Source organism: Corvus hawaiiensis, chromosome 7 (assembly GCF_020740725.1).
Source record: "Corvus hawaiiensis isolate bCorHaw1 chromosome 7, bCorHaw1.pri.cur, whole genome shotgun sequence".
Classification (NCBI taxonomy): Eukaryota; Metazoa; Chordata; class Aves; order Passeriformes; family Corvidae; genus Corvus; species Corvus hawaiiensis.
The window spans coordinates 13,501,721-13,619,665 of NC_063219.1; the positions used below are offsets into that span (position 1 = coordinate 13,501,721).

General features: G+C 39.4%; 1 protein-coding gene across 2 annotated transcripts; it reads left to right on the top strand.

Moving 5' to 3' along the window:
* Nucleotides 1-4,819: 4,819 nt before the first annotated feature.
* On the top strand, nt 4,820-113,213 carry BMPR2 (bone morphogenetic protein receptor type 2). 2 transcript variants are annotated; one of them, XM_048308730.1, is made up of 14 exons: nt 4,820-5,867; nt 58,460-58,633; nt 59,909-60,088; nt 87,378-87,488; nt 88,003-88,094; nt 90,131-90,361; nt 94,197-94,311; nt 95,912-96,072; nt 97,185-97,332; nt 98,289-98,425; nt 102,064-102,236; nt 102,772-104,033; nt 105,365-105,445; nt 105,703-105,793. In XM_048308730.1, exons 1-13 carry the CDS (start codon nt 5,792-5,794, stop codon nt 105,412-105,414), a joined length of 2,910 nt encoding a protein of 969 aa, XP_048164687.1. In that variant the 5' UTR covers nt 4,820-5,791; the 3' UTR covers nt 105,415-105,445; nt 105,703-105,793. The 2 variants fall into 2 exon arrangements, with proteins under 2 accessions (XP_048164687.1, XP_048164686.1); XM_048308729.1 differs by lacking the exon at nt 105,365-105,445 and having other exon boundaries at nt 4,821-5,867; nt 105,703-113,213.
* Nucleotides 113,214-117,945: the final 4,732 nt, after the last annotated feature.

A 117,945-nucleotide genomic window follows, 5' to 3' on the forward strand; every position in this document is an offset into this window, starting at 1 on the left:
GGTTTACCATTTCCTTAAGACTTTTGGTAGAATTGGAAGCATGAGAGCCTGGTCTTGCATGTGATGCCACAGGAAGTTTTGCCACTCTCACATCTTGGCAGGACAGACTGACTGTTGTGGATAGGGCTTTTCCTGCCTGTCACAAGAAGGGAAAGAAATGGACTTTACCCCACAAAGGACTTTTCTGGGATTTCGGTCATGGCATGGTGTCCCTCTGTCCCTCTTTTGTAGAATCCATTTTCCCAAGACAATACCAAGCCCTGGAAAAGGAGCAAAACCCAACAATAATTCAGACAAGATGAAAATGCTGCTGGTAGTTTGCAAAAAGGCTCTGAAGGAGAGGGTGCCTTTCCCTATTCCCAAGGAAACATGTCCATGACTGAGAAAGGTACTTTTGTGTTCAGATTGCTTCTGACGTCCCCAGAGGTTTCATCGTTTTTCCTTATGCGTATGTGCCTGCTTCCCAGTAACTGTGGTGTTCCCACAGCCACCTTCCCTACCCTGACTCCAAGGGGACTGATGGGGGTGTGTTAATGCCCCTCTGCAGCACTCAGGATTGGACACTGATGGGAAAATCTATATAAAACAAGTAACCGAACACTTCCAAAGGTACTGACGTCTGCGTGTGATTACTTGTTTGGCTGCACTGGCTGAAGCTGTAGTTGCTAGCTCAGCAGACTGTAAGTAGACACTATTGCCTTTTCAGTGAGCTCTGGCTGCAATTCAGGATGTTAATAATATCTAGAGAGCTATAGGAGGCTTGGATCCTGTCTGTCAGGAACCACCTCTCTCTCCACATACAGGAGCAAGGTTGGGGAGATGATCTTGCTGACAATTCCCTAATTTAGCAATGAGTGGCAGGCATTCATTGTGGAGATCTGTACCAAGTCCATTATTTATTAAGCTATCTCTTAGGATCCAGAATGGGTGTATTTATTTGTAGGAAAGTCTGTAAATATCTTGATGGCTGTTATAACATATGTTTATGCATCAGATTCAATGCTAGGGGGATGCTTTGTTTTTAAATTAGGAACAAAATATCCCCTAAAAGCTAAATATCTCGATGTGTTGTTATATTCTTTCTCCAACACTTATGGCTGCACTGGGAGAACACTCTGGCCAAGCTGACAGGCAGCCAAATATAATTTATGGCTTGTTTTAAACTGATCTGTTGACTTCATGAAAGGCCCTGTCAAAAAGAACATTCCCCTGAGTCCTAACAATGATAACAGTTATATTTTCAGCATCAGCGCTGAAAAACTCTTGGATAACAGTGAACCTATTCTGAGAAATCTTTTTAAAATGTCTGAACATTGGATTTTCTGAAAAGAAATTGAACTAAAGCTATTGTTCCATAGTTCATTTCAGTTTTCTTCATTCTTTGTTCATTTTATTTTCCACTGATTGGAATACTCTCTTGGTAGAATGAAAATAGTTTCCCTTATTCCAGTTAATTAAAAATAAAGATGTGTGTTGTTTAAACGAGATGCTGCTAACAAGAACATGTTTAATTTCTCTTACATGCGGTGTTGAATTTGCAAGTGATATCAACATGTTTGTGTCTGCATCAGTCTGACCGAGAGCGGGACACTCCTGAGCCTCCTATCAGCCGCATTTCTCCTCTCGGTGTCTCAGTGAAGCAAAGGGCAACCCCCACGTGCTGTTTGTGCCTGTGCTGTTCAGAGCTCCCTCCCCCAAGGGCAAGATACATGTCCCCTGCTGTATCTGACCCGCATCTTGGGGAGCTTCCAGCCACCAGACCCCGGCTCCTCTGCCACTGTCCTCCTTGTCCTTGCCCCCTGACTGTGCTGCTGGGGCAGCCTTGCCTCTGCCTGGCTGTGACAACAGTGAACGCAGATGCAAAAGACCATCTGCCTCCTAAGGTCTTTCCTCCTTTTTAACAGTCTTGTCTCCATTAAGTTCAATAGTGTTGTTTCATTGGTCAGAGTTCTTCCTGGTGGAAATACAGTGCTTCAGCCAGAATACTGGCTTTTAAATCTTGGTAAATTTGACATTTTCTCTTGTCTCCCCCCTACCTTTACCTCAACCTGCACCACAGATTTACTGTCCTGCAGCTCTACAAGTTTTCCTTATCCTGACTACTTTTCTGTAGGTCTTACTTGACACTGCTGAATATTAGGATAGCGAAATCCTAGCTTACAGATAAAACAATATCACAGGAAGAATTATAAATATGTTCTTGTCCAAGCACATAACAATGAGCCAGCCTGACTGTGACAGTTTTGATCTCTGGTTTCCTCTCACCACCGTGGGAAAAGGAAGCTGCTTCTGTGCTTAGGCGGCAGCAATTGCTTTCTGCATCTGTGGGTGAAGCGGGGGGTCAGCCCCTCCTCGGCCCTGCCAGCTCCAGGGACACAGGGGTGCAGCAGCTCCTGCTCTGCCGCCTGGCATCCGTGTGTGACCGGGGCCCTGCGCAGCCTTCACAGCCACACCGGGCCAGGAGGGACCTGGCCCTTGCAGAGAAGATCTACAGGACTCAAAATAGCTTAGGGAAGGAGGAGAAATTCTTGCAAACTGCTGTGATTGCGAGTGGGTGAGATTAGTCCAAGGGCCTGATATAAACTCAGGCAAAGCAGATTCACAGCCCCATGGCCTTCACTAGGGTGTTTTCTTGAGCGGGTTTGGGTTTTTTGTGAAACTAAAAGGAAATAATTGTATTAAAAATGGCATGTCTTGTTCCTTCATTTGATGAAAACACGGAACAAAAATACAATCCGTTTTGTGGAGAGAAAAAAAGAGAAAAGTATTTTAAGGCAGAATACATGTTTTTGTACAATTTCTTGTGGAGAAGAACCCCTAGTATTAATTAATGAGCCAAAACTACAACCATTGAAACAAGTGAGACTTCTGTCATTTACTTCAGGCTGAGCAGGTTTTCATACATGTCATAAACAATTACAGTAATTTTCATTTACCATCTAAACAGCGAAAGTGCTGTGCAACCCACGTGGCTAGGTTCTTGCTTTCTCTGAACAAAGTAGATCTCACTTCTTGTATTGGTAGGTACAGCTGGGCAGAAGGTGTGTTGCATAGTGTGGTGTCTGTGGAATCAGAAAAGAACATTGGATTTTGGTCCTGCAAAAAAAATACTCAGTGTTGGGGTTTTTTTTCCTCTCTTGGAGGTAAAACTGTTCTAGCTGTTGGGGGAGGGGGGGCGTTGGTGTTGCTTCTAAAGGTTATTTCTTGACATTCACATTCCATAAATAACAGGAAGGATACTGTGGTTAACATGTGGTTGCAATTCTGGAAAGTGGCAATTCTATATTTTATTGTCTCACCAATATCCATGTTAGATCTGCATAGATTGGAAGTAAAAATATTGTAGTAAACTAAAAACCATTTTTATAACTATCAGTATAAATTCACCTTGACCCTAGGAATGTCAAACTATGACCCTGGCCAAAGCATCACAATGATGAAAAGTCTATTACAATTTATTTATTTAATAATTCTCTTAATGATCACAGTATCAGATGACATCTATTTCATCTATTATGGCTTGTGAAGAGAAATGGAATTATGCAGAAAACTTTTATTATCACTAAAATTGTAACTCTGATTTGCAACTACACCATTTTATGTCAAAGTATTTAATATTTCGAGGTGTGGAATTAGATTTCTGAATTTGTATTCCATTCTTGAAACTGGTATAGGAATTTTGCCTCACAGTGAAGCATTTCCCATAATCAATCCTTTGGTGATGCCCAGATATGAAGGTGCCTTTCAGTGTGCAGGGTGTTCCTAAGAACCTTTTATTCTATGCTACAGCCAGTAAAACTTGTTTGGAAGAGCCTTGCTAGGCCAGAACATCAGACACTACGTTCCAATCACAGTTCTCCCATCAGCTGCTGCCCTCAATTTCTCTCTTTGGTCCTGTGCAATATAGCAAAGGTTAAAGCATACAAACAGCTGAGTGGGCTTACTTTATCTTTGTTTTGAAATCATAAAATCTCTTTAATTTAAGAGGTAGATAATGCTTGGGAGAGTCAAGTGGCTGAAGCCATACGAGCTGGGTGGACTTCAGATCGGACATTAAGAAATTCTTCACATTAGATATTGGAATGGACTGCCCAGGGAGGTGGTGGAGTCACTGTCCCTGGGGGTATTTAGGGAAAAGACTGGACATGGCACTTAGTGCCATGGTCTAGCTGATTGGTCACAGGTTGGATTTGATGATCTCAGAAGTCTCTTCCACCCTGATTCTGTGGTTGCGTGACTTGCCAGGGCTCAGCGAGGGAGAGCACTAGGTGGTATGGCCAGTGCTCCTAGGGGAGCTCACAGGGACAGAGATAACGGGGGCTGGAACCAGAGGACGAGGCAGAAGCTACGGGGTGTCTGACAGGCAGGCCACGGAGTTCAAACATGACGCAATCTCAGAGACTGCTAAACATTTTTTTCTTCTTGTTACAGGCGTTTTTCGTGAATCCTGAGCTCACGCCTCCCTGCTGACAGCCTCTCTGACAGACAGGCTGCCTGGGGGGGACCGTTCGCCGCCTTCCCGCGGCCTTCCCGGGCACGTCCAGCGGCGCCTTCCCCTTCTCACGGAGCCGCCCCCGGCCCTCAGCTCCCCCACCCGTGGCGGTGCCCTCGGCCCCGCGCCCCCTCCGTCAGCCAGCGGAGCTCCGCCCGCCGGCCCCGCTCTGCCTACCTGGAGCCACCTCTATGGTGCGGGGCGGGGCCGGGCGGCGGGGGCGGTGCGGCGCGGCGGGACGGGCGCCCGGGCCGGCGGCTGCGGCGACTCCCCTTTGTGTCTGGAGCCGCCCGTGCTGTTGGGGCGGGCGGGCGAGAGGGGGCGCGGGCGGCGGAGCTCCGGGCCTCGCTCGGCTCCCGCCCGCAGCCGGCGGCGGGCAGGGGAAGGAGGCGGAGCGGCCCCTCGCCGGCGAGCCCGGCGTGGGGGGAGGAAGGCGCTGGCAGCGCGGAGGGGCTGAGTGGAGACCGACGTGAAGAGGCCGGGCCAGGCTGCCCAGCGCTGTGGAAACTCGGGGCGGGAGGCGGAGGAAGGGAAGGGCCTTCGCCCGCGGAAAGCAGCCGGGTGCGCTCGCAGCTGGAGCCGCCGAGGAGGGGCCTCGCCGCCCCGGGCCCCACCTTTGTCGGGGTGGCCGGGGGTGGCGTCGGTGCTGCGGCGGGGGCCGGGGCAGCGCGGAGGAGCCCGCCCGGCGCGGGAGGCAGATGGGCCGGGATGCAGCCGCAGCCCTCGCCGTGAGAGCAGGGGGCCTCGCCGCCGCCTTCCCCGGAGCGTGAGGCAGCGAGGAGGGGCGGCCAGAGGACAGAGACCTTTGCCGGGATGGGACGCGACGCCGCCGTGAGCCCGTAGCTCGCTCTCCGTGCCCCGGCCAGCCCGCAGGGCCCGCGCTGACTGACACCGCTGTGGGCGCGTCTGGATATGTTCCCTTCCCAACCGGGCGCTTTCTTCGATGTCGTGAAGCTGCGTGGGAAATAGCCCGGTTCCCAGCGGGGTCGGGAGCGTGCCGCCGTCCTCCCCGGCGGGGGAGATGCCTCGGGGCTGGGAGGCAGAGCCAGGCGCTTCCTCCGTGTCCGCTGAGCGCTGCCGGCTCCCGAGGCATGAAGGCAGGCGGCTGTAATGGAGTAAGAGCGAAGACGGCTCCTCTCATCTGCCATTTGCCCTTCCAGACGGGATTGTAAACCGAGAGAGTTAAGGAAGGCTGTGTGAAAGCAGGAGGAATTTCCTCTCTTTGGGGTTTGGCTTTTTTCTCTTTTTTTACCCCCTTTTTTTTTTCTACTCCCGGCTCGAACCGTGGCTTGCCCAGGTATGCCTGCCTCACTGCAGCACCTTGTGCTGGTGCTTCTGCTCTCCAGTGCCACCCTGCTGCTCGGCACTGCGGCTGGTGAGTAGCCACTGGGTGTAACGAACTGGCCATTTTGGCAGCGGGAAGGGGGTGGGGTCCGCTGGTATTTAGGCACATCTGTGCCTCCTTACAAAGTGGTGTGCATCTATTTCAGCGGCGAAGCCTGATAAAAGTTTTGAAATCCTGATACGTTAAGTGTCTCGGGGAATAAGATCTGCTTTATTGTGTAAATGAGCTCGACCTGCACTCAATAAGAATGCTTTGCTTAGATCTGCATCTCTTGTCTAATAACTTACTTCAGTTTTGAAAAAATATATAATCTTTTTGTTTTGCATACCTCGCCCTTTGTAAGGTAATGCAGGAATTTTTAATATATATTTTAATCGTCAGCAGAGCTGTGCCTGTTTTGCTGTGGGATCTTGGGGCACAGCCATTTTTAATTTTATCAGCATCGATGCTTCTCGGGGCCTTACACATGTGCTGTAGTTTTATACCAGAATTACTGTAATGTGTATTTTTTTTTTTCCCTTGGAGAGGTCCGAAGCAGATATGGAGCTATTTCTTTTGTCACTTGTGATTATAGAACACAAAAAAAACCACTATTAAGGAATGCTGAAAGATCTTGAAGAGTACTCTTTTTTTTATAACAAGAAGTTGGAAGCAGAAATGCTAAGAGCATCCTTACTCATATATTTGGACACTAGCCCTATTTTTAATTGTGTTAGGAAGCTCAGTGTTAGATATGTAGGGTGTTGGAATAGAGACGTGTGTTGGTCTGGCATCCTTTGCTTTTCTGTCACGGTGACAGATAGCATGTTGGAGCCTTTGAGTGTAACCCAGCTTTGTTAGGCTGGGTTAATACCAATTGTTCTTGCAGTATACATTTTCCAGCACTTTTGGAAGACTCCTGCGACTTTTCTGTCGTTTTACTGATCGGGATCCAATCTGTAGTGCTTGCTTTTCTTCATGTTATTTTATAATCTGCTGGGTATAGTTCATAAGTGAATCTTCATAGGAAAATTGCTGAATCTTGCTAAGATGACCCAACAAACTGATGGTAGTTTCCATGTTATATTTCAGTGAGGTCTTCAAATTAATTTGTCGAAGTTGAAGATACTTGGTGTCATCATTAGGAAAATCCTGTAAATGACACATTTAGGCAGTTTCTCCATCGCTCTGACTGGGTAGTCCCTGATTTTCTTGCTTCTGCTTACTATGAGGTATCTTTCAGGAAGATTCATAAATGAAAAGCTTGATGTTTCCTATATCATCCTAACCTTTGACTGCCATTATTTTAGATGGATGTCTGCAGCGTCTCTCTGTGGTAGTTTCTGAGGAAGCGTTTTTATTTTTTTTTCCCCTCTTTTTTTTTTTTGCCTGGGAGAAGGGACTTCTGAAGGTCAAAAATCTTGGTATTAAAGCACATATGAATCAAGAATGCCCAGCATCTCAACTTTTGTTTCAAATGTATTTAGTTTTCCTTTATGAAAACTTCAGTGAGTTGGTAATTTCTGTGCCTTGGTGAAGAAGGCTTACTGAAGGAGCAGGTACATATTTGTACCAGGCCAAGGGCTGGGCAGGTGCTGTAAGAGCCCATTTGCACAGTTTACCCAATTCACTTCAATTCTGACATGGCAACAGCATTCCCAGTATGTCAGTCTGCCTTGTTAAAACGGTATTAACGATGTCAGCTTGGTTGGTTGTTTTGTGAATAGGAACCTATTTTCCCACTGTGATTTATTTCTTAATTGTGAAATTTTAACAATTCACATTTAAAAAAAAAAACTTGGTCATAATCCTCTGTAAAAGTAATTACATGGATGATTTGAGCTTTAGTTAAAGAAGCTAATGGTTGATTTTAAGTTTACACTGCATTTCAGAAAAAAATGTCTATACATGGGGAAGCTACACTAATGTGTAATTCTGCCCTTTTATGTTCATGAAAGAGCCAACACTCTTTCTTCTCTTCCCCTCCCCCAAAGTATGAACTGTATGCTCCCATCAGAGTGAAAATGCTGCCTTTGTAGCTTTGAAACCCCTATTAATTCTTTCTTCTGATTAGTGAACAGATACTATATCTCAGCAGTGTATAGAATTGAATGCCTATAAATGCAAAATCATGACATCAGAGGGAAAGTATTTTGATAACAGGTTTTTAAGTTTCTGTCTGGAGGAGAATATCTGGACCTCTCTGGGGAGAGCTTCACAAAGACCTGGGCTTAGTATGGACAGTAAAGGGACGATAAAAAGATGAATAAAGAAGATGACCAAAAAAAATTCTTACTGTGGGGCTGTAGATGATAGTTCCACTCATAATCTGAAATATGAATGAAGAGAATGTGGTTCTTCCTTCCCCTTTGTAATTGAAGATATAATAAAGAACTAGCTCTAGATTCAGAACTATTTGCTGATTATTAGGAGGAAAATATTACTGGCTTCCTCCATAGAATACAGATCTTAACAATTATCTGGTAAGTCTGTATTTAATTAGTCCTTGTAAAGAGAAATGCTACAGTGAGGACATTTTACTGACAACAGTCTTGGGTAGAGGTTTAAAAAGCAGTATTGGGCAAAAATGGTTTGCAACACTGTTCTTTATTTCTCAAATTCTTTGAAATACCCTTTTCTAAATCTTTTGTTTAGAACTATGAAACACATTTATATGCCTTTATATTGTAGAGGATTCTGCTGTGTTAATCATGAGGGTTTGTGCCTGAAGAGGTGATTGGTGAACCTTTGAGTGTTCCCCAGTATTGCGAAAGAATTTTGTTTGGGTGTTCATATGGACAAGACATTAAAGATACAATCTTTCCTCATTTCACTTGCTTACGTTCTGCGATATGCAATACTGAATCACTTTTCCTTCTGCATGCGTGTCCAGGGTAAACAGCATTCCATTGTCTAATGTGTAAATTATTTGCAGAAAATATAAGGTGAAAATTAAAGCAAACAGAATATCCTTTTATCTTTGGGAATATTTTCATAATTCTGTATCTGTGTGGTTCAACAGGGCTGCAAAAATTAAAGTGTGGAAGGAATTGGATAGAGATTGAAATTTTTTTTAATGATAATTTAAATTATTAATTAAAATGAGTGAACTGAAGCATCTTTATATGATTCTATCTTGCTGGTTAGAGTTACCTTAGTATCTCAACATAATTTGTTTGAAATGTGAATTGGGTAACACGAGGAAAAGTCTCTTTTGGATATTCAACTCAGTTCTTCTAATTTAGTGTTTTGAATTAGTAACTGACTCTGTGATATTAGCCTAGGAGATGCAAACCAGGCTGTTTGCTTGAGGAGCACACTGGTATGCCTGATGGGTAACCACACACACAAGCACAGCCTGGACACCAGACTAGGGGTTCATGGGCTGTCTGCTTGTGTAAAGAAATGCTGTAGCTGTGAAAGCCCAGGGTTCTGCACAGAGCCATTCACCCCCCTGGGAAGAGCCCTTTTTCCATTAGGTAAATCAGCCTGTATGAACCTCTGTGATATTTCAGCTAAGGTGCTTCCAGTTTCCAAGCAAACTTCAGTACTTGAGTACTGCAGTGTGCAGTGTAGGCACAGCCTGAGGAAATGGAAGCTGTGCTCATCTGGTGGCCAAGGAGACCAAATTTCAAGCCCTGAGACATTACACAGATACCTTTCTTCGGTGTGAATGGTTTTACCCTCAAAGTAACCACGTGTAAAAGGTTGGCTCAATTGTCTGTCTATCCTCTGATGACAGCAGGCCAACCTCATTTCACCCTGGACAAAGAGGGAAGCAAAACTCTGTGTTTAAAATTATTCTTATGGTGAAGTTTGTTGAAGTGGTTATTTTGATGCCATCTCCCTAGCACTTACCACAAATGTCTGTAAAATTTTTTTTTGTTGACTTCTACATTGTTCCCCTTCCTTTTTATATTTCATTAAGTATTTCTCAGTAATTTGTATAGACAGTGGCATTGTTTCCTTGGGAGATACCATCTTCCTCTGCCTTTCTCGCTGGATAGATGGGAAAGTTGTATTGGGTTCTTCAGAAATGTTTGACTCCTAACAGCAGAGTGCCTGGTACTGGAGCTGCATTGTGTTTGCACTCAGTCTAGCTGTGCCATGAGTATGTGCTGTCATTTTCTGGGCAGACTAACTTTATAGCCAGGGCTGTGAGATGAGTGTAAAGTTTCATTTGGAACAAAATGTTTATGCCCTGAATAAAACAGGCTGGGTGATGCTTTATGTTGGGTAGGACTAGAATCAGTGCGTAGTTTACAGGCAGTAACCATTAATTTTATTAAGATTGTAGACTTTATGGAGCTACTCACTGCTTGATTTTGAATTCAAGAGTAAGTGAAATACAAGAACTGTTCTCCAAAAACCTAACATTTTAGAATGCAAACTGATTTTCTGCAGCGTGGGTTTTATGGTGTTTTGTTTTGGGGTTTTTTTGTGGGTTTTTTTTGGTTGGTTGTTTTTTACTTGTTTGTGGTTTTTGGTGGTGTGGTGGCTTTTGGTGTTTTTTTCCTCTTTTTTTTTCTCTGAAGCATAAGTTCACAGAAGCATAAGGCTGGAAGTGATTTCTCTGTTTCCTCCATGGTCTGGTTGTGTAAGTACAGATAATAATGTCTCTCTAACATCTCTAAAATCTCCAGTGAAGAGGGATTTCACAGCCTGTCTAGGTAGTCTGGCCTGTTACAGTGCTTAATTATAATGTTTTTCATAATGCAACAGTAGTAGATTTTTTTTGCCTCTTTTATAATGCAAGATTGTTTAAGATATGCCTTAATTAATATGTGGCAATCCACCTGAAAATGTAGTGTGGAGTACACACACAGACAATTGCCAGGGAATATCAGTTTAGATAAGTTCCCGTGTTGAAGCTTAGTGTCTTGAGCTTGGCTACAGTAATTTGTGATGGAAATCTTGAGTTGACCATCAGTGTTTTAAAATGCAATTTTGCAGTTTTAAAAAACTTTTTTCCATTTCTGATGGTGCCTTCCTGACTCAAGATGTCTGTTAATCTGTTAATTGCAGAGCTGGGAGCTGGGTTGAGCAGCTGAGAATCTGATAGGAGAGGTCAGTCAGGGGGTGTGGTGAGAAGGAAGAAAGGCTCGGACAGGAGAGATTTGAAAAGACGAAGGATTCAGTCTGGTTTGCTGTGGGATGAGAACCAAGGTGTATTAGACAGCCAGACAGAGGTAGTGTCTGAACATTTGTCAGACTTGATTGGAATGAAGCTTTTGCACTGGGAAGAGAGAGAAAGCATAGTTGTAGTTTGCAGTTTTGAAGATTTCTGTTCTTTATTATGAGAATGAATGAGAGACCCAGTCATTTAGATGATGCCTTTACCCTTCTCTTTTTTCCTCAGTCTTGTAAATTTGGAAACCACAAGCTTTTGGGTGGTGATGGCATTTTGTTTCAAGTAACTGGGATGTGTCAGTTTTGTCAGCTGCCTTCTTGAGTTTGCATCAAATCATGTTTTTTTGTTTTGAACTGTAAATGTCTACCTTTTGCATTTCTCAGTACTCTGTATTTTCTCTTTGGTTTATTATTTCTGTGAGAGAAGGAAGGAAAAATAGGCATTATGGACACAGAAGACTTGTCTTTGACATCTGTGGACCCTTCTGTCTCCACCTCTAACTCCTTAATCTGCTAGCCAGTTTCAACCATATGTGAAAGATGAGAAAAATCTCAAGACATTAATTTGCTACCGTTTTCATGAAAATTAGAAACGGAATAGAGGAAAAAGTTCCAAGGTAGAGGTTCTTCAAGGGAAAAGAAGAGCATAACTCAGCCCAGGTAATTCTCTTTGCTTAAAACTGGCTGCCCAGTCAGTGCAAGGATGCTGGCGGTGTGTTGGTGCATACACTGTTCTGGACTATGCACAGTATATTTTGTTTTGTGTTCTCTTGGCGTTGTGTACGAGATCTGGGGGAAAATGGGGGATCCCTTCTGTGGGAGATCTGGGAGTTGGCTGAGAAGTGTGGGAGAAGAGTCACATTTCTAGGCAGTTAGTTTGCTGCTTGTGGAACAGCTGGTGTTTCTGAGACAATGTAGTAGCCAATTTTTTTTGAGTGAACTTGCAAAACAATGCCCAAATCACTTTACTGAATGGTTATCATCCATTTATGAACTCCACAGTGTGTATGAGTAACTTAAATGGTATGCATTGTTTTTCAAACTTTCAAAACTGGGTTTAACTGACTGTCCTGTGTATACACTGTAGTTCAGATATCCCACACATCAGGTTTCCTTATGATCGTCTTTTCAACAGTGCTGTAACTCAGGCTTTTCCTGTGGTCCCTTTGAATGCTTTTCTAATGTATTATACTTGCTTCAATCTGTGACGTGTATGAAAAATATTTTACTATTTGTTTAAGCAGGACTAATGGGAAGGTAGGTACTGTCACCTTCTGGGCTGGAGTAAATGGCAGACAATGACATAGGTACAGGGAACCTTGCCCACCTGCCACTAACAAGTCAGTACAGGAGCTCCTAGTATTATGTTCAGCCAAAAGCTGACATTTATGCTCCTTGTTCTACTAGATATCCTTTGACTATTTTGAATTGTAAGCAGGATGGGTGTAGGAAAATATGGGTAAGAGGCTTTTTTTTTTTTTTTTTTTTGTGTTAAGATGGCTGTAAGTATGATCATAGGTCACGTATGTTAATTGGGCTCCTTAGTTTATACATTAGAGAATGCAGCACTTAATTAATATCAAAGTGTTGGGCGTTGGCAGTGTCATCTCTCAAGCTTGTCATTCTTGGCATGAAGTGCACTTCCCTCTGCATAAGTCACAAAGGTCAGGTTTACCTGGTGTGAGAAGCTTTAATGTACTTCAGTGACAAGAATGACTGACTAAACATGCTCTGCTGCTTTTGCTTTTGCCTTATGAGACTTCCTCAGTATGGTTTGGTTTCTGTTAAGAAAACCGATTTTATTTCTACAACCAAAGCAGCAGATACTTGATACAAGACTCCTAGACCATCCATGTTAAAGAACCTTAATTAGATTTTTCCAAGAATTAAAGTTAATCCACAATCCTTTGTTAGACTTGACAAACTTGTATCAGGAGAAATAGTGGGTTGTGTTACTATTAAGGCTATTTTCTATAGTAATTATTGTATTAAATAAATTATCTCAGCAGTATGCTTAGTTATCCACTGTAAAATATGCCTGCTTTTATTAGTGATGGGGTGGTTCTGTAGTAATTAGTTTGTTGTCGAACATACTTGAAAGTTAGTCCTTCCTTCTGATGCTGTCCTTCAGAGAGAAGTCAGTAAAGCTGATTTCATTGGGAGGCTTAGTGTTCCTATACCTTCCAAGCTGCAAAAATCATGGTCTGGATATATTTTATGCAGAAGAAAATGTGCTATATGCTGTGAATTTTTGTCAGTCCTTTTATTTGTTTAAAACCTAAACTCTAGAAATTGTTTTTCTGTATTTATTTGCAGAGAAGGGACTTAGCTGAAAATTAGGATTTTTAAACATGATTACCAGTTCTTAAACATGAATTTTTATTATGTTGACCTGTCTAAGATATGAATGATATGTAAAACCAATATAGGAAGGTGAAGAAAACTAAGGTTGTAGAAGGAAAATTGTAGCAGCCGTCTTTTTAGTTAGTGGCACTGCCATATATATGCAAAACAGGCACTTAGCCCAAGAAGAAGCTTTCTGTATTAAAATAATTTCAGTTGCAATCAGAGAAGCATAAAAGGAACCCTGTAATGAAGTTCGTCTGGATGCCACCGTGGTGTTGGTTTCTTATGTTTGCATGTTTGAAGTTCTTTTCCTTTATTTCTGGCTGTAAAGGCCCAGGCCAGGGAGCTGCAGCCAGAGCAGCTGCCATGACCGAAATACCCAGCCAGGCCTGGGCTCTGCAGCTGTAACAGGAGCCCAGGGCACACGCTCCTGCCTCCCTGGGTACTGGAGAAGGACTCGGCTGAGAAGTGGAAGAACTCGTTCCAGTGTTCTGTGCTATTCTTACTCGGCTCTGCAGGCAGGGATGAATGACTCAGTGAATTTAAATGAGTGAAAAAAGATGTGGAAACAGTAGGATAAATCATGCCTCATGCCCACTGCGGCAGTATTTGGATCTCTGTAAACTTTTTAATCTAGAATATATGCAAATTCTCACTTCTAATGTGTATTACATAGAGACAGTGAAGATGAATTGTAAAACATACATGTATATATATGTGTCTGTATGTATCCTTACATACTCAGTATGTTACCAAAATTCAAGCCTATAATATGATCCACTGCTAAAACCTAATATCTTAATATTAGCAAATTTGGTGTTTGCATGATGTTCTTAATTTCCAAAAAGTCCTTATAAATGGCTTATTTTGCATGATGGGGAAACTTTATACTTATTAATTACATCCAGATTCTACCAGGATCTGTTAAATAATTTCTCTTTTAGTTATGCTAAGGTGAATCTGACCTAATTAAATTTTAGTTAAATTTAATCTGTAGTAGTTAATGCTGTTGCAGCAGAACACAATTATTTGGTCACAGTTGTTTTGCATTGTTTTAGCCAAGAATTTTAAATCTAGTAAATATTTTTCCTGATTTTTTTCCATACAGACTTAGAAATATCTAAAGTGGCAAATAGAGAGACTTTCTTTGCTTTTATTGTTTCCTGTCAGAGAAGTAGTACCATTAAAGAAGCTGTCAGCAAATTTAGCTTCCCTTATTTTAAGAAATACTGGAACAGAATGTTTGTGTGCAAAACAAATAACCCCCTAATTATTTTTTTACTAATCTGTATGTAGACTATATAGCTACTTAAAACTGAAGATGTGGCTTTTGAGCACAGGAATACACAGTCCAAATATGACGTCACACAGTAAATTAATTTTAAAAATGGGGAGAAGAGGGGTGTGTTTAAGGAAGACTAGTGATACAGTAATAATATAATAACTCACACAACTTTGTGGTTTCGCTTTGAGAATATAAGAATATTTTCTTCTCACTTTCCAGTGTGCAGGGGAAGAAAATCAGTAAGGTCCTAAGACACTTGAATAATAAGTGGTGCCATAATATACGAGACTGGTAAGAATGCTGTGAGCAGGAGTCATTTCACTGAGGAACTCTAGAGGCATTTAAGAGGGAATGTGCTGAAAGGAATGTTGAATGGAGTTCTGTTGAGGAATGGAAGAGTTAAATGTGGAAACAACTATTCAGATGTTCTGTACTTTGAAGCAGTCATCAAAACAAAGTGTTTCATCTTGAAGAAGAGAAGGTTTGCAAAAGGAAGCAAATATTGTCACAGTGATATCATGGCCAGCAACTTGATTTTCTTGACTGGTTTTAGAAGAGTGGGAGAAGGGATAGTAACAGAAGAGCTGAGCTGAGAACAAAACAAGGCATGCAGAAAAATAAAGAATGGGCTTTTAACATGGTATAAACAAAACTGGTAACAGAGTTGGTGATCCAGTAACAAGGGAAAAGAGGATAGGTGGGGGAAAAAAAAAGCTCTGCAGTTAATGTTCTCACTAAAAACCAGGGGACCCATTGTGAAGAATAGTGAATTGTGTGTAGCACGCAGGGCGGTGTGCATTGTACTCTTACTCCTCTATGCCTTGTTTCAGAATGAAGCTTGCACTAGCTTAAGTGAGAAAGCATCTGAAATTGCCAGTAAATCCAGAATGTGCCCCAGAATTCTGTCTGAACTGCACTGTGTGTAGCCAGTGCTCATGATAATAGCAGCAACAGGTTTTTGTTTGAACTGTAAAGAAACAGATGAAAACAAAAATTTTACAATTTTTGTAAAATGAAAAATGAAAAACATTTTACAAAAAGTTTTTATGTGGCATATAATGCAGAACTTTACAGAGCCTATTTTTACAGAGAGCCTGAATAATCCAGTTGTACTAACCGAAATAAGAATTTGCTTAGAATCTCAATCCTTTCTATGACTTTACCTCTTTGTATTTGGTTATGATTAACCCTCCATAAATTTATTGTTACATATTTGTGAAAATCAGTACTTAATTTAAGTGATTGAATGGCTGTGGAGTTTTACATACAGTCTGTATGTTTTAGTGTTGCTTTACTACAGCAAGATAAGATACGGCTTTTCTTTGGTGCTGGTTTCATGTATTTGTTGTGCATATGGTATCTTTTCTGCCAAGTTAAAATCTTAAAATGTAGTTAAATCTATAGTTTTCAGACATCAGAATTCAACATACATTTAATGACATATGTCACTTCCAGTCTTCCTGCAATATGTTCATGCATATAATGCAAAAGAAAAACCCAAAGACATCAACAGCCTTTAGACAGGCTTCTAATTGAAGATAAATCAAGATAATTCTAAATACTGAACTTCTTTACTGTATCAACTAACTCATCTTCTGTATCTAATTACTGAGGGGAAAATGAACATTTATGTGAATGTTCTGTATTTAAATGGAAATTTTAAAAAGTCGCTTTTCCCTTTCTATGCTGATGTGATGCCATTTCTGAGCCTCTCAGTGTTGCTTTTTTCATGTTTTTGTGTTCATGCTATAAGCTTAAACCCAGAATCACTTTGGGACAATGAAGTTCAGCACAGTTATATTCTATTTCCAGATGCTTATTATGCAAGATGCTGGTGTAATCCCACAAGCCTTTTTAGTATTCCTGTGTTCTGAATACTTTATTCATTTGTACACATTTATATTTAGTTCTTTGAACTCGACAGAGATTTTGGAGATCAGTCATTTTGGTGAGACTGCCAGGAAACACTGAGAAGTAAGCCTATTGCAATATCCTGGCTTCTCCAGATAAAACTAGACATCCTGGCTGGATGTTTACCAGTGTTATTACAGAAGAAGGTATTTGTGTCTTGATTCTTTCCTAGATTTGTCCATCCTTCTCCACCCTCGGTTTTGTTATTCTTTTTAGGATAGTTAGAATAAGCATGTCATGAACTTACCTTTATGTTACCGACATGTGCTTTCAACATGTAACTGCAACTGAATAGCTTAAAATCTACAAATACCACAAACAAACAGTTATTACATTTAGCTGAAATATTTAAGAGCACAGGAGGATGACGTATGCGATGGAATCCGATAGTAAATTCCTTTGTGGCAATTACATAAAGCAGTTAGTTTCAGTGCTTAATTGATAACACTGAGGCTTGCTTCACTTCCGTGAGGTGTGGGAATCCGAGTTGCAGAGGTAACTGCATTCCATCAAGTCTCAGTCTAGACAGGCACGAGAGCATCATTCATCCTGTAGCAAACAAGGAAGGCTAATCACCTTCTTAAAAGTGATCTTGCAGCTAAAGAATGTGCTGTGGTGGGCACACAGGCAAGTAGAGAGCTCGGTGCCATCACCAGCAACACAGGTCCTGGAGTTACGGGTCTCACCTGAAAGGATGCGATCTGAATTGCAGAATGCTTGTTCCTTCTCATTTTACAGGGGTGGTGGTTTTTGAAAGAAATGGTTTAGTGAATTGCTGTGCAGTTAATTATATTTGATTGAAGGAAAAGCTCATTATCTAGTTGAGGTGGGAGGAAGCTTGAAGTGCACTTTTATAGCAGTAAGTATTAGGAAGCACTAGTAGAAACTCAACTCCCTTTAATTGAAGAGTAATCAAGTGAGCTTTGACTTTTTCAAACAGCATTTACAGGAAAAGGGCTTTTTTACTGTATTTTGTTTTATGAAAGTGGATGATGTCTACTTCTAAGGCATAGCAAAATTAAGAGGTAAGTGTGATGTAGCACAAAGTGAGCCCCGTTTAAATATTTCTGCTGGATTTGGTAGCCTGATCTCTACACAGACACTAACAGAATTAGTTGTAAAGGATTTAGGAGTCGAAGAATACGGGAGCTATTGAGGAAAGTGTGGAAAGGTAATTTCAAGTTTTCTTGGTTATGTGAGGACAAACAGTTAATAGCAGATGCCCCTAATAGCACAGGAGGCACAAAAAGAAAGATGCAGCATGACAGCTCGAGGATAAATGTTAAGAACTCCTAACAGAGATGTATAGGAAGAGTTCAGATGGAAACTAGTTTGCCAACTGCTGTGCTTTGATTGACTCTGTACATGCTCCTAACCTGCAGTAAGTGTTAAAATAGCTCTTGGAAAGAAGTTGTGAGTATGCAGATGCTGAGCTGCTGTAGGATAAATTAAGTAAATTACCACTGTAATTTCATATTTTATGTTATCTGGCTTTGTGGGTATCCTTCCTTCTCCCTTGTCAATTGTTCTGCTTGAGCAGGAGATCATAATCCTGCAGATTAAGATCCAAGTGGAGCATTTAAAGAAGGGAAGATGCAAATGTATTTAGCAGAGAATGAGCGCAATTCTGTAGTTTCGTTTTCACTCACAAAATCAGAATTACCTAAAAACAGAGCATTGTAAATAAACATGAAATTAGTCATATAAATCCCTAAACTATCATTGTAACAACTATCTGACCTTAATTCAGATGCTTTGTGCATAACTGTGATGGTTTTTATCAAGTGTTTTTCTCTGCAGGGGATTTGCCTCATTTGGTGATAAAGGGGTAATTTCAAGGTCTTGCAGAGAATAGACTTTTGCAGTTGCACACTCTCCTGCTTCTCTGTTCCCCTTGGATGTTATATCCTCCAGTTTAGAGGTGGTTCTTCATGTGTGCTTCTTTCTTGATACTACCCCTTCTTAAATTTCACTTACTGCCCTTATTTCAGTTATTGTAGAAAGACATTTTTATTTCCACTTGAACATTGCTGTTTTAGGCATTTCTTCTCTTTAATGAAAAGAAACGAGTTGTATCATGTTACTAAAAAGAGATCTTTGATAAGTGCTCAGATCAACTGGGGTGGATAAAGGAAGTGCAAGAGACTGAAGTTTATTCTTCCCTAGAGGAATGCTTAGCTTCTCTGACTCTTCTGGTATGCTTTCAAAAAGTAAGGCTCCTTTATTTTTCTACTTTCATTGTCTTGCAGAACACAAACTCAGAGAATCTTGACAGATCCACTGTAGATGTATAATTTGTTCTGGGGGAGATGCAATAGGGTGAGATTAGAGGCAGTGTAGGACTGTTGTTGCCTACCTAAACTTGGCTCAGTATAGCCCACAAGAGGTGGCTCGTCTGGTAAACTTTTAAACATGCATGAGCTTGAGTGAGTAATTAAGGAAGTGATTTCAGATATATATTTAAATAATGCTTTCAGAAGAATCATATGAAGCTTTGGTCAAGATCTGGGGAGAGGGGGCAGTTCAGGTAAAATTGTGTGAAGGGCTATTCCAGTCCTTGGGAAACATACAGGTTCCGTGCCACAGATTTCTGAACTATTTCTCCTATGGTGCATTTCATTAAAAGGTTCCAAGACTTTTGAAAGGCAAGCTGGTAATATAATTTGTCGCTGCATAGACAAAAACCAGAATTATTCTCAGCATTGTCAACTCTTGTGTGGCAGGGGAAGGTGGGTGTGACAGTTCAAAAAGAAAATGATCATGCTCTCTTGGAGATCTGTATCTAGTCATTAGTGTGATAGCGGATACCTTGTAGTTCTGCTAGATTTATTTTGAATTCTCATCTTTGTGTTTGGAATTGTATTGTGCAAGACTGATGAGATCAGGCTTTGGAAGTTAGCTTAGAACTGCTGTAGCCTTTGCTTGTTCTGCCCTTCCTATCCTTCCGGTTTTTATTCACCAAATGTATACAAATGTGAACACAAATACTGTCTTCGTCTCAAATGTCTCCATCTGAGGAAAAAGAGTTCCTTTCTCATGTCCCATACTTGGCATATGGTAGCATTTATCTAGTTCTATTAAGGACTGCAGAAGACTTGTTCTAGCATATGACAATAAACCTCTCATAGCTTAAAATAAGCAGAATTAAATGAGAGTCAGAGTTAACTAGGATTTTGGCAACGGTGCTTCAAGAGAGAAGCTCTTAAATTCCTCTTCAGTGATCCACCAAATGTTTGCTTTTGGCTATCAGGAGCTGACAATTCGTAGAGTGGTCTCTACAAATTCCTGTACTTGAGTTTAATTGTCCCAAGTGCAAATGATCACACCAAGTAGCAAAGCTTAAGCAGCACAGTCAGAATCTGTGTGAGGTCTGCATCTCCTTTTACACTTACTTGTACACCAGCAGCTTAAATCTGGATCCCTTGGCTGGCCTCAGGGCCCTACCTCATTCAGGCTTGCTATTTTTGTGTGGAATAGAAATAGATGCACTCAAAGGTAGAGTTGCCTGCTGCCCTTCAGGGCAGAAGTTGGTTTGGAAGCAGTATTTGGCTTTTGCTTTGAACCTGTGACAGTATTGAAGACAGTCCATAGTTGCAAGCTGCAAGCCCAGGTATTTTGTAAAAACAGCTGAGAGAAAAGGAAATAGTAGTTACGGCTGCTGTGTAAGATGAAGAAAGGAAATGGGAGCCTCCCTTAAGTGCAGCCACTAAGAAGGATAGTTAAAAATAGCTGCTTTTCCCCTCTAAACAATTGCCTAAGTTGCCATAAATCTTGTTTTTTGACGTGGAGACAAGTCTCATTCCCTGGGTGTTCTGTTCTGAAACACCAGTTGTGTTTTGAGAACTTGCTCCGTGCACATTGATTATTGCAGTACAGATGTTTAAAAGGAAAAAACAATCATTGAGGCCTTAGTGTGACTGTAATGAGCAAAAGCATGACAGTACTTAAAAAATACATAGACAGTGGATGGGAGGAGGACCACAGTGAGATGAAGTATCTTGCTGTTGCTTAGTGTGCCACCAGCAAAGAGGAACAGATACCTGGTTTGCTGCCTCTGAGTGCATTGTCATCCACCTCACCATCCTTTCATAATGATCCCAAACTGATGGGTTTTTAGAGATGTCTCATGGTGCAAAGCTGGTTGTGATAGCTTTGTACTAAGTTAGGCTGCTCTCATGGAGAAAAATTATGAAAAGTGGCAGCTTTATTGCAAAACATACAACTATTAGAGACACCAATTTTAAAAGGAAATTTTGGTTTTGGGAGGTTTAGAAATGCATTTATTACTTTCTCACAAATGTTTACTGCTCTGTTTCAGTTCTATACAAAGCTCAAAAGTTCAAAAGAGAAAACACTGTCATTTCAAATATATTTTGGAGTGTTTTACTTTGCATCTTACCCTATTGCTATTTGAATTCTGATTAGTTAAACTGATTTTTTTATAGTCATTCCTGACCGCTACATTTCTTCAGCTTGTTATGCCAAGCAGGCCACAGATTCCAAATATCTGTTGTTTTGTATCATCTACTCATGCTCTTTGTCCTTTTGATTAAGCTGCTTCTGAAATGTTTAATAAAACAGCTAAGAAAGCCAAACAGATGACTAAAGAGGTAGTGTGTACAATTGCCCAACTACTTAAATGTATTTTAATGATTCAGCAAAAAGTGTTTACTTGGTAGGCGCATGGTGGATGTTCCTTATTTTAGATGAAAGTGAATTTCTAATCTTAAGTTGCATCTAAATTAGCAGTTCCAAGTGTCTGTACTCTGACATGCTTTCACTGCTTTTCTTAGAAGCAACAGGAAACTAGAATGTTCTCTATGTAACTTATTTTCTTCCTTTCCTTTTGACAGTGAGTATAGTTGGGTTTTCTATTGCAAGAAAAAACAAATTGTAGAGGCATGAGCACGTTGCTAGAATTTCATTACTTTTATTTCCTTTTTTTTCATATTTGTGTATTTCTTTTGGGTTTTTTCCACTTTTTATCTCTCTTCTGCCCAGTGTTCTTCAAGTGCCTGTTCTGCCTATGTAGAAGAGAGAAGAGGTAATTTGAGCCTTAGCATTATCCAGTTACGTTGTTGGAATGCTTTGGTGTCTAATACTAGTACATGCAGAATTATTCTGAGTCCTGCTTTCTCTGTAGATACCAAGAAACTCTTAGACCAAAAGGACATTAAAATGAACATATGAAACCCTAAGAGCGTTTTCTTTTAACCTCCTCTGAAGCTATCAATTTTTCATATCTCAAGTAGTAAGTTTAGTGTGAGGGAGTCCAGTGGGCTACTGTCTGAGAATCAATAAAAGCAGATTGTATGGATTTACTCAGATACTGCCAACTTCTAGTGCAGTTTGATGAATTTTAAGATACACATACTATGGTGAAACTTTAATGTAGTTGTGGCTGTTTTGTTCTTGTAATCATCTGATTTCCAATCCCTTCCTATTCGTAACAGCCATTATTTTTGCTAATGGTGAGCTTTGTAATTTTTCTTAAGGCTTTTTGTGTGTGAGAGAGAGCAAGTTCAGGATGATTTTGGTCTTAATTAAAGTTATTGACTCCGGAATTAGGAGACAACATTTTAAGTCATCTTTGGACAGTTGGAACTTTAAGCGTCCAAATTCTGAAATGGACAGTGTAGTTTTATTAGATTCTCGAATTAAAATGCTCTAGTTGCCAAACCTTATGTTGTGGCCATATGAAAACCATTATGACAGTGGACATGGACACTGAGCTATAGTTTCTTGACTGGGAGAAACATTCTAACTAGGCACAGATTTCAAACTATATTAATGAAAAAGTACAATAGAATTAAAAGTATCGCAATCTGTTGTGGCATACAGATGAATGTAGGGTAGAGTACTGTTAAACAGATGAAAAGATAAGGCATCTCTAGCAGAAAAAGTTATTTCAATGATTTACTACTTGGAAGCACATGAAAATTTAATGAGGTGCAAGAATGCTGATAACATAATTGGAGATTAACTTTCTTCTGTTTTGATTTTCCCCTGTGACTGAATGGCTGAAGCACCAGGTAGGCATGAGGCTAGTGTGAAGAATGAATCCTCTTCACAGGGGCCATGGAATAAAGATCTGTTTAAGCATGTGGAGAAAAAAAACTTATTTGAGTTAGTCACCAGAAAAGATTGGACAGAGAGGAATTGTTCTTTGCTTAAAGTCTTTGTAGATTTCTTAGTAAATAGAGTAAGGGGTAGATTTTTGATGATGACACGTGCACGCAGTTTGTGCATAATTACCTGTCTCTGTCATATTATGAACACGTTCCTTCTTTCAGGTCTGTAGTATGTAGTCTTGTTGGTACTAAACAGGAATCTGCAGTGAACCAATTAAAAATACATGATATCTTAGCATTTTTATTTGTTGATGTAATTCTGTAAATACGACGGACTACAAATATGCAGTCTTGTATCCAGGTACCCTGGTGAGAGCTTTCTGCTGTACGGTTATGGAAGAAATTAATTTCAAAAGAGAAAAAAAGAAGTGAGCCACAAACTCAAAGCTTCATATAGTGAAAACAAGATGTTATTAAAAAGATCTCTTGTTGTATGCTTTGAACTGAGCAGTTTATTCCTACTGTTTGCTACAATAATATTTTTCTCCTAAGCACAACATTGTGACCAGAATCACAGAATAAATGCCAGGGACCTAAGGGTGAGCAGGGGAAGGGGAAGGATAAAAAGCTGCTTCTACAAAGCAGAGTTGCTCTTTATTGGAGACCACAAGCATTTCCATTCTTTCTTTTCTCTGTTTCAGCTGCATCTTCTCCCTGGCTTTTGGTCTTTTCATTTGGTTTTGACCTCCTTTGTTTGTATCTGCTTTCTGAGCAGTGGCACCACTGCTGCTTTCTCCACTGACCTGTGTTCTGTCTTTTCACTGTTTTTCACATACCAGGTCTCTTAATATTTTTGAGATTTTTTCTATTTTGTGTGTTTCCCTGGAAGGAGCAAGGAGATTAGAAGACAGAGTCATGCTTTTAGTTCCAGCTTTACCAGAGTAACTGCTTGGCTGCTGGATGAGGAGCTGAAGTTCACCTCATCTTACTCATAAAGCAGCAGATATTTACCTGCCTATGGAAGCAGTGTTTGCAACAATCCCATGTCCTAGAGAGACTGCAGAGCATGTCCAGTGCTGCTAGTCTGTGAAAAATTGAGTTTCCAAACTAACAACCTCTTCTGAAGTTTTTCAGAGGCCTATAATTTTGGTACTTTGTCAAGAAAATGAGCAATCCTCTCTCTGTTCCCTTTCCACTTCCCCACAAGAAAAAAAAAAGCTCTCCGCAAACCAACCAGGAGCCACACCCTTGGTATGAGGCAGCCCGTCTGCCACAGTTTAAATTCAGCTTCTTCCACTTTTAGAATTTGTCAACAGAATACTTTAAAAAAGTATTTTAATATGGACTTCACAACCTATTTTTTCTAGTCTTACTCGCAGGCATGACAACATCATTTTAACAAGAGTCTCTTTTTAACTTCTAAGTAAAAAAGTAGAGAAACGCTTGCTGTATGAAATCTGTGACCTCACTTATAGTTTGGCAAATGTCTTAAGCAACTGAAAATGGAGTTCTTCTAAGATGTGTCAGATCCGTAATTACAGGCAGAATTCCAGGCTGGGTTATAATAAATGTAATTATTCCCTCCCCTGTCAATTTAAATTAAAAGTAAGTAAATATAAATAATGTCAACCCAACTGTCCCTCAATGCTGTCCTCAATTGGCTAACATTGAAAAGGTGGATAACAGTGCAATTAGTTTTTAGAAGAGGTCCTAAAACTTGAATTTCAGGTTATGTATATGAACATACTGAGGTAAAATAATGTGAAGATAAACTGGAACAGGAGTACTTGTGGTGGTCGGTTTAACAAAACCGAATCATGATAAAAAGCCAATGACAAAACAGACCTAATGTGTTAATGCAAATATTTTTAACCTATTTGACCTGAATTACTGTTACGTCTTCCACTGTTTTGCAATTTTGATGAAAGCTTCCCTTCTGCTTGAATTTGTCTTGTAACATTATTAACAAATTTTTTTAAAAATTAGTGCAGTACTCAGTAATTTCATGGAGTTTGCATGGAGAAATCTGTAACTGCTAGCAAAATTTTTTGAAGAAGATAGGCAAGCACTCCATTATCTAATGATGGAGAATTGACATCACTGATATTCTTCAGCTTGTCCCCACTCCTGGTGCTTCTCAAACAAGCTGCTGTCTGTGGAGGACAGTATTCTAGTGACTGCTCAAGCTTGTTTTCTGCTCTGTAAGAAGAATGTGTTTTCAGGTGAGTGTTTTTAATGGCTCTGGTTCACAAGAGCACTCCTCAGAGCTGCCCATGCTCCGATTTTTGCAATCACGCTTTCAAATAACAAAACCTTATATCCCAGTGGAGAGAAATTTTTGTGTTCTGTCTCTAGGACAGTCCCAGTGGCATAAACTGTGTGTCTGACAACTAGTTTTACATATGAAGGATTGCTTTAAAGGCCTTTACAGGAGAAGTAAATGTTTGTCATGGTTCCTCTTGTGAAGACAGTGTTGTAATGGTTGCGCGGGTGAAGGTATATGGCTGGCTGCTGTGCATGAGGCACCTTGTTACACCCTCCATATTTTTGAGAGCCTCTGTGAGGCAGTGTAGTATTCTAATGAAGCCAGCAAGAGGTTTGATGTTTCTTAATCGACTCAAGACTGTTTTCTGTGGCCAGATGTGCTGAATCTTAAAAGGAGTATGAGAGACTGTCTGAAAGGTATAGCGGGGATCAGTGTAGAGTACCCCCTCCTTTTGTGTACTCCAGGTGAAGCTTACAGTGGCTGTGTTGAAGTAGTTACCCTTCTTGGAGGGAATTTTCATCCCCATCTTGATGAAACATATTTGGTGCTTCCTGAAGCAAGGAGAGACCTGCTCCAGGTCTGCCAGGCATTGCAGATGATAGGGCACTGGCTGTTGGGGGGGATTCTGGTAAGTGCATGTTTTGACACTCATGTTTTAAATTCCCCAATGCTGCAGTTCCAGTCACTGCTTATGATGAAATCATGTAACCAGTAAATTATTTACAGAGGCAGGGCTGCATTGGCAGAGGTGCCCTCATTGTAAAGTGAAAGCTCCCTAAAGCAATGAAACAATAGAGGGTAGAATTGGAGCAGAATTTAAATGAAGTAAAGATTTTGTGGCAGCCAGTCAGAAGGTCAGATCGGGTTTTCTGAAATACTGGCTGGGTTTGTCTCTGAATTCTGATTCTGCAGCCCTGGAAGTTTGTAGAACTTTCTGGTTCTGTTCATAAGGTGACTAAAATGTGTGTTTGTCATAGCATCTTCTGATAAGCTACTATGGCTTTGCTTATCAAGAACTTGTAAGGGATTCACAGATCCTCTTCTCAGGTATTATTAAGCAAGGCTGGGGAGACAAGGTCACTTCAGTTCAAGCTTGTTTAGAAGAGTATGCTGACCACTTTTGGTATGGCTGAAATAGTATATTTAAAACAACAGCAACAAAATTATACTTCTTTCTCTCTACTTCCAACCACCCTCCACATCCCAGGCAAAAACCTGACTGAGAACAGACTTGTTAAGCAGATAGTAAACTCCTGTTGTGACCATTCATTCTGGACTACAGAGGACTCCCAGGTCCATAGCCTCATCTGAACAGAACATGGGACAGAGGTGGCTGGCTGTCTTGGATGGGCATAAGGGAGGAATTCAGCAGAAATAAGCAGTTGGATTTTAAGGGAAATTTAAGAACACCTTACATTTCAGTATCTCATGGATTCTTGCTGCTTCCAAATATTGTTACCACAAACTTGAATTTATTATATAGTACTGTCATTACAGGCTTTAGGTTATGTCAGCACATCTTTAAAAACAGTCTGTGGGAGTTTTTAGGTATGTATTTGATGTTAACTCCAGGATCAAATATTAACCAACATTACAATATTTACTACTATAACTTACTTGCCTAATTTTACAGGGTTTACAGTGACTATGGGTATGATACATTCTCAAAAGTTGTGTGGAACTGAGAAAAACAAGTTTTGAAGGTGGATTCCCTCCCATACACACCCCTAATGGCCACTAAAGCTTGTGGACAAATTCTCTGAACCTTTCTAAATATTGTTTGTAAACAGTAATAGATATCTTGCCTCGTTTTTCTAATTCTTAACTATTCCTTGTGATTTATGATATCATGAGAAGCAAGCCATTATCCCACAGGAAATGGTTTTAGAGCTGATAGATGCCACTGTAAGAAATAAGGGGGTTTTTTGGACACGTCATGGTTCCTGTTCAAGGTAAGGCTAGATAGTCAGTTTTTGAAGACTTTTGAGTAACTTCCCCTTTCATGAATGAATGCTCTATCTGTGCTTCTTAACAGCTGCAACTGAGCAGCGTTCATTGAATATACACAGAAGTAGTGCACCAGAGCTAGACAGTATCTCAAATCCTTCCAGCTGTAGATAGCCATATGGTGGGACAGACTGCATTTCAGTGGTTTGGAAATGTTGGGGCAGGTAGGACAAAGTGAAAACTTCAGGATTGGTATGTAAGCTAGGCAGCTGGGAGCTAAAGGGTAATACTCACTGGTCATTAATTTGATGCAGAATGGCGCTTACAAGGGTCGGTGCATCTGGATTTGCAAATGGTCCTACAGTGTCACCCTTCATATAATTTTTGGTTACCTTGAAAATAAGTAACCCATGAGATAGTAAGTTATTCAATTCTAAAATGTTTCGTATAAAATTCTAGCTGCACTTCTTTTATGTAGATAGTTTCACCAAGAAATACATTTCTCTCTGCCTTATCCCTTACCCCACCACCCTTCTTTTTTTCTTTTTCATTTCAGGGCAAACAGAAGTAATTTCTCTGTGGAGATAGTATTTAATGTGTTTTTAAAGATGATGTATAAATTTTTAACTCTGAGTACTGAATTTGGGATTTGCACAGCATTAGTTTTTAAGATGTGTCTCTAGTTAACAGTAGGTGAGGTTTGGTTAGTGAGTGTCCTTTGAGGTAGGGAGAGGCAGAGGGGTACTTGGAGTTCTTTGCTTACTTGTGTCCCATTTGTCTCATTTTGGCAAGGGCCTTCAGGAACCAGGCAGGAGACTGCAGCTTCTGGAGTTGGTGATTTAGTCATCCTTCTACAGCAGCAATCCGTTAGGAAATCTCTCCCAGCTTCTCTCCTGCTCCTAGCTGTGTAGTCCTTCCTCTCCTCTGTACTCATCTGGAACCCCTCATTAAGCAGCTTTAAGTCTCTAACTGGTAGAAATTTAAGCAATGTTTTTGTGGGGCTACTGACCTAGTTTTCTGCCAGACTGGTGAGTTACAGCAGCTCATGGGGCTCCTGCTGTGGGCCAGCTCCAACACTTGTTAAATAGTGAGAGTGTGCAGTGCTTTTGTACCCTGCTTTGAAATTTTCAATGTTTCTGGCAATTATTCTGAGAAAGAAATTTAGCTCTGCCTGCTCCTGTATTTATTCAGGAATTTAGGGCTGTTAGATGGTGAAACATGATCTGTATATGTACTTAGATTCTGTGAGTGGCTGGGTTTCTTAATAACACACATCTATATCCTATTGTAAATGTAAATTTGAAGAGCCTGTGGCACTTCCCTCTGGCACAGAATGGTCTGTATTTCTTCTTTTATGTTACTGGAGCAAAGTTTCATAGCTAACTATCTAAACTTACCCTTTAAACATGTATCAGACTGATAACGTAGTTCATGTCTGTTGGTGAAGCATGACTCTTCTGCGTAGCAGATGAATGATTGTAACAACATAAAATATCATGATGTTACAACAACTCTTCAAAATGTGGAATTTGCCGTGGAATTTTGTAGAATAATACAGTATTTATGTGCTGTACAAAATGGCTTACAAGGTGCAAGCAATTAAAAGAAATGCTTCATTATGCAAGATGGAGGTGATTAACTAGTTAAGTTCATAAGATATGAATTTTTAAGACTGGAAGAAAAAAGTACATCCATTGCTGTGTATTTTTCTTCTAACAGCAAATCTTTGTATTTCTTTCACCTACAGATAGATTCACCTGCCTTCCAAGCTGAAATACTTGCCTGCTTATCTTTCCTTATTTTAGTAACCATTTACATTAAGGAGATTGAAAAGATGTTCTGAGTAATCAGACACCTTTTTATCTTTCATTATTATCGAAGTTCATTCTCATAAAACTAATTTAAGGTCATTTTTGTTGTGATACAGTGCAGTTGTCTTGCTTGGTTAATGTGTCTTTATACACCATCTCTCTTTGAAATACTCCCTCTTCCCAGTGCCTTTACGTTATCCTAGAGGAAGACCTGAGATGTTTGCATTGGACAAGTAGTCTTGAATTTCATGAATACTTGTGTGTAAGGAAAGGCAAGTCTGATTATTTGCAACACTTGAAATTCCAAAGTCCACTGGTGTTTGTCCAGGAGTGAAGTTACTCAGGGTCAGCACAAAGAAGGAAGTAACAGATTTACTGCTCAGAGATGGTTCAGAAATGTCTGTGTGGAGTAATTGCTCTCAGGAAGCTGTATGGGAAGAGGAAGTCTGAAAAGGCCAAAATTGGCGAGTTATAAAATTTGGGGAGAATCCAGGCACCTGTGACTAGCTGGCTCATTGCTGATTTTTCTCTTCAACTTGAGTGATGGTTGCCCAACAATCTGCTTTTGATTTTGGGTATTTTGATGTGGATTTGTTTCTTTTTATTTTTTTTTTTAATTTGTTTTTAAATATATAATTATGGTAAATTTTTCAACTTTTTGCTTGGCTTCTAGGCGTCTCTAGAGGCTTGTTGGAGATGAGTATAAAGTGGTTTCCAGGAAGGAAATCACATTGTTAGTAAATAATCCAATTAAATTTTAATGCAGAGAATGTATGGGTATCTGATTTCTCTGGGACAGAGAAATCGATCATTTGTAGTTACTGAAATAATGACTGTTTTCTCTGTAGTTTATTTAAAGGGATCTTCAGAGAAGCTCTTTGCATATTCTATCAAAATATATGCAAATTGACTACCCAGAAGTCCATTCACTGAGCTATCAAAAATGTATTAAAGCACTTCAAAAAAATTGAACCAAGCAATCCTGAAGTGTTATTAGTAACATAACAGATTCTTTGCATTTCTCATTTCTTTACAAAGAAATTTGAAATTTCTTCATCGACTGGTAGATGTACTTGGTAATAGGTTGCTGTGAAATAGATGGTGTTACATTTTAGCTCCACAGAGGTCAAAGAATGAAGTGCAGTGGCATTTAGACTGCAAAGGTTTTGTATTTTACTGTTCTTTGTACAATTCTATACTGTTAATTACTCAGCGCAGGACGAGGTTGCACCTTAAACTTCTGTAAAATTCCCACAAAGGCACTGTGACAAGTCAGTGATTTAAAATATAATTTCCCCATGAAAAAGTTCTTGGTTTTAATTCATGGTTGTGTGGATGGAATCACACAGTGGAATACTGAAACAATCAGACAACAATGACAGTTTTCTAACATGCCTCCAGCCAGCATTTGATGAGTACAAGTTTCTACTTCAGTGATATGACCGTTGGCTAAAATTACTGGTTTCTTTGCATTTGTAGAACTGTTAGATGTTTGGTTTGCTTTTGAAGGAAGCAGTGAAGCCTGGGCTGCAGTTCTGTGGCAACTGAAGTTGGTCTGAACCTTGACCTGGCAGGGACTACCTTTGTGGACTTCCACTCGCGTCCAGTACGCACTGGTAGCCAGCTCGCCTTGCCTTCTCTTCCCTGCCGGCACCAGGGCTTCAGTGAGACCCTTCCGAGAGCAGGCTTCTCAAGACTAACGTCCCCCTGCTCCCAGCTTGTTCTTTCCCCAGAGCGTCTCTCCAGATTGGTTCACCATGCGATTCCATGAGTGTCAGCTCTAGCTCAAGAGAAACAGCAGTAAGCAGGGGAGGGGAAGAGGCAAAATGGTGCTAATCCTACTTCAGTTGGGGTTAAGAGGCAGTGTAATGGCCCCGGGAGAGAAAGAGAGAATTATTCCTGGATTACTGAATAACAGGGTTGTCTAGAGTTATTGAGCGGCCGATTAGGAGAAAAATCTGTCTCACCACAATTGGTCCATGGAGCACAAGAGACCCAGCAGTTCACTACTGATGTGTAAAAAAACACATCAATTTAAAACTGATTGCCTCAATGAAAATCTTGGCTTAAGTGTTGATGTTTTGGGAACTTCTTGCATGAAGAGAGAGAGATTGCTTTTTTTTTCATCTGCTATTCCCTGTGGTAGTTTACTTGATTTACAGGAGAAAGAGGCTTGTTTTGGGGCTTGACTATATTGTGCTTTTTAGTGAGCTTTGGGTCAGACCTTTGCTGCAAGGAAAAAGGAACTGAATAACTTTGAGCTGGTTGTGTATGATACACCGCCTTTGTTATCATCTTTTGAATTTCTGCAGTGATTTTTTTTTTAACCTCTGTTTCTATCACTGGGTAAATAGCAAGTGGTGTGAATGCTTAAGTGTTGGGGTTTTTTTGTTTTTTATTTGTCCCTTTTGTTTTATTTTAAAGCACCCATTTCTATTTGAGAAGCATTTCTTTGTGGTACTTCCTAGCCCTTATCTTTTGTTTCATGAGGGCCTCCTTAGAATGCTTAAATATGCTAATCCCTGGCAGCAGGAGGGTAAAGGCTCTATAAACTTTTTAGGTTTGTGAGCCTTTGTTTACTTAAGATAATAAGAAAATGTAAGTAATAAAGATATGTAAATGATGTGGATATTATTGCCTGAAATTTATGCTGCAGATATAGGTGGCTTTTGAGAGGCTTCTAAAGTGGGAGAAATAGTAAGAGATGAGAGACATTGGAACAGAAAACTTGCAGAGCTCTGACAAACTGTTTCTAGTTCTGGTACTGTATCATATTTGATGTCTTTTAAAATAATACTGTTGCTGTTCTGAAAAATTAGTTGTTTAAATAAATCATCAGTACAGTTTTACATAAGCTTATACTTAACCTATTTATAATTTAAATATTTCATGCTAAAGAGTTGATTGTGACTGGGTTTTTTTGTGTTTTTCTTCTTCCATTTCATCTGTTGCTCCGTTTTGGATTATTCGGTAAAGTAATAGCTGCATTATGGACATAAGCTATTACTATGTGGTTCTGCATCATGTTTGGATAAGCTGTAAGCATTACATGTGGAAGAATGTGCAATGTGTATCTTAGATGAGATTTTAAGAAAGTAATTTTCATTTTTGAAGAAAACACGGGACTGATACAAACTTACTTGGTGTTAGACAGCTCTATGATTTTTAGAGATACTAACATAAGCGAGAAAAAAAGGACGTGATTACTGATTTTGTTATTGTATGTATGATCTATTGCAAACTTGCTAAATACCAGGTTCAAAATCATAATTTCTTGGGGCATATACAACAGAAAATTAACAAATCTTTAATGATAAACACAAAGTTAAGGATACATTTATGTTCTGCTGAATACTGGTCTTGAATGATAAGCCAAAGAAAGACATTTATCTTGTGTTCATAGTAAACAGCTTGGATTTGCATAAAGTCAGATTTTACTTGGTGCTTAATTGCTTTTTAATAAAGTAATACTTTATAATGGACTTTTACACAATTGGATAATTCTTTTTTTTTTTTTTTTTTTTTTGTGACCTGGTAAACAAATGGTTTTGGTAGTCAATTGTGGACATTTTAAATGTGAGCTTACATGTACTAAGGCTATAATTGTCTATTCCAACTCTAGAGAAAGATGTCAATCTTACCAAGATTGAAGGAGGTCATTGCTAGCAAAATGTTTTGTTGCTGTTTTTAATGCAAGCTATTTCATGCCATTACCTTCCTGAAAAGAATATTGATTAATGACATTAAAGGGTATTGAATTGCATTTAAAATTTCGAATTGCTTGACATCCATATTTGCATTTTAGTTGGGTAAGGCCCATTGTTGCTTTTCTATGGAAGGTGTGATTTGATACAGTTGGTTTCTTTCTAAAAACTGTTGGCACATGTGCAGCATAGAACAGGACGGTGAAAAAGAGAAATACTCATTTCCTATCTGTGAAAGAAAAATTTCTAGAGGTGGGTTTTGGTTTTTTTTTTTTACATGAAATGCTGTAATCTCTATCTTGGAGAGTCCTAAGATGCTCCTGCTTAGAAACCAGAAAAGTGTACTGGAAAATATTTTATGTTTGTGTGCCTAACATCTGAAACTGGTCAGAATTGGAAATCATCCAAAAAACATATGCAATATAAGTGTAGGATTTCAAAAATACTGTACTCTATTACTGGCACCAAGTGAATAGCTGGAGGGAAACTAATGTAACACCCTAAAACCTTTTCATACCCTGAGCAGTGAGCTTGCTGAAATGCCTTTTAACCAGCAGGATAATCCTTGTAAATGATGTGCATTGAGTCATTGGGAAAAACCTTTTGTCTCATACTGAAAATAAAAGTCTTCTGATCATTTCGCCCATGCATTAAGAATGACGAAAGACCAATCTTGAGCGTTTTCCCGTCTCCTTCTTGTTAAGCATCCGGGGATTTGTGCTGCGCACCAGTGGTGGTACAAGCAGGTAAGAAGTGTGGTTTTCCAAAGCACATAGCTGCCCCCTGAAGAAGGAGTACATGGAAGGTGCGTGGCCTTAATCTGAAAGCTTCACCCGTACTGTGGTGTGCTTTGTCACCGTGTTGTCACGTAGGCACTGGTGCCATCCTGCCGGCAGTGGGGGAGGTCCAGTGTCCTCGCAGCTCCTTTGCTCTGCTGCTGCTGATCCTGCTGCTTTTCTGCTTCATTACCCTGATGTGGGCATTGTTGGTGCCTTTTCACTCTGTCCCTCAGTCTGATTCAAAGGCTACTTTAGTGTATCTAAAGGAAAAGGTCTTTCACCTCCTTCTCTCTCAAAATATAGCCTATTTAGCAAGTACTCAGTGGTGTGATTATGGAACTATGTTCAGCTGCACCGTTACAAAGATTTAAATGGAATCCAGACTGAAATTTTAGTCCAGTTTGGTGAGAAAATGATAAATGGAATAACAGGTTTTTCATGATAGCAGTTTGCTAAATTACAGGTTGCTAAATATTGTTAAGAAGAGCAAACATTTCCATCTCTTCCATCCTGTTAATTATGCAGAATCAAAGACTCTTCTCAAATATCCTTACATATGTATTTCATAATCTGAAATTAACAAAGTGAGAGGATGATGTTAGTTGCAACCCTTTTCTTCAATACCATATGGTGGATGGCTAATTCATTTTAAAATTAAATGATACCTAATACACTAAATCATTATTTAGGTATAAAAGTGGTTTTCCATTTCAACTTATAGCAGTGTTATGACCAATGGATATATAATCTGTGATTAATGTGGGCATGGATTGACACAGCAATGGTAACCCAGCCAGTGCTTTGCCACTCTTGGGCAGATGGAGTTACCTGCTGTCTTTCGGCATCTTTTCTCTTGTACCCTTAACCTTCCTTATTTGTACTTTTTGTTTGCTGTTTGTATTTCCCACACCCTGTGTGGGCTGTTACTACTGTATTTAATTAAATGGTTTGCCTTTGCAAAATTATCCAAATGCAGCGCTTTACTGAGCAACATGCTACGAAACGCCTTTCATAGGGAGCAATGTCTCGTTGCCAAGTGTCATCTGGAGAGACCTGCACCACCTTCTTCCTCTCAGCAGTGGGGAGGCATTAGGTTTTATCTATAGCATTTATTACAACTTCACTTTGTGCTCTCATTAAAGCTTATCCACATATTTTATTAGGTACAGTCTCTTGCTGTTCTAATTCCTTGTTCAGTCATACACAATCAAGCAGTAACCTCCTCCCTTACCTTTGGGAAAAGCTTGTTCCACTCCAGCAAGGCTGGCATGGGTGGAGAGAGCTGGTGCTGGTTGTAACCTAGGATTTACTTGGTGTGTTCATTAGATACTACAAACAGAATGTCTTTAATGTAAGGTTTGCAGAGTAAATGCCTTTGCTAAATACCGTATATAATGTACGTAATTTTTGTGTTTAAAACAAAAGACTAGGGCTGAGAACTGCTTTCCGCACAAGATGGTAATGGGAGTAAACTTCCTACGTGTTTGTTTTGAGCTTGGGCAGTGCTGGCATTGAGCCTGAGGAGGTGGGATTCTTTATTGATTCACTGCTGGTAATTTACAAAAGTTACCCTTTCCAGATGGAACTTGACTGCCAGTAGGATCTGAATGTGTGGTTTCTCGCAGGGTGTCTCCTGTGCACAAGTGATCTTTTTGAAAGGATGTGTTTTGTTAGCAAGGATTTTGGGTTATACCCTGTAATACGATAGTTGGTCAATCTCAATTAAATTACTGTTTTAATAAAGTTTGCAAATTATTGTAGAGAAAAGTGGCATTTCTTTCCAAGTAGATAAACCCCTAAGCCAAACAAGAAAATCCTACTCCATAAATGGGTAAGAGACAGCACTTTTCTGTGCATATTATATTCTGGCTAATTTTTTTTTTACTTAAAACTTAGTATAGGTCATCTTGGAAGCATACAAACTGCTCTTTATTGTATAGTTAGGTTGTATTGTAATCTTTTTTGTTTTAAAACAAGCTTGTAGTCAGTCAGAAACGGAGATCATCTAAAATATGGATATAAAGCATAAAAATTACTGTAATTTTAAAAATGTGGAAGTATGAGTGAGCATTACATTCTTGAACAAATTACAGTAAGTAGTGTCACTAATGTATTATTGAGGTGTTTTCTATAGTTGATACTTGTTTAAAGAATGAATCTCCTGCTTTGTAGAATTTGGTTCCTGTTGTAGTTATTTGCCCTATCAGTGATTAGAAAAGAAGTCAGAACTCCATTACTAGTGATCTATTTTTTCCCCTCAAATATTGAATATATAACTGTCTTTCTAACAAATGAAATTAGAAGAGTTAAGGGTTTCTTTTGCATCAAATGTTAACTGACTTGAACAGCACTATATGTAAACTTTGTTAATTGTTGTAAGGTTTTAGCGCCCTCTTTTCTTGGAGGAGAGTTGAAGTGACATGGGATTAGCTCAGCTGAAGTCCGGGGTATGCGATATTCTAGAATGTCTGTGTGTCTCTTTATTTTGGAAGTAAAAGCCCTGCTGTCAGGCGCGGCTTTGCCCGCGGTCCTTGTCTGTTTGATGAAGGCTGTTTGTGGCGCTGAGAGGCGTCTGCAGTGCCAGGGAGTTGCCGGGACCTCATTAAGCGCAGCTTGGAGCACAGCCAGGCATTCAGGGCAGGGGAGCCTCAGCGCTTTCTCTCCCAGCGAAGAGAGGCAGTTCAGAAAGGGAGGGGAAGAAAGAAAAGACTGCTTCACCCATCAACTGCTGTGTTTTATTGTGCTGAAGGGGTTAGCTGAGTTCTTGGAAATAAACTCCAGGCTGTAACTTCTGCTGGCTCTTGTAAAAGTTGAATGTGGCCCCTCCTGTCCCTCGCCTTTTTCCTTGGCGTTAGTGAGACACAATAGCTGTAACAGGACATTCAAAGGTTTTCTCGTACTCTTGGTTAGATTGACTGCTCTTGTGCTATACTCTAAATCAAATGAGAAATAATGTGTTAAAAACGTAAACATCGCCACCTTAGAAAAATACGATCTTGTTTTCATATGTCCCATTCTTTGCAATCTGTAAATTATTTTTTTAAATGTATTTAAATCCATTTTCTTAAACTGTTAATGATTGAAATAATTTCTGTAAGGCATAAAGCTGGGTTTTGGCTAATATTAAAAGTATATTCCCTGTATTAATTTGTAACTTTCCTAAAATACTCAGTAACTGAGGGAATTGTTGTAAGAGATCAAGAAAGAACACGTTCTGAGAAGTCTGCCTGACAGAAGGATTTTCAACTCTGATGCCAAGTTTGTCCTTCTGTATTGAACCTATGATTTTGATCTGGATAAGATTTCAGGCTTTCTAAAAAACACAGTAGCTCTGAGCAGCACCAATATAAAAAGCTTTTCATATAAGTGCTCCCCTGCTGAATGTTTTGAACAACCAAGAAGATAAACTGTGCCCTGAGATGTCTGTGCAAAGACAATCCAGAATAATTTAGTGTAGCTGAGCCATTGTAATGTGGATTGCTTTTAACAGTGGATTGGATGTGTGTTACATGGATCTGTCTGAATCTCTCTTCAGTCTTTCTCTTTTACCCAGAAGCGCCCAAAAAGATTGCAGGGAGAGCAGTGGGAAGCATGAAAATGAGTTACAACCTGCTGCCAGCCAGGGCTGTCAGCTGTGAGAGGGACTGTTTGCTCGTGTTAGCTGACTTGTTTTGCAAATTTGAAAAAACAACTCTTTCCAGACTTTTCTTTAGAAATTACAGTCCCCTCATCAGTTTAATAGTTTATTTAGGAAGATGATGGCGTTCTTAGCACAGCTGGGGAAACCTTCTCTACCTGAAAAAATAAATGGTGGCTTTTGTTGATGGTTGTACTGGCAAAGCTTATACAGTGCTGTTTTGTGTTTTGAGAATGGAACCTGATAATGAGTCAGAATATTCATAAAACTAACACATGGCCCCTCAGACTCCCCAGGACTTGCGGTTTCAGCAAAACCCCTTTGTGGAGATACGGTAGACAGACTGCCATGCAATTTTCTGTTTGAGACCTGGTATGTATCTTTTTGTAGACTAGGGAGTATGTCTTGAAGGTGTTTGTTACTGTTTTTCAGACGCTGGACTTATTTAGGCTTAAGGAAGTGCTATTGAATGAGATAAATTGTAGTAAAGGAGACTGTATGCTGGTGAAACACTGCTGTTTGTACAGCTGCAGGTCAGTTAATAGAGACATAAAGAAGCAGGCCAGGATGGGGATCTGAATAGTCCTGTATTGTCTGAAAACTTAGCAGGGTTGATTATGAAGGAGGGAAGCAGCCTGTCCCATACGATGGTGTTAATCATTTTCTGGGAGCAGGGCAGTGCAAGGGGCAGTGCTGCTGAGTGGTTACAGTTGGCTTTTAAACCAACGTTTGTTTTACAGTGCAGATAAGTTGTCTGAAAGAAAATGTACTGGGTTTCTTTGGTTTGCTTTTTCACAGGGATTTAGAATTACTGTAAAGGTTGCATGAACTGATGGTGAGTCAGTGTAGTGGTAGTCTTTTTGCTAGTAAGTCTTACGTGCGTGGAGAGGAGTGAGCACTGAGCTAATACACAAGTATTGACATATAGTTGCTACTTGAGCCTAGAGGGAGTTGATTTACAATTTCTCATAAAATACTGGTTTAATTTTTAGGGATTGTAGCCTCAGACAGAGGAGGACATACCAATGGCTATTACTTTCTGCAGATTTCTTTTTTGAGAAATGGTAGTTCTGCCGGTATTTAAAACAATGTTGTCAAAAGCTAAAAATATTGGAAATATTGCTGACCAAGCTGAAAACTCAGATTTTCCACCCCAGTTGGAAAAAAATAAGTTGATTTGAGCATTTGCTATGTTAAGAGTACACAGGTATTGATAATAGTCTATAGGAAAAGTCTAACCGACCGCTGCAGCTTATTTGTTTAGTAATGCTAGAATGCGAAGGACAAACTTAAAAATCCTCACCGAAGCTTTTGTTGTTGACTTTTCCCCCCCCCATAAGCTTAACAGTGACATATTTTGAGACAGACGTGAAAGATATATCTGTTTGATAGTTTAGAAGGTTGTAGCTTCCCTTGACACGATCTAAATAATGCTGCATGTTCTTAGAGCCATATTTTGTGATGTGGGAACTCTACAGCCATAGATCTTGCCTGCCATCTTTGCGCTTAGAAGTAGCTGAGATAGTTGTAAGGAAGTAATTTCATTGAAGTTTTACTTTTTTCCCCCCACAAAATATGCACAAGTGAGAGGTGATTTCCTTGAACTTGTTTAGCTCACAAAAAAAAAAGTTTTAAAGATTCTGAATAATAATGAGCAGAACCATCTCTAGTTAAAGTTAAGCAGACAAGTATATGTGGTGTTTTTCTGTGCCTTGATAGTATGCCAGAAATGTGTAATCAAATTTGCATGTCTGGGGTTTGCATTTAGTACCTAAAGCTCCATTTATGTAATTTAGAAAATATTTTTTTGTTAGATATTTGGTTTAAGAATTTAGACAGCCATTTAAGAAATGTTTTCAGTTGTTATTGCTGTTGATGATAGTTTCTCATCATTGCTTGCAGGTTAGATATTGATACTACTTGAACTTGTTCTCAGATCTGAACTCCATACATAAGATTTCCATCAGAAATTGTAGACATTCCCTCACTTACGATTTTAAAAATGAAAAGCTATTATTGAAGAAAAATAATTTAACTTACTACTTACGCATTTGTCAAATGACAGTGGTAATGTAAACCTTTTTTTTGTACCTTCCCCACTGGTGACTGTCAGATTCCTCACTGCGATAGATTTTATAGGGACTCTGGTTAATTGGCAGCTGAGGTTGTTTTGAGTGTTATGCCCAGGGCTCTAGAAGGGAAGTATAGATGTGTGTTCTGTCTAGTATTTTTCAAATATGGCCTGCACAATATTAATTAATTTCATGATCTGTATATTTCCCTCCATTATTATTTTCTTTTCAGAAGGAAAATTCATACTGTCCCCATTTTCCTGTTCTTGAATTCCTCAGAGGTGTGCCAAGAAAGCACAAATATTTGGTGTCTGCTAGGAAATGTTTTTTCTTCCACTCATAAGAACTGAGACATCTGTCAGCTATAGCAGAAACTTGCAATAAGAACTACAGACAGTATTCTTTGATGTATTAACACTTGTTTTCATTTATGTGAACTGAAGGACAAAGGGCTGAATCTCCAGGGCATAATGATGTTCCTCGTACATGACCATATTGCCATTTGAAAATGGTGGCTTGCAAGAGCCCTGTAAATGCTGGCATCTGTGCCTGCCGTTAGCAGTGGTGAATTACTTGTCTTTCCTGGCACCACAGTCCTGCCCAGGGCCTTCATTTAGCCCAGAAGGTGCAATAAATATCAGAAGTTCACCTTGGAACTGAGGGGTGGCTTTGCAAACTCGAAAAGGGATTAGACAAGAGCCAGACGAATGTCTTGATAGTTATTTTTCAGAATAGGAGCCAAACCAGAGAATCTATCAGAATTTTCATTAATTCCATGTGAATTCCATTAATCCTATTTTTGGCAATGGGAATATAGTGGAGAACTGATGCGTTCTGATGATGCTTTAATTTTTACTTGAATATTATAATGTCAGTTATAGTTTGTACTGGCATCTGAAAGGATCTTTAGGTTTTTCTTGTTTCCAGAACACTGAATTTTCATGCAGAACAATGGAACCAACAAACAAAATACACAATTGTCTGTTATTCATCCCTGGATGGCTGCATAAAATATATAAGCCAATGATGCCTTTACTCCAGTCTTCTGTCTTTTCCTAGAGCTAAAACAACCCTGGATTTGTTTACAATCTCCATAGCACTTAAAAAAAAAAAGTACATTATTATTGCTGTTAGTGTTTTCTAAGGTTTTGATTCAAGGCTAAACAGCCTTTTCTGCAAATTGTATCCAGGTAGTTAGGCAGAATTGATTGGCAGCAGATGTAGTGAAATGTTACAAAATACCATGGGTGCAGTGTGATGAGTCAAAGAGCTGGGCTACTGGAGAAATCTCCCTTAAGTGTGGAATTCTGGATCTGCTGAAATATGTGGCAAAACTGCCTCTGACTTTAATGAGGTCAACCCTTGGGTTGTAAAGGGACTCAAATAAATACCTTGCATAACTCTTTTCTTATTCTGGTGACGTTTCATGCAGGCATGTGGGTGCAGATATTGATTGCTTTATTTATTTTCAGAACTGTGGAAAATAGGTGAATTTGTCCGAATCTGTGTGGTCTTTGCAAGAGCAACTTCTGCAGCAGATGTCCCTGCTAGTCTTTGGAGGCTTTGTAGGAAAGAGAGGCTCCTTAGAAAAGCAAGATAGACATGGCATTTTGTTCCATCTGGAATCTGAGTGTGTTTCATCAAGGAAGTTTCAAGAGCTGCAGTTGCTATAGTGATGCTTGCAGTGATGTTTGTCAGTCCTTGTTTTCTTTGAACACATATAAAAAGTAAAGCTTAAGAAAATAAAAATTGTCAGCCTCAGATTCATTTAGCTTTAAATGGTGTCTGGAGTGGAATCTTTTAAATCAATTTATTCATGTCAAGAAAACTGTATAAAATGAAAAGAATGTCTGCTCTGTTCATCCTACTGCCAAGTGTTTTACATTTTAATAGACAAAATTCTTGATTCTTTTAAGATGCTGCTTGTGCCAGTGTAGGATTAATGTTAGTGTGTGCTTCAGCAGAAGGTGAGGGGGGTGTGTGTGTAGATCCCATAGGATTCAGTTGTTTGTAATGCTTTAGAAATGGGCACTGCTGTGAAGAGCGTATGGCTGAGCTTAGATTAAAACACAGCAAGACATTGCATTGAACTGAATGCAGTGTGCATTGTGGCTCTTCTTCCATTTCCTCTCCTGTTCCACAGCAACTGGTCTTGCTTGGGAAGCTGTTTGCTCTGCTGAGAAGGAGCAGAGAGACCTCTGCAGTGTTTCTCACCTTCCATCCTGACCTCCTATTTGCCTCTAGCACTGCCATTTGGCACTTGACCAGAATTTAACAACTTCAGTACAATTTAAGTGAAGTGTAAATGGTTACATGTGTATGCTAAAATGTTATGGAAGTGAGAAATGTGGATTAGATGTGATGATGGGAAAAGTTCTGACTAAATTGGGATCGTTGTGTTTGCCAGAGGTCCTCTGAGAGCTCCTGTGCTGGGATTAAGTAGGAGGCACTTCTAAGTGATCTTTCCTTTGGCTGTATAATCTCTTGTGCCTAATAAGCATCTTTTCTTTCTATTGGAGTGGTTCTGGTGCCACTTGCCTCTACCCAGCATGATTTCATTGAACTCTGGAGAAATGCATATCCACGAGGTCTTTACTTTTCTGTCAAATTTGATTGGAAATTGCAAGTGAGCAGTACTTTATGATGGGCAGGAGAGGAAGGCAGAGTATGAAAAAAAGAACTTCTCTTGTCTTAGCATCTGGTGTCTCTAGGTTATAGAGCAGACATAGGGTTAAGAAAGGGACTTTTTGTGTGGGTAGAAACAAATCCAGTGGGAGAAATCTCCCCTGCTGTCATTCTTACTGCAGTGCTGTGCCCATCCACTGGTGAATGCCTATCAGCGTGAGCTCCTGCGGGTCAGTTTCTGGGTTTGGCTGGCAGGCTCACCTGGGATCACCAAGAAAATCTTCCACAGTGGGTGCTTGTGCCAGTCACTTTACCGGAGCCCACAGAGGTCACCAGAATGTCTTCAGATTCTGGAGTTACGTATGTTATCCCATAAAATGGGAGAACAAAATTGCTTCTCCTGAATAGGGACTTTGATAAGCACTTTGTGGCAACATGATAGTAACCATGATGGATTTCATCTTTCTTATTTTAATGGTTTTGATATGTATTTGGATGAAAGCCTGAGTTGGATCCTGTCTCAGTTTATTAATAATCACAATAAAGAGACAGTGAAATGAATCAGGGCAAAAAATACTGGAAGTGTGGAAGCCAGGTCACAGGCTGAAGAATGCCAAAGACTGTCACAGTGGAGCCATGTGTTTTGTCAAACTTAATGCATCTGTTAGTTTGGGGGTTTTGCTGATAATTTTCTAATGGTTTTAAAAAGAGGAACTAATTCCTTCATTATGGACTTAAATTGTGGTAGAAATTAATTTCTGCACAAGCTTGGATAAAATTAGGTGAGAGTGACGGTGACTTGGCAGCTGCTCACAGGAACTGTGCTGTATGTATAGAGTGACCTAGAAAAGGTGTAGTGGTGCTTAGGAGAGAAACTGGCATCTGCTATCAAATGCATCGAGGAGGAGCAGGCATGGAAATGATAAGCAGATTGAAAAAAAATCAGTGGGGGACTGAATGTGGTGGGACTTTGACAGGTAAGGTGGAAGTACAATGAGGTTAAGCATCAAGGGAAGGAATAGCAAGAGAGAACCTTACTGCTTGAGGAGTGCAACAGGGAGGTGGAAGAGTACATAATGATGACTTCTGTGGTTGTGTAAAATCTACCTGGAACTTTAAATGTCGTGGGACAGATTCTGCACTCAACTGTTTCAGTAGCTTTTAAAGTCCAAGTACTACTATTATAATGATGGTATTTTTTGAGTAAGCTACTCAGTGTGTTCAGAGATTGCTGAATTTCATTGTACTTATCTGTCTGTGTTTTCAGTTACAGGTTAGTAATTTTGCAAAGCTTGAGAAATGTCGGGTCCTGTTAACATTTTTCTGTAATGTTGAAAATACCCTGAAACTTGATTTTCATGTAGAGAAAAAAACAGTTATTTTTGTTTAGAACTTTATTTATGTTTGTCCTTTGCTTCCTTGTTTGGCTTTGTATTGAACCAAGTGAGCTTCAGCTGAAGAGAATGGTGTCTTTCTGTTTATTAGGTAGAGAAAGCTCAGACATGATTTAATTAAATTCCTCTTTTTTTCATCCATGGAATGCTCCTTTTCCTCTGTAACCAGTGGTCACTTGTTTATTGTCAGATGGTAACGGTTGCACATTTCCTTTGTTAGACTTTCTTCATTTTCCTTTCTTATTATTCTACAAAGATAACCTGGCCTGGATTTTTGTTTTTGTGTTTTGTGCTCTATTCTCTTCACAGAGAAGAGACTTATTTATCTGCCAACGTTTTTATTATTTTACTTTCAATTTAGCCTTGATACCTGTGTTGTACATCCTTATGGTCCAGTGTTCTCAGAGAGCACTTACAACATAGTAATTAGAGGCGGGGGGCCAAGGGGAAAGGATTTAATGAAGCTGAGCATGAGCTCCTTTTATATTTCCTCTGTGAGATCCAACTGATTCTGTTGTTGGGATCTTCTTCACTTTAATTTCTGTTAGTGTCTTCTGGTCCCTGAATAATACGGTGACTGGGTAACATTAAACCCCACATCAATCGAAGTATTTCCTGCTTTCTCATCCTCGTTGTCCTCAATGATGTGCAACTGTGATTTAGAAAAAAACCAACGTGTAATGGAAAATACAGCTTTTAAAAATAAAGACGACAAAGGCAGTGTGGATGAACTTGTGTTTAGACCTTCTTAGACATCTTTACTTGGATGAAGGGATAGGGAGGCGGATTTCAAGAGATTTTATGTAAGAGTGAAAAAGGCTTGCAAACCTGAGAGGTTTACTGTTCAATATTATGAGATAGAGACAGGAAGCAAGATTTGGAGAGTAAGCACATTGTAAACAAAGAAGCTGAGGATAAAACTATGGTAAGCTGCTTTTCTTTAACTACTCTGCCTCGTTCAGACAGAGCATTTAAAAACTGTGAATGGCTGTTGTTTCATCTCATCTCCTACACAGGATGTTCAAAGACCTTTAAATCCCCAGAAGGTGACGGAGAAAAGACAAACTAGAGAAGAAGCAAGTAGGAAGGCATAATCTATTTAATCTAGAAGATTTCTGGAAAGCTGTGCTTTGAATAACTGGTGCATATTTATATTTCTGTGGTTTCCCCTAGGCAGCCTGTCCTCTCTGACTTTGGCTTCCTCTTCTGAGATACAGAAGCTATATCAATAGCTAGATAACTGTGATCAGGATGATCCTGTTTTTCTCCCCGTACAGGAATCTTAGGATTTAATATATAATTTCAAATTACATAGGCTGAAGCCAGTGTTAGTCAAAGTAAACCATATGCAGCAAAAAGAATGCCATGTCCATACTTCTGATAGAAATACACATCTCTACTCTGCTAACATTATTTCTTTTACCAACTACCTGAGGGATGAAGTAAGTTGGTTACTATTGTTACCAGAAAATAAAAGACTTTTTTTTTTTTTTTTTGTAAGCAACGCTGTAAAAACATCAGTATCTTTTTATATATGCTGAGTTCTGCTGCTTTCCTGTCTGGTAGTAGCTCAGTCTCCACTAAGAACAATAATTCTTTCTCTTGGTCCTAGGGAGGGAAAAGTATTTGGACATAACAAACTGTTGGAGGACTATATAATAACAAGAGCAGTTTTTTATTGAGGGCTATTGGAAGTTTCTATTTCACAATTTTTTCTACATGTGAACTGAAAAGATACTTGAAAACATTTTGAAGATAAACCTGTAAAGTCCAAATTGTTCCATTTTTTTCTCCTTCCATGATTTTATTCTAACATGTATAAGGTAATAAGGTCTCATGATAAGATGAATTTTGGCATTGGTTTAGTCTGTAGTGAGATTGGGGGAAAAGATTGAAAAGTCAAATCTTCGCTGCGTGGCATCCTTAGCTCTGAATGGCAGTGTTTATTAAGCCTCCTCTTCTTCATTTTGTCAGGTTTTACTGTAAATGTAGTTTATAACAAGATTTTCTAAAAGCTCATGCAATTCATATTACATAAGTTCCCTTTTTATGTATAATAAATAAAATAATGAGTTATTATCACATTATCCTGCTATACCTTTCTCTCTGGCAACAATGGAGTATTGCTGAAAGCACTTTCCAAGTAAGCTAGCTGTCTACAGTCTATGATAATCAGCTGTAATGGCACATAGGCAGCTGGTTTGCTAATCCTTTGATTGCAGTATTAGTTTGTCTCAGAGATTCTGAAAACCTGTCTGATCCTGTAAATGTGTTTAGTGAATATTGTAGAATGAATTATATCTTGCCTTAAGACTCTAAAACACACATTCAGGTTATGAGTTGTGTATGTTCTGGGTTTTTCCCTTTTCTGATAACTATGTTTGTATTTAAAGGGGAAAAAGAAAAAGGCATGTCTGTCCTAAAACTGCTTAGCAAAATACTGAACTTAAATTCATTTAACACTGGGAGGATTTGTATTTTAATCACTAGCAATTGTCCTTATCTGGCTTATCACCCTGTCAAGTAATTTGGGCTCAGATCAGGATCACTTATTTACAGAGAGATTGCAAGTAAATTTTCCTTTATACAAATCTATTAAAAAGAATAGAAAACCTACTTTGTAAGTACATATGGATTATGTAAAATATGCAGTATTCTGTACAACCGTGTATTTTTTATAAGGAAACATAACTTAATGCGTGTGCAAACATGAGTATTTTTCAGTGTTACACTTGAATTTTCATAAATTAGAGCCAGTTTGCTAGGAAATAAGTACGTGAGTTAACAAACCTGATCTGAATTTACTTAAAGCTGCTATTTAAATGTTTGCCGCAACTTATATTGCTTTCTAATGTTTCTAGTTCAAATTAAAGAGAAAAATTTATCAGTTCATAGAATCATAGGATTGTTAAGGTTGGAAAAGGCCTCTAAGATGAATAAGTCTAACCATTAACCCAGTATCTCCATGTTCACCACTGAACTATGTCCGCAGTCGTAACTGAAAATGTTCTCAGTAGTGGCTAACAAAGTGTTTGATCATAGTTTTATTTCAAAAGACACCAAATCAACTAAGTAATATTTGTTCAATGTCCCTGTAATAAATGTATATAACGCCTTGTGGTGTTGAAAGACTAAAGTCTTTCAAAAAAAGTGAAAACATAGAGGAAACCACCTCTTTACTGTTAAATTCTGCCATTGTAAAGGCTCTACGCTTTTGCGGTTTTTTTGGTTGTCATTATGAGATTTGGTGTTGTTCCTTCCTTACTAGTCCCAAATGCCAAGATGCTGTTTGTGCTTATTTCCTGCCCTTTAAGTAGGTCTGAATCAGAAAAGGTTCAAACTCTCCTGGACTGAAATGCAGATCTTGTCTGTGTCTGTGTCTGTGGTAGAGAGCTGCAGTGTGTGTGGGGAAGCCCCCGCACAGTCTGGCTCTGTGCTCACCCCTGCAGCAGCTGGTTGGTGGGTTAGACTGGCTTGTGACCTGAAGAACCTGATGTGTTCTGCTCACACTACTGCTGTGTCTTGTGAGATCTTTTAGCCTGTGCTGCCTGAGGTATATATATAGGGTGAGGAGTTCAGATGGTGTTTTGAACATAGCTCCAGCCATCATTCTCAGGTGTGCAATGCAAAATGTTAAGCAAGTTGATCACAGTCTTTTCCTTGAGTGTCTATTTTGGGAGTGCCCTTTTCCATGTTTCCTGTCATTAGCGTCAACAAAGATAACTAAAAACAATCTTCTTCTGTTTAAAATGTTTTGGTTTTTGTTTCCTTGTCCCCAGAAGTTTGTTTCCTTGGTGTGACGTACTGTACTTCAGTACGTGAAAGCCAGTCCTTGAAACAAGTGTGTTCAGTAATCTGGGCTTGTCTGCATGTACCAACCATGCCCTTTTTAACTGCCTAAGTGTAGAGATCAGAAGTTAATGAAGAGCTTGTCTTGACTAGACACTGATTTTCTTCTGACTATACAAAGTCTGCAAAAGTTTGCCTGTATCACCTTCCTAGCCAGTGAAGTTGGTTTTGGTACAGCAAAGATTTAAATGGAAAAGAATAAATGCATAAAGAAAATGTATGAGTTGATTTTAAATAGTTCAGCGCTGTGCCCATAAATTTCTTAACAATTTAAGCACCATGACATCAAGAAATACATGAACAGTGACCTCTGTTCGATGGGCTGATAACCTTGAAGTCTTAACAGAAGCAAAAGTCAATATTTTCTGGTTTTGACCAGTTCAACAAACACCATAAATACCTTTAGCTGACAATTCTTTCCATTCCTGCTCTCAGTTAAGGAACACAGAGTAGGAGTGTTTGAAGTAGGTCCCAAGTTCCTGTAGCAGCCCACAATCTCTTATTGGACCTTGATAATAGTCTGTCCTCTGCGTGAGTTGGGTTTCACCTTGCACTGGCTCTGTTAAGGTGCCTGGGGAGCTGTCATGTTGACCATGCTCTTGACTCAAGATAACAATGGTTTGTGGGGTATTCTGTGGCATACTAATAAATGTCTTGAAGAAAAAGACTCGTGATGTTTTTGAGCTTAAACATATATTCTGTGAGGAGTTCTGGAAAGGTGAGAAGCTTCATACCCTCATAAAGCATGTCAGGGGAGAAGCTAGTTTCTGCCTTTTGCTGCTCTTGTCATTTTCTTCAGCGTTTAAGATTTCAAAGCCAAATAGATTATGCTTCTGTCTGAGGGCAAAATATGATTACGATTCTGGAGCTAAATTTCTTTATGGCTTCAGGTCACAGAGTGTTTGCCAGTTCTCAAATGTTTCAGCATATTGCCAGTAGTGTAAGCTTCCTAAAAATGTTTGTAGGAAAAATTTTTGTAATATGCTGTAAGAGTACTATCTTTCTCCAGATGTAAGCTACTGAAAAGTCCTCCAGAAAGTGTTTCAGTAATATCTGCAGTAAAAATGGCATCCCTGCTAGGTAGAAAAGTGAGTGAGATGTGTTAGGGGATTACCAAGTAGCAGATCTTTTTTAGAGGGAATGTAAAACAGACTCTGAAATAAGCAATTTTGCTGTGGGAAGTCTGTTACATCTGAGTTTGGGGGATAAATACCACATCATTAGTTCGCTTTACTGTTGCTTTTGCTGCAGAGTTTCCTGTGTTATTCCATGCAGATACTTTACTTTGACAGCCCAGATAAACAAAAGCCAGACGCTCATACCCAGAAAAAAAATCCCTGAACTCCAGTCTAGGGCAAAGATAAAGAATTCAGGCTTTTTCAGTTCCATGAATAGGCACTGGCCACTGGAAAAGATTATGTGTGACTAAGGCTGTGGTGATTTCTATTCTGACATAATTGCTAAACAGTAACATGAACTTACTTATTTTTTCTTTGAATGGAGACACAGTCATTTAGGAAGTGAAAAATGTATAAAAAAATAATTGGAAAAAGGCTAGACTTGTTTAAATCCTGTAATTTAGTCACTCTTTCAGACTAAATGTAGACTGGGATTTTTCCAGGAGACCTTGAGAAGCTGGATGTCTAAAATCCTGCCGAGTCAGTGAAGGCCAGCTACTTCCTTCCCTGTGCTTTTCCAGAAATCTGAGTTTAAATGGCCTTTACTGTGCGTTGGATTAATTCTTAAATAAAGTGGAAGGTGTACATTAAAGATGGCTTGCAAAATACTTTTTGTTGAAAATTTTTCTTTTGCTCCACATTGTGAGTCCATGAGTAGATTCTCTCTGAGCTGATTCAACTGTGTGTAAAGACTGGAATTCCTGTTTGCTCATGGCATAAAATAAGCAATTGTTTCATCTTGAGACAAGAAGACGGTGCAAACCAGTTAATGTGATTTGAAGCCACTGGGATGCTTTTTGCTATGTGAATCCTTACAGAAAATCGTCGTCTTCAACTTTATTTGGAAGCTCTAAGATTATTTTAAAATAAGACAAGCATTTGGAGTTGAGGGTAGGTTTTTTTTATGCTTTGTCCTCCACTAATGTGTTTAGATTAGATTTTCCCTTACGTGAGTGTCAAACATATTCTATGATTTGACACTTTTATGGTATTTAATGGTTTAATCATGTTTTATGCTAATTTGCTTCTACTTTCAAGTATTTGAGCTTAACAGCTTTTTCAGAAGACTTTTTGAACGTGCTTGGACCCTTGCGTTTCCATATAGAGCACACTGACTGGATTTTGCTTTAATATGAAATGCAAAGTTTTTGAAAATGGCCCTAAGAAGTCTGATGACAAAGATGAGTATTTTAAAGCTTAACAAAGTGAATGCTAAAATGCCATGACATTTTACTATTTTTACACCACCAAGAAACCTGCTGCAGTCTCTTGCTGTAAAGCCTTTAACTGTTTCTTAAGTGCCAAGTTGTGTGATAAAATGTCATCAGTCCTGTGTAATCACTGAACTAAGATACTGTTACAGTTTTTTTAACATACCAGAGGGGTTTTTTTGCAGCTAGCAGGTGATATATTTAGGAATTTCATATTGGTCAGATTGATAACCTTTTTCCACTACCTTTTTGTTATGTGCCTTTTGTTTTAATTCTGTCTTGTTAAAAATTAGTGGGAGTTTAGCAGAGGGGGAAGTAGATGGGAGTAAGAAACCTGCTCAACTAGACAGATTTATGTAATAAAAAGAAATGTCCTAACTGTGTACCTGCTGAACACAGCTGTACAACAATGTTAAGGAAAATGCCGAATCACTGTGAGAGGTAGTTCTTTTTCTTGTTTAGTTGTATACATTGTGGAGGAGATACTGTAAGGTGGGAGAAGCTCTGATTAGTGGCCCCAGTAAAGGTAGTCAGAGGTCAACTTGTTATGGCCATAGTTGAGACTTCAGGACACTTGGGTTTAATTCTGTAGTTTGTCCTTCTCTGACCCTGGCTGAGTCAATATCCTTATTACAGATTCAGCTCAAATCTCTTCCCCTATCAGCTGAAAAATGCTCAGCCTCTTGATGTAAAGCAGTATTAACTGTTCAAATTCACTTGACATTCTTGAATTTTGACCCAAAACACAGGTGTTGCTAGCTTTCTTGCCACTGTGTCTTGTGCTCAAACTAGATGGATAAAATTTTGCATCTGTGGTAATGTCTGCTTCGGGTGAGGTTTGCACTGCAAGGTGGTCTGGTGGTCCTCAGAAACATTTAGAAGGTTGTAGAAATGAGGCAATGACACGGTTTATTGGCAGTAAGCTCAGGTATTTTTTCATAAAATCTGGCAGTGTTTGGGAACTACATAATTTGTCAGCTGCTAGCAATAAATCTCTGCCATCCTGGTTCTTTGCTGCATGGCTTCTCTTGCGTAAGCTGGGTTCTTCTAAGGCAACGCTTCCTTTGAGAGTAAATTTGGGTAAAAGGAGAACAAGGCCTTCAGTACAGAATTTGAGTTGATGATTTACTCTTTGGCCTCTCCATACATCTCTATTTACATTAATTCCAGCTAGTGAAATTCCTGGTATGGTGGAAGCATCTGGGCAGAGGTGTATAATACTAATGTAAGGCTGCAAGAGGGCCATGTGTTGGTAGCCGGGGGCAGTGAGGCTGTGCCAGGAGGGTCAGCTGGTCCTAGGTGGGGCCCAGTGGAAGCCATAGACTATGTACCAAAGCAGTCTGAGGCAACAGTGCCTGAGTGGGAAAAGCAAAGTGTGAACCTGGTGCACAGCATGGCTCGATACAGCTGCCATGTAATCTGGCTCTGTTGCACTTATTTAGTGCTAGCAGACCGCTGATTCTTCAGAATGAAGCTGAAACACCAAGATACCCAAGGACTGTTGAAGAAAACAGGAAAAGGCTGATGTCTCCATCAGTGCTGGTAGCCTTGATCAGCCCACAACACTGTGTTAGAAAGTGAGCAAGGAAAGAAAACAGATTTCAAATTTATTTACTTGCTTGAAGGCTAGATTGAGGAGAAGGAAAGATCACGTATATCCATGTACAGAAGAAAGACACTTGAATTTTCTAGTCTGTTTGGAGGGCAAAGGACCTTGTAATGAACAGAAGTTATTTTGTCATCTGCCTGTGCAGTCAATCACTTCAAAATGAGTATCAGTACTAGCATTCATTTTAGTTCTGGCACTACTTCTCACTTTTGGCACTTCTTGGCTCTATGTAATTGCCAGAATTTGAAACTGTGATCTTAGTCATCAAAAGCTGACAAAACCAAAATAATTTTCATCAATGAAGGCTAAGGACATGCAGTATTGTGAACAGATTATTCCAGATTTTAACACTGAGTATAAACTGTAAAGGGTTTATTGTCAAAATATATTTACAGTATATCTTGAGGTACATATTATGTCCTGTAAAATAGTTAATGATTGTGATGGTCTTTATTTCCCCTCTTTTTCTTAGGAGGAGAGGAAAATATCTAACTGTACCACAGATGTAAATTTCTGAAGCATTTTTCTTTACTTTCCTGCCTCCTTCCTAGAAGTTCTGCTGTATTCTCTTGTGCAAATTTCCATTATTTCATCTTCATGTCTTTAAAATATTAGTCCAGTGCTTGTGTTTTGGAGCCCGTCTGGAGGACTACTGATATGGAAGTTTGCTGTAAAGCAATAGGCTGTGCAGCCTGCCCGACTAAACATTCCCTGGCTTTGTGTTACACTGGGCTGCTCCTGACCTCTTGCTCAGAAAGTCTCCAGGCCATTTCGGGTTGGTTTAGACTTTCATGCCCTCATGCCTAATCCTTAGGCAGACAATTTATTTGTTTTTGTGACCACTCAGTGCAGATCCCTGCTGGGCAGTTGGTCAAAAATGCTACAAAACAGAATACTGGAAGTGTAAATACATGGAAGATTATCAGTAGTTTAGCTTTTTTTCCTCCTACTCTAAGTTGGTATTGAGGGTGGTCTGTCTGGAGAAGCATGACTTCCTTCAAAAGACATCTGCTTATGATATATTTTAATGTAAGTGGATAGACATTTAGAAATATTTGTAATTAAAGCCTCTGAGGAGAAAAATATAAGAGCAACATTAGAATTTTTGCTAAATGATGATTTTTTCGAGATTCTGTTTCTCTGTACATCACACCAGAATTCAGCTATCAGTATTTGAAAATACACACTCAAAGGAGCCTCCTGATGTACACCTTCCTTATAATAGCATGTGTCTTCATAATGCAAACTATCTCATGACCCTGTCTCAAGGGCAATGATGTTTCCCCCTATTGTGCAAATAAAAGAACTCCACAGAAAGCTGACAGGGCCAAAATGAAACAGGTTTTGTGTCTATGGCTGTTCTGATGAAAATCTCACTAATTGAAAGGACAAGTTACAGAAAAAACGCCAATCTTTGAAAATAAATCTGTTGCAGCGTATTGAGATTCCCAGTTGAATGTGTGGTGGCTTGTATTTAAAGAAATCCCTTTACAGGCAAACGAATGCTTGGAAACCTTCTTAATTTTTTGCCTTTTTTTTCAAGTCGTCACCTCTATGGACTTAAAGGCAGTTGGTGTAATTTACCAGCATGGTACCCCTGTGTGTGGTCTGTGATGCCAGCAGGTCTGTTCTTGTCGATTGCATGCAGGTTTGTCTTCAGACTTATCTCAGATTCTTGTATTTGTGACTGTTGAGTCACAAAATGTTTTGCCTGGCATTAATCATAAAGTGGCAAGTGGTTTATTTATTTGTCTTTAATCCCAATGATTAGACCATGGAGTAGCATTCAATTAACATTTGAGTCTTTTTTTTTCTTCTTTTCCCCCTCACTTTTCACTTGATGTGAATTCTATGTACTGCATTGAATAGATGCAAGGTCAGGAAGCATCAGTTAAGGACTAATGGAGCTGACTTCCGATGCTATTAGTGAAAACATGACTCATGTTCTAAGGATTTGCAGTTGGATTCCTGTAACTTTTGGTATTTCTCTTTTATTGTTTTCAGTAGTTGTTTTCCTAGAACACACAGTGATCGTGAAGGAATTACTATATTAAAAACAATAGTGACATATTCATTTGTTTAAACTCATCCTAGTATGGATAAATCGAGTATTAGCCACATACAGCATTTCTGACACAGTAGATGCACTTGATGCACTTATAATTTTCTTCTGATCTTTGCTGTTCAGAAATACCTTTAGTGAGGGAGAAAAGGCAAATATTCAAATGGTAAACATCTCAGGGTGTTTTTGTAGTGAACAGACAGAATTATCTGAAGAGCACTTATCAGTGTGAATCAGTTCTCTGTTTCTGAGCAGCTGGAAATAGCAGCATGATTACAGGGAGAAAATAGTGAAAATATCTATATAGCATTTTTCCCGTGATAATGTTCAGACTTTTTTTGTTGACAGTAGAACTGAGTAATTCTAAGCTGGTAAATCACATAAAAACCTGAGCCATATGCCAAAAGGAAATTCCTGAAGCCCTGATCCTCTTTCTTGAGGCTGTATAGTGGCATGGGGATGAACTCTATGCCCCCAGAGCACTGTGACAGTAAGTGTGAGCCACAGGATGGACTTGGGAAACTACGGACAATTCCCAGTTCCTTTGTGATTTAAGGAAAGTAATTTAATGTAGTCTGTTTATCTGTTCTCCTCTTGGAATAGGACAATAAATTTCACAATCTGATTCAAGTGAAGTCTGTTACAAGTTCGTGTGATGATCAGACTCACCAGTAGTGGCAGCCGAGCAGGAAAGCTGAGAACATCTACTGTTTCTTAGATGACTGCTTGGAGCACCCATATTCAATTCTAATGCCACTCATGTTCATTTCTGAAACTATATAGAAGTGCGTTTTGTATAAATAGAGGTGTAAAATGGGGCTGGAGAGCAACAGAACTCATTTTGAGGTTTGGTTTCTTTTCTGGTTTATGATGGGGAATTGAAGAGCTTGCTGTGCTCTTGTTGGTTTTTCTCTTGGTAGAACTTCTGGGAATGGTGCCTTCCCCTCTTGTCTTTGTTAGAAATCTCTGCAGGATGAGAGAACAGAAGCTTGAGTTCATTTTATTAGTTCTATTGAATTATTTTGACATAGTTTGTCTGGTACACAAATACAGGAGGAATAGAAAATTGACATTTCATTATAAATCATTCATAATTTGTTGTTTAAGTTTTACTTTTTGACCTCCTCAGTGTCAGCCTATCTGTTGCTCCTAAAGTTGTCTGCAGTAGCAAGTTTTTCAGTGGTGTATGACATGTAGGCATTCAGTTGCCATTTATTTGTTTCAAAATCTCTCATGCTCTTTCATTAAAGGGTTAATTAGAAAAGATCTGAATGTCTAATGAGTTCTATGTGTTGAACAAACAGAGTTTATTATGAAATTTGCCTTATAAAGGTAAATTCAGGGTTTTAAAGGATGACTTCAGCCATACAGCAGATGTCCTGTGAAACCTGTGCTGCCACTTACTTTGGTGCTAAGTCTTGGTTGGGTTTGTATGCTGGGACATTTCATGTCTGGGCAGATACACTTCATAGCTTGATCTGTAAATGGCTTCTGCATTTTGGTGATTTGAGGATACACTGCTGGTGCATCCTGGGTCTGTGAAATCTCTAAGGCGTTGTACAGTGAACTGCTTATGGATCTGTAGTATCTGGTGAGCACACATGTCTGCAGGGACTTTGCCCTTCATGTTTCTAGCAGGTAGCAAATGAACTGGATATATCAAATAGAGCAGTTCAGGAGCCTTAATCTTCATAGGATAAGTTATTTATTTTAATTGCTCTTGTTGTTTAATGAAGATCTTAACATTAAGGTATTTCCTTGGGTTTGGATCTATATGAGCTGAAGACAAACAAGAGAATCCAGTAGTTGTAGTCTTACCCTATCATCTCGCCTGCCTTGGAGACGAAAAAGAGCAGGTAGCCCAGCTGAGAAATAATTTTTGTGTCCTGTTGCTGCACACTGAGTACTTGGAGACATGCAAGAATTGCAGAATCATTGAGGTTGAGAGGGACCTCTGAAGGTCATCTTGTCCAACTCCTTGCTGAGGCAAGGTCACCTAGAGCCAGCTGCCTGGGACCATATCCAGATGGTTTTTTAATATCTCCAAGCATGGAGAAGGAGCTTTGGAATTGCTTCCAGCTAAGCTGCTACAGAGAGTGTTAGTAGCTGCCCTCCAACGTTGGAGGTGCACAGCTCCCAAAGGACAGGGAGATTTGTTTCAGCTCTGAATGCTGAATGAACCCTGCATACCTGTTGGCTCCCATGATGACTGAAAACTGACAAACAATGTCATCCATGTGGAACATGTGTAAATCCAAATGAGCAACGGTATTTTACTTTGAAGAGTAAGATTTCTCTTGAAATAGGTCAACTTTTAAAGAGGCACTCCAGAACTTCTGTGTGTTTTTTGTAGTAGTATTTTGTAGTACTTCTTTTGGGCAAGTTTTAAGGCATATAGCATATTCACCTAGGTAGAGACTTCTTTCAAGACCTGACCTAGAAGTACTCCAGTATTAAAAGCTTTTAAACCTGGCTAGTTTCCACTGTCTGGAAGAAGGACATCCCAGAGCAGGAATGGACTGAAGTCATGTACAGTAACTGAAGCAGCTCATCTATTCTTTTGTTCTTCAAGATGGTTTCTGTACATCTGAATGCCCTGCCCAATTTTCTTCGGCATTACAACTTCAACAATGAACATAAAGAGGCCATAGAGAAAAATAAAGTAGCTTTTGTTCCATGTCCCCTGTTTTCCAGATGTTCTGTGCCATCAGGGAAGGGGCAGGGGTCAGCAGAGTATTGCAGTGGGTACTGCTCCCACAGGGGCCGTGCTTCTCCAAGTTATAATCGAAGCAGGAATGTGCAGTGATCAGCATGAAAACTCTAGTTGTTGGATGAGTAAACTATTTTTTGTTGGAAAAGTTTCCCACTGAGATCATCTGACATTAAATTGTGTCAAGTTAACTTGTATTTTTATTACTTAGCAAGAAAATTGATAGACACTCAGGTTGCCAGCTCTGTGTGTTGTATTTTCTCGTGCTTGCTCCGTCCTCCCCTCTGCAGGTATTCTTATAGGGCAGTACAATCTTTTTAAATCAGAAAAGCCTTTGGTAGTTACTTTTATTTTCTGTAGTATACGTATGGTTGGACAGCATCTAGCATGACAGTTAACAACTTCTCTTTTTTCGAGTATCTTCTCATATTCTTATTCTTGATCTAAGAGTTTTATAGAAAGATTGAGAGACCTGAAAAATAAGCAGTACAAACTGTCTGAGTCTGTGGAGCACAGACATGATACATACCGTTATGTTTTCTGAGTCCAAGGCAAACTCTAAAGGTTTTGGTTTGTTTTGGTCTTTTTTCTTCTTGTAATTAGTTCATAGGTTAAAAGATTTTTTTTTTTTTTTTTAACCTATTGAGGTATTATTAAAGTGGTCTTTCCTGGAATTACTTTTCTTTTAATAAGGAAACCAGATTTGTGTGACTGTTCCATAAATTCTGTTCTTATAAATTTATTTTTCACAGTAAAGGCAAGTTATGAAAGGGCTTATCTTGCAGCAATTTGAGTATTTTGTAAACAACCACTTCTTGGATGGCCTTAGCCCCACTCACCTATCATATGCAACAGGTTTTAAAAGCTTTGTACTGTCCCTCAGAGCAGATACGTCCCATTTCACAAGGCTGTATACTTCTGTCCCGTTCTGTCTTGAAAACTGTAATTCTGTGATAGTTTTTTATTCTTTGAATTTTCAAAAAGTTAGTCAGATCCAGTTCCCTTATGGCAGTGGGGTCCTGTCCTTTCATACATTGTTTCTTGGCCAGTCCCGTGTCACGGAGCAGAGACTGCAGGACAGATGCTTCACGCCTGGCATACTCAGCTGTTCTGAGAATAAAACTACAGCGCGCAACTGGCAAGTTCTGCTGGAGGCAGCATGTGCTGGCTGTTAATGTGTGACCTTTTTGTACTCAGTAACTTGACTAACTCTGCTCATGGAGATTTAAAAAAAAAAATGGATATGAAATATAGGCAACTAACTTTCTGAATATCAAGTAAGTTGCTGCTTCCTAATAAATGTATTTATCATTGCAAAACTGTAGTACCAGATGTAAAGTGTTAATAGTGCACTGACCAGAGTTCAGAGAGGTGGGTGAGCAGTACAGACTGCCAGCCCAGTTCTTGGAGAGTGTGGAGCTGTAAGTGATTGAATTACACTGGCTTAAGAAGTTCCTGTCTCCTTAGCTGAGAGTTTTACCCCCACTGAGCCGACATGAAGCTCAACTGATCACACATGCCCTACCAGACCAGTAGAAAAATCAGCTAAGTTGTGCTATTTTAGTTACTGCTGCCACAGAATAAAGTGGGAAACACTGACAGAATGCTGGCCTGAATACTGCAGCAATTTACAGTTGTCTCAGCGTAAAAGAATTACAAATTTTGACTCCTTAATGAATAGTAACACCCTTAAAAGTGAGACACATGTATCCAAGTCTCCTGGTTTTTCTTTTTCTTACCCAGTCACCCGCACTGGTGACACAGTGAAGCAATGTTTTTGCAGTAGGTCTGCCTTGCTAAAACATGGCTTCCTTGGGGCCAGTGCTGAAGAATGATCAAATAAATAAATCATCTGTGAGGAGATATTTTATACAGTACCTTTAATAATTTACAGTTACATATGCTTTAATTTTACTTTAAGTTCAAAATCTGTCTTTCCCAAAAGACCAATCTACTTCATCTTGCATGTTTTTGCTGCCAGTGCTTTGATGGGAGTTGAAGAACTGGATGAAATCTAGTTGTTGAAATATGTAGTACAAATTCTTACTGTGATTGGATATTTGCTGACTTGTACTTCTGAATAGTATCTAAGTGCACATCTAGCTTTCCATGCATTTTATAAAATCAGTACCAGAAGAATGAAAATATTCTAAATAGAGTCATTACAAATGTAGGATTTATTTGTCTTAAACTTGATGTCTTTCTGAAGAATTTGTTGTTTGACTGTTCTTACTCTTCCTAGAGAAAAGATGACAGAGGCAGTTAAAACATTAATGAGTTAGGGTACTACATTTTTGGAGTTCGGTGATGAAATAATTGTGTAAAAATCAGTATACTTTTTGTGGGTGGCTTTGGTTTTGTCTTAATGAAAAAAACCCACAAAAACTTTTTCAGGTAGTAAGGGAGTATTTTTGAACTCTTTTTGTACATTTTATGGTGTTCCTGCTGGGCATTTTGCAGGGAGACTTTATGTGCTGCATTGCTCCTGTTTACAGGCAGTGTTTCCCAGAGCTGCTGGTCAATAATATGGGTTTTACTCTGTTGTTAGTACTGTTGTGGTTGGTCATTAGTGTAGTCGTGTGAAAGAACTCAAACCGATCAGCTGCTGAGCAAAAAGCAGTAAGTAGCAGTGCAAAGGCTGAGTAACATGGAGAGAAAAAAGAGATAGGTCAATAGCAGAAAGTGGAAAAAACCCTCTGGATTTGGTAGGCACTGGGTTGGATGGCAATCTGAAAAAGATCATCTTGGTTTAGGATCTGGAAACAATTAAGTAGCACATGCGGTCATTGAAGAAAACTGTAAACAGTCATGTAACTGAGGGTCGAGGACGAGCGATGCAGATGATGGCAGACTATGCAATGAAAGTTTTATTTTGCACCTTTGAACTTGAAACATTGGCACATGCACCTTCTGACATCTGCCAAGGTGTTTTTGCCCTCTGTGTGAAAGAAACGTCAGGATAGACCTCATTTTTATTTCTGACTGTGGGAGCACAGTTTAAAGAATGTATCACTGACAAAAAATATTTTTCTTTTTTTGGCTAAAGCTACACAGAGTGAGGAGCGGCTGTGTGCATTTAAAGACCCGTATCAGCAGGACCATGGAATCAGCGAGAGCCGAATCTCCCAGGAGAATGGCACAATTTTGTGCATGAAAGGTAGTACCTGCTATGGGCTTTGGGAAAAAACACGAGAAGGAGACATACATCTTGTAAAACAAGGTATGTAGCACTTTAGTTTTGTTTTGTAGTTCTGCTACTTACTTCACTTCTTTCTGATCTAGGCAGCTGATACAAAGCTGCACAGCTGCAAAACTAGACTTCTTGCACATTGTACAAATGCATAATTTTAAACTTCCCATTTAACAATTTTAAATGTGAACAGAAAGTTTGTTAGAAATTAATGACTTCTGAAAGAGACCAAAGACATCAATGCACAATTGAAAGGAAAAGCATTCAAATTTCTTGTTACTTAGGACATCCAGAGGAAGATGGCTTGAATTTCAGTATATGTATTGATGTAATGATAAATTTAACAGTAAGTGTCTTATTAAGTAAAAAGTGTATATTCCTATTGATTGGATGTTTGTTTACAAAGGAACTTGCAGCTATAGTTCACATATCAGTACTGTAATTCATTGCTGTTCTGTGGGGAGAGTGAAGGTAGGAGAGGTGAAGGGCCTTGCTGTTTCTGGAGACATGTTTTGATTACCATTCTCAGGAACTCTGCTCTTTTTTACTTTGATGCAAGTTAATGTAGTATAAGGCTGAATGAAAATGCAGCTGGTATTTACAAACAGCCTGTGGAGTTGTAGTTCATGATTCCTGTTCAATCTGGCAATCTGCTGAAAGGAGCAGTCTGACTGCTCACCTCTGCCCCACTGCTGCCTCTTTCCCTTCCAGGTATTTGTGGATAAATGACATTTAACTGCTGTAGACCATACTTGGGAAGGAACAGTTGCTGCAGGGACAAAGGGCCTGGTATTAACCAGGCAATAAGTTGTGATCCTGTAGAAAAGTCCAGTGATGTTGACAATGAGGAAGGGCAGAATTTTGAAAATTATGCAAGAAGCATCAAACTATAGATGCAGTCTCGTGGCCTAAGGAAGGGACTCAGTCACAATTCATCTAGACTGTGGACTGGTATGGTCTGTGGTATCAGAGAGATGGGGAATGGCATACTTCTTCTGAGAAGGCTCAGGAATTCAGGTTTTATCATATTAAGGCAGCAGCTGGACACCTCTGATGTTGGCCTTCATCCCTGCCCACATTTTCTTCTCCTTGGCTATGGGGAGTTCTAAAAGAAGTTCTTCAGGTTTTGGTTTAAAAGGTGGTAGTAAAGTCAGACAAGCAAATTATCGTAACTGTTTTTACCCCACTCTGTAATGTTTAATTGGGTAATGTCTTGATTTCTGTAGGTGTGTTTATCCAGTCAGTAGAATTAATTTTATGCTTACTTTAAAAAAAAAAAAATCTGTAATTTGCTTCTTTTTACAGGTTGTTGGTCTCATATAGGAGACCCCCAGGAGTGTCACTTTGAAGAGTGTATAGTTACAACCACCCCTTCCTTGATTCAGAATGGAACATACCGCTTCTGCTGCTGTAGTACGGACTTGTGTAATGTCAACTTCACAGAAAACTTCCCACCTCCTGACCCTACTGATACAACACCTTACAGTAAGTCATCTCTGTCATTTCATGGTGTAAAGATTTTAGGGAAAGAGCCTTCTTTTGTGGTACTGTTAAATGTGAAATCTGTGACCTTTCTATTTTTATGTCACAGTGATGGGAAACAGAACAGAACTTTCCCTTATGAAGTTAGGAATATTCCACATTGCTCCACAAAGAACAAGCTAAATGCTTACAAGAGGACTATTTGTATAGGCAACTGCTGAATGCAGATTTCTATTTTCCAAAATGGTCTCTAATCTTGTGTGTTTCGATATTTGGATGCCCAACTTCGTAAGCCTGGGGAGGTATTCAGAAGAATTCATGACTTCTGTTGAAAACAGTCCAATGGTTTCATTAACACCGTGGTACCTTTGGAAAGTCTGGCCTGTCTGTTCAGTCATGAATCACAGGTAGTTTTGAGTGGTAGAACCGGTCTTGTATCAGACTGCTGAGATTCTCTCCAACAGTCTCTGAAATCTGACTTCTTTCTTTTGCATATCTCTGGTAAGGGTTAACGCTGACATAATGTTCAAAGAGTACTGGTTTGAGCACTGTTAAGTTTCTGTTAGGTTGATTTTATAATAAATAACTTAACATGTGGATCCAAATCAAGGGATCAGACCCCTTAATGTGTTATGACAGAAACAAGATCGTAACTATCAGGCATGCTGTTATGCTGTGTTCCAAAAGTTAAGAGCCTGTAAAGAAGCTGAGTTAGTGGCCTAATCTAAACATTTGGATAGCCTTTTCTAAATACGAATTGTGAAAGGGAAGTTGAATAAAGTTAGGTATGTAAATGGAGGCACAACTGTTCAGTGTGTCAAGAGTTCTTCATCAATGGAAAGTATTTTGTGAAATGAAGATGTCTAATTGGATAGCATTTACAGCTGTAGAAGGCAAAAAGAATAGTTTGCATTTAGGAATGACAGTATTTGAATCAGTTTGAAGATATTGATACTTTAATCACTGGTGCTTTCAAAAATGGCTGTAGGGTCTAGTATTTGTAAGGAAGTTTGATCAAAATGAGGGCTTGGCATGCTAAAAAACAGCAGTCTTTAACCTGGGAAGGATGTACAATATGAATGGGTAGAGAAAGTTGGTGAAACATTGCTGCCTTTTGGTTGACAGTACTGTTTGTAAAACCAATAAACAATCACCATTTGGAATCAGTGTCTCAGCACTGTACAGTGCAGAACAGACTCTGCTTGACTTTGGTAAGAGTCATAAGGTTGGGCTCCCTAAATGTGACTGGAGTTAGTGTTGTGCAGGGAAATTAGACAGGAGGAAAAACAGGTGTAAAGATAATTCCTTGTTCCTTTCTGTCCCCCCAAAACAGGAAGACCAGGCTCCTACAAAATGACTTGTGCTTGTTCTTCTCCAAGGATAAAAATTACAAGCTAAATTAATTCAGTTGCTGAGCGATAAAATCTTCAAATAATTTTAAATGAAATTTTTAATACTGAAAGATCTATCTTGACTTGCAAAGCAAGGGGGGGGGGGGGGGGGGTGGAATTAAATCTGTAACACAGTCCTTAATTCACCCAGCTGTAATTGAGTGCTGCAGCGTGCATTTCTACTGACTCAAACTGTTTTGTGTTACTGTGTCACCTTCCATTTTCATAATAGGCAAATTTGGCTTTAGGCATAAGCAAAGTAGGTTGCTTCCAAGCACAGTTGTCTGTCTGCTTTGTCTGGGTTAAGAGATGGAGGTGTGGGCCATTCCAGCAGCAAGGATGGCCTCATTTGGCACTCGGGTGTTTTCTTTGTGAGCTTTACCATTGCTGCATCCGACAGAGATGGGGCTGCTCCTGCCTGTTTATCCAGCACACTGGTAGCACCGTGGAGGTACAGGATACTCAAGGAAGCTGGAGGGGTGAAAAAGCAGGGAGGCTGTAACACACAGACCCCTGCAATGTTACTGACCCCATTCCAAGTGGTGGAGTGTTCATGGTCTCTCAGCTTCTTCCAGAACCCATTTTGGTGATGTAAGATTATATTTTGGCACTTCAACATTAAGTACAGAATTCTTGCTTGGCAAAGTTGATTTTTATAGAATTGTTGGGAAGCTTTGTATTAGCTACTAGATACCTTTCTTGGGCACTCTTCCAGCCTTTCTGTTACAGTTGTCAGAATGCTGTAAGGGCATTAGTAGGGTTAGCTGCACAGGCTGTGGGAATCTGTGTTACCATACCTTTTAGATTATTAAACTGAACATATCACAGTTACATGGGAAATCTTCTGCAGAAGGTTATTTCATCTTTTTCACCTGTGGACTGTAAGAGCACTATTTTTCATCTAAATTTTTGATAAATAGTTCTTGAATGGCCCAGAGTAAGGTATGTGACCTCCTAGAACTGTGCTTATGATCCTGAAAATTTTGAAGTGAAGGTGACTAGTGTACAATTATGTGAAGCTTGATGAATTCAGCCAACAATTAACTAAGTATTTGTAAAAGTTTTTCTTCTCATTTCCAGTATAAATACAGAATAAAAAGTTCCTGGAATGACAAGTAGAAATTCAACTCTAGTTGAATGGAATCTGAAGACCTTGCTGATGACCCTAATCAATTTAAAGCTTAATTTTTAAGGAAAATTGCAGTTATTCTTTTAAAGATGTTTCCTTGAAGCTATATTAAGGATCTGCAGAAACAGCAGAATACTGTTAGGCCCTTGAGCTAAATCCATCCAGAAAAATAATGGAGGAATAAAACAATTACTTTACACAATCTTTTGGTTGCAATTTTTCTGTGATACTTAACAGTGGTGTGTTGAAAGACGTAGCTAGACTATAAATGATTCAAGAAGACAAAAAGTAAGTTAAGATCTTAATACATGTTAGATATATCAAATTATCATTGTCATAACATACAGCAATTAGAAAAATTAAGTGTAATATTTAAGATAATGTCACTGTTGTTTTTAGAACGTCAAAACATTTGTCTCGCAACTATATCTGTGTAGAACAGAACAGCTTGCTTCTTTTTTTTTTTTTAATTCATATTTGATCAGGGTATAAATACATGTAATTCATCCTGTCTTGTAAAAAAACTTCTCTAAAAATGAAAGATAAGATTGAGGACAAACAGGTTCTTGAAGCCTTAAATTTAATCCTTACTGCTTCTTAATGTGCAGCTGGTAATTTAAAACAGTCATACATCTGAGTACTCATAATATTCATCTCTTCTATTTTAAAGATAATCCAGGCAGATTTGAGTAGCTGTTGGTTGATAATCCCTCCAGCTAGAATTTTGCAAATGCTGTAGGATGGGTTATAGTCTAGAACCCACAGTCTGGAGGTATTAAAAATGCAGAGATTAAGATAGCTGTTTCCTGATGCCAGGAGAAGTAGTGGTTGGAGAATGGTGTTTATTGCTGATCTCAAGATTTGCCTGCAGAGTTTGGAGCTACTCAAATGCAGAAGTTCAGAAACAACCACTCATCCTCAATCTTTAACTTGCACTTTTGAGGAAAGATATACTTTCTACTTCTGTGATAAATTGCTCATGGATAGATTCAGTATTCTTTCATCTTATATTTTCACAAAAAATTGACCAAAAATATTCCATCTTAACATCAGCCAGTATACTCATATACCCCTTAACCCAATCTAAAAAGGGCCAACTATGGCTTCCTGGGTCAGTGTTTTGAGATGTGTTCACTTCACTGGCTTTGTCAAATATTTAGTTTGAGACTTGCTAAATATCTGCATCTCGTGACTACAGAATGCTTCTTAAATTCTGAGACTGTTTTGAAGACAAATTCATTAGGTCCTCAATCATTCATAATAGCCAGTTAAATAGAAATTAAGTAGCTAAAGACTTAAATGATCTCCCTTGTTGGTCATAGATATATTGCTGTAATGAAACATTCACGTTAAAATAACATCAAGATGAAAGAGCAATTTTTAATTATTTTTTTCCTCAAGGCTGCTTCCTGGCACTGCAAGTAATATAATGTAGCAGCAACCGAGTGTTAAGAATACATCACCTGTCATACAAAAATGTATTTGTGTGATACATGGAAAAAATCCCTGGCAGCAACAGTTGAGCAGTTACTGGTACATGTGGTTGATAATTATATAGGGTTTTCATTTCATAACAGCAAATTGTGGCTGCAATTTTTAGAGGATTTAGGAAACTTTTGTTAAATAAGAGCACTGTGTTGTGGATATGAAGAGACAACCTCACACAGTGAAGGAAGTTAACTCCAGAACGCTGATAGACAAGCTTATCTTTCCAGTATAACATCCTTGCCTTTCTTTGCCAGCCTTCTTGCTATGTATATAAAATACATATGTAAAAGTCTGTCTTGAAGTGCTCATGGAATTGTGTGGAAACTTTGACAAAAACTACCATTTAAAAAAAAAAAAGTAATTACTAATGTATGTGACTGGGACAGGTTAGTTATGGTAGTAAAAAGACAGTTTTCATGTAACTGTTGTTTTTGAGAGGCAGCAGTTAGGCTCATGGAGCTGCGAGCATGTGACCCAATCTAACTCCCACTGAAGCTGAATTAGATCATGTCAGACTAATTTTGGAAAGTTGCAACCCTGCTCACTCTCAGTTGTCTTGAACTGCTTTTTCCGGAGAGCAGCATCTGATATTAATTTATAATTGAAATGCATTTACTTCAGCTAAGTTCGTTGCTAATATTTAATCTGGTCTTTAATTTCTGATCTGCCTAATCTAAAAAATCACTCTGTAAATAAGATTTTTCCTTTATGTGCATTATTCCTTTTGTTTTCAGGTGATTTAGATGTAAAGGGGAAATTACAAACCTTTGCAAGGTGGCAGATCTTGAGTTTTAAAAGATGAAGGTGGGACTAATCTACACAAGGAATAAGATAAGACTTGTACCCTTGAAATGACAGGGACTCAGGCACCTCTTCCTTCAGTGAAGAGACAAGGTATTCTATGTCATTAATGTACCTTAACTGTTATAAGGTGGGGGAATAGGTATTAAGACAGTAATTAAGGGCCTTAATATTTCTTGAAAAAAGAAGCTTACTTTGAGACAGTTAAGCATTTGATGCAAGAGGATGATACTGTGCCTCTGAGGAAGTTACTTTAGGGCGCTATAGAAAATGAAGTTGCTGAACTGCTGAAGGAGATAGAAGCGAATGTGCGTGGAGGTTTCTTAGCCTGTGTCTCTCTTAAAAGAGACTGTATGTGGTGCAGCTAATAGAGGGGAAAAATAAAAAGTAGGGCTTTTTAAAAACAATTCTTTAGTATACTGGCTTCATTATGAAATATTTGGATTTTTAGCCATATGTTGACAAATGTATTTTCGTGAAACTTCAGTTGCCTTTCTTTCTGAAATTTAGTGCTTAGTGAGGGGTTTTTTGCTGTTTATTTGGTTACAGGAAATTAATTAACTGCTGAGGGGGCTGTGACACTGGGTCCACATTGCTACAAATGCTTAGTGATAAGGTTTGGAAACGTGAACTAATTAAGGCTATGTCTTGTGTTGCAACTGAGGGAGAAGTGACGGTATTGTGGATTACTGTAGGGGAGAAGAAGTGAAAGTTATTGCAGGAAGCACAGTATTAAAGCAATTGCAATAGAAGGTTATTTAGAAATTCAAGTGAAAGTCTTAAGTTCTGTAGAATCAGTGGAATGCTTTGCAAGTCTCTCAAGATAACCGGTAATGCTTGTTGAGTAACTTCAGTTCAGTTTCCCATTAAAATTGAATCTATCAAAAGCAGAATCTCTTAAAGATTGTTGGTAGCAGCACTTACTGTTTTAACTTCTAAGACATCATAGTCTCCTGAGATTAAATTTGAATCTTTACTGAATTTAAAAGTAAAGCTTTGATGTGAAATTGGAGTCTTGCATATGAAATGTTAGCTGTGAAAGCAAAACCTCCTTAGGCAGAAAACTGTGTAAATTTTTTCTCTTACAGAAACATTTAATCAGGAAGATGAAATTGAAGTGTTTTACTTGCACTGACATTGAAATGTTTTGGAAATGTTTTTAAATTTCTGCTATGCACCAAACCCACAAAATACTGAAAACCATGTTAAAAGTGCAAACGTGTTTGTTTGAAAAAGCAGAGACATTTCAAATATTATTTTTACCAAAAAACCCCCAAAAACCAAACCCTCTTTTTTTTTTTTTTCCCCCCTTTTACGATTACATTCCTTATTGCTTTGTCAAACTCCTGTTGGACCACACTTGATAGGGAAGGTAACTGCAGGGATTAGTAGTGTGTTATGACCTGGAGGTCCAAGAGCAAGCATCTTTGCAAAGCTCTGTTTACAATATGCTGGAATCTAAAAAGGGGTTTTTTAGATGCAAGGTGGGACTTTTTTCTATATCTTGATGTTGCAATATAGTGTGTTTGTGAAGTGCTAGAGCTATATTTGCACCTTGTTTCAGAGGGCTAAACATATTTTTCTTGAGTCCTTAGAGATTTCAATTCCTCAAGTAGCTGTGAGCATAACTTCTAGCTTACTCGTTTGATACAATTGTCTGATCTGCATTTTTGTCATCCTTGAAGTATCCTGCCTATTTCTTGTACTCCACAGTGACTATTTTATTCATATTTGAGATCTAAAATTAAGAAAGGAAACACAAATTTTGTGTAGCGTAATCGCTGGTTTTGCCACCATCAGTAATAGTGAAAACGTGCATTTTAAGTTAACCAATAAGTGATTAAGTAAATAAGTGATTCACAGTCTTGTATCATGTGCAGTTCCTGAGGCACCAATTTGCATCTCAGCTGGAAATTACTTGCTTGCGTTTTATACACTTCTAAGAGTTTAAAGATCTGCAAATATCTCTGGGTAATACAAATATAGTAGAGATACTTTTTCCATTTACTGGGAATGCTGAGTACTGTCAGACTTTTATACTGTTGGATAATAAATTCAATGTCTTCATTAGCAGATATCTTTTGTGACAGTGTACGTTGGGGCTTTATTGTGAATGCCTTATAGACACAAGGTAAATGTAGATAAGGCTCCTCAGAATGGTACTCTTTCAGTACACATTAGTGGAAAGCTGGATTGTAAATAAAAAAGGTAGCAGATAAGGAATTGTTTTGCCTCGTCTCAAGGCCAAGTGGATAATAGACAAGGGTGCTGTAATTTTTATGTCTTTATTCACATGCTGCAATATGCAGTGTAATACATGCATGCATGCAATATCATCATTCTAAACAAACCCTACACTGCTACTTAGCAACACAAATAATTTGAAAAATAGTAGGAGCTCTCTGGAAGGCAGATTGATGTATCAGTGCACTTTTGGGTGTCATTACAGACTGACAGGCTTTCTGATGGTGTAGTAGTAGTAATAGGCTTCAACAGCTATTCCTCAAAAATTCTAACGCTGGGTGCTGGAAATTTTAACATTTCAGTGGGAGTTAAGATTACACCACTGTGAAGGCATTTCTCCTTTAAAGACTTGTGGATTTTGTTTAGGTAACTCTCCTCAACAAAGAGTTCTGACTGAATTAGGCAAGATAGTGTACATTGAAGTCATTGCCAAGCAAAATGGAAACACTGTTTATGTTTTGTGGATGGTCTAGTTGTCTATGTCCCTGTGCTTTTTCAAATGTTTATTTCACGTTGGCTGTGTTGATCTCCTGCTTTCCCTGTCTTGTCATGCTAAAGGCTCCTTGCAGGGAGCCAGAATGGCAGAGAGGGCTGTGCACAGGCTGCTCCGTGGCTCCAGCTCCTGACAGAGGGCATTAGCTTCAAAATACTGCAGTTGTATCTCCCTGGGCAGCCTGGAGCTGCTGCGCTTGCTGAGAACACTGTTTCTCATAACCTGCTTTGTTCTGCCATGTTACCCACGGAGCATTCCTCAGGATTTTTAGCATGGCTCTGCTCTGGTCGTCTTGAACAATTTTGAAATGAATGGAGTTAAGATTAAAAGGAGCAAGAGCTTTGTGAAGTTTGGTTATAAAGCACTGCTAGGTGTTGCCAGCTACTGCTAATAAAGTCCCACGCCATGCCCAGTACAGTAATAGTCTTTGTCCTCAGACTACTGGCAGAGTAAGAGGCAGGCTTGGGACTGGAGCTGTTAAGTGCAAAAGGGAAGATCACTTACAAATATCGTGTCTGCTGTTTGCTGTTATTAGGCTCATCTGTGTAGAATAGTGTTTAGATCATGGAAAACCTTTCATGTCTTTTTCTTGCTCCTTAATTAGACATTTTCAGTAAGCCTCACTTGTTTCTGTCCTGCGTGCTAAGTTTGCTGACAGAAATATGATTCTATATCACGGTTTTGTCCAATGCATTTTGCCCCCATGATTTTGAAATGGATACAATTAATAAAGAAATATTTAGGTTCTTGGCATTTAATTTACCCTCAGATTAGCCTGTTAGCCCAGCTGCTTTGCAGTCTTACCTGAGCTGCAGCTGTAGCTCAGCGCAGTGCCTCAGAGGAGACTGAAAGTCCAGACACACACTTAAAATATGTTGCCCCTTCAAAACTGGTCATTAGTCACATTTCCTCATTGAACCTTTTTTGATAGTTTTTTTTCTTTATCTGAAAAATAATGTGATCTAGAAGACCCAATATGTTACATTGATTTCTGGCTCCTTTCCTTACGATATAGCATGCAGTGTATCTTCAGAGAGGGTGCTATCTGGAGGCAAAATGCTAATGACCTTTCAATCTGGCACAATCGTAGGAGCTTTAGGTAAATAAAGCGTTTGGTTTTTAACAGTGTGATGTTGTTTTTAAGGACACTTGAATTACTTCTAGACAGAAGAGCTGAAATTATGTAGGTTAGCTGCCAGGTGGCTCCTGCAAGAGCAGGCTGTGAGTGGAGACAGCCGCATTGCCCCCAAAACAGGGAGCACAGGCTGCAGGGCAGCACCATGCCGGCTTGGATCTGGCTTGCAGGTGCTGCAGCCAAAGCCTGACCTCGAGACTGTGCTTATCTTCGTATACATGCACTAAGTGACAACTCTTTATGTGGTTTGATTTCTTTCACAACTGTGCTGTTGGAGCATCTTCTGTTGGGAATATAAAAAGGGTTAGGAGCTATACTTCATAGCAGCTATAGGTTCTCTCTTTCTCTTCATCCCTTCATCGTATCAGACAAAATCTTTGCATGTGGATGGATATTGGGGATCAGTGTTTTAAATTAGTTTTCCTTACAAAGAAAGGCTTATGTCCTTCTTATGAAAAGAGTGAATGGCAAATTCAGGTGAGTGCCTCAAGTGTTTGGACTGTGAACTTGTGATTAACTCTGGAATTCTGAATGTGAAGTTTTGTAACTGGGCGTCTAGCTCCTGACATATGTCGTCCTGGCTATAGATATCTCCATTATTTCTGGAGAACTGAGATGTCAGGGTTGTTTTGAAGTCACCTGAGGTGATCTTTTGGCTTTCTGGCTAACAGAACCCACGTGCTTGAAAAACAAAGAGTTCATAGAGCATCCAGGGGAGCCAATGCAACATTAAGTGCATTGCATTAGTGTGCTTCTGGTCGTGTTACCCCTGATTATACACCAACTGCAGGTTTTTTCAAAGCTGTAATTTTCAAGATGGAATAACTCCTATTGTTGCTGTCCAAATAGAAGATGATGACAGTATATTCACTAAAATCTTGGTGAAGATTCCTGTGAATGTAATTTTACTTAAACAGGGATTCAAGTTGATGCCAAAAATCTGTTTACATTTCTGTTGGTTTTATAATAAAGAAAGCTTACTGTGGCTACTAGGGCAGACTAGGGTCTGGTGAGTTCCTGAAAAAGTTATAAGGAGACCTAAATGAACTATAAAAAATAGAGTTGCTCAATCCATAACTACTTCTGTATACCCATACTGAATATTTCTTTGTGTCTTTTTATTTTATCTTGGTATTTTGTGGTGTTACCTTTCTCAGTTATGTCGCAGTTTCTTCTTTCTGTGATAGGTTTGGGAATTTTCTTTCCTGACATATTGAATTAGCTGCTGTTGATGTATACCATTCACTATTATTATTTTTGCTGGTTTGTATTTAATAAATAAAATGAATGGTGAGGTGTTGCTATGGACACTAATACGTAAGCATTAGACTAGGGACACCGAGTGTTTTGTCTATTTTTGTGTGAGACAGAGACTTTTTTCCTCTTGTTGCAATTCTCATTAGGACTGAATTTTGTGGTAGGAAATGTGATTTTTCATGTCAGCTGTTAGAGATGTGCAGATTTTTTGTTGTTGTTTTTTAGCTTCCATGTTTTCAACATTATAATAGGTATTGATCTTTCTAAAAACCAAACATCAGATTTGTGTAGGCAGTCCATACATTTCTTTCTCAGAAGTCCTCTTTTGTTTATCAGTGTTTTATTTTTGGGATACTAAGATGTTTTATTATGTAACACATTTGTTAATTTGGAAGAAATCAATATATGAATTAGCCTTAACATCTAACTTAGTGAGTTTTACGTTATTTCAGTTTATTTGTGTAGTATACTTCCACGCAGAATCAATTAATGGAAAAACATTTGCTGTATAGATATGTCTAGGAGGGAGAAGTCAGGAATTCAATCTTTAAGGGCAGGGAATATACTGAAAGAGGGAATTGTGAAGATTTTTCTATTACCTTAGCCTTTTTTTTGAAATGTTCTTAGCTTTTTTCTTTTATTTTGAAGTAGAAAGATCAATTTGTCATTTTCTGAGGGATCTGAGGAAGGACTTTTTTTAAGACATTGATACCAAGTTGCAGTGACATTGGAGTTTGTGATCCAGTTCTTTTAAATTCCTTTGAAGATTCCAGTGAGGTGGACTCAATGTTTAATCACTACAGTTTTATGCATTTATTTTAAAGATTGAGCCTACAAAATATTACATATATGTTTCTTGGCATTATTATTTCCTAGAAGTTTCTGAAGTACCTGTGAATGATATTATACTTTGACTTTGGCCTGGATTTTTGCCTTCCCTTTAGACTGGTGGCATGAGGCTCATTTAGAATCTGCTTTCAGGCCTGTAAGTATTTTCTGAGACTAGCAAAAAATTCCCTGCTTCAGACATTCATATTGACTTAAAACTATATATAGTTTGAGCAAGGGTGTAAGGTATCCTTGCATCCTGTGTAAAAACACTTCTCACTTTCGTAATGCTAGAACGGGAAATACAAGTGTTGGAGCTGTAGCAGTGAAAGTGATTTTTTTCTCCCTATGCCAAATAAAAATATTTTTCTTTATCTTATTTCTTTTTATCTTTGAGTTGTGGTTCAGTGCCCTGTCTATCAATTTGTTCACAAGCTGGATGTGGCTGTCTGAAGGAATACACTGCTGATATGTGCTCTGGACAGCTGAACCAACTATATGGAGCCACTGAGATAATTTTTACTTAGTTGTAGTTCTGTTTTCCTGTTAAAGCATTAACCTACTCTAAAAGTAGTGATGCATGTAGAAATAGAACTTTAAACCCTAATAAATTAGTATTAGTGTTATAAAACAGAAGCACAGTTTTTGTGTATGTATTCCTTTCACCTGGGGGGTTTTACTCTATAAAAAAACTAAAACCAAAACAACACACATGTAAAAACTTCAAAAAGAAGCAAAACCCAAATCCGCCCCCTGCCTCCCGATAGAAGAAACAGACAAAATAACCCCCAAGCATGGAGAAAATACCCACATTCACACCAGCATGAACTCCTGACAGGGTAGACATCCAAATTGCAGTGCATACAAATTGGTTATATTCTAACTGTGGTTCTGTTTTCCTCAGTTTCTGGTCTCTGAGGGTATAATTGCAGTGACTAAGGCAAAATGGATGATGCTGATTGAGCCACAGTGAATTGCACTGTGTTCTTCCTTTGAATGCAGGTCCAGACACTGCTGTTCCGCAGTGCTATGGGAAAGCAGAGACAACTTGGTGAAAACATACTGCAAAATAAGGCCTGGAAAGCCAGAGAAATCAGTGACAGATGAACATTTAGAAAATATTTTAAGTGTTTTTTGAGAAGTTTATGTAATGAGTCTGAAGAGTAACTTGAGTTTCTCTGCCTTTATCAGCACCGTGAGCAGATTGATCCTGCACTTGTTACCTGCAGGTAAGGCTGGGCCATGCTCCCCCACCCATGGGTTTGGGTGAGCAGAGCACTGCTCACCCCTGTGTGAGACACTCCCAGCTGCAGAGCCATTCATAGCATCTCTGGAGCAAACTAAAACTGTGTGTGGGTGACATAAGTACAGACTGTAAACCAGGAGCATTACACATCTCTGAGTGTGGTGCCAGGTGCTCTGGGGCTGCTGTCCCCTGCCAGCACTGCTCAGAGGGCGCAGGGAGACCGAGCCAAGGGAGGTGTAGGCCAGCTTTGGAGGGTTAAATAGGAGACTTCTCTCTGGCACTAAGAGAACAGGTAGTGAGTAATAGTAGCGGGAGGGAGTGCATCAAGGAAAAGATTTGAAACTAATTTGAGATTTCAGTATATAGCTCAGATGTGCTTACATGACTTTTCCTTCTTTTTCTACAGTTAAATGTTGTTTTTGAGAAGGTTGGTTTGTTTGGGGTTGGGGGCATTTTTCTTTGGTTTTTATGATTTTAATTAAAACTGAAAATGTCAAGCTCTGTTGTGGAGAGAAAGTTTTCATAATAGTCTTGGGGTGTTGAAGATGAAGACAATAATAATTAAATATTGCTAATGGGGGGAAAATTCATAAATTGCAAATCCTTGATTTTGCTAGATATTTCAGAATAGACCAAGTGAAATAAGGTACTAAAGATGTCAGTCTGAACAGGTTCTCCCAACTACTGAGCTTGATCCTACACTGAGCTGGTGCGTAATATTATAATCTGTACTCCGAGCAGGGAGTGGAGGTGAGCACAGTCCTACATTTAAGAAGAGTCTGGCTGTGTGGTCACTGTGCCATGATTGCTGTGGAACAGAAGTTTCCTGTTGTATAAGGGAGCACAGCACTAAGTATTTGATTAGCTGAGATCATATGTCACCTAAATGTTCATCAAGGACATGTTCATTTTATCCCTGCACACTTACATGTGAGTTTATGAGTGGGTTGGTAGGTGAGCATAAACGGGTACATTTAGAGTTTTTTCTAGTTTTTTCTACCTGTATCAGAATTGAAAGTACCACTTTTTAGGCATTTACAGTTTGTGCTTAGGCTGAACCTGATGAGTAGCCTAGCACATCTGATGCCAGAAGCATGACATGAATTTCTTCACTGCCTTAATGTCTTTGTAATCACTGTAATGGGTTGTATCTTATTCCCAAAAGTGCTATTGGCAAAATGCTGGCCTGTGTTACGATGGAGCCCTTGAAATGAGATTGGAAGGCAGGCTTTTCCATTCTTTCTAGGTGGTTATGGAATGAAACAGTTACCAGGTAGGTGCTATTAGCTGCAGGTTTTTCTGAGAAGCAAATATGTTCTTGCAAATGCCATCAGCTTCCACCTGTAATGGAGCTATGATTTGATTGTTTGATAGAAATGTCGTCAGGTACTTGACAACTTCTTGTATTTTTGCAGGGCTCCTGACAGACCTTTCCAGGAGTTGAAACCTTTCAGCAAATGGCAATTTAGAAAGAAAAATAGGAAATGTGTTGTGTAAGCTTCATGGAGCTCATGGAACACTTGGATTTCCTTTTTTAAAGGATAGATTGGGAAACAGAACTCTTGTCTAAAACGATAATAGGACAATATCTGCCCAGAGGCATAACTGGTGTAATTACCTGTGAGTTGTTGGAAGGAATAAGCAAGGAAAACAAGCAAAAAAAACCCCAGCAACCAAACCATAGTTAAGGCTGAAAGCATGGAGTTGATTTGCAATTATAAATCATCATTTTTGTCCTGGGTATGCATTTTCACTTTGATGAAGTTTATAGAGTTGCATATTCCTAAACCTAGACTAGTGATTGAGGGTATCTTGAATTTTGAGTGACCAAACAAGGCTGTATTAAAAGCGTCTTCATTGAAGTGTAGAAATGCTTTGATGGTGACCACTTGGGAGCCAGATAATAATTTGAAAACCTTGCCTGTGACTGCATGTATTTTCTGATGTGTTAAAGTGGGAACAGGACATTCAGAAAGGAGTCCATCTCAAGTTTAATTTTGGGTTTTTTGTTTTGCAAAAAAAGATTTCTACTTGCTTAATGGGACTTGAGGTTTTTGCCTTTCACTTAATAGGATTTCATGGTATGGTCAGGATTTGAGTAAATCAGATTGACAGAAGACTTCTTTATATTCATTTTTTTTTTAAAGGCTCCTTTTTCCATTCTAATTTCTACAGTATCTGTGTAAATAACTGTCGTATGAAGGTACCAGTTTTAGACTTAGTTTAATTGTACAACATCATTGAAACAGCTGAAAGCAATACTCAGGGCTGTGACCAGTTCAGGGATTGATTTAAGAAAGTTTTTATTACATGGAAAATATGTTTAAAGTAGAAGAGTTACAGAAGCCATATCATTCAATATGTAAGTTTTATTCAGTCTGTGAAATCTATCTAGCAATCATGCAGATTCCAACATCATTAGCAAGTAATTTCCATAGGATTATGAAATGTCTCCTCATGACCTATTCAGATTTGTGTTGAAATATTTATTCCTGGTTTGAAACAAGTTTGTTACTGTAGGGCAGACAGAACATGTTATACAAGTGAAGTCAGCTGTAACACGAATTGATAGCTTTGATGCCAGCCTTTGTACTTGATTGATGTATATTTATTTTGGCAGGGATGTTGCCTTAGATATGGTCCTTCCTCCCCTCCCATGGTCTCCCCGTTGGCTTCCGTAGCCCGCTCCCAGCTCAGCAGAGCCGTGGTTGTGCAGCACAGCTGCTGGGCACCGCTGGGCTGGAACAGCACCTGGGAGTAGGAGGCAAGGGATGCCTGAGCTAGCACTTGTGCTGCAAGAACTGAACATCAAACGATGTCTGTATTTCATCTGAAATCAAGTACTTAGATCTGTAGAAGGATTTTGCATAAGTGCAAACTAAGGATTACTATTTATCATTATTGCCTTTTTCATCTTCATGCTATTTTAAAGTAATCAGAATAACCTTTGAAGTTAGGGAAGGTACTGGTTTTTTCCCATTATATAACTAGCTAACATAAAGCACTAAGAGGCAAAGTAACCTACCTAAGATCAGGCTATTCTGTATCAGAGCCAGCAACACAATTTGAGTTTCTCTTTGTTTTATATTTCAAGTTCTGGAAATTTTTTCTTTCCTTTAGGAAAAGAAAATGCATTTACACATCTCTAATGTGCACTTGTGTGCCCTCATACAAGATGCAGTTTTCTGTTTGAAGAAGGTCACTCCAGCTGGTGTCTTGGAAACAGGAGCTGTGTGTCAGAGGAGACTGTTGATTTTGCTGGGGTCCCCGTGAGGTTAAAGCCTTTCTCTGCTCTGGGCTTCTCACTGTTTCAGCTCCTGCCCTGCCGAGTGCTGGCCCTGCCACTGCCTCTCCTCCTCACGGGCTTGTCTGTCCTTTTCTGTCTCACAGCCTTTTCTGTCCTTTATTTCCTTCTGCTTGAGGATGTCCCCAAATAGCTGTGTCTCATATCTGTGCCGTATCTTTGAGAGAGAGGTTCTTCCTGCCTGGAAACCATCTGAATGTCCATTTAAGCAAGGACAGTAGAGGGAAATAGCCCTTGCTAAGGCCTTTCAGCTGGGAAGGAGAGGCAGCTTTCAGCAGGAACCAGCTTCAGAGGTTCCAGAGGTTCAGCTGCTCTGCCGCCCTCCTCTGCTCACTGGCATGGACACAGGGGAGAGCAGTGTCCTCAGTGATGGCCTGTGCTGGATGGGACCAAGTGAGGAACAGGAGTGAGACTGAGGCATTGATGCAGACTGAATGAGAGTGCCTATGGTCCTGAAGAAGATAAGCAGAGATCTTCACTGTTCACTGCATTCCTCAGGCACCCTGGAGCAAGATAGGAGGGGGATTTCTGTCTGGTCCCAACCTCCCACTTTCTGCTTATTGCTCACATCCTCCTAATAACCATTTCATCTGGGAAATACCTGGTAAGACCAACCAGTACGATGTTTGAGCATAGAGAAACGTAATTATTATTGTTATCTTTAAATTACAGAAGACTTCTAAAATCTTTTTGAATATTTTCAAAAATATTGAATATATTCAAAAATATTGAATCTTTTGAATATCCTAGAAAAAGGTTTTGCTAAGATTAGAAATTGTATGGCCATGTAGAGAAGATGATTGGAGAAAATAAGAGAGCAGGTAGGATTAATGGAAAAACGGGACATGTACATTCATGTTACTCTGTCCTTCTAAACCTTTGTAGCAAGAGCTAGAGCAGATGCATACCTTTTGGACTACTGCAGGCATTGTCTGAATTTGCATTAGCCAGACTAACACAGTCTTTGTGTGAATGTTTCTAAAATATCAGACAGGTTTAACTTACAACTCTGTAGCATAGGCCTTCAAATTTAAAATCACAAAACCTTTCATATACAAGAATGTATGCTATACTGAGTTGTACTAGAAGTATAGAAATATATTCTTGAGTTAAAGAGAGTAGGAAAAGTTAAGTTTTAGTACTAAAATACTTGCTACACTTGAGGATTACACTTGAGGATTACAATATTAAGCTGATTTAGGGTATTACATCTGAAATACTAGGACATAAAACCAAAAGTGTAATGAAAAGTTTTGTCAAAACTCATTCTCACCCTGTTTGTATTGATCTTGGGCTTATACTTGAAACAGATTGGTTGCCTAAAATTGTGCTATCATTCAGATTTCATTGCATGCTTAGGGAAATTATTTTGGAATAAACACCCAGTACAATTGTCCTTTAAATCAGTTCATTCTTCATTGCCTGTTGCTAAGGTTGACAAGAAAATAAAAAATATTCCTGGAAGTCAATGAGAGGTGTGCAGCTCTACTGACAGGACATGAGTGCTCTGTGTTCCTGACCAGGCAGGAGCAGCACCACATCTCTGTGCTGTGGCTGTGAACAGAGGCACCCCCACTCCTCCAGGGTGTGCCCAGCAAGAACCTGCTGGGACAGGCCCAGACATCCCACACTGCTTGGGCTTGGCTCGTCTTCCCATCAAGGAAATGGCTGGCAAGGGGGGAACGTGGGTTTCTGTAGGAGCAAGGGGAGCATGACTGATGGGTAGACAGCATTCCTGGGCTTCAGCACTCTTAAAGACATGAAAAATGCAGCGCATGGGATCAGAGCTGCCTTTTCTGAAGGATCTGGGGGGTTGGTTGTTTGCTCACCCGTATAAAACCAGGCATTTCAGTGTTTTGATGTCATTTTTTTGGGCTCTATTTTTAGTGCCTGGGAACATTACTGATACGAAATACGTAGCTATTGAGCTTGTTGGAGTTAAAATAACTTCAAATGTCTTTAAAGAGGCTTTCTGAAGTACTCTTTTTTTTCCATTGCAGCACATGTAGTTTTTGACCCTGTGCGTTATAGAGGCTGGAAGTGTGCCATTATGTTAAAGCTGGTGTTACCATTTGGTTTGATAAGCAGGAAGTCCTGTTGGTCCAAGATGAATATAAGGGGATAATGTAAATGTTGTTTTCAGGCTTTCTATTAAAATTTTTTTTTCTGACTTATATTTCAATATGGGAGATGTCCCCAGTATGTTGTTAAGTGCTCAAATTAGCTTTCTCTTTAGCTTGAGGTAAGGCTGAGGTGTACTCAAAACCAGTTTGACTATAGAAGCAACATATTGCTTTAATCTCTCTAGTAATCAAATATTTATTGGTATATAGGGAACTTCAGAAAGAATAACCTAAATTTAGTTTTGTGTTTGGATTGCTATTTTTTTTACATACATCATGATTATAAGGTTCTATTCAGTAGTGTTAGAAATTATACTGAAGAGGCCTGAACTCCCGGAAGAAAAGGCAGAAAGAGAAGTTTTGTTGGGTTTTTATGAACTCATTAATTTCTTCTGCACACATGTGACAAGCTGCTAATTCACCTCTCTTTATCTAGTCATCAAAGAAAGAGTAGTTAGGGATTTCATAACTCACTCTCCTGCCAAAGGTATTACTACTCATGCTTCATTTTTGAGTTTCATGTATCATTGCATCCCTCAGTATTCAAAATGAACAAAAACAGCCAATCTAAACCCCATAGCCTGGCTCCGGATTGGGTGCTTGGTGGCAGCCAGTACACTGGAGGAGGACAGAGGAAGGGAGGACTGTGGAAGGGATTCCATCTCTGGGACTGCCTGGCTGCAGGGGCAGCGAGGGACTCCTCCTCTTGGAGACAAAGCTCAAATCCAAATGGCTTTTTCCAGCAGCAGATTTTTGAAGAGAGATCTGCCCACTGAAATTCTGCCATCATGGATGACTGACTTCTAGCTGTAGCATGATTCCTCTGGAGCACATTATGTGAAATAAATTTTACAGCCCAAGCTGTTTGATGTTTTGAGGCATTCACTGAGGAGGCAGATGGGATCTGTGATGCATGATTGCCAGGTTTTGATGTTACTGCAAGTCTCATGAGAGACTGGTGCTTTCTGACAGTCCAGGTTCCACACAGTGATGCAATTATGTGAAAAATGCATTAAAATTTTAGCTCTCCTGATGCGGAGAAAAACATGAAAAGATGTGTCCTGAAGGGTGCCATATGACAATAAGTATATAAGATTTTATATAAAAAGTTAAAGTCAGTCAAACGTGATGATGCTGAGTGCAAAGTGGAAACACATTGGTAACTCTTTAAATCTTTTCTTCAAATATTGGAATGATTGGAAACAAGTGCAAATTATCTGTTTCATCTAAGCCAATAGACCAGAAACCAGAGACTTGCTCTTAAGTCCAGGGAAAACATCCATTTTCAGTTATGAAAGAAAATTGCCCTAGGGCTATGGATTGGCAGGATTATTCTGCTAAAGAATGTTGCACCATCTCCCACAAAAAATACAGTTCCCATTGTGTTTTCCATCTGCGTGTGCACCGTGCTCAGTCCTCTTCCACAGAAATTATCTTCCTAACTTCATTGTGCCTTCAAGTGCCTCCAAAACTTTTATGTGAAAGAGTGGTTCCTTACCCTAACTTCAGTTTAAGAACTGAAGATGGACACGTTGATAACAGTTTGTAATCGTATTGCAAAATTTGGACATGGATCTTAATTTTATTAATAATTTGTCAAATGCTTACAGAAAAGATGCAACCTTACCTCTTATACATGGGTTCATAAAACAGAATTAGGGTAATAGTTGTTTTAAAACATGCACCTATAAAAGCTCAGGTCAGTACCAGAAGTTGTTAGGAAATGCTCTTTTTTCCTTTCATCGTTCTCAACTATACATAGATTTAATAGAAAATTGGGAACAGCTCCTGCTGGAGTTCACTCTAAATGTCTGTAGACCGTAATTTAAAGGTATTCCAACCCTGTAGATCCAATTTAACTAAAAATACAGGTTTAAATGCTTTTAATTAAATTTGTGTAGATGGGATTCTTGTTGTCATTGTATGATAATCTGACCTATGTCCCTGGTATCTAAAAGGCTACTAATGTATTTTTTTGTTAAAAGTTCTCTACTTTTTTTTTCTTTCATTACACATTTTGTTCCCTGCACTGAATGAATTTAGGATTTACATAAAATAGTTTGGGTCATTCTGGCATAGTGTTTGTATCGGGGGCTTTCTTGTCATTTGCTCTAATGTGATGAAGACTCTACTCTCTTGCTGCAGGACAGTGGATCAGGAATGAAGCGGTGGTCACTTGGTTGGAAAGAAATGTTGATTATGGTTCAGAAAGGAGGAGGGGAGAAGAGACCTGATGAGGTGTTCTGGTTTAGTTGGAATGTGCTGCTAGAATCCAGTAAGGGATGCAAATTTTACTAGTTGTGGAGAATTCCAAGGACATGTTTGATACAAGCTTTGTGTAGACAAAACAGATAAACAGATTATGATTGAGGTCTGTGGGCCCTTGGAAAAGATTGCTAATGGGACGTTTTTTCAAAGGACCGAGATCTTATCACTGTCATGAAAATAGTGCAGGGCCACCATGAAAAGAAATGTGACTTTAAAAGCAAGTTGAATTAAATACACTTGAAAGGCCTCTTTCTGAGCTGCAGAGCATATTTGCAGTTATCTGCAGCTGAAGGCCACATTGCCCCCACACTGCAGCCTTCCATGTCATGCTGCGTTGGTGACGGAACCGAAAGCTTTCCCTCTTCCTTCTGATCTCATCCTCAGTATCAGTGAGATTCCTTAATGGAAGGGCAACTTCTGCACCAGATTGGCAATGAGCATATTGAATCTATCACATCAAAGAAATAGTTGTAGGATGGCGTGAAGACTCTGCTTCTTTTAAAAGTGATCTGTATGGACAGATCTTTTGAATCCCTCTGTAATTTTACTGACTTTGATCAGAGTCCATACAGCTGTAGTTGTTTTGAAGAATCAGATGTTACTGTTGTGCTGTGAAGGTTAAAGGATGGTGTTTTCCTTATGTGTTCGAGACTAACGTTGCTACCTACATGTGATATGGGAAATTAAAAAAATGTTAATATTTTGGTACCTATCAAAGACCACTTGGCTTTAAGACCACTTGGCTTTTGATATATAGCTATGAGAAATTCTGTGGGAACATACGTAATTATTTTTTAACTGATTTTGATTATATAGAATAATTGTATGTTTGTCTAAAATGTTTTTATACAATGCTTCTCTAAACTTAAATACACACATACATTTTCTAGAATTATTTACTACTGTGTGGCAGATACACAGCTGTGAGTCATTTACATGAAGAGCAGGCAGATTTCTTAAAGTGGAATGAAAAGCTTTAATAGCAATATAGAGATCTGGTGGAAATTTATGTGCAAATGTCCTTTATTATATGATCACAACCTTGTAAATATATAGCATTGAAACAACATTCAAAAGCCTAAGGTTTCATATTCAAATATTAGAAGGAAACAATATCGTTGCCTGCATAGTTTCAAGGCCATATCCTTTTGTGTGTTTGTGTTGGGATACAGCCTTTAATTATACAATCAAATCTTTCCTCTTGGGATTCCTAGTTTTCCAGCTTGGTTAACACTCACTGCCTTTTCTCACGGCTGTCTCAAGACGTCTCATCGTAATAGTGACCTCTCTGATGTCCCAGGGAGCTCTCTGGCCATTACAGTGTAGCACCTTGGATGTAGGGGTAGAGAGAAGTTCTCTGGACAGCTTTCAGCTGCCTTAGGGAGGAGACTAGCCTTCCTTGTCCTCATTTCCGATTCCATTTGCTTCATACCTTCTCATTTCAGTAATAGTATTAGGGAAACAATGTGTTAAATGGTGAAGTAGGAAATATGAGAACTCTGCCTGGGTTCCTCACAGTTCATCATCCAGGCTGGAATATTTTACCTCCAAGAGCACAGATGTGGGTGCTTGAACTGACACCATGACGTTGGCAGTGGTGAGTTAGTTGGTGCTCTATCCAGAGCAGCCTCCTGTCTGCAGGCCTCACAGCACTTGCTGAAGGGGAAGGAAGATAGAAGAATTGTGCATCCCCTTTCTGGCTCCCAGAAAGGCGTTCTCTGTATTTACAGACTCATTTGCCATTGGCTGTTGTTACCTGGCTTTGTCTCAGTTTTCTCTGATTTCTCACAACATTCTTTGGTCATAGGATAAACTCTAATTTTGAAGTATGGAAACAGGAAGCCTACAAAAGAGGCTTTAATTTTTGAAAGTTAGATTACAGAGAAATAAAAAAGTTTTTTCAAGCATAGGCACAGATTGGAATACTTTTGCATTAATTAATATTACAAGCTCATGTTTATAGTGGAAAAGTTACTTTGAAGAAAAAACATTCTTCCTGATACCATTAGCGCTGGCAGTATTCTTCATTCTGTGTCATTCCTGGGGAAGGTTAGGAAGGCAGCAGTTTGACAACTTCCATGCGTGGCAGTATGGAAGCTTAATCTACAAACCTTAATTTAGCACAGATATTGTATAGATGCTTGGAAACTGTTACGGCAGCAATGCCTGAGAAAAGAGAGAGAAATGTTTAATGCGATACAAGTGCCTGCAGGGAGTGTCCCAAGTGCAGGGCTGGGTTCAGCCAGATGACTCACTTCTAACTGAATACTAGAAGCATTTCTCTTCACGGTTCGCTCTGAAATACATTCCCAGTTATTTGTGTGTACCTTCTCCATACACAGGAGCTGTTGTACTCGGGTTTTTGGAACCTGAAAACAAGCTCTTTATTGATGATGAGGTCAGGACGCTTCTGGGAATGGTGGCTTGTTGGTTACCAGCTGCTCCCCAGACAGAAGGAGGTTGTCCTTCTGTTTTAACGAGTTGTGCTTTGTTTCTTTTTCTTACTTACAAAAGACAAAAAAAGGATTTATGCTGTTTGCTGTGATATTTCTTTGTGATGGGATTGGTAGACTTCAGTAAACTGCTGACTGCTATCAGAATTCCTGGCAAAATGTTTCAAGACAGAAGTGTGTTCGTGCTGGGTGTCTTCCACATGGCGCCTTTGCATTGCTGTTTGTAGAGGCAGTAGCCCTTTGAGCAGTGCTCCCTTTCCCATCCTAGTGGGATAAGAAATTGGCTCTTAAGGTTGTCTGGGCCTTACAGCATGTCTTGGTTTGGAAGACAGGTGTCTGCTAAGGAAGGCAGGAGCCCCCCTTGGAATGGCAGATGCGACCCCCCTTCCCTCCGAGTTGTTATAATTTTGAAATCAAGGGCCTTTAGGCAAAGATGTGGGAAATAGGAATAACAGTTCTTAACTATTATATATCTATATGTGTATAACCAGTCAAACAAAACAACAACAACTATGGCAGTAACAGCAAACACAAACCCAGTGCCAGCCTTCTCGGCTGTCGGGCCCTTTCCCCTCGGGTGCAGTTCCGCTCGCAGCCGGCAGGGGCGCTGGCGGCTCCCGGTGAGCAGGGCAGGTGCGATGGTTCCCCCGCGGCTGCAGGGGGCGCTCCGGAGCGAGCTCGGGAAACCCGCGGCACCGGTGCCCTGGGATCCCGGGAAGGGATGGAACAAAGGCTTCACAAACCCCTGGGCAGCCGATCCCGGTGTCCGGCCGGACCCTCGGGAACAGCAGGCTGGAACGGCAGGGACGAGCACAAATCCCGGGTGGCAGACGAGATGCATCCAAACAGGGAACCCCTCGGAGGTCGGGCAGGCAGGGTGAGCAGGGCTACAACGTAGCAAGGGCTCGAAGCAGCAGCGGGGGCAGGGCGGCCACAGCCCGGCTCCCAGCAGGGCAGGGAATGGCGGCCTTGGGATCCCGGGGTTTCTCCAGCAGAAGGAAAAGCAGCTGAAGAAAGCAGCCTCTCTCTCTGTCCAAACACCGGAGACCGACTGCCCACACACCCAGGTGAAACAAAAGAGTAGCCAGATGCACCCCACCCCCAATGGGTAGGTCTTTTGTTTTTCTTAAGTACCCAGAAATTTGTCCCCCTAGCAACACGTATGAGGAAAATTCCTTTAAACAGAAAAAAAACCCCAGGAGAACTCCTGAAACCCCAACACAGCAGTTTCTGTTGGTTTTAATTTTTTGTTGTGGCACATTTCTTTGTAGATCAGGGAGCCTAAGTTGAAGCTGGAAATAAAAGTCACACTTACAAATAGCAGTGAAACAAGCACCTGCACTAGCCTTGCTTTAAGTTACAGTAACGTAAATCTGAGGAAGCTCTGACAAGATCTTCTGTGTACAACTGTACATAGAGTTTAGCTCACCAGTCAACTCCTTAATTGTTGGATTTTCTAGAGTCTGCAGCTAATTCTGCTCTTTATGCTATTGCTTTTTTTATGCAATACATTGGTTTGGGAATAATACCGAGATACCAGCACTCCCAGTCTAAGATTTGAAAACAGTGTTTTTAAATCAGTTGGTATGTGTCACTAAATACCCAAATATTGGTAATGATTCCAAAAATTCAGGTGAGATTGTTGAGTGGTTGTTACGCATGTTTAAAGTCTCTTTGTACAGTGACATGATGAAAAACTAGTGAAGCTGTAGGGCAGGGTGTCTGGTCCTCGCAACTAGATCTGAAAAGCAGAGTCCACTGATTTGAGGGAGGGGTTGTTAACAGCTTAAGACCACCCAAGTCTTCGTTCAGAAAAATGTAATATCAAATCATAGCTTTCATAATGACTGTCCTAATCATGATGAGTCATGGTTGTTTTGGCCCAGACTGTAAGTTTATGGAAGAAAGCATGTACATTTTACATCCTTATTTCAAAAGTGCCTTGCTTAAAGGTTAGCGATTACTTTTATTGACCTACATTGATGTGTTTTTTGGGGAGTTAGTTAAAACGCAACTCCAAATAATACCAAGAGAAGTATGACTCTTGTGCATATGTATATAAAAAACATGTATGAATTGCTTAGAAGTAGATAAAAGAGGAAATATGAGCCTCTGCAAATGCCTTGAGAGGTCCTATGTGATTCTTAGCTAGGCATTTAAAGGTAAGTATCATGTGAAAGACTAAAGATGAAATATATCCAAAGAAAGAGAAGGATTAATAAAATTAGTGAGTTAATAAGAGTTTTCTTAAGTTTTGGAACGTTTGAAAACTGGGTTGATAAGTGACATATCCTTTTTGTTCTGTGTAAGAAAGATTGATAATCTGAAAACATCCAAAGTTACTGTTTTACAAAGCAGGTAGAGGGTTGATAGAAATAACACTTGGGGGGGTAGGTTGGAGCTGTCTGGGCCTCTTGTCATTGTGGGGTTTTTGTGCTTCCCTTTTAGTGTAGATTAGTATCATTTGCTTGTAGAAGTTGTCCTTGCTGGGAAATGACTGGCTGTCACACACAGCATTTTACTCACTCATGTTGTTTTGAGCTGCATGTTATCACTCCATTGAGATGCTCACTTACCCTTACTAAGAAATCTGTATTTATTCTTAAATTTATAGATACTGCTCATCACCCTGACAGTAGTAACTCGCATTGTAGGACTGATTTGGTTGTTGGAATGTTGACAGTGTTATTTTTAAATATTCATAAGAATTGAAAATTAGTTCAAGATAAGCCAATATGAGATTCTTATGAAACAATTCTGTTTAAAAAAAAATTAAAGCATTCTTTCCTCTTGAAGGCCAGGAAGGTCTGTGAGGTTACCTGGTGGTTGCACAGCTACCCACTAAACAGAAAAAGCCCGCAGAGGGGATGGTCCATCAAGGAAGGAGAAAGAAACAATCCTTTTTCACTTTGTGTTTTTCAGCTGCTAATGGGAACAAAATGTTATCTTGAGATTTTCTGGTATCTCTTCAGCCTGCAGAATGACACCATTCACAGGCTTCTAAGGGGAGTGTGCCAAGGCAGCCAGAGCTTCAGAGGAACTGTTGCTCAGGATGCCCTTGAACAGCAAAATCCCATTCCAGGGTGGAGGAGGGCGCTCCTGATGAGGCATGTTGTTAAGCCTTTGATTGTATAGAAAACTAAAGAAGAGCAATCAAACTTAGGCATCAGATGTCATTTGGCAAACAGTGGTGGAAATGATTGCTGGTTGTTTACCGATGGGAAGGTAGCAAATGGCTGTGCTCTAGTTGTGTGCAGTCAAGGAAAATAACAGCTGGGATTATAACAAAAAGGTCAGTCTCTCAAAACCTGCTACTTTTTAGTACATGCTAGGCACTGTCTTGAACTGATGCAAAAGCTACCACATTTAATATATATTTTAAAAGATAACCTGATAAAATGTAAATTCCATTCATAAAAATATGAAAGTCAAAACTACCATTTCCCTGCCAGCAGTTACTCATCTTCTTACACTTCTGTCATGTTTCATATAGCTTTGTATGATGTAACAGTTTCCTTTGTGATGTTGTGGGTTTTAATATATATGTATGTCTATGTTTTGAATTCATAATTTAGATGACAATTGTAATGTGTATCTTTTAATCTTCTCACTATGAAAGTCACAGCTCATATTCCTCATTAGCATTCTATGGCAATAACTTATTTTCTTAGTGAAACTTATTTGACCAAAACCAGTAGTGATGGTATTTCTTTCAACAGAACAAGTTTAAATTTGATGGTATCGTGATTATCCCCCCTTTTATTTAAAGGATAAATAAAGGTATCAGATATGAGCTGCATGTGGGTTTTGATAGGTGATTCTTCACATACTTCTGTCACAGCTGAAATTCTCTGGCATTCTGTTTTACCAGCTTTTTATTATTTCCCCTTACTGGTATGGTTATGTAAAAATGACAGTTGACACTGGGAATTTGAAGCAGTGAATCATGTTGAATTTCTTTTAAATACAATTCAAGGAAAGTGAATTTGTCAGTTTATTCAGCTAGTGTAGACTGGGATAAAGTATATTTCAGTCTCACCTAGAAGTTTATCCAATGTTTAAGTCTTGTGTGCATTTTATATTTTGTGGTTTTAGTGTAGTTAGATCTCATTACAGTCTTTTTAGGAGTACTTTTTGCAGTATATAAGACATGTTTAAACATAGTTCCCAAACTTGGTTTTGAAGCCAAAGTAAATGAGGTCTTGTAGCACCACATTCCAGTGTTTCTGACATCAGAAGAGTATCTGCACTAATAATTTTTTATATTAAAGTGGCTGGATTTTTTATATGCCTGCGAGAAGCAAGACTGGGGTCTGACATGGAGAAGCATTTCAAGGCGCTAACAAATGTTTTCATGAAATCATTTTCCTTCTCTGGGGAAATAAAAACCCAACCAAGAAAACCTGAAAAAGCAAGATACTCACATTCTGACAAAAAATCAAGTGCTATTTTACAACAGGCTCAATAAAACTAGTTTTATTTAATTTTGTTTAGTGTTTTGGTTTTGCGTCAGGTTTCCTGCTGCAGTCTTTAGAGATACCTCTTTTTGTGTATTAAGAAGTAAGAATTATGCCAAAAATTATCTGAGCACTGACACAAAACAAATCAAAACCCCACAGTATGTTGAAATATATGCGTAAGTGGACTTACGTATGTTGTAGGTATTTGAGTCTGAAACATTCAATATTCCTCATATTTGCAGCCCAATTAGCAAATTCATGAGATTTTTGTCCTGGGAAGAGCAACAAAAGAACCTTGTAAAGGTTACAGACCTGATGCATACCAGAAACTGGATCAAGGCACAGATAGGAGGGCAGAACTGCATCAACTTGGCCTTGTATGGCAGGGCTGAACTTTGCCAGATAGAAGGAAGAATCACTTTCTGCTGTCAGTGCCTCTCTCTACAGGGCAAGGGCAGACCGGGAAAAGCTGCCAGTGAACGTGTGCCCAGCTGGTTTTGAGCTGATTGGCTCTTTTGCCATCCCTGGATTTTGAGAGAAAAAAGTTTAGTGTGATGTTTGGCAATCCAGAGTACATTTTTTCCCCTCATTGTTGTAATAACAATTACATGTTTTATAGTGTTTATTCTTTCAAATTTACAATTTAATAGTCCTCATCTTGTTTGCTTTTAGATTCTTCTCATTCTTTTCATCGAGATGAGACCATCGTTATTGCCCTGGCATCTGTGTCTGTACTGGCTGTTCTGATAGCTGCTCTGTTCTTTGGATACAGGATGCTTGCAGGTAGGGATTGACAATCTTCTTGCCTTTGTTATTTTTCAGTTGTTCATTTGGCTATTGCTCAAAGTTATACTTAGGTCTTCTGTTCTCCCCACTCCCTATTACCTGCTTGTACATAATTCTGCTCCCCTTTCTCCTCTCTGACATTTTATGGTGATATCCCTTTCATAACAGTTTGGAGAGAGTAATGAGTTCTCTAAGCTGCCATTTTGGGACCCATTTTTCTTCCACAAATCCTCTGCTCAGCACAGCTTAAGTGAGGTGGTGAACATGCTTTATAGTTTTTGCCAGTGACTTTAAATTATCAAAATAGTTGTGTAGCAGGTAGTTTGTAGCTTATCAGCACCTTCACTGCTCATTTTGCTGACTTTGAGAAGATTTTACAGGACTCCTTTTTACTTGTTACATCCTTGCCTACAATAAGTAATTCTGCCAGGTCCCAGGTAAGTTGCATTTTTTTCACTTGGAGCATGTCCAGAAAGGAAACTCTCTGATTTCCTTGTCACCTCTTCCCCAGGAGACCGTAAACAAGGTTTGCACAGTATGAACATGATGGAGGCAGCAGCATCAGAGCCCTCATTGGATCTGGATAATCTGAAGTTGTTAGAGGTAAATATTCAACTCAGTTCTTAATCTTCATTTTTATTCAATATAATGCTTGTGGTCATATCCCAGGCATAGCTACAGAAATGAATGTGTCAATGCTCCTGTAATGTTTTCTTCTAAATCACAGTTTCAAGAAGAAATTAAAATAAAAAAGGGTTACTGCGTGTACATTTTGTTTAATTTTGTTAGTAATGTTGTTGGTATTAGCTAGAAATTGTTTTACCTTGAGAACAAAAAAGAAGCACTGTGAGGTAGTGGGGGAAGTTAGAATGTGCTATATTTCAGCATTGCATCAAAAGATCTATTTTTGCTTGACTCTGCTTGCTTTTAGTACAGTGTCCTACTGTAGGAATTTGAAATTCTTTAGTAACACTCTTGGAATATAGAATGTACTGCAGATAGGGCAGTATATTTCAGTAGTGGTGCATTTATGTGTAGTCATTCTTCAGTGTTATCTATCAGTCTTACCTATCTCCATGGCAACTAGAGGCCAACCAGAACTTTATGCTCAGCTTGGTGTTAGATGTATCATCACAAAACTGCAAAATGTTATGCTACCAGTTGGTATGCTTGATGGAACGTACGGAATTTTTAAAACCTTTTAGCCAGGAAAAAAATGAGTAGAATGACTGAGATGCAGAGTGGTACTTTTCTTCTTTTTCCCAGTAGAAACTCCACCTAGAGATGCAGACTGCAGACGTGCAGTGTGAGCTGCTCTAATGGTGACAGCAGACTGATCAGCAAAGAACACTGGGTGTCTTCTGCCAACAAAATAGTACTGGAGGCAGTTTACAAGAGTCTAACAATGTGTATTGTAGGTGTGTGCAAAGCCCCAGATGAAAGCACCTGTACTGATAATGCAGTCTTGGAGAAAGCAGTGACTTTCTCCAAGTCTGAAAGTTGGTAGAGAGATCTGCTATGGTGTCTTCTGTCCTGTTTCTTGTATCCTAAGGAGCTGACCCCTCGCCCCCAGTCACAGGGTGTTGCAGGACAAATGTTTTAACCTGGGCTTGCTTTTTGACATCTCTGTGGGTAGATTACATTCCAGGTTTGTACCTTGAACTGACTTGCTGCTGCTTTGCGACCCAGTGGTATAAAAGCACTGAGAAACCAAAAGCCTCTTCATTAAATGAGACTTTATTTTTGAAAACTTTCCCATAAAACAATTATATCATCTTTAGAAACATTACTTTTGTTATCCCTTCTGTTTTCTATTCCTCCTCCATTTGTAAGTATTTAAAAAGAAAAAAAAAAAAAGGCTCATGAAATCCTTACAGTTTCATGTATGGGTCTTCCTGAAAATTATTTTAAATAGGTACTTAAATTCTAATGTAGTTGGAATTTTTTGAGCTTTAGAAATTAGGGCTCTTCCTGAAGGTGGTTGTGCATTTTGGTTTAGAGTAGAGATTGCATCTTTCTTCTGCAGTTACTATGGAGATGTGAAAGGCCATTCTTGAAGACTGCCTAACACACTGGGAGCTAGAATAAAGATTCACAGGTAGTCAGGAATTAATTACTTCTTTCTGTTAAAATCTATTTACCTCTTTTGGCATCTATTTTGCGCTACAAATGCATATTTTGTTATTACTAACCTGAAAGGTACAGCTTATAAACTGTCCTAAACAAAAAATGTTTCGCCTGATGTCTGTGATCTATGGAGTGAAATGAAATTGATCACGTAAAAAGCCGTAAATCTTTAGTAGGCAAAAGTTAGTAAGAGAATTAGCAGCACAGAACACATGTATTTTATTGATTCTGTATATAAAAGTACGGAATAGATTATTTATGATATATTTACTGGATATTCAGACTATAGATCAATTTAGTAAGACCTGTGTTGGCTTGTGCTGAGGTTTCCAGCTCCAAAATAGCTTTCATGACAGCATTCTAATTCTGGTTTTATTACAAAATATTCACTATCTTCACTATTCTTACAGTATAAGTCAGGATAAAAGTTGGCATACAATTATTGTAGAGTGAAAACTTGGGTTTTGTCTTCATTTATTATTTAGTGAACTAATTATTTATATTTTTTGCAGTTGATTGGCCGGGGACGATATGGAGCAGTGTACAAAGGTTCCCTAGATGAACGTCCAGTTGCTGTGAAAGTATTTTCTTTTGCTAATCGTCAGAACTTTGTCAATGAGAGGAACATTTACAGGATTCCACTGATGGAACATGATAATATCGCCCGCTTCATTGTGGGGGATGAGAGATTCACTGCAGACGGCCGTATGGAATATTTATTGGTGATGGAATATTACCCCAATGTAAGTGCTTCAAAGAAATCAATTGGGTTGGTTAAGAATCCTAAGAATAGCCACATAAAAAGGATGTACTTTAGGTTTTGGTGGTGCTTCTTGCACAGTAATGTAAAAATAATCCATATAAATGACAATTTTAATGCACCTTATTGTGGGTTACTGTAATAACCTTTTAGATTTCCCAGTTAGTGCTACCAAATGTAGTCTTAGAAATTCTTAGCTCTGGAGTATTTGCTCTTGGTTGTGGTGCAAGGTTTTTTTAGTCAATTCTGTCCTTATTCAAAGACAGAATTTGAAAAGTTGTTTTTACTTCAAAATAATTTAATAAATTAAAAATTTCTTAATATTAAGACATTCTCTCTGTCTTATGACCTCACTCAATAGCTGTAAACAGAGGGATTTTTTACAGTGAAATGTAGTAGATCCAAGATTGTTGTCAAACTACTTCGTAGCAGTATAAATCATGGTGCCTTTTTATCCTGTTTTCTGCTTTAAAGCTTTCTGTGGCATATACTGATGATGTAGGACATGTCTTAAGAAGGCATCCTTACTTTCTGGAACCATATCTTCAAATCTTCTCAGCTAACTGAATGCTTACATTTCTCAAATTCATGGATTAGGGTACTTAATGTTTTGTGTGTGTACACACATATACAGAAACAGAAACATTTAAAAAATATGCAGTATGGATGTGAGTAGCTTTCATGAAAAATCGTAAAATGTATATGGGGGTTATATATATGAAAATGCAAAAAATTGTGCCACAATTTATCTTGGGGGTTTTTTTGCCTGTGTATGGGAAAGAACTGTAGTAATTAGTTAAATAATGGTTTTTTAAACAAGCTTTTTGGTCTGAAGTAAGCAAACTCATATTGTATTTCCTGCAAGGTGTAAAAGGGGATGGCTGAAGCCTGATCTTTTATGGAGGCAGTAGGACAAAAGCTGCTTATTTGAATCGCAAAAAGGAGCAGAACAGTGCTAAGTAGGAGTAATGATGGCCTGTCTTAGGGATTTTTAGGCTCTATGTATATGCTTGTGTTGAAAGTTAAATGCACCCATGTAAACACATACCTTAAACATAGGTATGTATTTACACACGTACACACTATATACAAACTGAAGGCAACAAAGCACAAATACATAAACAGTGTCTTAAGTGAAGCTTTTAAGTGAGAATGCACTTGATCATGTCAGCTTGTAAGAGACAGGCATCTAAGAAGAGATTGCAGAAACTAGAAGCAGCCATGAAAAAGGTCGGTCGTGCCCATACCAGATGGACAGGGGCAAAGCATGTGACTCTGACAAAACTGGCATATTTTCATGTAATTGAGTTAAGTAAAATCAAGTGAGTATTCTTTTCATGGGAGGGCACAGCATAAGTGTCTTCACAGGTTTTGCTGTTTTCTTGAATGAAAGGATTTTCAGTTGAAATGTAATTTGATTGAAAACTGTGTCTTGTTGCTTATGTAAACAGGCTCTGTTAATGAGCTGATTAAATGTACAGATGAAGCTTATGACATCATATTATCAGATTCTTTCCCAATGTGGTATTAAGAACAGCAAGATTAGTCTAAAATCAATGCACTGGTTGTTTGGAAGTCATTGGAAAAAGTGCACAGCAGGTGTAATTAATGCACAGTGTGATCTGTAATTCAGTGAGCAGATGTTCTGCTGTATGTGGAGTTAACAGCAGAAAAGGAAGCCTTCTGTGGCAGCCCTGCTAGAACAGAATTGCAGTGTTCAAACTGGAGCCATAAATCTGATTTCAATAAGGACTAACCAATACAAGATGTGCAGGTGAAACATTCCCCATCCAAAACATCATTCTCCCTCAAAATACTTTCCTTCCTGAAAATAAGAACACACAAACCAGGGCATTTTTACATAGAAAATTTTTCTTGATGGTGAAAGCAAGACAGATAGGTTTGACCCAGGTTGTGTTTTTATCCAAACATGCCTTCAGATCAAAGGAAATAGACAAGTGAAAGGAACCATAAGAGTATCAACCAACATGCTGTTCTGATGAGACTCTGAGGTGTAGTAGGTCAGTAAGGGAGTCAGTTGTGAGGGATGACATAGTAGGAAATATGTAACAGCCACAGAATTATTGCCCCAGTAGTCAGACACTCATGTCCTTTTAGAACAACAGACAATTTGTTGTAGAACACGAATAGAATCTCTGTTAAAAATACCAGTTTTATCAAAAGTTGTAATCAGAACAAATATCCCCAATTTAACATGTAACTTGTGACTCTTAACAAGATAGTCTTAATTACAAATATATCTCTCTAAAACTTTTCCTGGTTATCATTTTTATTGAACTTCACTAAAAGCATAAAACCACAGCCTTCAGCTAGCTTTAAAAACATCTGGTAGTGGGCAGGCTCTGCAGCAGAAAGATCTTGAAGCTCGTTTAAGATCTTTATACAGTGAGTATTTCCCAGTCACGTCATGACAACAGTCCTGTGGCCTTCATTAGAATGGGCTGGAATCTCAACCCGCTAAGCCAAGAAAAAAACCCAAGCTGATGACATTTGGAGACTAATAAGAGTGCTTGTATTTCTTAAAAATCTGTAAACAATAAGGAAAAATATGCAATTCCTTTATTTCTAGGTGGATTCAAAGCTTTTTTTATGTATTACAGAATCTATTTGAAGTTCATGTAACAGCATTTTAAACAATGAAAAACTACTTGTGTGAGCTTGCATGAGTGACATTCAGTCTGTGTTTTCACCAAGGATGTTGCCTATTTAGGGGTTCCTTGTTCTGCACAGACTAGGTCTGAAAAGGTGTAAGACTTTCATGATTCTATTAAGAAGTGTCAAGAACTTGATTTTAGTCTTAGTACTGGATTAAAAAAATGTTGAATACCTTGGTCACTTAAATTCTGGTATCTGTGTGCCTCCATCTGAATTGTGCATGTGTAACATACCCAAGTGTCAACTCTAGAGGGATTCGTACCAAATTTTATGAACCAAATGTTACGAAACTTACTTTGCAATGATACGTATTTAGTTGCATCTGATGTTACGCATTGGTGCATCTTTAAGATTACAGACTTAAATAGGGTAGTTTGTAGTCCTAAAAAATATAACAAGCATGCAGAGTTAGCCAGATTGTTCTTCATGCTTGAGGATTTAGTTTGTTTAAGTATATTGTCATTGGGGACGGTGCATCCAACGTGTCACAGTTTGCAGGGTCTGGCCCTGGTTTTGGATAGCAGTCTCAGTTTCTAGAGTATCTTAATATCATAATTGGCACACTTCCTTCTGGTTTGCTTAGAGATTTCAAGATAAACTACTAGAATATCCCCCATTTTATACATGTAACTGCCCTTTCAAGAAAAGGGGAACATGGCATTCTTTTTTTCCATGTTTCTTCAGTGCATGTGGACTCACTCCTATTTGGAATTGCCTTTGGGGTGTTCTTGTTTTGATGCATAAATAGATAATAGCAAGTGAGAGATGTTGAGTACTCTGTAAGGGATAGTGGTCTAAATCCCACTTTTTAGAAACCCAGGCTGTTACATCTGCAGTTACCTTTATTCTGTTCTGCAACAAGACTTTTATAATTAATTTAATTTTTTCTAGAGGCAATCCCTGTTATTCTGTCATAAAATTTCTATTCCACTTTAGACAAACGAAATGGCAGCACTGGAATTTAATGAAACTTCAGTCAAATCTTGTGTTTTAGAATATGTGGGTAAACACATAAGCATTGCAGGTTTATGCCTTTTAGAAGCTGTGAATAAAACTGAGTCTCCAAAAGATTTTGAGTTACTCTACTGGACAATGATTTTAATCCATGTTTTTTGTTTTGTCTTTTTTTGGGTTCTTTTTAGGGTTCTTTGTGCAAATATTTGAGTCTCCACACAAGTGACTGGGTGAGCTCTTGTCGTTTGGCACACTCTATAACTCGGGGCTTGGCGTACCTGCACACAGAACTGCCTCGAGGAGGTAAGGCCAGGAAGGGATGCCAAGATCTCCAGTATATTCTTGTTTCTATCCAGTAGTAGATTCCAGCCTTTCTTTTTTTCTACTGTGAGTAGGAAATGATGAATGCAAATAGAGATTGCTCAGAACCTCTGATATGTTCCCTCCTTCTGAACAACCCCGTGTTGTGGGCTCTGTCTGTGACCCTTGTGTGAAAACATGGAGTACGAGCTGGGAGAGCCCCAGAGAGAAGCAGGAGGAGGAGGCAGAGTTGTGCAGTGCAGCTGTGTCATGGCAACAGATTACTGAAGACCTGAAGCACTGTCTGGCTCTCTGGCAGAGGGCAAACAGATGAGGTGTTGTGCCTGTTTTGCAGTTCGGAAACAAATCACCAAAGCAATTTTTAGTTTGTGTGTGAACTGTATACAATATAATTAAATCTTCTAACCCAACTGTAGTTTTATTTATCGTGTCTCTGGATTTTTGTCTGAGGTTTGGGCCTAGTCTTTGCTGTGTACAGACAATACTGCTGGACTTCTGGTACTTTATTAGAGTACTAGCTGTGACAACATACTGATTTGGATCTTTATATCTCCGCATGCATGCTTCAGCCAGTATTTCAGCAGCTGAAGTATCATAATTATAAAGTAGATATTCTGAGATCTGTGATGTATCAGGCTGCAGAATATGGCCTGGCACTGAAACGTTAGGTTTTTGGCAGTAAATAAAAGGCTGATATCATTATATCTACATTAAGGTGCTAGTGTTTGGATTAAAATTCCAAACTATATATCTCAAATGTTAAGCATGAGCACTAGCAAAGAATGACAACTAAAGATGCTATTAAAAGTGCTGAAAATACCCAAATCAGTAGTCCTATGTGCCATTGAAACTGCAGCTATCATCTTAACTCCATTGTTTTGAAATGTGCAGACAGGTGTGTCCATTAGCAGCCAGAAAACGTGTAAGTTTTCCATCATAAAGGAGAGACAGCCATAGTCTGTGAATGCTAGGAAGGAACTCAAGGAGTAGGATAAATTCCACAGTAAAATGAATTCTATACTGCTGGCTGCTTTACTAACAAAATAAAAAACTATGAACAACTGAGATTATTCTTTGGAAAAGATCAGATCCCTAGAACATTAACATGCTCAGACTCTCTGGAATAATATTGTCTGCATATCTTCTGAATAGGTGCCAATGGTAATTCCAATCATAATGTAAATAATTGGTGCTGTATTTGACACAGGAGTGTGGAAATGATGGAGAGTATTTGGAATGGCTGTTAGGGCTGTGGTAGCAGGTCTGTGTTTAAGTACACAATGTCTCCACTGCCAAAATCATGCTGAAATATGCCTTGGGAAGAAGGCAGTTGGCAAACATTAGAGCTGTATATGACAGTAGCCTAATATACCACATAGATACAGTGAAACTCTCAATGCCAGTCAGTTTTCTCTACATAGTTTACTTTGGAGCTCATTGTAAAGAAGCAAAACCATCAGTTTTCTAAAAAATAAGTTGATTCTCTGTTTATAATAGCTGAGCAGACATAATGAGGTTCTCTCATTTTGCCAAACAGTAGGATTGCTCATATAGTAATGAGCACTTTTGTGTGTCCAAATAGACCATTACAAACCTGCAATATCCCACCGTGACTTGAATAGCCGCAATGTACTGGTAAAGAATGATGGAACATGTGTAATCAGTGATTTTGGACTCTCCATGAAGTTAACTGGAAACAGACTGGTACGACCAGGTGAGGAAGACAATGCAGCCATTAGTGAGGTAAGTACAAATGGTTGGATGAATGTTCAGGTGGTACAATTTCTGTAATGGGCATTGGTTGCAGTGCGGATGAGAAGTGGCTGAAGCCTCCATAGGAAGAAACTGGTTTTATTCTCAAAATCATCAACACAAACCTGCCATTTTGAAAGGCAATAGATTGGCAGACTGAAGTTTCTGTGTGAGATATGAGAAGACACAAGGTAGGTTTGGTTGCCATGTTCTCTGTGACTATGTGGTAGAAGTCCCTTCAGTCTTGTACTGCAAGTGCTAACTGAAGACCAAACATTCTTTCATGGTTTTGGAGTTAATTTTTCTGAAATGGTGACATACCACGTTCTGCACGTCCTGCTTGACATCTAATACAGGCTACTGAAATACAGTGAGACTGTTTTAAACAAAGAATGTTTAATGTTTCAGTGTAGTTGTTGTCTGTGCTTTTACAGAAAAACTTCGTATTTCATTCAAAGAACATGTGTCACAGTGTTAATCACCCTCCCTTAGAAAGCAAGTGCTAAATTGAAAATACCTAGTGCAGAAGAGCTCCTCCTAGATCTTCCCATACTGAACAAAGAAACAGGGAAATTGCTGGTTAAAATGCAGGGATGTGGAATAGTCCTTTGACAAAATCCTGTCCTACAAGTACTGATGTGTAAGTGCTCTAATCTAACGCATGTCCTAGTGAAAATGAATAGGTATCTTCCAAGACTGTTAATAACCTTTGACTATGGAAGATGTAGGGTGGAACCTTGTTGACAGTCCAGGAATAGAGAGCAAGTTTTCTATTCAGCAGGATCCTCTTCCATTATGATTCATACCTTGGTGTTTAATAGTGTAATTTCAGGAAAAAGAAACATTTCTACTGTATCATATTTCATATGAGAACATTAAGGGACAAAATAATTTTGTTCTGGTACATACAAAAAAGTGACAGAGTAGGGGAAGGGTTTTGTTATGACTAGACTGGTAAGAATGTAGAATCTGAGGACATCGATTAGGAACGAGCTGTGTTTTCCTTAACTGTAGAAAATACCAAGCAGAATAGGGTATTAAAAAACTAAATTGAATTTGGAAATTACTTCCTGATGTGAAGCTTTGATCTGATGTTTTCTCAGGTTGGTACGATCCGCTATATGGCCCCAGAAGTGCTTGAAGGAGCAGTGAACTTGAGGGACTGTGAATCTGCTTTGAAACAAGTAGATATGTATGCGCTGGGCCTTATCTACTGGGAGATATTCATGAGATGTACAGACCTCTTCCCAGGTAACTAAAAGAACTGGAGAAAACCATAGTAGTAGGAAGTGGCACCAACAACCAGAGCTACTCCCGAGCCCAAGCTTTTGGAAGTGGAGAAGGGAAGTTGTTTCTCAGTTGCTTCTGCCATTAAGTCGGTGCCATCTAGTGTTCGAGGTGGTGCTTGTCAGGACAGTGCGTCTGAGGGCGAGGCGTGCTTCCTGCTGAAAGGCTTGGTTGGTATTACCTGTTCAGGCGGTTTGCAGGCCTCGTGCTGAGTGCCATTTGAGCGTTATTGTTGTTGTTATTATTGTCCAGAGTTTAAAAACATCGAGAGTTAGACTGATGGCAAAGGCATTGTTTCCAGTTCTTAGAACTGACAGAAGTGCCTGAAGTGTCTTTCAGACTTTTCCTCATGAAAAAACACTATGACTTAATATAGCCTTTAGTCAGTCATACATATTTATGAGAGTGACATTGAAAATTCAGGGAAAGCCTCCATACCTGTAACACAAACCAAAAGGAAGTAGGCTTAAAATTTACACATGAGATTGTGCCGCATCCACCATCTTCTTCCCAAACTACAAGAATGAATCTAAAATGCAGCATTCTCTCTACAGTCAAACAGCTGTACTTTATCTGCAGAGGCTTGTAATCTTGCTGGGCTTCCTCCTGAATGAAGTACATGAATATAATCAGTCAGTGGCATTTCACAGAAAGCAGGTGTCATCTTCAGGCTCCAAGACACTCCAAATGTGCCACTGAACCAGTAAAGTCTGAGGATGCTATGCTTTGAAAGGTTGCTGAACAGCACTTAATTCATTTGCAGTTAATTCAGCTTTTTTTTGGAAGTTAGACTTTGGGGAAAGTGGGGAACATCTCGATAGACAGCAACTTTGATAATGCCTTTCATCAACTCAAAGCCCTTGCTCTGCCTTTTAATCTGTGATTGATTTTTTTTCCCCCTTTCTTTCTTTTGCTAACAGGGGAATCTGTGCCAGAGTACCAGATGGCTTTCCAGACTGAAGTCGGAAACCATCCCACTTTTGAAGATATGCAAGTCTTGGTGTCTAGAGAGAAGCAAAGACCGAAATTCCCAGAAGCCTGGAAGGAGAACAGCCTGGTGAGAAAGAGAATATTTTCAAAGAAACAGTGATTAAACCAGCTTTAGGGTGTATTCATTTCTTAAAAACAATTTTTTAGGTTTTGGGGGATTTTTTCCTCTTTGTTAGTATTTAAGGATTGGGAGCTGTTTTCTGCCTGGACTTGTTAAATATTGAATTCAGTTTTTAAAGGTTATTGACATGAAAATTAGATTTCTTTTAAGGAAAAATACTGTTGTTGTTGCTGCATGCTGCAGTGTGATACACCAAAGATAACCTGTTATATTAATTTTTGGACACTACCTGTAGTATTGTGCATGAAGCACCCATGTGTTCTCTGTGTGCTGAATGAGAACCATGAAGCCATTTTTTGCTTTTGACATCTTATAAACTAATAAAACTGAACTAAAATACCAACTAAAATAGCTGGCAAAAATGTCAATATACTCTTCCAAAACTAAAATTGGTAAACATTGTAATAAACTTTTTTGAACTTGTATAGTCCTCAGAATTTGCAGAGGCTAAAGCTTCTAGCAATCATTTCATTATAACTGCATTAAGAATTTTATATGGGTTCATTTGATCTGCAGTTTTTATTTTCAAGACTATAAACATCATAATATTGTTTGTTGTTTTGAATTAGCGTAGCTGTGGCTTAGAGCCTTGCTGCTGCAGGCCAACAAGTTAGAGCAAGTCAGCTGAACTCTGGTGAGAGAGTCTGCTTGCTTTCATCTGCAGCAAAGGTCAGGTAATGTGAATCCCCTTGGTTTAGAGGGGGCTGTTTGTCTTTTATTACAAGCAAAGTGAAATGCAAACAGTTACTGGATTCTACCTGATACAAGGTAATATAGCTTAGTTGCAACTATGAAAATGGTATATTTGACTTATTTGAAAAGATATTTCCAGTTATTCCCTTGTTGAAATTACGCCCTTCAATCTTCAGAGACTTTGGTGGTTGATAAGTTTGTAGCTACTGTGCAGACCAGGAGGAGCCCAAGGCCTCACCTGTGCTCGTGCTTGTAAATACGTAGGAACCTGCTTTCAGAGAGGAGCATAGCCTGCAGTGGTACACTGCAGTAAAACATGTCGAAACCGAGCTGAGAGCTTCCAAGACAGGTTCTTTTATTACAAACTTTTGCCCAGCCAGTCATGGGGGCAAAGGGGGAGAAGAGGAAAAAAAAGGAATCAGTGCCCAAAGTGTATATGAAATCAAACAACAGCTGTTTCAACTATAACCGTGTTGGCAAATGCAGTGTTGGAAGAACCAAGCTTGACAGCTGTTTCTGAACACAGTTAAAACTAAAACAGTTCAAGATTTGTTTTGTTTTGCTGACTACCATTTTAAATGTTAATTATGTTCTAGCAAGCTGATAGACTCCAGCATTATTAGATGACCCCCGTATTTAAAATGCCTAACACAATCTTTGTGTTGTTAGTGGTTTTTTTCTGAATAACAAAAATGTTGATAACTTTAGCTCTAAGAATTGATCTACACCATTGCTTTAAGAGAAAAGAATAATAATAAATGTGTGTCAAAGAACTTCCTCCACCCTATGCCAGTCTAAGATAACATCTGAATGAGCACTCTAGGGCAGATAGTGTAGAAAGCTCCAGATAACCTCACTCTGGACCCAGGTCCCAACCTCCTGTATCTAATGCACATGTAAAAGACTTCTTTCCATTATTTAAAGCTCTGCTGACATGTTGGGTTATAATACCTTCCTGCAAATTCATCCGTGAAAGAAATGCATTTGTCCTTTTCATTTGAGAAACACAAATAAAAAACAATGTTTTATTTTTCATCACATAATTAAGGTACTCAAAAGATGTGGAATCCTGATTTGTGGTTACCTATGCAGTCTCAGTCTGCTTCTGGAACCATCTGTGTTATGTTACAGACCTTAATTAGCAGCATTGTTTTTCACAGTGTAAAGCAACAACCTGAGCAGAGGATGTACATAAAATAATTCAAGGGCTATAAACTGTGTTGAGATGTTACAGTATTCTTGTTTCACTTGCCAGAGTGGGATCCACGCTTGACTTCAGAGGTCAGCACTGAAGGATATTAAGAGAATAATAGAGTAATGCAGATTTCTGATCCATTCCATCTTTTTGATGAGTGCTAGTACTTGTAAATAGTGCATTTTAGCATAGTTGTCTTTGAACCTGAAATTAATAGAAAACACATAATTGTGGTAAATGTGATGCTAAAGAACTTCTGTTTTGATAACTGTGTGTACAGTCATTACTGTGTTCCTTTCATGATCCTTAAAACATCAAAAGGAAAGGATCTGCTAGAGGACATACAGTATTAAATTAAACACTGGTTGAAACCTGTAGGAAGGAGTCTTGCAAAGAGGCAAGACAGGACATTAGGGTGTCCACTGACTTAGATACTTGGTCTAAACTGTGGTGAAATCAAGTCCTAAAAGCTGAATGAAGGCATTTTGTTGTGGGAGAGAAAATGGATGCAGTACCCTATCTTGTCCTTGTCCCTGAGGGTGCTTTCCAACTTGTGTCCCTCAGCTAAGGGGAGGGTATTGGCTTATCTGCTCTGTGATCTGCTGTGGGAAGGGAGATGAAAGGTTTGCTTGTGGGGGAGCTCGTCCCCACCTGTGCAGCCAGAGCTGCATCACCAAGCAGCAGGGATTGCCAGATGCAAGCGATGCCAGGAGCCCACTCTGTGGGTGAGGAGCTCTTGGCTCACACTCAGAGCTAGTCCTGGCTTCCACTGCCGGAAGGGCACAAGGCAGTTCTAGCACAAAGACAGTCAGCAGGGCCCACTGAATGCCGTAGTGCCCAGCTGGGATTATGCGCAGTCCTCAGTCCTGGAGAGGTTGAAGTAGGCTGTAGATGTGAGCTGTGCTGGCAAACCAGATCCTCTCCATGGGCCATAGACTGGCAGCAGGGGGGCCATAAATGTCTGCCTGGCTTTTGTACTCCAGATGGAGTGGAAACAGAAGTGTTCAGTGCTTGTAATTTCAGTTGTTTCCTCTTCGGTTCCCTGAACATATGGCAGCATGTTTTGGAGGTCTTGAGCTCTAGTCCTGACTGTACAGTTCATCCCACAGTGTGATGCCAGGAACGCATGTGTGTTTCTGTTTCTCCACCTGTAAAACAAGTGCAACAAAAACCTTCTCCCATGGCACAGACAAATTCATTGATACTTATGAGACATTTGGATGTCACTGTGGTAAATAGAGAAGACAAGGATGATGAAGTGAGCATGGCTGTTATTTGCATACAGTGCGAGGAAGCAAGGCAGTGGCCATTAGCAGAGCTGTGAGGATAACCATGACAGCATTTCCAGAGTGTCAGCAGTCCTTAGTACACAGCTCTCGTAAGGCAAGGAGATTGAGCTGAGCATGCATCCATCAGAGGGCTGGCTGAAGGTTGTATGGACATTGGTGAATGCAGCTTTTCCTAAGTAAGCGTCTTCCAAGTTGATGTGTGTATGTGAGGTGTGATAATATTAGACTTGGATATTGCTATTATTAGGTTAAATTAACTTTGAATGCAGTTGTGTATCTTCTGTTTCTCACTTTCACCAGCTTGTAACTGTTTTCATGCATGCAGAATGCTGCCATAAAACAGTAAATCAGAAGCACAATGTAAAGGTAAAAAAAACTTACGAGAAAAGGATTTTGTCTCCTGGCAGGCTGTGAGGTCACTTAAAGAAACAATTGAAGACTGTTGGGATCAAGATGCAGAAGCTCGGCTAACAGCACAGTGTGCTGAGGAGAGAATGGCAGAACTCATGATGATTTGGGAGAGAAATAAATCAGTTAGTCCAACAGTCAACCCTATGTCAACTGCCATGCAAAATGAGAGGTAAGAAGAGAGCACATTTGGGTTTAGTCAGCAGGAAATGCCCAGTGCAGCGCTCGGCTCACTCCAGGACAGAAGCTACAGCTTGCTGCACCCATGAAGTGGTGTATGTTACATGACCTAGTCTGCATATGGGTATTGCATGACATCATAATCCCAATTGCTTGTGTTCTTAAGATCTCCTGTGTGTCCCCAGAGTTCAGGCATCTTGTATGTGAACAACTGTATTTCTCACAGAGGGACCTTCTAAACTGAGCTTAGGCAAACTTGGACAAACAGCATATTGGACAAATAGAAGAAAATTACTGTTCTCTTAGGAAACAACATCCATGATGAAATTTTGCCCTAGTAAAACCAGTTTTCTTGTCCCTAGCACTTTTCAAGGAAGTTGCTGAAATATCTCAGTTGGTAATGTATCTATCGTTAGTTTATTCATGAAAAGAAACAGAAAGACACTCAGCTCCCTTAAATGAGAGGCTTTATAGTATGAGGTGATTTTTACATATATGATCTTAATATCACTTATTTTTTCTTAAAGGAATCTGTCGCATCATAGACGTGTATCAAAGATAAGGCCATATCCAGATTATTCTTCCTCTTCCTACATTGAAGATTCAATCCACCACACTGACAGCATAGTGAAGAACATTTCTTCTGAACATTCAATGTCCACTACGCCATTGACTTCAGGAGAAAAGAATAGAAATTCCATTAACTACGAGCGGCAGCAAGCACAGGCTCGCATCCCTAGTCCTGAGACAAGTGTCACCAGTTTGTCCACCACCAATACAACTGGCCTCACTCCTAGCACCGGCATGACCACCATATCCGAAATGCCTTATTCGGATGAAACAAACTTACATACTACAAATGTCATGCAGCCAGGTGGGCCCACCCCTGTTTGCCTGCAGCTAACAGAGGAGGACTTGGAGACAAATAAATTGGATCCAAAAGAAGTGGATAAGAACCTGAAAGAAAGCTCTGATGAGAATCTGATGGAACATTCACTTAAGCAGTTTAGCGGGCCAGATCCGCTCAGCAGCACTAGTTCCAGCTTGCTTTATCCACTGATAAAACTTGCAGTAGAGGTGACAGGACAGCAGGACTTCACACAAGCTAGCAATGGTCAGGCATGTTTGATTCCGGATGTCCCATCTGCTCAGGTCTATCCTCTACCCAAGCAACAGAACCTTCCGAAGAGGCCTACTAGCCTCCCTCTAAACACCAAAAATTCAACAAAGGAGCCACGGTTAAAATTTGGTGGCAAGCACAAATCAAACTTGAAGCAAGTGGAAACAGGCGTTGCCAAGATGAACACTATCAATGCTGCAGAACCTCATGTTGTGACAGTTACCATGAATGGAGTGGCTGGGAGGAGCCACGGCATAAACTCTCATGCTGGCACAACCCAATATGCCAATGGCACGGTGCCCTCTGGCCAGACCAGCAGCTCGGTAGCACAGAGGGCCCAGGAAATGCTTCAGAACCAGTTCAGTGGGGAGGACAGTCGGCTGAATATCAATTCCAGTCCCGATGAGCACGAACCCTTGTTGAGGCGGGAGCAGCAGGTTGGCCACGACGAAGGGGTTCTGGACCGCCTGGTAGACAGGAGGGAGCGACCACTGGATAACGGCCGAACAAACGCCAACAACAACAACAGTAATCCGTGTCCAGACACAGCTGCAGCCAGTATCCAGAATGTAGTGAGGAATCCTGGGCAGACCCAGACTAGAAGAGCACAGAGGCCTAATTCGCTGGATCTGTCAGCCACAAGTAGTTTGGATAGCAGTAGTATGCAGTGTAAGTGCCTGCAGGACTGAAGAGTTTTCCCTGACACTTTTCTACCTAATAACTGCATATATCTGCTTGAGTAGAAATTATTTCCGTCTCTCCTCAAAGCATACTTATTAAATCTCATATAAATTTAATTTCTCTCAGCACGATTTCAGTCTTTTTGATAAAGTCCTGTCTCCATCATTTCCAATATATTAGATCACTATCATCCTTCCTCATACACAGAATAAATCTGTCTCTTTCTAACCCATCCACTCTGACTCTAGGTTAACTTCCATTATTCCTTGCAAGATTCCTACCTTTGGTAGCTGCAAAGCATATTGAAAAAGCATCCTATTTTTTTCTGCAAGGGCACATTATACCTTCTTTTCCTTACTTTTCCTCATTCTCTCAAGAATAGCTTTCTCTCAGATGCATTGGTTAAAATAATTTATTATAACTATATGCTTCTTGGTTTTAAAGCAACTGATTTTACTGTATTAGCTCAGTCTAAATGGATGGTCACTCATTTTCTATTTTGCTGTCTTAGCTCCAACAATTAAAACAATTCATCAGTTTGCCATGTGCATAAAAATTAATCCAAGTAATTATAGAGAAGGAATTGATTTTAATAGTCTATTTCAGAAAAACTTTCTAGAGAGTTTTATGGCCAGAGGTCTAAGAGGTTACAATGGGGCTCTCCTTTTTACAGTAAGAATGTAATCATGTAGTTATAGTTAAATTAGGTACATCCTCTGCATTTGAGCCTGTTCAAGCTATTGGAAAGACCTCCTGGTGTGCATTTTAAAGAAAATATATTTCCAGAAGTCACTGTAGTCTTGAAAGGTGCTTGCAAATCTCGTGACTGTGTTTAGAAAGATGCTGTGATACTAGTGGAGTAAACTGGGGTGCCAGGCATCTTTGGAAATAAAAAGTTTAAAACCAAGAAATGTAGTTGAGTATTCAGCAATGGAATGTTTAAGCCTTCCTTTTAAGTAGGAAACCTAAATTTTTGTCTTAACATGTTGATGTGAGTTGAAATCTTACCGAGATAAAAAATACTATTGCAGTGACTTTCTTTAGCTGAAGGTTAGGTTAAAAGAAGAGGTTGTGGTTTTTTAACAATCAGATTTCTACTGCTGAAGTTTTATCGCGATTAAAGTTAGTTTTGTCAGTTTTGCAACCCAGCATTCCAAATCCTGACTTAAGATCTTAACAGAGATTGGACCATTTTGTCTTCAGGTGAAATGCTTTGCCAGGTGGAGTAGGATTAGGGGACCTAACATATAGTTGCACTATTTAAATTTTAGCCTTTGCTGTCCTGTAGTAGCAACATGTTTTTGTACCTCCCATTACAGGTAATATAAGATACTATGGTTCCAAAAGCCCCTCAAATGTCAAATGCTGATTCTCCTGTTTGATGCCAATGTGCATTCCAGGTAACACAAATTACTTCACTGAAGTAATTTCTGACAGAGAACAGAATGTAGCCCTTTGTTTTAGTGGCAGCTGTTGTAGTTGATACACCTGTCATGCCCCTGCCACACAGTTGCTTCTGTGTTTAAAGATTTTTTTTTTCCTGTGTTCTGTTTCATATAAGTAACAACCCTGGACCCCAGTCTAATCTTAACCTTCCTCATAATACTATTTTCTATTCTGTTTTTTTTGTTTTGGTTTGGTTTTTTTTGTCCTTCAGTAGGTGACTCCTCACAGGATGGCAAATCAGGCTCAGGAGAGAAGATCAAGAAACGTGTGAAGACTCCGTACTCTCTCAAGCGGTGGCGTCCGTCAACGTGGGTCATCTCCACAGAGCCGCTGCACTGCGAGGTCAACAACAACGGCAGTGAGCAGGCAGTGCCCCCCAAATCCAGCACTGCTGTGTACCTTGCAGAGGGGGGCACTGCCACCACAATGGTCTCTAAGGACGCAGGGGTGAACTGCCTGTGAAATACTTCAGAAGCCGACAAATGACCTTTTTTTTGCATTATTTGAAACAAACATGCAGAAAGACATTTTTAAAAACTGCTTTCTCCTCCTGTCAGCAACCCCTACCAAGGACTCGCTTTAAATAGATTTCAGCTATGCAGAAAATTTGTAGCTTATGCTTCCATATTTTTTTATTTTGTTTTATTTTTTTGAACGTTTTTGCACTTTTATTTAGTATCGCTAAAGTTAAGTCTGTCTGTTTTGACCACGGAATATATATATGTGTATCAAAGATGTGGTCTCAAAATATTTTTTTAAAAAAAAGTAACAAAAAAAAGTATTGCTGATAATCAGTTTGGACCAGTTTCTTAAGGTCACTAAGATCATAAGCAGACTATAAGACAGGTTTGACTGCAGTGGTGTCTTGTAACCATGTTTTGATTTCTGTGCACAAGCTAGTCTGTATATTTCTATGTTACAAAGTGTATTCTCTTTTGAACCCCTTATTTTCCTTGTGTCATGTTGAAATGTGCAATAGTCTATAGTTCACAGTAGGCTGTATTGAAAAGTGTGTTTCTAAAACTGCCACATGTTCCCATTTTTGTACTTGTTAATTTTTCCTTGACAGTTGAGCAGTCAGCCGATCATGACAGTGAACTTTGCACATCGTAGCCAGCTTGAAGCAGCTGCCAATATTACATTGTGCTCAGAGGTGACAGTGCATGAATTTTCCCCAACTTGAAAGGGCTTTAGAAAAGGAACAAAAAAAAAAAAAATCTGAGCTCCGTAACTTTCTTTTGATCCTTCCAAATCAAAATGTGTTTCCTTCATAGTAGTAGATGCCAGCCTGTGAAGTTGAACAAATCTAAGGAAACAGTGTCAGCCATTTTTTCCATTTTACTTTGTGTGCAGTTTCACCCCCTGTATTTATGTAAAACCTTATTTAGATCACTAATGGTGTACATTGAAAAATACATTTTATTCAGAACTGTTAATAATCACCATACTTAAAAGCTTGAGTGAAGATAGGTTGTGAACGTATTTTGTTTACACAGAGAAGAAAATCATGAATCTTACTTGGCACAAAACAGTTTTGTGATGAGGCACAAGTCTTTGCTTATTTACCTTCTTACAGACAGTATGGGCTAAAAATCAGCCTGATTACTTATGCAGGTAGGTGCATCCTGATCGACTGTTGTTGCCAAGTTGAGTTGAAACTCATCCTCCCTTCAGAGTTCTTAGAGGCCCTCATCCATCTTGTTAAAATTTATTGCATGCTTTTAAAATTCATGGGTGTTTGTGGGGGAGGGTTGGGGATTTTTTTCCCCTCTGCTTAGTCCCTTCTTTCAGTTTGTATGCACATTGATTTTAGCTGTCAGTGAATGTGAACGTAATATGTATTCAGATAAATTGTTTTTTCACTATCTCAAGTAAACCTTTCCTTTTTTTGGAGTGATTGGTTTTACTGTCTACTGGAAGAAAATTAATTTTCTTATTAGTTAGAACCTCCTTCCACCTAAGAAATAGCCTTCCACCTGAGAAACATTCTTTCCAATTGAAAACACTTCAGTAAAAACTATTTGGATATAAAAAAGTGTAACACATCAGTCTTTGGTAACAAGCAAAGATTTATCACTTCATCTGAAAACTGGTGATGTTCAAAGAAAGAAAATCAATTTGGTTAGCCTGCCAGACTCCTGTGGCAGGATACTGGCAGCAAACAATTGCCTCCCCCAGCCTGTCTCCTTTCAGCTGACTGAAGCAGATGCTCTCTGCTTTTAAGCTCATTTGTTTCCTTGCCATTTTACCATTTTTTCCCCCTGAGGTAAACTTTGCCAACCCTGTTCTTCTCTATATGTTGATCCAACTAGGCTAATACATGCCTTGCTTACATCTGATTCTTGCTGTTCCCCAAAATCCCTTGCTTGTGCTTGATTGCTATGATTTTCTCTTGTAATGCTTCTTAACATTTCTTAGATTCTAGATATCTCCAAGAGATAGCACTATAAATCCAGACTTTGATTAAGTGTAGTTGTAGAAATACAAGCCACGAGGCACATTTTGAGCTCCCTATGTTCTTCAAGCATCAGTTCAAATAGTACCTCTCATCTCTGAGGCATAATTACGTTTTCTCCCTGTATAATACAGTTATATCTCTCCTTTTCAAAAATACAGCCTTCTTCTGGTTTGACTTTTAATTCACTCTCTGGCTTCCCATCTGCTGCAGTCTCACGTCCCAGATGCTGAAAACCTGCCAGTTGCTCAGCTGGGTTTCAAGACCTGAATCAGAATTTCTGGCATTCTGTTCACATTGCTCACTGTGGTTCTCTTCTCTTCTGGCCTCCTGTGAGTCTCCGATTGCAGCGCGCGGTGTTGTTTTGTGGTGAGCACTGTAGCGTGGTGTTGAAGGTTCTTCTCTACTTTCCCGATGACTTTGCTTTGCCTTGCATGTATCATCCATCAGCATTTCAGAATGTGGGCTGAAAAGAGTATTTAGGACTCCTACTAACTCAGACTACTCTGGGGAAAGAAGAATTACTTCTCTTGGCTGCTGCTTCCTTCTGCTGAGACAGATTTGCACCAGTCTTTTAGCCTTTCTTTGCAGGCCATGCCTTTGTAAGAAATCCAACTTTTTTGTGATCAATGCGATCAAAATGATTTTAATACCAGATGAAAATGTTGTTCTGCAGTTTTCTTTCAACATTCTTAAACAATACTTTTATTTTTTCCTTTGTCTATTTCTATTACTTGCTGGAGGGCCTTTGGAATGAATTATAATTAGTAGCAAGATTGGCTGTGCAATCTCCCACGGATAAATATAATTTGTAACACGATAGAAAAATATACTTTATCACTGAATACCCTATAGATTAAATAGAGAAAAATCTATTCTTTTTTAAAGGTCAGTCAAAGCAAACTCTTAAGTAGGTACCAAAATACTGTAATTTTGCACGGCTAGATGAAATCAGATTAGCAGTTTGGTTTTAATGTTTAATTTAGTAATGCTGGTTTTTTTCTTCACAGTACATAATCCAGTCTCCATAGAATACTTTCTCTGTAAGTTAAATGATACTAAATATTATCTCATGCCACAGGGAATCATCCTTAACCAAGAAAATACATGTAAGAGAAAGAATTCTACAAATCAAACACAGGGATAGTTGATAAATGTCCTATAAGCAAGGAAGACAAATAGGATTTATTTCCTTGTGAATTATGATTTTGCTTTATTTCTTTGGTTTAAAGAAAAAGAAGGAAAATTATGAAAGTTGATAATTTTCTATCAATTTCTCACGTATATGGCAGACGAGATGAATACAGCAAAATGAAAATAGAATGGCAGTGTAAATACCTATTAATTGTGCCACTGTCAAATAGGCAATAGTAGAATATTTGTTATGGTAATTTATAATGGATAATTCAAGTAAAATGATAGAGCAGACTTTTGATGTTTGTCTAAATAAGACAAAATCCAAAATATTGCTGGTTATAGAAAATGGCTTACTAGGAGAAGCCAGGAGAGTTGCTTAGGTTAATGCATTGTCTCTTGTTTTGTTTACTGTAATACAGTTACCAACATAACACGTTTTTTAGAATGTGAATTCCAAAACTTTTGAACAGACATGCCTCACAGTCTTCTACAATTGGTATTTACAGGTCAGATATCTGCAACACTTCCCTGAATTTGTTTATAATGCTTTATAGCTTCATTTGCTAGCCAATTAGTATTACCAAGGCCTTTCTTGAAACTCCAAGATGCACTTAAACTGCACAGCTAAAGTAAAGGGATTCCTAATTTGAAAGAAAACCATCTGATTGTATCATCATTAGAATATTTTCCGGAACAACATTTCCACTCTTGTTTTGCTTTCTTAGTGGCACTCGTTTGTCTCTTGTTTTCATATAGAAAATTACCTAATTTTCAAAGGCAACACATTTTGAATTTTTTCCGTGCTCTGGGCACAAAACAATGCAAGATAGATGTGGACAAGTTTCAGGAAACAAGCAACAAAAAAAACTCACCTCATAAATATGTTTAGAACATTTATATCGTCCCACCTGTCACCTTTCTCTAAAATCTAGAATCCTACCTGCCTCAGAGAAGAGAAAAGGAAGTTCTTTAATTGTATGGAGTTAATTATTGGCCCAAACTTAATAGTAATGAATCCTTATTTAAAAATATTTATGTATACATTGTATATGCCCTAGTTCCAGTGTTCAGTGCATTTTGCTCTAATGATACTCCTTTTTAAAATGTTAAAAACTATACACTAATATAACATTACTGTGTCTATGTTCAGATTATAATTTTCTTTAATGAAAAATACTCAAAAGTTCATAGCCATACTGCCATTGAAATGTTACTGTGGACATTTCTAGCCTAATTAGGGAGAATTTAAAAATTCACATATTTAGTCTATACATTAGAAAGTAATTTTGCTGTAATTTTTATTTGTATAAAAATGATGGCTGGTCCCATTGCTGAAACAGGCTGGGTTTAAGCCATAAAAATAATAATTGCCAAGCACAGTAGCATATAAATGACCTGATGTGTAATTGGAAAATTTGTAGCAGCTCATCAAAGTAAATTGAAATATGATTGATCTGTCTTTGAAAGTTGGATCATAAACTGGACAACTTAGTATTTTGCATAAATTTGGATTATTTGAACTTTTTTGTCTGGTCTCCCTGTACCCATTTTAACACGTGAATATACTAACCTTCTTTTTAAAATGTGCTTACTATTTTTGTTCAACCTCAAGCCTTTCTTCAGTGAAAAAACTATACATATTGCAGTGAAGCCAGATATATATATTTTTATGTAAACTCTCTATGTATTTAGATGCATATGTATGTTGTGTGTAAGTTCCAGGAATAAATTCTGTGAGTTACAGCATCAGATGGTAGCACTGGTAGAAAGTATAATATGGGGGGGTGGGGGATGGTGTTTCATATGCCATTTTAAAATTGTCTGTGGTGCATCACAGTAAAGCTGGAGTCAGACTGTGACACATAGTCCAGCAGTTCAAGATCTCCCATGACAGACTTGTCACTGATTGATTGGGTGGAATGGATTTATGACAGAGAGAGAGAGAAACCTGGAAATGCACATGACAAACTTTATCTGAAGCTGAGTAATTTAAGATACCTCTCTCAAAAATCAAAAAATAACCCAAAACACTTAACACATGATAATTTTTACAAGGCTTTTTTATGTAGTAGCTATAGTTATGTGCGTGGTTGCAATTTAAATATAGTATTTTAGTCCATGAAATCCAATTACATTTTAGGCTTCTATATTGTCATATGAAACTGTAGCTATAGAAATACATCCCTTTTTGATCTCACCCACCCCCCAAGTAGGTTCAGTTTTGACATGAAAGAGTAACAAATCAGATTTCTCATTTTGGGGTTTCTTCTGTACTGAGTAAAATTGGAGGCAGAACTTCCATTTCTGCAATAACAGATGTGGGTGCTCCTGCAAATCCAGGTGGATGTTCCGTTCAGCACCGGTGTTTCTGAGGGAATGGGCACCTCATCAGCTCACGGCTGAGCCCAGTGCTCTTGGAATCCAAGAGGAGTCTGCCTTTGACTGTGGGCAAAGGAGGGGTAGGTTCTGCTGGCTGTGGTGGTAAACATTTCTGGGGAGGATTAGCCCTAGGAAAGCTGATGTGGAATGTGGGGACTGCAGGGGGCAGCCCTGGCTCCTGAGCCTTGCCAGGGGTTGCCGAGGGGGGTTTCAGGCTGTCGGGCTGGGTCAGCACAGGGCAGCTGTGGCTTTGTCAAGAAGTGGAACTGCATTGGGGAAGTGGGAGTGGAAGGGTTCAAGATAAAACCTCATTTACACCAAGGCCCTTTAGTGTTGATCTGGGCTCCATGCAGGTCTCTGTTAGCAGTGCATTACTAATACAAATTAGTTCTTATGGCCATTTCTGTTTATTTCACTGTGGTTTAATGTACACGTGTGCATAATAAGGAGGAACTAGTTGGAGTTACGCTAATTCATAGTGTAATCATCCGGTATTTTTCAAAGCCTATTGGTGTTTTCATCAGCAATTGTTTGAATTTTCAAGTCATTCAGTTGGTTAACTTCAATGCATACACCATGCTTTCATAGCACAGGAAGGAAGGATTTCTTCCCAGTCCTTGCAAACTACTGCAGATGTATCACTGGAGTGTATCTATCCAGGGGCACAGCATCTCACCTGGTCACTATTTTAAAGCAGAAATAATTAGCCTTTTTAACTTCCTAGTTCCAGGGTCTCCCAGACGTCCACTTTTGTAGCCCATTCACTTGTTTTTAAGACAGCAAACGTGTGAGGTTTATTTCTAGAGCACTTGATTCACTTTCTTTTTTGTGCTTCAGAACTGTATCATGAAGTATCACACTTCAGTCTTGTTTATTCAGAAAATAGTTAATGTTTCTGGTCTTTGTAAGAAGTCACAAGAACAAACAGGCAAGTCCTAGTTATAGCTGACTCATTTGTCACTTTTGAATTTCCTGATTGGTGACTCTTCTCTCTCTTTCACACTGTTGAAATGTATTTAAAATGGTTTGTATGTATATGTTTCTTGTCTGCTTTTTGTCTCTAGAGGAAAGTGTGCTCTATTCACATTTATATAAGCTGGAATCATATTTTACAATCGCTGTTGATTATTTTCCCCCAAATGCAGTATAAGAGGAAAATAAACATGGCAAGAACAAATTTCTAGGGTTTGGTCTTCTGTAAAAGCTGAAATAAGAAGATGTGAAACTGCCATTTTCCTCATGAAAGACTGTAAAGAGAGCATTACTTTCTGAGCGAGCTTTTCTGGGGGAAGAGGGGGAGAAATCCTAGAATATGGAGTCTCATCAGAACCCTTTTGTTAACGGGTATTTTTGGTTTTCCTCTCAAACGACTGAGGAAATATCATGTATGAATTTATAAATAATTGCTTTCAGTTATTTCTTTTGTATAAGCTGCCCAATACCCTTGCTATGCTGTATAAGTTGTGTTTCATGGAACAGTGTGAGTATGAAATAAAAAGCTAATTTTTGGTTTTTAATCATCTGTGGATGCCACTATGAAAGCTGACATTGTTAAAGCCACTACAGAGTTTTCTATGAATACTTGTAAGAATTGCTTTGTTATATATAAACCTAAATAAAGAGATTGTATTGATACAGAGACATTGGATAAGAACATTTAAAAGGCTATTCTTTAGGCCTGAGAGAAAAGGCTTGCTGTAAAAATGGTGCATTATTCCATTTATTAAAGATCATATTAATGACAAAAAGCATGGTCTTTTGTTGGTGGTTCATGTCATTATTGGCCACGAGCAGTAGTATGCTCCAGGAGTGAAAGGAAGAGGAAAACCCCATTGCAGCTGTGTTGGTTGGAGGATAAGGAATTACTTGATGACTAAGAGCTGAATAGGACTTCCAAACACCTTTGGAATGAGCAGGTCCCACCCTGCCTTGTTCCCAGGTGGTCCTGTGCATTAGGAATCACTGGGACTTGCCCCTGCTGGAGTAGTGCAGTGGCTCTGCTCCCTTCTTCCCCCTTTCTCACTGGCCAGCCAGGTCAGATGCTTGTGTTGGAACTGAACACAGTTTTGCAGACATTTCAAAGCAGCAGGCCTTGCATGACCTCTTGTCACACTTTGCCTGCTTGCTAAGTGTAAATGCAGAAAAACAGAAAACGAAAACAGGAAAAAAAGGTATTAAACTAAATACTTTCCTCCTTCAGTTTTGGTTGGTGCTTGGGGAGAGCACAGGATTTACGTCAACCAGGCGTGTGGAGGAACACAGCAAGCAACAACCTCTGCAGCTGGGACAGGAATTGCGAGAGTAACCTCTTACGCTTCCCACACAAACTATTGCACTTCCCCCTCCCCATGAAGAGACAATATCCTGGCATTCTTACAAGCAGAAGCTTTCCCAGCCCAGAGCTACTATCCTGTCCAGCAGAACTGAAAAAGATGGATTAAGTTACAGTAGAAGGATGCTGCAAATTTCCACTGACTGGTGCTTTCTACTATACACAGACTGGTGGCATCCATCCTGCAGCTCAGTTGCTTTGTTGCTTTTGTCTCTCCTCCTCAATTATTGTTAATTTATTTTTCTCTATCCACGGTGATGAGTTTTGCAAGCAAATAAGTGGTGCAAGTCTCTGGCCAAAGAATTAACTCCAAAATTCAAAGAAAGAAGGGAGACAGAATGAGGAGCTTCATTTCTTGCTGTCATAAATAAGGAGGAAGCAACAGACTGAGGCAAGTAGTGTATGGTTGAGTATCTGCCTGTATGGCAAATCATCTCAGCCCCACAAGTGAACTTAGAAACCTTTGGCTACAGGAAGGGACCATGGCAGGCCTTGCTTTCCCTGCAAGCAGGAAGCACACTGGGGGCAGGGGCCAGCATGACAAAAGTACATGTGTCCCCAAAAGCAATTCTCACTCTTGGCTTAGCTGAGAGTAAGAGCAGCCAAGTCCTGCCCTACCCCAGCAGGTGTGGCTGAGCCTTATCCTCAGGGCATCTGAGAAGCCTGACTCAGCCCTGCAGGAGCAGAGTGTTAATGGTGAATTTTACTGATAGATTTTTCATTGGGTGCATGAGCTACTCGGGCTTAAGAAAGTCTCCTCATAATTTCCCTGTGTGACCTCATACGCTCACCTCTGCCAGCTCTCCCCTGCAGAAATAACAACCACTTTTTTTTCACGTTTGCTTTGCTAATGGGAAATGAAAGTAAAACAACAATACTTATATTCCCCTTTGTTCCAGAGCAGTGATGCAGCTGCAGAACGTACTTTGTGGAACACAGCCACGTCAGTTTTCCATTTGTTTCCATTCAGGGTTTTTTTCCCTATTTACTTCTTGCTAATTCTGATGTTATGGAAATTCTCCATGTGCAGGAGATTATAGACATCTGCTCACTGCCATGACCTAAAACGCATTCTATTGGATAAGAAGGTTAATTTTCCACGGCAGGAAAACTCAGCTGTACCAAAATATTTGTATAAATTCAGCTTTTCATGTTAACCTGAAACATTGTCATTCTCCATCCAGTGAAGTGTTGAAATGTTTTGATCCCTGGAATTTAAATGGCACACGTGGGTATTCTGCCTTTATGTCAGGGGATCTTCTTTCAGCTCTCAGTACCACAGGGAAAGTTTGTGAGAAATCCACAAATGGTGATCTGTGCTGGAGTCATGCTTTGGGGATCACTGATGCTTCTTTCACAAAGACAACAAATAAGGCTGCCTAAGGACAGCTGGTCTGTGGGAGGTGATTAAGGAAAGCAAGTCTGTATTTACTATGTGGTGTCTGAGCAAATGGCTTTTCTAGATGGGGCTCACATGAGCACGGAAAATGTTAAGGACGCAAATATTGAGAAATGTTGGAAACAGCTGATCCAGGTGCATTTCAATTCACAGGACAGGAGCTTTTCAGCACCCTCTATCACAGTCCAATCAAGTCCTTTGGAGAACAAGGACATACAGTCAGTAGAGAGCAGGCAGGTGGTTTGGGCAGATAATGGCCAAAAGCCAGTGGGCAGCACCTCAAGTACATGAGGTCGATTCGAGGAAGGAGAAAGCATGAAGGGAGGCTAGAGAGACTTGTTTCAGGCATCAGCAACACTGTAGAATTCAGCATTCGTCTTTGGCCCAATTTCTTTGTTGTTGCTGCCAAGTGCTAACAGGAAAGGTAGTGTAGGGCGTTGTGATAAAGAGGGTACAGAGGTTGTACAGCTTGTTTTACCAGTGCCACTGCTTGTAACAGGCCTGCAAGCAGCTCCTAGGAATGGTACAGGCCTGTTCGCTTTCCCCTGTCACCTATTGCAGCCTTTGTTTGGGAGAAGTTCATGCCACAAGCTATCAGATTTCCTAATCAGAATGACTAGAAATACAGTTTTCATAAGGTACTTTTGTGCACATGGGACTGTGTGCATGGGAAGCGAGGTTGGCTTGTGCTCTGTTCCTGGTTTTGTTCCTGACAGTCTGTGTGCTTTGCGGTGACCAGTGTTTTGCCAGTCTGCTGTAATATTGAAATTACACCTGTTTTTTCCATCTCCTTCCCTTTCTTTCCCTTTGTCCCCCTCTCCCTTTCCTCTTACTGGAAAGGTAATAATTGATCCCTGCAGATGTGTTGTAAAAAGTAACTTCTAGCATCTCCAGGTCTCTAGATTAGTTAAAAAATCAGATCTGACACAAGTGACTGTAGCAGGGTATAGGTCTGCCTAGCCCAGGAGGTAGGCATTGCTGATGCCCACATCAGCTGTACTGGTGCAGCCAACGTGTGTATGGGTGACCAGAGAATTTCCTGCAGGACTGATCTCTGCTGAGGTGGAAATACTTTATTGGGAACCTGTATTTCTGTTGCCACTCCAAGAATTTTCTTGCAGGACCACTAACAATTCTGAATCAGGCCTCAGAAATGGCTGGCTTAAAATCACTATTAAGCCAGGTAACTTTATTTATTGTTTGCTTCTGGAAAACCAGAATGCAACTAAATAATGTGTTTGAGCTTCACCCTGTGATCATGAGGGATGGAAATGTGCTTTTAAGGCACAGACAAGCAGAAGTTCCCGTCTACTTACATAAGCTGTGAACTGAGACTGTAAGTGACACGAGAAGTATTTGCAGCCAGGCAGAAGCAAACAGCAGTACCAAGAAGACTTGATTTGGGCACTGTGTTAACCCCAGCTCAGCAGCCAGCCCATAGGCAGGGCTCACAGGTTCTCCTGTGGCAAACCAACAACAGCCTCGGGAATCCTTCCCCTGTCCTGGGTTGGGGTGCGGGAGGCAGGCAGAGGAACTGGAGTCTGCTGGGGAAGCGGGGGAGGGAAGCAGGAGGAAGGGCAGGGCTGTTCCAGGATGAGCCCCTGGTGGGGTGCCAGCTGAAGAGCTGCGGCTCCGTGCTGGTGTATGGCAGAGCTGAGAATGGCTCTTGCAGGCTGAGCTCTTGCTCGGCGTGCAGCCATGAGGCAGGTGCCCCTCCCTGGGGGAGATGGGACAGCCCAGCACGCAGCTCAGGGTGGACCTCAAGGAGAAGAGGGATGCTGCAGGCTCACCATGATGAAGCACCAGCTTAGCAGCCACAACTGCTGGAGATGTCTGCCTGCTCCTGCTGAGTAGAATGAACCTGACACCTTGTCTGAGCACTTGGCTGTGAACAGCAGTGGGGCCTGGGGCTTTGGCCACCTTTGCTTTCTTCCTCTCCAAGCTGACATCCTCTCTCTCAGTGATGGCTCTCTGGCTCTCCTGGAGGCAGTCAGGCTGAATGGGAGGTGCAGTGCATGAGGATGGGGTGCTACCATGGAGATAAGTTGATGTCTGGCTCAGATGTGACCAAACAAGTTAAAAGCTCCCCTGCTGCCCATGGATGAGTGCAAGGGAGGATTCAGAGCTCTGCTTGATCCATTCTTTCTGAGTAAGTGTTTTCCCAAACTGGAGAATCACACACTCACACTTAGTCACACACTCTGCTCAAGTTAATTAGTTTAACTACAGAGCTAGTGTATGTCTGTAGAGAGAGAAGAAAAATCATTTTGTCACTGCCTCTCAGTGCATGAATAAGCCATGCCAACATGCTTTCCACCAATTCTTTAGCTTTTCTAAATGTTATATGAACAAGTAGAAGCAAAACAAGATTGTAGGCCTGAATCAGAAAAAGTGAACTCTCAAGTGTCTGTAGTTATATGCCTATTCATCGCTTACACTTAAACTTACAGGATGTTTATCATCCTACATGACAACATGGTCATAAAACCTACATTATTGAAATATTGTCACTTACCAAATTAACTAATAGTGTCAGCATTTGAAATAAATATTTTATACTATGTAATTCCAGTGTGCTCACAGTACAGAAACTGCTGGTGCCTTGCTGGAGCAATCAGTGTTTAATGTTTGTAAATCAAGAATTTCCTTCTATAGCTTGCACATATTCTTCCAACATGAGACTAGAAATACAGAAACACATTACATCTCTATACACAACACAAATACAGACAAATTATATATTTGCAAGCTC

Coding starts and splice junctions, on each gene's coding strand:
- BMPR2 (XM_048308729.1), top strand. CDS start 5,792: ATGCCTGCCTCACTGCAGCACCTTGTGCTGGTGCTTCTGCTCTCCAGT. Junction 94,312..95,911: donor CACAGAACTGCCTCGAGGAG/GTAAGGCCAGGA, acceptor GTGTCCAAATAG/ACCATTACAAACCTGCAATA. Junction 97,333..98,288: donor ATGTACAGACCTCTTCCCAG/GTAACTAAAAGA, acceptor TTTTGCTAACAG/GGGAATCTGTGCCAGAGTAC.